Source organism: Natrix helvetica (assembly GCF_964273705.1).
Source record: "Natrix helvetica genome assembly, chromosome: 3".
Lineage (NCBI taxonomy): Eukaryota > Metazoa > Chordata > Lepidosauria > Squamata > Natricidae > Natrix > Natrix helvetica.
In genome coordinates, this window is record NC_138549.1 from 87,054,325 (window position 1) to 87,198,503 (window position 144,179).

At 40.1% G+C, this 144,179-nt stretch overlaps 1 protein-coding gene across 2 annotated transcripts; it reads left to right on the plus strand.

Annotated features, from left to right (window-relative positions):
- The first annotated feature begins 32,874 nt into the window (after positions 1–32,874).
- SNX7 (sorting nexin 7) lies at positions 32,875–88,976 on the plus strand. 2 transcript variants are annotated; one of them, XM_081946561.1, is made up of 9 exons: positions 32,881–33,179; positions 52,401–52,583; positions 60,442–60,552; positions 60,975–61,139; positions 62,482–62,686; positions 67,364–67,563; positions 69,797–69,883; positions 76,106–76,258; positions 88,174–88,976. In XM_081946561.1, exons 1-9 carry the CDS (start codon positions 32,991–32,993, stop codon positions 88,255–88,257), a joined length of 1,377 nt encoding a protein of 458 aa, XP_081802687.1. In that variant the 5' UTR covers positions 32,881–32,990; the 3' UTR covers positions 88,258–88,976. The 2 variants fall into 2 exon arrangements, with proteins under 2 accessions (XP_081802688.1, XP_081802687.1); XM_081946562.1 differs by lacking the exon at positions 52,401–52,583 and having other exon boundaries at positions 32,875–33,179.
- The last annotated feature ends 55,203 nt before the right edge of the window (positions 88,977–144,179 follow it).

The window sequence follows — 144,179 nt, forward strand, 5'->3', positions numbered from 1 at the left end:
AGGAGACAATTAGTTCACTTAATTGGTTCGTGACTCTTTGAGACTCCTTGCCAAGTTTTGCAGATATTAGCCTGGCAGCTCTCCAAGCCAGATAAGGTCTATGACTGTAAATCCTCCCTTGAAAGACTTTGTTGGATTTGAATGAGAAGAATTCACAGTAAATTAATAAAAAGGTTTTTTGTCGCGACAAGGAATTTGCTTCATGGCTCTTGGGAAACCTAGGTCAGAACAGGCAGTAATGAGGAAAAAGATGAATATTTTGTTCTGGAAAGTAGTCTCCTCCTTGAATTTTAAGGAATAACAAAGTCAGTACAGGTTATCCTGTAAATTCACAAAATAAGACAAACCTTATTTAGTGATTGCTGGCAGGATGATGAAAAAGTAATTTTACAACCAATGTTCACATTCATGACCTTTACAGGTCTGTAAAGCCAAGGAAACCTAAAGTAGGTCATTTTACTTGGCATTGGTTTCACTTAATGACCAATTTACCAATTGTGGTCAATAAAGGAGGACTACTTGTAAAGGCTCAATCAATTCTCAACATCTACCGACTAAAAAATAGTTTACTCAACTGCAAATTATCACAAATTCTAATAGACAGTAAAAATGTGCTCTTACTATAAAAGATAACACATAAATGTCATTTAGTCCATGAATTCTGATTTAAAGAGGTCATAATTTGAATTCATGCAGCGAAAGAATCCATCCATTTAAATCAGACGCTCCAAAAGAAGTGGTCTGCATGGTAGACCACACAACCATCTCATTCTGCTTTTTCAATGTTGAAGAACTACTCCTAAATGTCTTCATAGAAGACCTCAAATGCGGCCTGTTTTATTCAGTTCCATTGAATAAAATTCTGGACATCTTTTACAGTAGAACAGCCAGCAGCTTTCTGAAAGGGGGGGGCACTTTTAACACTGGATATTCAATGACTTGTTTGGGATATAGCTGCTAGTTTCCCAAAATTGCTTTAATACTGTCCTGCTCAAAAGCAACTCCTTATTCACCAGGAATTCTGCTTTTCCTTCAGTGTCTCTTGATTGGATTTGTTGATTGGATTTATTCCTTATGCTCCCTACTGCTAAGCCATGGCTCAGCTAGCACCTTAGTGCAAAGGAGAATCTTTTGAAGGAACACATCCCAAAAAAGTGTCCCACACTAAAGTAGGAACTCCTGTTTTATTATCAGTGTTTCCAGGAGGAATGGTGTTATTGATACTCTTTCAACACAAGGAACTTAGGCTCTTTCCTTTTGGAGGAGATTTCCAGGAGGACACAAGACGTCTCAACACAAGACCCTGCTATTGGGTAGTTATTTCTGACCTGCAGCAAATTATCTACTGTTTCCTACTCTTTCATATTTCCTTTAATGTTTCAAGCATATAATACTAGCTTCTCCACTGTGTGCTGAAAACAAATAGAAATCTGAGGACTCCGAGGAATTTCCTCGTTCAAATCTCCCTTCGGTCATAAATTAAGCACCTCACAAGTACAGTGTCCCTTTAATGTTTGCTGATGGGGACACTATTAGTGTAACGTTTTGCCCAGAGAGCTTTGGGCAATAAATCATCATTACCATGTCAGGATTTTCTCCTCACTTCATCTTTCCCTCTGGACTTGGTCTACCTAGGAAGAAGGGTGTCACTAGTTATTTTCATCACTTCTCATTTATTAGGACAGATTACATGCACTAGCTTGAAGAGCAAGAGACATTCATTTAGAATATGAGTCTTACCGGATTCAAGGGCAGTTGTGAGATTGTAAAAATAATCCTTGTGTATTGAATATTTGAAATGTGAGATTATATTATCATGATTAAATTCCTTTCACATCTTTTAAATGATGAAATACGATACCTACCTAGCATCTAACCCAACCTGATTCTCTGAAGACTGAAACATTTGTTTATTTCTCTTCTTTAAAATGAGAGACTAAATGCATCATAAATGAGCGTAGCACTTCAATCCCAGAAGTGGGAAGAATTCAAAAATTCACAGTCGCTCAATTCCAACTTCCACCAAGGAAAAAGAAAAGTATACACCTCTAACATGAAATGAGTGTCTAAATGGCTACAGAAGACATTTCACTGTAGACTGGTGGGAAACATGCTATACCTGCATTGTCATTAGTAGAAAATCACGAACCCAACTTTTCACAACAGAGATTTGCACAAAACTGGCTAAATATCACAAGGGGCAGATTGTGGGGCTGCTGCAATGTTATCACTCCTTACTATTTATAATGCAGCAACAACAAAACTAAGAGCCGGATTAAATATGATGGAATTAATTCAATTCATAAATGTATAGCTATCATACAAACGAAAATAGTAGGCATAAGAACACTCATCTTGGCTTAGGAACTGGTGGAGAAACTGCTCTACATTGAGGTTTGTACACTAGTTGTTTGCAAAGAAAGAAAACTTGCATTCACATTAAAAGTTCTGTTCTTTCAGTACAAATAGCAGGTGCAAAATCACTGTTCCAGAGAATGAAACCAGGACTGGAGCCATCTTCCTCATCCAGGTTCCTCATCCAGATTGTCCTCCATCCCAATATCTATTTTTTTTTTAATTCAAGCAGTTGTTTTTTTTACTGGCTGAATAGCATTCTGGCTCGTCCCTGAGGAAGAAAAGGCTTTTCAACAGCATACAAAAACAGATATACTTCAGTTGCAAAATGAGGTGCTATTATATCTCCCATCTTTGTTGTTATTTTTTTCCAATTAACCAGAAACAAAAGCCAATCTTTAAACTTCCATTATAAGGAGAACTTCCAATTCCACCATAATTTTAGACCCTTTCCCCCCTGTATTCTTTCCAACTCCATATTCTTCTCTGAGTGGGAAGGAAGAGGGAGTAACTGGAACTGTAACCACAATGAAAATATAATTGCACTACATCTGAACAAAGAAAAACAAATTTCCGACATCTTTTTAAGAAGTTCTTTGTTTGGCAGAGCTTTTCATCATATGCTGCAGACGTTCTCGAAACACTTGAAAATTGTATCAGCATTCTTTATTTCTGCTAACCAATTTGGAAAACCCTTTGGCAATTAAAAATAAACAAGAGGGAACAAGTCAGATGCAGGGAAAGAAACCCAAGGGTGTTCATAGCTGTGCCGAAATGCTTGCAAAACCTTTTTTTTCTCCCCCACCCTTTAAAGATTTTTCTCCACAATTTTTCAAGATGCTGATTCCCTTAGCTTTCCCACTGTGGCGGCCCAAGGCTTTTTGTCATGCTGCAGCTGTGATCTGATAAAATAAATGACACTTGGAGGGGCTCATGTCCTTAGTAACAGTTATAATAGAGTTTCTAATGTGCAATAATATTCAAATGAATATTAAAACATCACAAAGCAATAATAAAACCGCAGCTGTGCCACTATAGAAAACCACGGATTCTAAAGGAATAGGAGGCAGTTCAGCACCGAGTTATGCATTGATACCTGCGGGGCAGCCAAGGTTATCTCTCAAGCTGATGGAAAATAAGGCATATGGAATTCTGCTCACAAGGAGCCAAAGGATGATTCCCAGAGGAACCAAGGGGAGGCTCAACAAAAGAATATTCTCCAGCCTCTTGTTGACTTCCCTGTTCCATCTTTCCATCTCATTCTAAAGCTAGAGCTTTACGAATTCATATTTAGGATTAAATGAGCCATTACCCGAAACAAATGTGCAGTTGCTCCCCACAGCAACCACTGTGCTTAAGCTCTCCAACTGCTTTGGGGGTGGCGGGAGAGATGATGGATTTTGGAAGCGAGCATGCTAGTAAATGGCTAGGAACATTTAGCAGCATCTGGCCAGTGATGGCTACTATTGGAAGGCAAGCTGGGTTGACTCCAGTTAGACTTTTCGGGAACCCCATTTAGCTTTTGGCTTGCTTGGGAAGTTGAAAAGCATTCGGGAAGATACAAAGGGAAATCACCTTATAATTTTGCTTTGTTTGTGTCCAGAGCTTGATTTATTGGGATTTATTTTAGCCAGTAGCATAAAATAAGGCATGCCTTCCCCTTTAAGATACTAGCATCTTCAAATCTTTTCCTACCAGTTCTATTATGAGAGCACGCTTTGTGTGTGCAGCACTCAAAACTGCCCTCGGTGTCAGTGCTGATGAGTTGAGCTGTTTTTGAGCACAGCAATCTGCTCTGCCACGTGAATCAGCTGAGTAAAAAAAACAAGGGAATATAGGACAGGGAACGTGGGGGGGGGGGTAGGGGGGCGGGGCCAGCCAGAGGTGGTATATGCCGGTTCTCTGAACTACTCAAAATTTCCGCTACCAATATGCCAGAACTGGTCTAAACTGGCTGAATACCACCTCTGAATATCTTCCTCATGCCATCAGTCACTCAAAGTTTGAGGTGATACAACCCAAGGAAAAAACCACATGTCCTCCTTCTGCTGGTTGCATAAACTAGTTGTTGCATTCGAGTAAAGGTAAAGCCAGGTCAAATTAAGATGGTAGCTAAGAACTTAATTAGCAGGTGCATTGAGAGGATGAAATGAAGAATATACTATCAAGTCTGTACCTCAAGTTCAGAATTCAGAGAACCTTCTGTTTCCCAACCACATAAGCTTTTAATACCTTGCTTCATAGATGAAGAGACTAGTGATTAATAAATGATTACTCTTACTTACTATAATAGAAGAAAAGCGCTGAATGCATTTCTTCTATGTAATAAACTCACTCATCATTAAAAAAAATCAATGAGAAGCTATTAGCTCCATCATTTATTTCTGTTCCCCTTTAATGTTGTGAATAGTCAAGGGACATATTCACACAAGGGACTATACCACACTGAGATTAGCTCAAGCAAGTTACTCTGGACTGATCACTTTCACATTTTTTCTCGTTTTTGTTCACTGTGGGACACAGACCTAGCCCACATCTTTCACCTTCACTTATCACTTGGAGAGGGCGAGTCACCCCCAAAATTTTATTTGATTAGCATTCTTATATTACCAGCTGGAGCAAGATCCAGCACTGCAACCTTTTCTGTTGTTCTCTCAGGCCAGCAACTTAAATGAAGATATCAGGATACAAACTAGTGTGGATGTGGGATGGGTACTTTCACTGTATTTACAGCCTATCTTCCAAACTAGGGACTGTAGAGGAAACTCCAACCAAATTACTTACAGTCACCGATGCCAGCAAATCTGTGTTTTTAAGGCAAATGTCCAGGGCGTTCAGTAGAATAAGTAGCAGAGCTGGCTTTCTGTTTTCAAATTAACTAATTAGTAGATATTAATCTCTAAACCAAGCACCTTTCTTCAGCAGTTAAACCAAGAATCTAAACTTACCTAATTGAATTGCCATTTGCAATCTTGAACCTCACATACCAGAAACACAGTCATAAAAACAGGCCCATTGCTATGCTGGTTATTTAATAGATTAACAGAGTTGGAAGGGGTCTTGGGGGGTCCCTATACCATTCTGGATAAGTGGCTGCCCAATCTCTTCTTTAAAGTGCTCCATTCTTTAAAAACAGCTTACCTCCAAAGCACTCATAACTTTGGAGGTAAGCTGTTTTACTAATTAATTCTCACTGAACAGGAAATTTCTCCTTTGTTGGATCTTTCTTTGATAAGTTTCCATCTGTTACTTCTTGTCCTTCCGCCGGGAGCTTTGGAGAAAAGACCTGACCCACTCTTCTCTGTGACACATGGGGATGAATTCATTTTGCCTTTTTAATACGTCATTTTGAGAGCTTGCTGTGATGAACAGTAATGCCCTTATTTATAAATCCTCTTGGCCAACAGAATTTACATTACAGTAGAATGCATCCTAACACATTCTATCGTTTATTTCTACCCATAGCAATATTTTCTTCCGCAATCAATGAGACTAAAACTATACAAGTGCTATCCGCAGGATGAGGTGATGGTAAGAGACAATTTTCAAAGATTTTTCATGAGAAAATTCAACCATTGCTCTCTCCCCATCCCCACACTCATAAATCTGGATTAAGGATAAAAATCTAGTAACATGACTATACATCAGAGAAAAAAGACTGTCAAATATTTTATGAGTGTATCCTATTCTTCCCGTTTTCGGGCACCAAGCATTTGCCAGAAAAGAAGCCAGCTTAAAGAGAAAATACAATACAATAGCAGAGTTGGAAGGGACCTTGGAGGTCTTCTAGTCCAACCCCCTGCCTAGGCAGGAAACCCTATACCGTTCCAGACAAATGGCTATCCAACATCTTCTTAAAGACTTCCAGTGTTGGGGCATTCACAACTTCTGGAGGCAAGCTGTTCCACTGATGAATTGTTCTAACTGTCAGGAAATTTCTCCTCAGTTCTAAGTTGCTTCTCTCCTTGATTAGTTTCCATATTATTTTTCTGGGGTTATTGAAAGCTATGTTATTTTGCTATGCTATGAAAGCTATGTTATAAAATCTTTCAATTAGAGTGAAGTAGAAGTCAAAAAAGAACTACAAAGAGGGAGGTTCCTCACTTGCTATCTTTTCTCCTTATGCCTTATAAAAAGTGGAATTGATTTGTCTAAATTTAACTTTTCCAGCAGTCAGGCAGAAGATGGCAGAAGAAGTGATTCTGAGGAATAAGACAATAGCGCTATGAATACTATGTGTGTCCTGATCTGAACCTCTAAGCTAAACATTGGTACCAGAGAGAAAGTTTTCCCATTCGGCGTCATTGAAAGTTTCAACTGCCAATCTGATTAAGTTCATCATAAGGAGGTACATCTGGTCTTTTACTTTAAATATCTCATTCTGGGTTCTGACTCCATATATTTACTCCTTTGTCTCAGAATGCACAGAGTCCCAGTTTGTTCTGTCTCTTGCTAGCCTTGCAATTGATGTCCTTAGAGTGAGAGTAACACATAGAAATCCTTGCACGTTAATGTTGTCAAGAGATCTAATGCAATCTTTTAATTCAGTCAACTTGGGTTCCATTTCCCCATTCTGCCACAAAACCTATAGCAGCTTATTCACTGTGCTTCAGCTTCTGTGTTTCAGTGTATCAAAATTAGCAGAATGTGGTGTATGTTCCAGCAATAGCAAGGCAAAATGATAAATTGCTCTCACTTGCTTCTTTCTCCTGCGCTTTGGTGGGATGGAAGACGGTGGAATAATGTTGCATACATTTGGCCTAGACAAGAGACAATGGAGCAGCATGGAGGTTGCCAGGCCATTATGGAGATAGTGTAAATAACTAATGAAGATGGGCTCAGTCTAATCTACCCACAGGATTGTTACTGGATAAAATAAGATAACACATACACTTTGGTCTTGGATTCTGGAAGAAAACAGGATGCGTAGATAAAAAAATAAATAGAAAAGGAGGGAAATGTGGCATCTCTGTAGGCTCTATACAAGTATTTTTCATGAATGTTCTTAAAGTGTATTTTCAGAACTAGACAATCTCTTATAAATATCACCTCTTAGAAAAAAGAGGTCTTTTCAGTAGCAACCCAACACCCGTTAACCCCAAGATGTTTGCCTTGTCTTCTCCTTATTAAACTCATGATTTCAAAATATTTTCCATTTTAATTTTGTACGATGCAAAAGCAATAATTCTACCTTAATATGCTCTCCATTCAAACATTCAGGCATTTTGGTGTTTCTGAATTCAAATCAAAATACTTTGCGGTCTCTACCTGGCTTGACTGTACACATTCTTTATCATTCATTAAAATAACAGCTTATTGATAGTTTTTAAGTAATTGCGCTATGATCGGACATATAACAAAGATCAATATTACACTCTTGAATTTGGTAATATAAAATCAATATTTTTTTTAAGCTCCATTTTTTTTTTTTGATATATCTGTTAGATTGGGTAATGGAAAGGCACACTCAGGCTAAAGGCAGCAACATCTCTTTATTGTAACAGAACAAGTAAGAATAATCCAGCGAAGGTTGAGTCTAACAGCAGCCCTTTTATAGGGAGCTGTCAGACCCTTCGACCAATGAGATTAAACTTCTGTTCCCACTGGAACAGAGGACCTTGGTGGAAACCATTATAACTGCAGCTAGTATCTAACAACATCCCAATATTATTGAAATTGCATTGTGAGGGTTTAAAAGATAAACTTGTTTGTATACTAAGGGCTTTCCAATGCTTCACTTGTATATCGCCTCTAGCACTCATTGAGCAAAGAAGGAATCAAAAATTAAAATAAATAAACCCACAAAACCTCACAGTCTGTAATGTCATTACAATTTCATCCATTACTTTGATAAAAGTATACCTAATATCTCCATCTAATAAAGCAACAGAAATGGGGATGAAATTCAGTCAGTTATGTCATTCTCCATTTCCACTTCATATTATATTTCAGTTTATAGTTTTATTGTCAGCAAAAGATTGCTTAGCTACTTAATTAAACTACTTTAATTAATTAACTAATTGCTTAGAGAGGCTGATCAAGTCAGGGGAGGAGTCAAGCAAGAAATCAGTCATTATGTAGGCATAAGATAGCAAGGTCTATTCCTCATAAATGCCATTGTATGCCATTATCTAGTCTGGCACAGGTGGAGACTGGGAAGATTCCTATGAAAGTAGGCATGACTAATAAAGTGGCTAATTCTTCCTATCTCCAACCAGTTGTTCATTTCTGACAAAGTCAAATTCAGATTGCAGAGGGATAGCTTGATAAAATGGTTGCATTGATCATAACTGGAATCCTTTGCATATTTACTTGAGAATAAAATCTTCAGTGAACACAAGGCCCCTTGTTACTGAATAAGCATGTATCGAATAAGAAAGCTGTATTTTTACATTGCTTTTGAGGCCATCTTAGTCTGCTTATATAGATCTCCAATATAACATTTTTTTTCAGTCTTATCTGTACCATGTTTTCTCAGAAATAAATTCCACCAAAGTAATGAGACTTAATATAAAGTAAAGGCATATATGATTTTAGATTGGATATAGCACATGATCATCTTTTTGAACTTTTGAGTCTTCTATTAATTCTTGACAGCAGAAGTACTGGAACCGGTCTGGGAAGTAGATGCCATTTCCAAAATTAATTATACAACCCATATAGAATACAGCCACTTTTGTTCTAAACCTTGTAATCAAAGGCAGCCAGCTACTGGCAAGCCCCAATGTCCATCATTAACTGCATCTCAATACACAAAGCCTACTAGAAATACATTAGGGAAGTTTGCCAAGTTAAAGTTTTGCTGATGCTTGTCCTTGATTTTTTTTAAAAAAGGCTCTTAGCTTTACAGCTTCAAAGAGTAAAGTTAAGAGAGAGAGAGAGAGAGAGAGAGTGTAAAAAAAGTTAAAGGAGAAAAAGACCTGAAAGCAAGTTCCAGAATGAACATTGCAATCAGTCAAGATTGCAAGACCTTGTGAAACAACCTTTCAGAAGTTTATCAATGGTCATCTTCTTAACCACTAAGAAATAAATGAAAGGGCCATTTATTGTGTAGAACATCAGGCAGGAGGGCCAGATCAAGTTAGTTTTCAGGATTAACTTTTGAAGTATTGATGGATATAACTTGATTATTGCCTTGTAATTTCTTTTTAAAGGATATGGTTTTTGCAATATTTCTATAATATTCTTTTTTAAAAAACTAGAACTCCCTAGTTGTCTTAATTTAATTACTGGAATGATTTCAGGCACATATTGATAAACAATATGTGAATCATGAAATAATCATAAAAATAAATCAATAGATTATTGGTGGATCCCCGTACTTCCAAGGATCCAGAAAAAAATGCAGAGATGTTTGCAACAGCTTTTCCATTTGTTTTGATTTTAAATATCTCAAACGATGGCTGTTTTTTTTACTACAGCAATGCTCCAGGCAGATAAAGCATTCATCATTGCTTCTCACAATCCTGAATATCTATGAAAATTAGGAAGATATGAAAATTTGGAAGGGCAGAAGAAAGGATAACTTGGAATGAGACTAAATTGGGAGAGAGAAGGGAGAAGAGGTCTTAGAAGGAACCAGGAAGAATCTGCAGACCTGCAAATTAAACGAACTGAAATATAGCAGTGGTGTTAGGTAAAGGTTCCCCTTGAATATATGTGCTAGTCGTTCCAGACTCTAGGGGGCAGTGCTCATCTCTGTTTCAAAGCCAAAGAGCCACTGCTGACCGAAGACGTTTCCATGGTCATGTGGTGACTAAATGCCAAAGGCGCATGGAACGCTGTTACCTTCCCATCAAAGGTGGTTCCTATTTTTCTGCTTGCATTTTTATATGCTTTCAAACTGCTAGGTTGGCAGAAGCTGGGACAAGTAATGGGAGCTCACTCTGTTACACGGCACTAGGGATTCAAATTGCCAAACTATCAACCTTTCAATCGACAAGCTCAGCATCATGGCCACTGAGTCACCATGTGTACTGTGTTAACCCAAAACTCTCACAAGTCTTGCTGGGAGGAAGAAAGAAGAAAATAATATTGGCTTCACAGTCTTGAAAATGTAGTGTCTTATGACAAAATAAAGAGGTAAAAGGGATGAGCGTCAAGAAAGAAAATATAAATTACAAGCATTCGCAGATGATTTGGTGTTTATTATGGAAAATAAAATAGAAACAGGGCCAAAACAAGTTGAAATAATAGAAGAATATGGAGAAGTAGCAGGCTTGAAGATTAATAAAGATAAAACAAAAATTCTGGTGAAAAATATGACATAAAAACAGAAAAGAGAGTTAATGGGGAAACTGGACATACAGGTGGTGAAAAAATAAAATATTTGGGTATTCAATTGACATCAAGGTGTGTAACACTAAAGGAGGAAAACTATTGTAAGGTGAGAAAACAAATAGAAATAGATCTGGAAAGATGGAAAAACCTACAATTATCACTGATGGGGAAAATAGCAGTAGTAAAGATGAATATACTACCAAGATTGCTATACTTATTCCAAACAATACCGATAAAATAAGAGAAAAAATACTTTGAAAGTATGAATAAAATAGTGGGAAAATATATATGGCAGGGGGAAAAAGCAAGAACTAATATAAAAATGTTGCAAGATGCAAGAGTTTGAGGTGGATGTGGATTACCAAACTGGGAATTGTATTATCAAGCAGCAGGATTAGCTTGGATGAAAAAATGGATCTTACTGAGTAATACAAGATTATTGACATTGGAAGGTCATGCTTTGCAACTTGGTTGGCATGCTTTTTTGTGGTATGGTAAAAGTAAGGCCCATGGCTATTTTCAAAGACATTATGTAAAGAATGGATTGTTAACAAAATGGAAAAGAGTCAAAGGGAAACACTATTTAGAAATACCAATGTGGCTTTCAACAATGGGAGCATTGACACATCCAAATATTAGTAATATGAAAAATATCATTAGATGCAAAGATATCTTAACAGAAAGGGGTGAACTAAAACAAAAACAAGAATTAGAAAAACAAGGGATTGATATAGGATGGTTTTCACAATTGCAAATACAATCAAGCTATGAAAAAGATAAAAGGGAATACAGTTTTAGGAAGTTCGGAGTTGGATAAGATACTTATGGGAATGGAAGAAAGAATAATTAAGAAACTATATAGCTACCTATTAAGAACTAGGTTAGAAGAAGAAGTGCTTAAAGATACAATGGTAACTTGGGCAAGGAATTTTGGCCACACGATTGAGTTAGAAAAGTGGCAACAACTATGGGAAAGGAACTATAAATTAACCATGTCAACAGCTTACAAAGAAAACTTATACAAAATGTTTCATAGATGGCACATGTAACCAGAAAAATTAGCAAAGATGTTTAAAGACAAATCAGTGAAATGTTGGAAGTGTAAACAAGCAATAGGTTCCTATTATCATATGTGGTGGACATATGCAGAAGCAAGGTAATATTGGACTAAGATAAAAGTATGGTTAAAGAAAATGTTACAACAAGAAATAGAATTTAGACCAGAGATATGTTTACTAGGTATTGTCCCAGAGAAATTCAAGAAAGAGGATACTTATTTGATTATACATGTAACTACAGCAGCAAGAATTGTATTTGCCCAAAATTGGAAATTAAATAAGCTACCAACAGATGAAGAGATAATAAAAAAGATATTAGATTGTGCAGAGATGAATAGGTTGACAATGAAAATAAAGGATCAAGAGGAATCGGAGTACTTCAAGACATTGGGAAGATTTTATGATTGGCTAGAGAAAGGAAACTAGAAAAAAAAGTAGGGAGAAGATATAGAACCCAGACGATGCACTGTTAAATGGAAAGGAGGGTGTAAGAAGGGAAAAACAGAAAAGAAAATATTAAATATATAAGTATATATCCAAGAGCAAGACATAAAGGAGGGGATATAGTTAGGATAGATTAGTGAAGGTAAGGGAATAAGAAATGATTATAATTATATTTGGGTTTGCGGAAATACCATCCCAAGGAAACACCTACAATAATAGAAAAGAAAGAGAAAGAGGAGGAGAGAATGAAAGGAAGATGGGGGAAAGAAGAAAAAGGTAAGGAGAGGAGGACGAAGGTGAGAGGAAGAGAAGGAGAGAGGGTAGGAAGGGGAAGAGGAAGACTAGGAGTAGGAGAAAGGTAAGGGAAGAAGGAAGGGAAAGGAGAGGAGGAAGGAAGAAAGGAGAGAAGGGAGGGAGGAAGAAAAGAAAGGGAAAATAAGGTGGTGTTACAACAGGAGGAAGGGATAGTAAACAAAGCAACCCAAACTGTATATTATAGCCTATTAAATGAAATAATAAATGTATAAGAATGATAAATGTAAAGAAGAATAACAATTATGTGAATGTATACTTAAAATGGTATGTAAGAGAATATATTCTTGGCTGCATTCTGATTGGGTGGAGGTGTATTCTGATTGGTAGGGGGCTTGGCTGTGCTCTGATTGGATGGGAGTTTGGCTGTGCTCTGATTGGATCAGAATCAATCAGAATGCAGCCAAGCTCCCACCCAATCAGCTCAAACCCCCACTGGCAGTTAAAAAGAGGAACCGGCTGAGATCTCACATTGCTCCTGGAAGCACCAAGCCGGAAGCACCAGCCTGAAGATGATGAATGAGACTTCATCGAAACGTCGTGAAGATACTTCCAATTCTATGCGGGAGAAAACCCGAACAACCAAAGACGTACATACATACACCCGCGAAAACCTCAGAAAACAAATATCGTACCTCTACGGGGAGGAAATCCACCATCTGACCAGGACCTACGAAAAACTCGAAGTCCAAAGAGCTTCCATTTTATATGACCTCACATTCCTACGCAACTGCCGAGATCAAAATTTAACCCCCACATGCTTCCAATTAAAATTCCACTCCAACTCTGCAGCCACCAAACGCATCCTGAAAAGAACAGAAATGGCCCTAATCAGAAATGAACTTCACACAAAAAGATTCCACCTAGACCGAATCAACAAAAATCTCCTTACACTTCACCTCAAACTCAGCAACAAGATCCACCCCACACTTTGGGACAAATCCAAACAACTCGCCACCTGGAGAGCCGAAACACAGACCACCCTCAAGACAGACACACATACCAATAAACTCCGAAGACTAAAAGAACGCCAGAAACAAACCCCTCCCCCCTCACAGTCACACATGAAACAAACAGTGCATAACATCTCAGATAAGATCCTCACCAAAGCTGAAACCAATGTCCTTGCCAGAGGATTCAACTTTGCAGTCGCTCCCAAACACATCCCCACTGAAACCATTATATGCGGAGTTGAAACCAGCCTGACCAAAATCAACCCCGATGACGCTAACAGAATCAGACTCGAAATCACCAACATCCTCTGCACCAGCAAGCCCCCCAAAAGCAACTTACCCAAAGAGGAACAGACAGCACTACTTAACCTAAAAGAAGACACTAGCATAATAATCCTTCCAGCAGACAAGGGGAACGCCATGGTGGTCATGAACACATCTGACTACCAAACCAAATTAACCAACCTACTCCAAGACTCCACTTACAAACCCCTAAGCACGGATCCCACCACCTACTTGGAAAAAACCACCAGATCCAAAATAAAAGCCTCCCCCATCAGCGAAGAGATCCAGCAAAGAATCATTCCCAGAGAAAAATCATCCAGATGCCCTAAGCTCTATGGTCTCCCCAAGATACACAAAGAAGGAACCCCACTCTGACCCATAGTCAGCTCCATAGGCTCACCTCTACAAAACCTAGCCAAATTTCTCGCCAAACAACTACAGCCCTATGCAGAATCCATCACCTCACACGTAAAAAACTCATTCCAGTTCATAGAGATCATAAAGAAACAAAACTTACAGCCCAGCGACCTACTCATGAGCTTCGATGTCATATCCCTCTTCACCCAAGTACCAATCAAAGAAGCCTTGACAGCTATCCAAAACAAATACAACCCCCCCAAACATATCCTAGATCTGACCAACCACTGCCTATCCAACACATACTTCATCTATAACGGACAAAAATACAAACAAATAGAAGGAGCACCCATGGGATCACCCCTCTCACCTGTCATTGCTAACCTCTTCATGGAACACTTTGAAACCCAAGCTCTAGAAAAATCCGATCACAAACCCAAACTCTGGCTCAGATATGTAGACGACACCTTCATAATCTGGCCACACGGGAAAGATAAACTGGACAACTTCCTCACACACCTCAACAGCCTACACCCCAAAATACAGTTCTTGAAACAGAAGCCAATAACCAACTCCCCTTCCTGGATGTCTTAGTCTATAAGAAATCCAATGGATCCCTAGGACACACCATCTACCAGAAGAAAACACACACAAACCGCTATTTGCACGCACTCCCACACCACCACCCAGCACAGATCAACTCTGTAGCCAAGACACTCATCTCCAGAACAAAACGCTTAGCTGACGAACAACACCACAAAACCAAACTACACACTCTCACCAACGTACTAACATCCAACGGATTCCAAAGAAACAATATCATTAACCTAATCCAAAAAGAAAACCCCACTAAAATCCAAGACACTGAACAAGAAAATGGCAAAGCCCTCCTCCCATACATAAAAGGCACCACAGACAGAATCAGCAAGATCCTCCACAAACACAACATCAAGACAGCATTCTACACAAACCGAAAAATATCCACCATCCTAAGAAACCCCAAAGACAAAATAGAGTTAGAAAATCAAGGAGTATATGAAATCGCATGCACCACCTGCCCCACCACATACATCGGACAAACCAACAGAAGAATAAAGGCACGCATTGAAGAACACAAAAACTCAGTCAGAAAGGAGGAACCAACTTCTTCCCTGGTCCAACACCTCAAAGCCACAGGACATGATATAGACTTTAAAAAGACCAGAACTATTGCCAAAATTGAACACTTAAACAACAGAATAATCAGAGAAGCTATTGAGATAGAAAAACGACCACACAGCATGAATAAACGAGATGATACCTCCCGCCTACCAGCCATTTGGAAACCCGCCCTCACTGACAAACGAGTCCCTAACACAAAGAATGATACCAGACCCACACTCACGAAAACCACACAGGATGTCACTAGCACACATCCACGCAAAAAGCAAGCCCAAACCCACACCGACGATGACCACAAACCAGAAGCCCGACCACAAACCAGAAGCCAGACCACAGCTGCATTATTAGCCACTTTAAACCCCTCCAATCCATACATGAAGCAAACTGATGCCCACCACGGAGATGTGGCACGACCACAAACGCGAAGCCAAACAACAGTAACGCAGCTCACCAGCTCAAATCCCTCTGCAACTCAGACTAACACAAGCACAACCAGGCCCCCACCCAAACAGAACACGCCCCCATCCAATCAGAGCACAGCCAAACTCCCATCCAATCAGAGCACAGCCAAGCCCCCTACCAATCAGAATACACTTCCACCCAATCAGAATGCAGCCAAGCTCCCACCCAATCAGCTCAAACCCCCACTGGCAGTTAAAAAGAGGAACCGGCTCAGATCTCACATTGCTCCTGGAAGCACCAAGCCGGAAGCACCAGCCTGAAGATGATGAATGAGACTTCATCGAAACGTTGTGAAGATACTTCCAATTCTACGCGGGAGAAAACCCAAACAACCAGAGACGTACATATATATATATAACTTTGAAGCACTTTTAAGACAATCAGCACAAAAGAAAACAATGAAACTAGAATATGCTTCTTACAAAGAAAAGTTCAATACTAACAAATTACGGTGGGAAAATCCTCAACTTTTTATAAACTCTGTTTAGAAAGAATTTACAAATTGTAAGCATCAACTTTTACTAGAGAGATATAAATATTTTTTAAAAATATATGGTTTTCATATGGTTTACACAAAGTATTCACAATAATTGTTATTTAAATAATCTAGTTGTTTTTATTTCACCTATCCACCATTCAATACTTCTTCCCCTTTATTAAAAAAAAAGTTGAAAACTCTTCACCATTGTCTATTTGAAAAAAATGCAACACCTGCAGAAAAATTAGATGAAATTTTCCTATTATTCTGTATCGTGATAACTCCACTCAATTTCTCTCCCACTTCCCTCCCACTGGCAGGATTCTCTAGAAATGGGTTTGCAAGATCAAGGCTGTTTTAAAAAAAAAAGCTGTGCTGAGCAGTTCTGTTTTCTTCTCAGGCAGGGAACAAAGAAAAGATTCATTGTCCCTCCCTTTTCTTTACTGCTGCCACTGAGTTTAAGATAAATGAGTGGGAAATGAATGGAATTTGGAACACCATGAGCTTCACTATAAATGAATAGTCAGAATAAGTTTGGGAAATACTGTAATTCTCAGGTTTCAGACTTCTCTAAGTGTTGTGGGATTCATAGGACTCTTAAAAAAGCATGCCCATTCTCTCATTTCTTTCTTTGGAAGTAGATGGGAAATAGTCTCTCTCTCTCTCTCCCTCCCTCCCTTTCTCTGGGTGTTTGTGTACTGAAGTAAACAAGAGATTTTATAAGTGGATTTAAAGATCTCTGTTTTTTTTAAATAAAAAAATCCACAGAGATCTTCCATTGAAGATGGAAGTTTTAGATTGATATACCCATTGCTTATTCTAATAGTTAACACTATACAGGCCAGGGACGTGCGATCAGGGGAGGCAGGGGAGGCAGAGCCTCACCACTCTCATCATGAAAAGAAAAAAAAAAGGGGAAAGGGAAAAGGCACACGTGGTCCCATTCCCCGCCTTCCTGAGTCAACATGAAGGGGACCGCGGCTCGCACTCCCCGATCCCGCGGCTTGCGCTCCGCAGTCCCCTTCATGTTGACTCAGGAAGGTGGGGAATGGGACCACGTGTGCAGGAGGCTGAGGTTGCCTCAGCCTCCTGCACACGTCCCATTCCCCGCCTTCCTGATGACATCACTAGCCTCACCAGCCATAAACCTCACAGCACGTCACTGATACAGACAGTCCTTGAATTAGGACCACAGCTGAGATCAAAATTTCTATTGCTAAGTAAGGCAGCTGTTCCGTAAGTTGCATTGATTTTACAAGCTTTTGGTTGAGAAATGGCTACACTCAAACCAGTGGTGGGTTTCAAAATTTTTTGGAACCTACTCTGTGGGTGTGGCCTCCTTTGTGGGAGTGGCTTGCCAGCCATGTGACCTGGTGGGAGTGGCTTGCCGGCCATGTGACCGGGTGGGAGTGGCTTGCCGGCCATGTGACCGGGTGGGAGTGGCTTGGCAGTCATGTGAGAATTTTTTGCCCCAATGAATGATCTACAAAAAGAAAATATAAAAAAGGAAATTTATTATTTTGTGCACTTACTACTTAAATAAGATTAAAATAAGTACACAAAACAATAAAAGAGCTACTTACAGAAGGGAATAAATACATATTTAATTTTACACATGTTAACAGCTGTTGGAATTGTGTTTGCACAACAGTGGAAAAAACAAAGATATGAAAATGAATAAATATTAGAATGTGCAAGAATGAATAAATTGACAATTAAAACCAAGAAGGCTTTGAATACTTTTTCACGTGGAATTTGTTTTATCAATTGCTAACTAACAGAAACAGCAATTAGAAATCTAAAAGTATGAAAGAAAACACCAATTATGAAAGGAAAGGTCATTAAAATGTATAAGGAAATATTATTAGTACTTGATCATTATTAATGTGTAGATAACTGCAGGACATTACATACCCACAAACACAAACTATGACAGTGCCAGGAAAACACAAACACACACACACACAAAAAAACAATTCCCCCCCAAAAGACTGCAGATGAAACCAGTTTTTTTCCCTAACCCTAAGAACAGGAAAGACAAAGCCACAGGAATAAAAACCATCAAGGCATTGTGGGAAATTATAAAGGACAGTGCCAGGAAGCTCACAGAACCAGCAACCACCTCACAATTACCTAAACAACCAGGTATCACACAGAAACACACAAAATCTGGCAAAGCTGCCTTGCACCAACCTGGCCTGCCCATAGAAAAGAAGCCACCTTGAGACACATACCATACACCAACCTGTACACTTAAAAGCAACATATTGCATCACAAATAAAACATTTGCAAAAAGGAATAACATTTCTTGTAATAAACATTCTATAAACAATAAATAAATAAAAATTCCCTAAAAATAATTAAAAACCACCAGGTTCAGAGAACACCAAAGGACCCCACAGTCCTCTCCCTCCTTATCTTTTTCCTTTTTGTCCTTCGACTTCTCCTCCTCCTCCTTTCCCCACAACCCCATCTAGCACTGATGATGTTACCTAGTTTGGTAGTGAAATGTCTGTAAAAAAAACCACCAAGCTCAGAAAGCAGCAAGGATCCCACTTTCCCCCACCTCCTCCCTCTTTCTCCTTTTTGTCCCGTCCCCCCCCAAAGACTGCAAATGAAACCAGTGTTTTTTTCCCCCCTAACCCTAAGGACAGGAAAGACAAAGCCACTGGAATAAAAACCATCAAGGCATTGTGGGAAATTATAAAGGACAGTGCCAGGAAGCTCACAGAACCAGCAACCACCTCACAATTACCTAAACAACCAGGTATCACATAGAAACACACAAAATCTGGCAAAGCTGCCTTGCACCAACCTGGCCTGCCCATAGAAAAGCACCCACTTTGAGATATATAAACCTGGTCTGAACACTTTTAAGCAACATATTGCACCACAAAGAAAACATTTGCAAAAAGGAATAATATTTCTTGTAGTAAATATATTTTATAAACAATTAAAACATAAAAATTCCCAAACAATAATTTAAAAAAGATATTCTATAAATAAAAAAAATCCTTAAAAACCATTGTTAAGTATTCCACCAGCAATAATTTATACTATAACTATTTTAAGGTATTGTACCAACTGTAACCATTATTCCACCAGCAATAATTTATACTGTACCATTTCAAACTACTCCACACACAATAATTTAAAATGAAACCATTAAAAACATTCAATACACAATAAATTACAATAAAACAATTTAAAACAATTCTATACACAATACATTTTAAAGTATTGAGTATAGAATATTTTAAAATGGTTTATTTTAATTTATTTTGGATAGAATCTTTTTTAAAATAGTCTGAGACAATTTTAAAAAAGAATCCATACACAATAAATTGAAGTAAACCATTTTAAAATATTCTACACTCAATACTTTTAAGTAAAAATATTTTAAAAAATTCTATGCACAATAAATAAAATATTATTTTAAAATACATTAAAAAAATAAAAGAAAAAAAACCAGGTTACTTACCAGCAGGCAGAATCAGCAGCTCTCCGATGCAACAGGCAGCAGACAGGCAGAGAGGCAGGAGGACAGGTAAGACTGTTTAAGACTCTTAGGGCTTAGCCAGCCAGGCAAGGCTGGAGAGGGGAGGGTGGGGGGCTTTTGGCCTAGCCTCGCGGAGGCTTGCCGCCCACGCCAGCCTGGCGCTTCGTCCCGGAAAGGCCCAGCGGCCTCTCCCGGGCGGAGCTAGCTTCCCGGCGGCCGCGCGTCCCACGCGACGCCGGCGCTTCGTCCCGGAAAGCCCCAGCGGCCTTTCCCGGGCGAAGCTAGCTTCCCGGCGGCCGCGCGTCCCACGCGACGCCGGCGCTTCGTCCCGGAAAGGCCCAGCGGCCTTTCCCGGGCGAAGCTAGCTTCCCGGCGGCCGCGCGTTCCACGCGACCCCGGCGCTTCGTCCCGGAAAGGCCCAACGGCCTTTCCCGGGCGAAGCTAGCTTCCCGGCGGCTGCGCGTTCCACGCGACCCCGGCGCTTCGTCCCGGAAAGGCCCAGCGGCCTTTCCCGGGCGAAGCTAGCTTCCCGGCGGCCGCGCGTTCCACGCGACCCCAGCGCTTCGTCCCGGAAAGGCCCAGAGGCCTTTCCTGGGCGAAGCTAGCTGCCCACCGCTCGCACGGCCCACGCCAGCCCGCCGCTTCAGCGAGGGAAGGCCTAGAGGCCTTTCCTCGCCGAAGCTAGCCTCCCGCCCCCCCTCGCGCTTAGTTGCTTACCTGAAGGAAGCAGCAAGCTCCCAGCGAAGAGAAGGGAGTTTTGAAATGGAGGACAACCCGCTTTTAAACGGGTCGCCTCCAGCCCGCTCACTGATTGGCTGAACTCCAGCCAATCAATGAGCGGCTAGCTGGGCTAGCTAGCTTAGTGCGGACGGGCGGGGGAGCGAGCGAGCTCCGTTGGGATGGCAAGGGGGATAAAGTGACAGGACCGGTGCCGGTTCCCGGTTACTTCCGGGTCCGGTTACTTCCGGGTTCGATCTTCAACCGGTTCGCGCGATCCGGTGCGAACCGGTAGGAACCCACCACTGACTCAAACCAATCACTCAAGTTGTTAATGTGAACCACGGTTGTTAAGCAAATCCAGCTTCCCCCATTGATTTTGTTTGTCAAAACCTGGCTGGGAAGGTTGGAAATGGCATTGTAACTATTCTAATGCCTGTCGGTTGCCAAGAGCCTGAATTTTATCATATGACTATGTGGATGTTACAATGGTCACAAAAGTGAGGATCAATGATAAGTCACTTTTTTCAAGCTGTTATCATTTTGAATGTTTGCTAAACCAATAATTGTAATTCAACACTTATACAGCCACTTAAGGAAGCATCCTTTCTTCTGGTGCTGTTCATCACTCTTTGCTTTTGAAATAGGAATATTTCCCCGTAAATTCCACATTCTACACAGGTTGACTAAGGCGAATTGATGAACAAATAGGTTGCATTTCTGTGGGAAACATGAAATAAAGTTAATGGTGTGTATATCATTTGAAAGATCCATTCGAACAAGAATTGGCTATCAGTAATTTATATATATATTGGCTATCAGTAATTTACACACACACACACACACACACACATATATGCGCTGTTGGGAAACATGCCAAAATCATACCAAAAATGTTCATGCATAAGTTATTTCATGTCCAAAGTTTGCAAACTACAAAATAGAAAGAGTAGGGATGGCCTAAAAATGGGTTTGCATGAGTCACCCACAATATTTTACTTCAACAATGAGAAAAAAAAATGTGCTTTCTGGAATGGTTTTGCTTTGCTGGGAGTGGGACCGTGCAGTTAGAAAACAGTTGATCCCTGGGTTACTGAGTTAAAAGTGATTGAAATAAGAATTGACAGGTTAAATGTCCACATATATTTTCTAGTTAATATAAATTGCCAGAAACAAGTGAATGTGAAATTGTTGGGGAAAGTGTTTTGTCTTTTCCTCAGTAAGAAATACAGAGTTTATCCTAAATCTCTTGGGTTATAAATACCTGTTATTGTTTTTCCCCCCCTTTTCAATTCTTTTTCTGAAATAATTTGTACAGGAATAGCAGAAGCATGACAATAATAAACATACAAATTGGTTGTTTTTAAAACACTACAATTCACCCAATAGTTCCAGATGTTAAATAACATATCTCATGATTCTGTGAGATTCCATTGGTGTGGCCAATGGGTAGCTAAGGAAACAATATCGCGGACCATAGTTTTTGTTAAAATAAGAGCTTGGTGGTTTTTGTAAAGCGTTTTATTTAAATACTGTAGATAGCATTTTCAAGCTAGATATAAATAGATAGATGATAGATAGATAGATAGATAGATAGATAGATAGATAGATAGATAGATAGGTAGGTAGGTAGATAGATGATAGATAGATAGATAGATAGATAGATAGATAGATAGATAGATAGATAGATAGATAGATAGATAGATAGATAGATAGATTGATTCTACTCCTGGTGACAAAATGAGGTGCCTTTTAGCTGCCAAAAAAGCTAACACAGTTCTAGGCTGCATCAACAGAGGGATAGAATCAATATCATGTGAAGTGTTAATACCACTTTATAATGCCTTGATAAGGCCACACTTGGAATACTGCATTCAGTTTTGGTTGCCACGATGTAAAAAAGATGTGGAGACTCTAGAAAGAGTGCAGAGAAGAGCAACAAAGATGATTAGGGGACTGGAGACTAAAACATATGAAGAACGGTTGCAGGAACTGGGTATGTTTAGCTTAAGAGAAAGAAGGACTAGGGGAGACATGATAGCAGTGTTCCAATATCTCAGGGGTTGCTACAAAGAAGAGGGAGTCAAACTATTCTCCAAGGCACCTGAGGGTAGAACAAGAAACAATGGGTGGAAACTAATCAAGGAGAGAAGCAACTTGGAACTGAGGAGACATTTCCTGACAGTTAGAACAATTAATCAGTGGAACAGCTTGCTCCCAGAAGTTGTGAATGCCCCAACACTGGAAGTCTTTAAGAAGATGTTGGATAGCCATCTGTCTGAAACGGTATAGGGTTTTCTGCCTAGGCAGGGGGTTGGACTAGAAGACCTCCAAGGTCCCTTCCAACTCTGCTATTGTATTGTATTGTACTGTATTAGCTCAAAGTCTGTAAAATGGGATTGAGAAACATATTCAGCAAGACATAGGAAGAAGCAGGATACTCTGCATCCCTGGCTTTGTTCTATGGCATTTCCAGTGTGAATTGACAGGAGAAACTACAATTTTAAGTGCAAATATGAAGGTAGCTGCAGTTGAGGGTATACGGGTGATTTGTTGTTGTTGGGGTTTTTTTTTTGGGGGGGGGGTCTTTATATGTAGCCTTGTATTTCTCCTCTAGTTCCCCAGAGAGGCTTCTGCTTTTCTATTTTACTCCCAGGATGCTTGAAAATTTCTCTCAAATTTAATCTGATGGCATTTGAGGCTGACTTTATTGTAAGAGATGGGCAACGCAATATTACTATCTGAAAAAAAGGGCCAGGCTTGAAGTTCCCTCATTATTTGTAGCCCAGATCAGAGAATGCTGAAATAGATGGGCCCACTTTATCTGATACAGATAGTCCTTATGCCTGCCCATCATGGTTGTAAAATGGACCAATCCTGTGATTTTATGACCTTTTCTGGAGCGGTCATTAGGCAAACCAATGGACGGTGAAGTACATAGTCACATGACCATGAGACGACACAAATGGCAATAAACATGTTCATGTTGCCGAGCATCCAAAGGTGGATTAGGTGACCACTGGCGGGGGGGGGAGCGGGGAGTGGTGCAGCTGTCGGAAGTTGGAATCCAGGTTGTAAGTAGCTTTATTGTAACTTCAAATGGTTGCTAAGCAACAAGTCACAAGTCGAGGACTAACTGTACTGTATAAGGCAGCAACTGTTTATGTTCTTAACAGCTTCTATGTGTGTTCATTGGAGCAGAGTGTGCTATTAGTTAAAACTCAGCAGACCAACCTGAAGCCTAAGAGCTGCTTGTCAGAGCCCCCTTTCAAAAGTATTCCCCGACTGTCTCTTATTAAATTTGGGCCTTGTGCATGTGAAATTTGTGCATTTGTGACATATCTTTTCCCCTGCCAATTCTAACTTGGGCTCGCAATCATAATTTTCCCCATAAACCCTCTGGTTGCAGGTGAATCTTTACATACCCCAATAAACTTACTTCCAGGTCAATTCGGTAGCATTCAAAAGATTCTTGTTAGCCGGTAGAGTCCTTTAAACCATCTGCTTATTACTTGAAAGGGAAACCATCAGAAAACGCCTATGCGGAAGCCAGCAGTGGTAAATTGCTGTCCTGTACGGTTGCCAATGCGGATGAACCCACATGATCAAAGAACTGAGCGTAACTTGACGAAATCTTCAATTAAAATGTGATGGAATGTTGAAGATTCTTGCCCAATCCGTGAACGGAAAAGGGTCACACGGAAGGGGTCTGACTTAACAACCTAAAAGAACATTTGCACTGCTTTTATTGTCATTTGTGTTTGGAGTAAAATGGGTGCTGGATTTGGTTCAAGTGTTTCCCTTCTCCCTGATCTTTCCAGAGTGGTATTATGGATCATATTTGGCAGGGCACTCAAAGTATGAGGCCAGTTACATCAAAAACAACAATCCTGCCAGAAACACAAAGAAATAAATAACCCTACTCAGCACTAGCAGTTACATAAGTGCCATTGCTTTTAAAATAAATGTGCAATATTTGTGGGGAAATGGATAGCCTGGGCTGGCTATTATGCTGCTACTATTATAGATTTAAACCTGATAGGACAGATGTTCATTTTGTTGGAAGAAATGTCCTTCTGGGTTCAGTTCCAAGTGGGGAAAAAGACACTGGAAACATGGAGGCTGCTTGGAAATATGGTTTAATGATGAACAGGATCACATGGCTTGAGCTCCTGAACAGAAAAGGGGGATCACATGCTTCAAGTTGTTGGGTGAAGAAGAAAAAGGGCTGAGGTGCTGAATGTCCCTGGTTTTATGCCCTCTGGCTTTTGATCTTGATCTGTTTTTGTCTCTGGCCAGTGGACGAGTGATCTGGGAATAGGGGATCTAGACACTATTCCCCTGTCATGGTCGGATCACTCACTTCTCCGGCTGGACTTCCCTGGTGCCACCCCCCGCCGCGAGGAGGCGGAACTGGAAGGTATTAGATGGTTCCGCCCCAAGCGCCTGATGGAACCGGATAGGTTCCAGACGGAACTTGGGCCACCTACTGTGGACCTGACCCGCCCCCGAGTGGAGGACCTGGTAGACGCATGGAATAGTGCGACTACCGGGGCCCTAGACCGGGTGGCGCCTTTGCGGCCTCTCTTGCGGCGACGAACCACCCTGGCACCTTGGTTTACCGAGGAGCTAAGGGTGATGAAACGCCACAAGAGACGCCTAGAGAGTCGTTGGAGATCCTCCCGTTCCGAATTTGACCGAGCACAGGCACGAGCATATTTGAAGACGTACCTTGTGGCATTAAGAGCGGCCAAACGTCAACATTGTGCCGCTCTTATTGCGTCTGCAGATAACCGCCCTGCTGCCCTGTTTCGGGTAACCCGTTCCCTCTTGTTTGAGAGACCACGGGAAGCCCCATTACAGGGCAGAGCAGAGGAGTTTGGGAATTATCTACAGGATAAAGTCGCTCAAATCCGGATGGGATGGACCCCTTTCAGTGATTCAGTAGAGACGCCCGTTGCGAGTCTTGAGGGACCGCTTTGGGAGGAGTTCGACTCGGTTGCCATCGAGGATTTGGACAGGTTGCGTGGACGTCTGCGACCTACCACATGTTTATTGGACCCGTGTCCCTCCTGGCTTGTACTGGCATCCTGGGAGGTTACGCGCGACTGGCTCCTGGGCCTGGTGAACGCCTCGCTGGGTGAGGGTTCTCTACCGGCCGCCTTGAAAGAGGCGGTGGTGAGGCCCCTGCTCAAGAAGCCTTCCCTGGACCCAACGGACCTAGTCAATTATCGTCCAGTCTCCAACCTTCCTTTTTTAGCGAAGGTTGTAGAGAGTGTGGTAGCACAGCAGTTCCCACGTCACCTGGAGGAAAATGATTATCTAGACCCGCGCCAGTCCGGCTTCCGACCCGGGCACAGCACAGAGACGGCCTTGGTCGCATTGGTTGATGATCTCTGGAGGGCCAGAGATAGGGGTTGTTCCTCTATCCTGGTCCTATTAGATCTCTCGGCGGCGTTCGATACCATCGACCATGGTATCCTGTTGCACCGGCTAGAGGGGCTGGGAGTCAGGGGCACCGTCTTACGGTGGTTTGGCTCCTACCTCTCTGATCGGACGCAACGTGTGTTGACAGGGGAGCAGAGTTCGACCCGGAGGCCACTCACATGTGGAGTGCCACAGGGATCGGTACTCTCGCCTCTCCTGTTCAACACATATATGAAACCGCTGGGCGAGATCATCCGTGGTTTTGGGGTGGGATATCATCTGTATGCTGATGATACTCAGCTATACATTTCCACCCCGAACCACCCCAATGAGGCCGTCGAAATGATGTCCCGGTGTCTGGAGGCCGTACGGGTCTGGATGGATGGCAACCGACTAAAACTCAACCCTTCCAAGACGGAGTGGCTGTGGCTTCCGGCCTCCCGGTTCAACCAGGTGTTTCCATCTCTGGCCATCGGGGGCGTCCAACTAGCCCCCATGGAACAGGTGCGCAATTTGGGCGTCCTCCTGGATGCCCGGCTGTCCATGGATAACCATGTAACAGCCGTGGCAAGGGGGGCGTTCCATCAGGTCCGCCTGATGCGCCAATTGCGCCCCTTATTGGACCGGGATGCCCTACGCACAGTCACCCATGCGCTAGTGACGTCTCGCCTGGATTACTGCAATGCTCTCTACATGGGGCTTCCCTTGAGATGCACTCGGAGACTACAGTTGGTCCAGAACGCGGCCGCGCGGGTGATTATGGGGAGGACTAGGTACTCCCCTGTAACACCTCTCCTGCGCGAGCTGCACTGGCTTCCTGTGGTCTACCGAGTGCGTTTCAAGGTTTTGATTATGATCTTTAAAGCGCTTCATGGCACAGGGCCTAGTTATATGCAGGATCGCATCCTGCCCCACACATCCCTACGACCAATTCGCTCACACAGAGAGGGACTTCTCCGGGTGCCGTCCGCCAAACAGTGCCGGGGGGCGACACCCAGGAGCAGAGCCTTCTCTGTGGTGGGCCCAGCCCTGTGGAATGACCTCCCCCGTGACATCAGGATTACTTCCGATCTCCGCTCCTTCCGTGTTCAGCTGAAGACCCACCTCTTTCAATTATCTGGCCTGGCTCAATCGTAATTATTCTTATTCCTCCTAACTGTTTTTAAATTGGTATTTTAAACGTTAAATCTTAATTTTTATATTGGGTTTTTACAATTGGGGTATTTTAATGCGGGTTTTTTAACTGTCTATATGATGTAAATTGTTTACCTCCTCCGAGTCCGTGTTTGTGTATCTGTATGTATGTTCTGTATGTACGCCTATGTGTTTTATATATTTTCTATGTTTTATATGCCCCATTGTACGCCGCCCCGAGTCCTACTTGGAAAGGGAGCGGCTAATAAATTCAAACTTATTATTATTATTATTATTATCTTGTATTATGATTGGTTGTCAGACTCCCATGGGGCCATGCAAGGGCAACTATGTAGGCTTTGCTTTGAGTCCATGTTTGGTTGCCTTGCTGGCTGATGTAATTTTCCCAGGTGCCTTCTGGTGAATTTCTGTAAGTTAATCCTACCTTTGTTATGTAGAGTAGACTAGATCAGGTTTTAATGGCTCATTGACAAAGGAAGCTGCAGGATGCTACTATGTCTTTAAAAAACATGTTTCTCCCTTTTCACATCCAGAGAAATATAATATTCGGCCTTTTTAATATTTACTAGGATATTTCATTTTCTACAAGAGAGTTGGGTGCTAACTTCCTGGAGTTTATTCAAAGATGCCACAAGATGCCAAAGCATGAGCTCTCCAGTGCTGGTTTTAAAATGTCAGGCACTACCACAAAGCAAAGATCAGTGGGTTTTGTTTTGGTATTTTTAATTTTTAGCCCATCATATAGAAACGGGGAAAGCAAGCCTTTAAGGTGATAGTCAGACATGCTTGCCAAAAGCAGGCAGTGGCCAGAAAAATAATCTCCCTATCTGATACCCTGAATGAACTACATGAAAAGCTGACACAGAAATTAACATCAATCCACGACTTAATTTTATATATTCATTTGTTGTGATTTTGTTGCATTTATACACCCCAAATTCAATAAAAAAGGCTCCTTGCAGTTTACATCCTAAAAATAAATTCTCAGAAATTTCAGAACAAATCGAGACATAAACAATGATGGTATATATTTTGCTTTTCCTCCAAAAGCTGAAGACAGTAGCCATAGCATTTTCTCCTCATAGAAAATGCCATGGCTACTTTGTGAAGTAGATTGGAACTTGTTTAAAGTCACTTGGTTCACTTCAGTGACCAAGAGTGGATTTTAGGCTAGATCTTCTGAACTTTAGTTCAGTCTTCTAACCATTGTATCGTGGGAATAAATATCCACCTGGTTCAGTTCCAAGCTTGGAGAAAGACACTGGAAACATGGAGGCTGCTTGGAAAGATGGTTTAATGATGAAGCGGAACCACATGGGTGTTTCTGGGCAGCTGGCCACATGGAGTTGAGAGTGAGGTGTTTTTATACCTTCTCTTGGGCTTTGCACTTGAGCTTCCTGTTCATGTGCAAGAACATGTATTCTAATGGCTGTTGCCAGACTCCCACGGGGGCCGGTAGGGGTTATGTAGGGGTCATAGCTGGCTGTATAGGTACAGTACAAATCCTAGGTGTTTGTCTGAGCAAAATTTGGTTGAAGTTTCTGAGAGTGATGCAATGAGGGGGCTTGTTGGGAAATTCCTATTGTGGCTTAATGGCTTTGTCCTGAAGGATAAGCCCATCATCCTGGAGCTGAAGGTCTTTTGTAGACAGGCTGGCCCAGTCTTTCTTAATGGGCACAAAATATCTGCTGGGGCTGAGTCTGCTTCCTGCCTCTTAAAAAAGAAGCATGTTTCTCCATTTCTCATTTAGGTAAATATAATATTCTGCCTTTTTAAATATTCTTCAAAATTTTTCATTCTTCTAGGAGGTTGGCTGCTGACTTTCTATAGTATCATACAATGTCACAGACTTCTCAAGAGATTCGCATTTCACCAGATCTGTTACTGTATAGCAGAACAGATTGATCCGTACTCACGAAACTGATCCCACTTAATGGCATTTAACAGCAGTATCACTGATATGTATACTGTTCCAGATATATTTTTTTCTACAGTACAAGTAATTATTGTTTCACAAGGACAAATTAAACTGACTGATTTGTCTACAATAGGAATGCAAATGAAGATTGTGTTTCAACCCGACACCGATTATATAGAATGATGAAATAGTGGATAGATTGTAAGAGATGGGAGGGGAGAAGTGTTGTGATTTTCAGATGTTCTAACAGCCTGCTAATACTTGGAGATCACCTACTCTGATAAGAAGATTCTCTGTATGTCTGATCTAATCGCTCTAGTTCAAATCACACCCTGACCTAGCTAGGTATCTGAGATTTTACCATTGAAATGGTTGTGAAGGAAATGGTTGCAGCCATTAATATCAATGCGAGGCATATTAAAAGAGCTGGAGTGGCATAATGAGTTCGCTACTTAAAGTAGAACCACTATTAAATAATATTTAAGCCTTTACTTGACTTGATTAGAAATTTTGCTGAAAACCATAAAGATAAAAGTAAAGGTTCCCTTGCACATATGGGCTAGTCGTTCCCGAATCTAGGGAGCGGTGCTCATCCCTGTTTCAAAACCGAAGAGCCAGCCCTGTCCAAAGACTTCTCCGTGGTCATGTGGCCGGCATGACTAAACGTGGAAGGTGCACAGAACACTCTTACCTTCCCACCAAAGGTAAGAGGTGGTTCCTATTTTTCTACTTGCATTTTTATGTGCTTTCGAACTGCTAGGTTGGCAGAAGTTGGGATTAGTAATGGGAGCTCACTCCCTTACATGGTAGTAGGGATTCAAACCGCCGAACTGCAGACCTCTCTGATCGATAAGCTTAGTGTTGTAGCCACCGCGTCCCATATGAAAACTATAGGGACTCGCAATAGCCAAAGGTGTGCCTCATCCTTTCTTTTATTTAGTTTATTTTTCTTCATTACATTTCTACACTGCCCATCTCACCAAAGTGACTTTGTTTCTCTCTGTACCCCAAAAATAGTCAGTGGAGGACCTGCTTGTGTTGCCCATTATTCTAAAGTGAGGGACTAGATAGCCTTTTTCCTGTAACAGCTCCAAGCCCTTACTAATGAGAAATGCTTAGAATAGTTCTACTTTCTTCTTTGACGTCTGTTTCCATAAGATATCATTATCTTATCACGTTAGACATATATGCCGCTGAGAAACAGCTGAACTATTCTGGCTGTTGCTTTCATTCTTCTGCCATTTAAGTGTCATGGGTTTTAACATTTGTAAGAGTTTAATATTGGGATTTAAATGCATTGCAAACAGCCCTGGGAGAACTTGATTTGAACAGCACCCTGCAAAGATTTTTAAAAAATGTTATTGTGGAAAACTGATGCAAAATGCCAATATGTAAGGAAGAGATTGGTAGGGAAATCAACAAGAGTCTCTTTAGTCAAAACCTATCTTAAACACCAGGTGGAACTACAACCTGAAGCTACATAAACCGGTAGTCCTCATCTTACAGCACCGTCGGCCTCACAGGGAAGTCGCTGCCGCCTCCCGGAAGTCAGGAAACTCCCGTGGCGCCTGGAGGATGTTCAGGAGCGGCTGCCCTGAGGGCCCGAGGGGTTGAACGGTCCTCAGCAAAATATTGCCTCAGCCTGTCTCTCCTGGCTGGCTCGCCATCTGATGTAGGAAGAGGGAAGGACACAGGCCAAGCGCTCCAATGTAGGAAACAGTTGACTGGGAGAGGTGGTAGAGGATTTAATAGACTGGACAGCCTACATCATTATGATTACAATTGAGCTCAATATTTCGGTTGCTAGGGGAAATATTTGTAGAGTGAATTTTGCCCCCTTTTACGACCTTTCTTGCCACAGTTAAGTTGTTCAATTGGTAACACTGTTGTTATGTGAATCTGGCTTCCCCACTGGCTTTGCTTGTCAGATGGTTGAAAAAGCTGATCACATGACCCCAGGACACTGCAGCCATCAAAAGCATGAGTCAGTTGCCAAGTATTTGAATTTTGATCATGTGACCATGGGGATGCAGCAATGATTCTAAGTGTTCAAACTGGTCACAAGTCACTTTTTTCAGTGCCGTATCTTTGAACGGTCACTAAAAGAATTGTGGTTAAGTCTGTCAGGGGAAGATTTCACCCTGAACTAATGAAGCTTAGACCGGCGGCTTTTCCAAACAGGCATATTCTTCAAGAAGCGAAAAAATAAATAAAACTCGAAAACGTGTTCTAATGAAAAAAAAACTTTAATACAAAAATAACAAAATAGAAATAAAACAAATCTATCTAATTGTTACATTTTGACAAGAACAAATGTTGTCCGCCTTCTTGAAGACGAACAAAGATCAAAAGGGAAGAAGTCTCTGGAATGTGTGATGTATTAGAAAGCATGCGCAGTAAATCATTGTCAGATAAGAAAAGCTTCTCTACAGTATAACTTACAATAGAAGCTCAAGTAGACAAACAAAATAACGTAGTGACACCTCTTCTTTTGTCACTTGGGCTGATGTCATCAAATCATTAATTAAAGCACATCTTCTTTCGCAGAAATCATTGTCAGATAAAAACTTATGACCTGCGCTGTAATTTATTCTCAGCTCGGCTAGCAAACAATTAACGCAGTGACAAAGTCAATGCCACCCTATACCACAATACTCTCGCGCTACACCTACGCTCCTGAAATCCCCCGTGTTAGCTTATCTTGGTATGGCGAGCAAAATTGCACCTGTTCAAATGACCTCAGCCTACCCACATTTTCAATGGATTACTCTGAATTGCTCTCCAAAGCCACAGAACGAGTACAAGTAGTCCTCGACTTATGGCCACAATGGAACCCGACATTTCCATTGTTAAGCAAAGCCTTTGTTAAGTGAGTTTGCTTCACTTTATGACTTTTCTTGCCAAAGTTCTTCAGTGAATTGCTATAGTTGTTAGTCAAACTGTGGTTAAGTGAACCTGACTTCCCCATTGACTTTGCTTGTCAGGACGTCGTAAAAGGGGATCACATGACCCTGGGATACTATCATAAATGTGTGTCAACTGCCAAGCGTCTGAATTTTGATCGCATGACCATGAGAATACCAGTAGGGTCATAAATGTGAAAACTGGTCACCAGTCTCTTTTTCAGTGCGTTTCTAACTTTGGTCACTAAATGAACTCTTGTAAGGCCCTATACCAAAATATTCTCGCTCTATACCTACTGTAAGTATGGAAACCTTCAAAATCCCCCGTTAGCTTTTTTTGGTATGGTGAGCAAAGTTTCACCTGTTCAAACATCCTCAGTCTACAAGCATCATTTCCATGGGATTATGCTGAATTGCTCTTCAGGGCAGAGGGAGTACAGGTAGTCCTCGACTTACAACAGTTAGCGACCATTCAAAAATACAACGGCACTGAAAAAAGCGACCTATGACCATTTTCCACACATATGACGACCGTTGCAGCATCCTGTGATTTACACTGGGATGCTTGACAACTGACTCACATTTATGACGGTGGCAGTGTCCCTGGGTCATCTGATGCCCTTTTGCGACCTTCTGAGAAGCAACGGGGAAACCAGATTCACTTAACCACCATGTTACTAATTTCAGAGCAGCAGTGATTCAGTTAAGAAGTGTGGCAAGAAGTCGTAAAACGGGGCAAAGCTCACTAAGTGATACATTTCTCACTTAGCAAGATAAAGTTGGGGCTTAATTGTGATCGCAAGTTGAGGACTACCTGTATCTCCAAATGCCTCCCCATCCCACCCCCGCACCCGCACCTGTTAAAAGGCTTGCCCGAGGGAGCAACTGAGGCAGCCTCAGTAGTAGAGGGGTTTTTAGGGGGGGGCGTCCGCTCCCCACCCGTCTTCTGCCTTTCCCGGCATTCCCAGGATGGAGACGGAGAGGGGACCAACAGCGATATTAAAACTAGGCGCCAAAACGAAGGCCGGCCCCGGTCGGGACTTCGAGGGGATACCCCGCTCGCCGCCTTTCCTCCGTCTCTCTCCGCCCCTGCGCAGTGCGAGCAAGGGGGCGGCCGAGAGCTCCGCCGGCCAATTACCGAGCCGAGAGGAGGAGCGCAAACCCGGGATCGTCCGCCTCCCGAGCACGGCGCCCCGCAGATACATACACACACAAGCCAGGAAGGATGGAGGGCGAGCGGGGCGAATCGCAGTCCCCGCGGCCGTTCTCCTCCCTTCCTCCTGGTGGCGAGGCCAGGGCAGCCCGCGCCGAGCCGCCAGCGCCCCTCGCGGACTCAGCGCGGCCGCTGCTGCCTCCCTCCTCCCCGGAGCTGCTGGAGTTCGACGACGACGAGGACCTGGAAGTGTTCAGCAAGGTACAGGCGCACGGGGGAGCCGCTGCCGGCTGCTCCCGGAGAGCCCGGCGGCCCTCCGCTTTCCCCGTGGGGCGCTGGGGGTATTAGGGCAGATTCCCTTCGCCGCCTTCCCTGCATTCACACGAACCCCGGGACACTCGGGAGCGTCCTGCGGCTTGTGGAAAGTCCCCCCCCCCCACGCCCCGCCCTTTACTCTGGAGCCGAGCTAAGCTCGCTTGTCCCTGTTGCGCTTGTGGCGGCCACATCCAAGGCTACAAAAGAGAAGGAACTTAGCGGGAGAAGTTCTTCCCGGACCAGAAGTTTGCAAAACACGGCCTGCCCTAACAAGCCCTCGGAGGAAACCACCTTCGATTTAGGTAGCGAGCAGGAGGATGGGATAGAGCGAGTGGACAGCCGAAGCCCCCTGGCGTTGGGTTTGTGGTTCCATGAAGGGCTTCCAAGTTGCCCAGAAGAAGCAGGACAAGTTGGAAAGGATTTGGGATAAGGGAGTGTCCTTTTTAAGAATGCCCTCCCCCTTTCAGGATAGCGATAGCGCTTAGATTTATGCCAAAGGTGCTTTATCAGGAGGCCAATGGACTTTCTTGGGTGTTTTTTTTCTTTGAAGATGTTTCACTTCTCATCCAAGAAGCTTCTTCAGCTCTGACAGGATAGTGAGGAATGGAAGGATTTATATTCCTTGCTGGTCATTTGCATCCTTTTAGAGGGTCCTTGAAGCACTTGGATGTTTATCTGTGTCCTCAGGGTCATCTAAATGGCGCTCCTGGTTCTTGTAGGCTGCAGTTTTTTTCTCTGGAAATCTATAGAAAGGGTATTCATCCCAAGTCCAGTTGCCTCCTGGTAAAGCACCTTTGGGACAACCATGACCTGAATGACTAAGAATCTCTACAGGCACTTAGACTTATATACCGTTTCACAGTGCTTTACCGCCTTCTCTAAGTGGTTTACAGAGTCTGCATATTACCCCCAACTACCGGGATCCTCGTTTTACCGACCTCAGAAGGATGGAAGGCCTGAGTCAACCTTGAGCTGCTCAGAATCGAACTCCTGGAGTGAGCACTGAGTTAGCCTGCAGTACTACATTCTAATATTATATTCTAACCACTGCCATCAAGGCTCTTATACTGTTTCTGACGGATATTGTTTCTGCAGCTCACAAAAAATTAAGATCCCAAACAGTTTTCCATAAGGTAAAGCATTCTGTCAGACTACACTTCCCATTGTTCCCAACAAGCACCACCGTTTTGGCAGGGGATAATGGAGATTGGAATCCGCCACATGTAAAAGGCAGCAAGCTGCATTTCAGGGATCCAAGCTAAAGGATGATTTCTGCCAAAGGCCTGCTGTGGGTCTTGGCCTCGTTTCATGTATTTGCAGGCTGCAGTGGAATAAAATATTTGGGCCACACTCTGCATAGGCACTGTGGTATCTTGATGCTGTGTTTCCATGCTTGGCAGATGAGAGAGAGGGCCTGGGGATGAAGTAGGCTGGGTTCATGGGTTGAGCTAAGCATTTCGAGACTGTTACTGGAGGTAGCTAATGTCCCTTTCTTTGAGAACAAGATTACCTTTGTAATGAGGCACAGTATAATAGGAGAGAGAGAGATTTGAGTCTTGCCTTTGGCTCTATAGTTCTGGCACTGTTCAGGAATTTGATCTGGATTTGTCCTTCACTGTCGCTACTATGCCAGAAAAGACAGGCTCCACAAATTACTATTTGTCGCACTAGCAAGACATAATTTGTGGTCACCACTGGCCCTTCTTCCACACACAGAGAATACAGCACAGAAAAAATATCTGACATTGCAAGAATCTTTGTTGTAGAACAACAAAAGGAGAGTATGCTTTGTTTTGAAATGAAAGTTGACATAACAAAAATTTGCCTTCTCTGCTTCCCTCGTGTTGTGCTGAGCTTTAGGAGAAATGGAAGTATTCTCTGGCCGATTTCGCCTGTTCTGAAGCCCAGGACAATGACATCAAGTTTGCTTTTCCTCCTGCTAACAGAACATTTGCAAGATATGCTGACTATGAACCATTGCCAGGACTGGCAAGTGGCATTGAGGAGAATTAAGGGAGGTTTGCCTTTGCCAAGATTGTTGGAGCTTTTGCCTCCATCTTACTTTTTATAGGGGATATCTCAAAAACTTTGAAGCCACTCATCCAAATGGACCTAGTGATTCTCAAAAAAGTTCTACCTTGAGTGCTTCAGAATTTCTTTCAGATTTCTCCTTATTGGTGGTTTTATACTTGGAGTAGGGAATGGGGTTGCTATATCATTATTTTGCCATATATCCCACACAGAAGGCTTTCTGATTGGCTTTCATTTCCAACCTGAGAGAGGAGAAGGGGGTTCACAGAAAGAGTTGTTTTATAATGCTTTCCCTGGGGATTTAATGAAAGGTTTGGAAACAAGGAAGGGTGCAGACATCTGAAGAGATAATTGTATCATGAAAACCAGGAGTTTCACAAACACTCCTTGGCTATCTAGGCATGAAATTAGTGCAAGTGCATGTATCTTTGAATTTTCTTCTCTTCTGAAATAATTTCAAAAGCAAATTCTCTTTCATCAGATTGACTGAGAATTAGTTGGGGAAAATCAGGACTTGGGGATTTGTTTATTCATTCATTTTTGTGTATTGCACTAGTTACATTACTTGGAAGGAGAAGGGATGTGGGGCAAATTTAGTTTCTTTCTTTCTCTCAAGGTAGTTAGCATGCTGCAACTGATCATTAGGAAAACAAAGTCCTCAGTGAAAGATCATAATTGGAACTGAAAGTTGCAGGCAACTTAAATAACTCTCTGGTTCTGCTACTAAATGTTCTCTCTGCTACCAAAAAGAATTAGCTGCCAATTCACAGAAATCTTCTCTGCTGTTTTCTCATAAACCTACTCCTTATCCTTTGAAAAATCAGGCAAGTTGATACAGGTGCTTTCTGTATGGCTGATGCGTTGCATTAGCTGAAGTGTGAAAAACTAGTCAAACAGGTGAAACAAACTGTGTTGTCTGTATCTGGGGTTGAATTCTGTGAGTTGTGTCATCTGTCCATAGGTCTTCAAAATTTTTGTCATGATATGTTGTGGACTTTATACCCATGCAACCTCTCTCGGTTTTGTGCAAAGCAGATACACTCAGTATGGCTGTCGATCCTGCCCCTCTTGAGAATGTCAAGGATGAGCAGATCAGATGTTACAAACCTTCAGAAGATCCATTGTCTCCGTGAATAACCTTTTGCCCACTTGCCGGGAGACAAACAGCTGTGATAATAATCTGTGTTCTTAATTCTGCTATGGTTGATTATGTACAGGTGCCATTCAATTGGTGTCAGCTCTTCATGACCAAATACATATGGTAGATTTTCTCCATGACAATGTGCCTTTAACCTGGTCTTTCAGGTCTTCCAATGTTGCATCTATTAATCTCTGCAATTGAGTGTATCCACCTTGCTGCTGTCATTATCTTTTTTTCTCTTTCTTTCAACTTTCCCTGAATTAAAGCCTTCTCTGGAGAAGTCACTTCTCATTTATAGACTAACTGAACTCATGTATGTTTTAGGGTAGTAATAAAAAGGCCACATCACAAATACAAGGAATCAGCTCAAAAGTAGTACTCTGAGTGGTTTATACATTCAATCCTAGAAATAATCTACTCAAAATAAGCTCCACCATGGTAAATTTGAGCATTGTTGTTCTATATCCTGTGCTTTAGCTCAAGGTTTGATCTGCAGGGCAAATAGGAATTTTTGGAAAAAGAAATGAGTGTCTGCCATAGTTTGTGCATTTGAACCTTTGATCAAAATACCTGAAACCTTGATGCTAGGCAGGTCCAAGACATGGTTTAACTTCAGTTTATTTAGTATTTATAGTTTTAGTTTATTATTTCGTCTTTTGCTAGCAAATAAGATACAGGGTGGGAAACCTGAGGAAATGGAGATCAAATGCCTGAAGAAAATATTTTATATATTTACCAAAAGACCATCAGAGATGCATTGAATTGACTTCTCTCAAGTATATTTGCAATAGAGAGAAAGCCTTTGCCTCTGTCCCAGAGACTTGCAATTACAGATGTTAGATTACAGATTCAAAACAATCTTCAAAACATCTACTTGCAACAGGTAGATTATTGCTTAGTTCAAAGAAGCCAAGAAGATGTTAAGTCTTGGGCTAAGATCTTGTTTCTTTAAGCATGTTTTCTAATAAATGTAATCCAAAAATATTGCTTTTTCTTCTTGATTTAGCACATTGCTATTAAACAACACATTTATTTATTTATTTATTTATTTATTTATTTATTATTCATGCTTCTAGACCGCCCCCTCTCCCAAAAAGGGACTCGGGGCGGTGTACAGTCCATGCAAAATATATCAAAATACAATAAAAATTGAATATGTACAGTTGGAATGGAGGAGGTTAAAAATGGAATTAAAAGAACTGTACAAAGCAATATATATAAATATAGGATTTTGAACCCCTAAAACACACACAATAGGTTAAAAACAATACCCCTAAAATAACCAGTTAATACATTTGCCAGGAGGGACAGTTGTAATTATGCCAGGCCTGCTAATCGGAACAGGTGAGTCTTCAATTTTTGCCGGAAGGAGCGGAGGTCAGTAGTGGTTCTAATGTCGGGGGGGAGGTCATTCCAGAGGGTTGGGCCCATCACAGAGAAGGCCCTACTCCTTGGTGTCGCCCGTTGGCATTGCCTAGTGGACGGCACCAGGAGAAGTCCCTCTCTGTGTGAGCGAATTGGCCGCAGGGATGTATGTGGGAGGATGCGATCCCGCAAGTAACTAGGTCCCGTGCCATGGAGCGCTTTAAAGGTGGTAATCAGCACCTTGAAACGCACCCGAAAAACCACAGGTAGCCAGTGCAGCTCGCGCAGGAGAGGTGTTACGTGGGAGTACCTCGTACTCCCCATCACAGCCCGCGCGGCTGCGTTCTGAACTAACTGCAGTCTCCGGGCGCGTCCCAAGGGCAGCCCCATGTAGAGAGCGTTGCAGTAATCCAGGCAGGACGTCACCAACGCATGAGTGACCGTGCGTAGGGCATCCCGGTCCAGTAGGGGGCGCAATTGGCGCACCAGGCAAACCTGGTGGAACGCCCCCCTTGCCACGGCTGCCACATGGTCATCCATTGACAGCCGGGCATCAAGGAGGACGCCCAAATTGCGCGCCCGTTCCACAGGGGGCAATTGTTCGCCCCCTATGGCCAGCGATGGAATCAGCTGGCTGAACCGAGGTGCCGGTAGCCACAGCCACTCAGTCTTGGAGGGGTTGAGTTTAAGTCTGTTGTCCCCCATCCAGACCCCGACGGCTTCCAAACACCGGGACATCACTTCGACAGCCTCGTTGGGGTGGTTTGGGGTTGAAATATACAGCTGGGTATCATCAGCGTAGAAGTGACACTCAACCCCAAAACCACGGATGATCTCACCCAGCGGCTTCACATATGTGTTGAACAGGAGAGGCGAGAGGACCGACCCCTGTGGCACTCCACAAGTGAGTGGCCTCGGGGTCGACCTCTGTCCCCCTGTCAACACACATTGCTTCCGGTCGGAGAGGTAGGAGCCGAACCACCGCAGAACGGTACCTCCGACTCCTATCCCCTCCAACCGGCGCAATAGGATACCATGGTCGATGGTATCAAAAGCCGCCGAGAGGTCTAATAGGACCAGGATAAAGGAACAACCTCTATCTCTGGCCCTCCAGAGATCATCGACCAACGCGACCAAGGCTGTCTCCGTGCTGTGCCCGGGTCGGAAGCCGGACTGGCGTGAGTCTAGATAATCGGATTCGTCAAGGTGTCGTGGAAACTGCTGCGCCACCACATTCTCAACAACCTTCGCTAAAAAGGGAAGGTTGGAGACTGGACGGTAATTAGCTAGCTCCGTTGGGTCAAGCGAAGGCCCCTTAAGTAAGGGCCTCACCACCACCTCCTTCAAGGTGGTTGGCAAGGATCCCTCACCCAATGAGGCATTCACCAGGCCCAGAAGCCAGCCTCGGGTCCCCTCCCAAGATGCCAGTACCAACCAGGAGGGACACGGGTCCATTAAACATGTGGTGGGTCGCAGCCGTCCACGCAACCTATCCAAATCCTTGGGGGCAACAGAATCAAACTCCTCCCAGGATGGTCTCACAAGACTCGCTGTTGGCGGCCCGTCTGGTCCACTGAGGGGGGCCCATCCACTCCGGATCTGAGCGACTTTGTCCTGCAGATATTCCCCAAACTCCTCTGCTCTGCCCTGCAAGGGTGCCCCCCGCGTCCTCTGTGACAAGAGGGAGCGGGTCACCCTAAACAGGGCGGCAGGGCGGTTGGGCGGTTATCCGCGGACGCAATAAGAGCGGCGCAATATCTACGTTTGGCCGCCCTTAATGCCACAAGGTAGGTCCGTAAATAGGCTCTTACCTGTGTTCGATCAGATTCGGAGCGTGAGGACCTCCACCTGCTCTCTAGACGTCTCCTATGGCGCTTCATCACCCTCAGCTCCTCGGTATACCAAGGAGCCCGGGTGGGTCGCTGTCGCAGGAGAGGTCGCAAAGGCGCAACCTGGTCCAAGGCCCCAGCCGCCGCCCTATTCCAGGCGGCCGCTAGGTCCTCCGACCGAGCGCGGGTCAGGGCTACAGGTAATGGCCCAAGCTCCGTCTGGAACCTATCCGGTTCCATCAGGTGCTTGGGGCGGTACCAGCTTGGACCGTCTGGTCCCGCCTCCTCGCGGTGGGTGTAGCGCCAGGGAAGTCCAGCCGGAGACATGAGTGATCTGACCATGACAGGGGTGTGACAACCAAGTCCCCTATACCCAGATCACTCGTCCACTGCTCAGATACAAAAACAAGGTCCAGTGTGTGGCCACCATCATGTGTGGGGCCCTGAATTAATTGGGTCAGGCCCATGGCTGTCATGGAAGCCATGAACTCCCGAGCCACCTCAGATGCTGCTCCCGTCGACGGCAGGTTGAAATCCCCCATAACCACAAGCTTGGGGATCTCAACCGCCGTCTCCGAGATCAGCTCGAGGAGCTCGGGCAGGGCCGCTGATGTATAGCGAGGAGCCAAGTATACAATCAGCAAACCCACCTGCCTCCCTGGGCCCCATTTCACACCAAGGGACTCACACCCGGATATCTGAGGAACAGTGAACTCCCTCGGCTCTAGACCTTCCCGTATAACTACCGCCACCCCACCACCCTTACCCAGGGCCCGAGGCTGATGGAATGCACGGAAACCTGGTGGGCACATTTCCACGAGGGGTAAACCACCCTCGTGGCCCAACCAGGTCTCCGTTATCCCTGCAAGGTCCAGCTCCCCCTCAGAGATCAACTCATTAATGATTTGTTCAATCCATTAAGCCAAAACCTATGATGTAGCATGATGTATGAACTTAGTCAATGTCGAAGAAGTAATCTGTGGTTCGACAGAAAAATAGGAAATAGTGAAGGCCTTGAGAGAAGAGTCTAATAATTATAACCAAAGCCAGAGTTATGTGGTACAACCAACTTGAACAAAGGCAAATACTAAAAATAAGGGCTATTTCTGATGCAAGAAGGTCTATATATAACTGGGATAATTAACCCATAATTCTCCAGTTTTATCTAAATTGCAACTCAAGGAGCCAGCAGGACAATTGCAAATAATGGTGGGAGCTGTAGGTCAGCAATATCTAGAAAACAACAAGTCACTGATACAGAGCTTGTAATCTATCAGAAACACTGATTGGGTTTGTGAGGATTTAGTGATCAGATGGTGATAATCTTTAAATGCATCAAAGATGAATTATTTCCATGGTAGATCTATAATGTAAAAAAATTGCTATTCTATAACATTGTTCCAGTGACTGGTTTGAAGTCTAATGTTCATCAGGACAAATCTTAAATCCTAATGTGTTTTCTTAAAAATTAAGGGAAATAACATTTCTAGAGTAGCTGTACAAGACAACAGACATTTTTCATTCTTGAAACACTGTGCTCAGTTATGTGTATGACAGAAATTTATGGAATGAAAAATCTAAACGTCAGCATCTTACAGATAAAGTACTAGATTTGCTATTGAATATGAGCCTAAAAGACATTAATGAATCATTTATGACTTGTACATTTCCTAATGTTTAAAAATAAACCCAGTTAATCAGGAAATATTTCCATTCTGTGTACAGGATCATCTTAATTTTTTCCTCTAGTAAACACTAAAAATGAATATTTTTATACATTTCCTAATGTTTAAAAATAAACCCAGTTCAGGAAATATTTCCATTCTTTGTACAGGATCATCTTCATTTTTTCCTCTAGTAAACACTAAAAGTGAATATTTTTATACTTGGATGTAGTATATGTAAGGTTGTTTAACCTTAGATATTTATCAAATGTTTCTTGATTGGACTTTGGCAAGACAAGTGGGATAACGTTTATTCATATCTGAAAAAGATGGGTTGGTGCGAAGGGGTAACCCAACCTATTCTCCCTTTCCTATTCTCTTTTCCATTGCCAACTTCTCATCACCTTACCCAAATTTATTACGATTTCCAACCCAATGGAAATTTATTACGATTCCCAGTGCATAAATGTTGATGGTGTCAACACCCAGGTATCTATTAAGCTATGGGAAAATGGAGAAAGAAGTGTTCGGTTGAAACTGCAGTGGATTTAAGAGGGGACTATATTATCATGTTGATACAGGCGATCAATTGCTTCAAATGACCTTTTTCTAAAATGTAGTAAAGATCTTTATCTAGTCGGACTTCTGCCAAGTTTGAATTGAGGACAGTCACACAACATGTTGAAGTACAAATTACCCAATCTCACTTTCATTTAAGCCTATTATAGTGTATTGTACAAACGAATCCTGGTGACTTGGAGGGGATCACTATATCTCAAATATATTTATATGGCTTGGAAAGATAGATAACATAGTTCCATTAAATTTTTTTGGGCAATATTGGCCTAAAGGGCACTGAAATCCAAAATAATTGGGGGTAAACATATTACATCTGCTGGAAAATTACCTATATTTGTAATGTGCATAAGAAACTTATTAATATACGGTATGTTTGTTAAATTTAAACAGTGCCCACCTTACCGATAAAGTGACTGTGTTGTTGCTTAATGTTGCTTAAGATGAGTGGCTATATAAATCTTTATCATAAATCAGGTTTTCTATTTATGAGTCACACTATGTGAACCAGTAAAATGTGAATCCAGTAATATCTCAATAGAGCTCAAAAATTAATATTTAGCAAGAGGTGGAATCTGCCCAAACAGCCACGAAAGCCAGAGATCCCTTCCTAATACCCCATTTTGGATTGGTGCTTTTTGGAATCTGTCGTCCTTGTTTGGAAACAGATTGATCTAGAAATACTGTAGATATTAAGCAAATTAAATATTTCATTTAAATATTGCAGGATGTAATGCTAAATCGCAGATAGCTGTGGCAAATCTTTTTGTTTTGTTCGTTCTCTTTTCATAAAGTTTATTTAGAAAAAAGTGCAAACACCTTCTAAGAACTGTCTAGGAGGAGGTTATTGAATGCAGGGAAGTGAGTGAAAATGAGGGTGCTGAATTCATTTTTGTTAATGTTTTACTGCAGAAGGTTCTGTTATTGATTATTTGGGATTATTGTTTCATAATGTCAGGCTCCTTCAGGAAAGAAAAAAATGTGAAAGTCAGGTGTGATTTCTGACAACTATAGAAACACATCACACAATGTTTTCTTGGCAACAATATGGAGATGATTTGCAATTCCCTTCTTTGAGGGTATTGTGTTTTTTTTTTTAAAAAAAAGGTTCCCCCTGCACACTTGCTAGTTGTTCCCAACTCATTTTCATTTCAAAGCCAAAGAGCCAGAGTTGTCTGAAGACGTCTCTGTTGTCATGTGGCCAGCATGACTAAACACCAAAGGTGCACGGAATGCTGTTACCTTCCCACCAAAGGTGGTCCCTATTTTTCTACTTGCATTATTATATGCTTTCAAAGTGCTAGGTTGGCAGAAGCTGGGCAAGTAACATGAGCTCACTCCATTACACAGCGCTAGGGATTCAAACCACCAACCTTTCTTTTTTTATATATATATCCAAAGAATTTTATTGGTTTTTTTAAACATTTATAGGGAAAAGGGTAGGTGGAATGGTGTACAAATTTTGGCAGTTGCAAGTGTGGCAGACACCCCCTCCCTCCAAACTCATTAAGTACATCTAAGTATAAAACATTAATACATGATCATATAAAATCAGCATATTCTAGAAAAATTTTCAATCAATTTATATATTATAATATAAAGTCTACATATAATTTCATTATTACTTTCGGTCTGTTTATAACAACGTGTTTTTCTTATTCATTTTTGTGATCTGAGCTTTCTTGGTATTGCCCCTTCTCCCCCCGCTGGCAGAGCTCCGGCCCCTCCCGTGTCCTGTATAACCGTTGTAGAGTCTTCTGTTTTTTCTAGGTTCGCTTTGTTTTTTTCCATAAAGGCCTGTGCCTCTATGGGTGTATTGATTCTAATTCTTGTCTCCTCCCAGAATATCAGCATACCTTCAGGCATCAACCATCTAAACCACACCCCCTTCTGGTATAATTTATTCACCAATTGCGAATAGTTTTTCCTTTTCTCCCTAATTTTTTTGGGGATCTGCTTCAAGATGGTTATCTCCCTGTCGTGATATGTCAATGCTTGCCCCCTTTGTACACCCAGAATTTCGTCTCTTGTGCTTTTCCTAAGGAATTTAATATGGACCTCCCTGGGTACATTGTGTGTTCTGGCATATGCTGAATTCACTCTATAGACCAGATCTATCTCCCATTCCATCTGTTGTTTATCTTTATGTATGTATTCAGCTAAAATATTAGTCATAATGTCCCTTATATTTTCCCCATCCGCTTCTATAACATTTTGAAATCTAAGATAAAAGGACATTCTCTCAAACTCTGTTTTCATTTGTTGGATATCAAGTTCTTTGTTTCCCTTCTGCAATGCTTCTACCCCCCCCCTCGCCTCCGCCACCCCACCCTCCACAAGGTCCAGTCTCTGTGAATTCTTATAAATTTGGACTTGATTCTCTTTAATTTCTTCTTTCATTTCCTTTAATTGTTTCTTAATTTCAGCTTTGGGCTCAGAGGCATAGTAAAGTTTTAAAAAGTTCACAAAGTTCTCAGGTCATCAATAAGTCCTGGGGCTAAATCCAGTGAAAATCACTTTTACAGGGGTGAGGCATCATTGGTTGGCTCTCCCCCCTCCTCCTTCCCCTGGGGGCGAAAGCAAAATTTTCTCAAGCCGCTTGTCCAAGGGGGGGGGGAAATCCCCCTCCCTCCAGCCGCACCTCCAAGAAAATCCGAGAGTTTAAAATTGCTGAAAAGTCCATCAAATCAGAAGAAAGGGAATGAGGAGAGGAAGCATCTCACCACACCGCCGCTGCTTCGTTCAATTTTGCATCGTCCGATCAGCCTGGAGCGAGACGCATGCGCGCCCTCCGAGACTGCTCCTCAATGCCTGGAGCAAAGCGGAGAAGCCCCCACCAGCCGCTGCCGATGCCAGGGTCCTCCGCGAGCCGCTCCTTCGGCAGGACGCCTCTCCGGGGCGTCCTGTGCCCCCCCAGAGACGGGGAAGCCCACCGGGGAGCGGGAGCGGGCAAGGAACTTGCCCGTCGCCGTAGCCGCCAGAACCGGAAGTCGAACCACCAACCTTTCTGATCAACAAGCTCAGCGTCTTAGCCACTGAGCCACTGCGTCTCTGTTTTTAAAAGTTTTTAAAAAATACTTCTCAATCTTACTTACAGTCCAGGGTTTTTCCTAACTGCTCACTAACCAGATCCCATCTTGCATATTTTTCTGAGATCAATCATGGCCCAGCCACCTTCTATGACTGATTCAGAAAAGCAAAATACTAATAATAATAGCAGTAATAATCTGAACAACAATTTTTATCCACTATTTGCCCCCTAAAATTTCTTTTTTGGTTAGGGATATAGAAACAAAGCACGATCTAGGGTTTTGCAAAATGGAACGTGGTATTTCAGACCTCTGAGGATTTGGCAGAAAAGGGAAGTTAAGAGCAAGGGAAAGAGTAATCATAAATATTCTGCTCTCCATTTTCTGATATTCTGGTTTAGTTTCAGGAATGATTTTATTTTATAGGTAGTGAATGGCGAGTCCTGGAATGAGGCATTTCATTTTTTTTCTCATAGAGACAATAGGGTGGGGAAAGTAAATGCTTCAGCTTATAATGATTTATGGAATTCACATATTAAATCACTGCAGTCTAAGATTCGCCTTCTTTTAGAGCTTTTCAGCTTATTTTACAGTTAAGTACCTACACTTTCTCAGATCAGTTTGCCAGCTCTCCAATCAACTGAGCGTTTAGTTCCAAACCTTCGTGAACACAGCTTGCTAACTAACTCCAAAAATTTTAGACAACAAAGCCTTGAAATACCGCGTCAGGTGCTTGTATCGCTTATTTTAAAGACAGCTTATAGTTGTCTCCGGATTTTGCAAACATTAATAGAAGTGTTCCTGGAAAATCAATATTAATAGGAAGGAAATTCCCTTGTTGTCATACTGCTCCATGTATTCATCTGCAAAGTTTGCTGCCTAACCAAAACATTATTTTCTTAGCACACAAATACTTGGAAACAAATTGACTTCATATATCATTCCTTGCTGCTTGCTCAGTGGAAATAAAATAGGTCTCTAAGTAGTGAAAAATGAGAATCTTAAAACTGTCAAGTTTAATAATCCAGATTATTACTCAAAATATAAACTCGAAGTACATACATTTTAGAAAACGCTTGGCTGTGTGGCATAAAGATGCCCCTGGAGCACAAAAACTTTGAATGGAGTCTTAGAAGATGATAACGTGGATCATATCATGTTCCTGTTGTGCACGAAAGTTGGGATTCATATTCTTAGATCCTTTCTTTGCTGTATCTAAGGAAAAAATATGTTTCTAGTTGCATCAGATTACCTTCAGTTCAAGGTAATTAGCACAATGACTTCCTGAGAACTAGTGTCATGTAGTGTAGTATAGTCAAGGGATGTGAATTATGAGAAGATGAGGTCCCAGTTGATGCCTCTTAGACAATCCACATTCTTTCAGTCTTAATCACTCATCCGCAGGATATGAAAATACAACAACATGCTAAGAATAGCAATAGCACTTAGACTTATATATCACTTTACAGTGCTTTATAGCCCTCTCTAAGCGGTTTAGAGAGTTGGAATATTGTCCCCAACAATCTGGGTCCTCATTTTACCAACCTGGGAAGGATGAAAGGCTGAGTTAAACTTGAGCCAGTGAGAATTGAACTGCTGGCAGTGTGGTAGAATTTGCCTGCAATACTGCATTTTAACCACTGTGCCGCTATGGCTTATCACTCACGGCTCTGTGAGTGTGGCTTGAAATAAAGTTGTGTAAGTATTAATGATGAAGTGTAAGTAAACAATAGTCAAGTGTGATCTAGACAGATTCAGTGCTATTGGTGTTAAGAAAAGAATTACATAAGTCTACTATGGATTCTGAATTAATTTAAGGAATGTCCTGGAAACAATGCTTCTCTAGAAAGTTATAAGGTCCTGCCAGACAGTTCAGGATGCTGCTTTCAAGGCTTTCAGAGCTGCTAAAGAACTTACTCCAATTGTGATTTTAGAATAACAAAGACCATGATTCCTCATTTATCCCTCCAGCATTTCCCTCCTCGTGTTTGCCCCACATAGAGCCTTTTATATATTATCCTCAGATGGTGCTGAATACTGAATTTGTAAGCCAAGAGGTCAAAGGCACTGACTGCAAAATAACCATTCTGTTCTGCAGCACACCAGAATCAGACAGGGATATCCAGTTAGGAAAAGGGCCCCGGAAATATTAGCAACAGGGAATAAAATTTATATTAAAAACTTCGCAAGGATGACCTTTCCACTCAGTTCGTTCTGTTTGCCTCACTGATTGCTGGGTTTTAGTGGAATAGTGATACATGTTGTAAAATGTTATCTGTATAAGGTAATGTCAGAGCCCTGAGTCATTTCTTCTATTAATCAAACCAGCAAGCAACTTCTTTTCAATTACTTTTCCTTGAAGCTTGTTTTAATAATTATAAAGAGTTTGGAAAGCTTTCTGGAATTTCTTTTGTTTGGCCACAAAGGGAGGGGGGGGGTATTAACCCAATCCAATCATTGGCCCAACCCTCACTCCAACTCTTTTATTTTGCTGTGTCTCCTTTTCCTTAACATTCGCCATGTCTTTGGTTGCCAATTTTTTTCAGGTATGACCATCTGACCTAGCAATACTTTTGACCCTTTTGCTCCCCCCCTCTTTTTATCTCCATGGGTAACAAGTCACTCAGAAGAATGCAGAAGAGACAGCCAGCTCTGACATTTCCTTTCTTTTGCCAGCTTTCGGTTGATCTCAGAGAGAAACATCTTTGTGTCATCTGAATCCCACCCCACGAAGAGGACTTGAACCAGCCAGGATCCTCCTCAAACAAGGATGATCCAATGAGTTGGATTTGCAGTGCTGCTCTCAGAAGATTGCTAGATTTTACAGGAATTTTTCTTTCCTAGACATTGGAAACCTGGTTTTCCTGGATGCTTGGTGGAAATCTACTGACCTGGATTTTCCAAGTCAGACAGCTTCAGCCAGAATCCAGACTCAGAGGATTGGTTTATTACTTTGCAGTCTTTAAACTAGTCTTGATCCCCAACCAGAGGTTGTATTCTGCCAGTTCAGACCGGTTCGCCGAACTTATAGTCGAAATTGCGGGTGGCCCACCCACTCGCCCCGGGCCTATGGCATCCCATTTAGGCCCTTTTTTAGCCAAAAGCACATGCACCGAAGAGTGAGCGCATGTGCGGAGGTGGCACATGTGCTCACATTTGCAAACTGGTAGGGAAGGTAAGTGAATACCACCCCTGTCTGCAACTCTTAAAAGATCTGGTAGTTCAGGAGCCAAGGAGCACCCTGCCTAAACCCAATTAAATAGCATTGACAAAACAGTTATTAATAAGGAATGCCTACTTTTCTTTCCATACCAACTATTTGATGATCCATATAACCCTGATCTGCATGAACTATTTGCACAAGTTGCAAATAAATTCTTTTCTCACGGCATTCTCTTTTCAATGCAAAGATGTGCTATTTTTAGTCCCAAGTGAATTGATATCTGTGCAAAAGGTAACCTTGGACTGCCATTTAATGTGTTATATGTGTAATATGGCATACTGTATAACACATTTCCTGCCCTCTTTCCAGTGGCAAACAGCCTCCAAAATGGTGGCTTTCTTTGTGGTGAAAAGAGTCTCTCTGATTCTCTTTGTGTATCTCCTACAGCTAAGCACTGTGTAGAACAATTTACTTCAGGTAAACGTGTCCTATAACCCCTGCTGGTCTTTGGGCTCCTTGCGTTTCTCTCAATGAATTGCATAACATGCTAAATATACTGCACCACTACTTATTTGAGTGCTTTGAATGTTAGCTTTAAATACCCTTTGTACTACCTTTCCCATAAATTTTCAACTGCTCATTATCTGTTGCCTTTAAAGCAAAGTCTCAAAAAATAGTTAATACGTTTTATTGATTAGTTATTCATTACAGTTTTGTTTTTGGTTCTGGAAAACATAAACCTGTAATATAAAGGTTGTGACGGAATTGGCACTGAAGAGACAGAGCTAATTTTTGTACTAGCTGACCGAAGTGAGAAGAGATGGGTTACTTAGCTACAAAAAAAAAAATTCCTTGAGGTAACCAGTCCGTGGCTTTGTTTTCCCACGTTATGCAGTAGATTCTTTGATAGAGATGTGTGAGTTTAACTGTGACGAATGACTAATGAGAGAAATGTTTTAAATTACTATTGAAATCACTCTGTCAGGCATGAACAACCAGGATCACACGTGAAGAGTCCAAATAGCTGGTTTATTGCTCAAGCCTAAACACAGGAATATTCTGACAGTTTGTACCTGGCTAAGATTAGTTAAGATTCAACAGCAGTAAAGGGGAAATTGGAGTTTGCCCTCTTATGCCGTTGTAGGGATTCCATACTAATTCCTTGCTTGACTCCACCCCTTGGCTCTGCCAATCTCTCTCCAACATATCCACAGCTTCAAAAAATGAAAATTAAACTAAGTTTGTCTGCAGGATTACAAAAAGCAGTGAAAGACACATTGTGGAAGACGGGGGGCGGGGGGGGGGGAGGAAAAGTAGAAACGAAAGCCTATCTATAGGGAGAGAGAGAGAGAGAAAGCAAAAGTGAATAGATGTGAAATAAGAAGGTGCTCAACTATAATAATAGATAAAGGATTTCAGAAGGAAGGGCATTCATCAGGAACAAGCTGTAAGAGAAAGGGTCAAAAAACTTAACATAAGGTCAGAAAAATGGAGAAAGAAGAAAATTGAACTTGACAGATCTGCACAGATTTTGTACTGTTACCTTTATTTATTTTTTCTCCTTCAACTTCACTTCAGGTTTCTTAGGCCTTTCCTTAAAAGTCTCTGTGGTTTTAGTAGACTGGATCTATCTTTTTTTTTTTTTTTGTCTTTTCCTTCAGTTTTTGTAGAGGAAAATTTCCAGTCTTCATAATAAAAAGTTTGTCTCCAATCTTCATAATCAGGAAAACAATATACAGAAACAATTATTTTGATCATGGAGAGGAAAACAAAAACACTACACCAAAGGATATAATTATGTCCAAATGGATATACTGTCTTGGAAGTGTTCCTTGGCAGAACAGTTGTGCCACATCAAGGAAGTTCCTTGTGACCAGCTACATCTTATCCTTGACTTACGACCATAATAAAGATCAAAATTTGCTAAGCAAGGTGGTGGTTAAGAGGCTTTTTTGTCACAGTTCTTAAGCCAGGGGTGTCCAAACTTGGGAACTTTAAGACTTGTGGACTTCAACTCAACTTCAATCCCCAGCATGGCTGGCTGGGGAATTCTGGGAGTTGAAGTCCACAAGTCTTAAAAGTTCCCAAGTTTGGACACCCCTGGCTTAAGCTAATCACTGTTAAATAAATCATGCGGTCATTAACTAAATCCAGCTTCCCCCTTTAATTTTGCTTGTCTGAAACTGACTAGGAAAGGTTGCAACTAGTAATCACATGACCCCCAGGATGCTCTAATCATCATAAATATGAACCAATTGCCAAGTGCTCAAATTTTGATTGTTGTAATCATGGGAACTAATCATAAGTCACTTTTTTCAATGCCATTGTAACTTTGAATGGTTGCTAAATGAATAGTTGTAAGTCAAGGAATAGCCTGTAATGGTTGAACTAGTATCTTTTAGTAGAGCTATCTGCTGCTGAAATATGAATTACAGTAGTATCTGTTGTTGGGTTGTTTTTAAAGAAATGCATATTTTAAATAATGTTTTCACCAGTATTAAGCTACCAAAATATAAGGTTCCATAGACAGATGCTGATAATCATTGGACCCCATTCAGTTACACTTTGCATCAAATATTCTTTGAAAGTCAATTCCCTCTGGAATGAGGAAAGTTAATCTATAATATTGTACATATTTTAGAATGGGATATTGAGGTAGAACAAGCAGCATTTTAATGAGAAAATGGTGCAAGAGGAATGAGCTGAATCATCACACTTCAAGATCAAAAAGCCTGCAGCTATGATTTTTGAAAATTGGGTAGGATAATACCAAGTATTTCTTTAAATATCACATGCTTAAAGTCACCTCTGGGTTAAGCCTTATTATTATTATAGTGCAAGGCTCATGAACAATGGTGGCTTGGTTAAAATTAGTTAAGTTGATTGACTACGTTCATAATAAAACTGAGGAAAAATTATTTATGACTACGTTCATAATAAAACTGAGGAAAAATATTCATGCTTGTTATTATAGTGTGGTTAAAGAACTGATCTAGGAACCAAGAGGCTATAAGTTCTAGTCCTATCGTAGTGATCCTGACGGGCCAGTCATTCTTTCTCAGCCCAACCCTCACAGGGTTGTTGTGGGGAAAACAGGAAGAAGAAAGAGTATTGAATACGTTTGCTGTCTTAAGTTGCTTATAAACAATAATAAAGGCAGGACAAAAATCAAATAAATAAATGTGTCTTTGATAGCACCAAATTGGAAAGAGTGTTAATGTGTTATATACTTATGTTCTGCAAGACTGAGTATATATGAGGTTTTCTGTAGCAATTTGGTGATTTCCAGAAGCACCATTATTGTTTTTTGAGTTGTTTAACAATTTGTAGAGCCAAGGTGGCGCAGTGGTTAGAGTGCAGTACTGCAGGCTACTTCAGCTGACTGTTAGCTGCAATTTGGCAGTTCAAATCTCAACAGGCTCAAGTTTGACTCGACCTTCCATCCTTCTGAGGTGGGTAAAATGAGGACCCAGATTGTTGGGGGCAAAATGCTGACTCTGTAAACCGCTTAGAGAGGGCTGTAAAAGCACTATGAAGCAGTATATAAGTCTAAGTGCTATTGCTATTGCATTATAATCTCCAAGGAAAAGATACATGCAACATTACCATTGTATAATAAAAATGTGATCTGCAGGGCTAAATTCAGTGTCATACTACAAGGGAACTCTTTCTGCAAAGAAGAAGAAAACGAGTGAACTTTGGAGGTCAAGGAAAGTTTTAGACCCCAATTCCAAGTGTATTTTCAAGACAGAAAGGCTATTGTAGTTGATTGATAGATAGATTGATTGCTATGTCTTCCCACCTCTCTTTGGCTGATTTTTGCAAAGCGAGCAGCCTGTTTTCTAGGCCAGAAAAGAAAAGAACAGCTGGCTGTGATCTTTTTGCCAACAAAGTGAAATGTTACAGAACCGCCTTTAAAAACTCTGGAAGAATTGTTACAGAGAGAAGTGGTAAAAAAAAAAAGACTGGTCAATTCTAGAGCAGTAATGCTGAATATAATTACTTCTCTAAGAGACATAATTGTCAGTATGCACACATAGCACTATTGATACTGTTCTTTTTCACCGAATAAGGAGCTATATAAAGTAAATACTTTTTAAGCTGAAATTTCACAACTGTCTCAATATATATCATTTTTCCTTCAAACTCCTGGACAAAGCAGCATGGCATTCATTAATGGCAACTAGTCTTCTGTGACTCATTTTTTTAAAAAAACAGGCTGAGCATGAAATACAAGTCTTGTGTATTTTGCCTTACAAACTGTGATTCATCAATTGTATATAATAGCAGCCATCCCACATTGCTTTTATGGCATTATCCTTTGGTAGCCCTGATGACTTCTTTCCGATGGCCTTGTTTATTTTCACAGGATGCGTCACTCATGGAGGCAAACTCGTTCAGTCCTTTAATGCCAACATCTCCATCTTCGATGACAAACCAGTACAAATTTGAGGATGAACCGGAAGGAAAGGATCTTTTCATAACTGTCGATGATCCAGAAAGCTATATTACTGCCATTGAGACTTTCATCACTTACAGAATTGTCACCAAGGTTTGTTTCCTCTTATAGCAAAGTACCACTTTTAAAAAAATATTAGGCCTTATAGATCTTGTCAGAGCAAACCATAATTTAATTATTAATTGACCAATCAGTAAATGCATAAGGTGCCCCAATTGCCATGGAAACATTGGGCAACTGATAATGTATGTTAAATGCAGTTTTAGACCAAAAAATGAAGAAAAATCAGCCATAACAATATCAACTTTTTTCTTCTTCTTTTTTTTCATAAGTTTTTTTTTTATTATTTTTCCCCTTCTACAACATATTACAATCATTATATCAACATTGTTAACATTGTTATATCATCATAGCTGTACATGTATCTAACATTTCGCTTCTATATTTACACTTATACACAGTTCTATAAATATTATATATATATTGTTTTTCGGCTTAATTAATTTTCTTGTTTTGCAGCCATTTGTACCACTTGTTCCAAATTTCATAGTATTCCGATTCTTCTTTATCTTTTAATTTCAGTGTTAATTTATCCATCTCTGCGCAGTCCAAAGTTTTTTTTTATCAATTTTTAACTGCTTGCTTTGGAGAACCCACAAATATAAAATAGTAATGAACTAAAAAAAAAAAAAACCTGGGTGACATATCATCCTGTTCCATGGCCTGGTAGAAGAGCGTGGATTTCATTTACATAATGCTCATAGCAAATTGTCAGGGTAAAGTGTTCAAAAGAAGACAGTAAGTTTTAAAAAGTAAATAAGAGCAGTTGTGACATTTGCATTAGTTCCAGAAAGTGATACAGTGCAAGCTTTTCAAACCAGGTGTTTTCCAGATTGCAGCTGTCCAAATTATAATTGCAACAGATTTCCAAAGAGATTCTGTTTGGACTTCCCTGACAGTAGTAGCAAACTGTTTTTGAAACTGCATGAAATTTCAAATGGGACTATATATTTACTTATTTATTTAAGCTATGTCTAACCTGCCTTCATTAAACTTATTCCTGATTGCAGATGGGACAGCAAATGTAATGCTTTTCAAGAAAAAAAAATGATGCAGCAAGCAGGTGCTCTAATTAGTTCTCAAGAAAATATAATGACTCTGTTTATAATTATACAGAGGAAGTTCCTTTATTTGTTTTTCAAGTTTCCAGGTCAGTCAGTTACAACTCCTCTGGGTAGCTTAGCAGCCAATTCTGTCTTCTCCCCATGTTGATAGAAACAAATGATTGACTTCCCCAAACATCCTACCTAAAGGTTGCATAAGAGCCATATTTTAATGCTATTCTAAAGGCAGTAATGGGAACGGGAGGGGGGTGGCTGCAGATGCCTAGAAGGATGGTGTTTTAAAGAGTAGGTGCTATGGCAGAGAAAGCCCATTTCCTGGGATTTGCTAGATGATATGACAAGGGAGGATTGTATATGTACATCCAAACTCCTATTTTGGTACTTGAAAATTGGATCTTCAAACATACAGGATGACAGTATTCAGAGGTAAATCTCTTCGCTTTTCATGGATTTTTTTTTATCACAAATGTAAGAAAAATGCTTTGGTGGGACATTAATTTTTCAGAAGCTGGGATGTGGCTACTTAAGCCATGTTCCTGTGCAACGCTAAGTTTAAATGTCCATCTTTTTAGCTATGCCTGCTGGCCCGTATTTTACTCTCCTGTGCAAGATGTCAGCCATGACCAGTGACATCATTGTTCAAGACAATTGATGAGACTCTTGGGGATAAACCATGTGTTATGACCGAACTGAGTGCCCTGGCAAGGAAAATGTGACAAGCACAAGCAGTCCAAAGAAAACATCCCAGACATTATGTAATCACAATTTGTGAACAAGTATAGAGTTGGAATGCAAAGAGATACAGCCATAGGAATAATTTCTAAACCCTAGGACTGAAGAAAAACTGAATTATTCAGTTAAAAAAAAATAACCCTGGTTTATATTGGTGATAAAGTAACTTGATGAGTCTTGGCTTTGTAACAGTTGTAAAAAGTTCAGAGGAAAACAAGCAACTGAATAGCAGGTACAACTCATTTGCTTTGCATTGAATATATTTATCATTTTCCCCAACTGTGTTTGTTTATCTGCAGCCTTTATGAATTACTTATGTTACTTACAGGATTTGGAAGATCTGTCAGGGAATACAAGCCCAAAACAGAATCTCTTGGGAGGTACATTGGAATTACAGTCCTAAGATCCTCTCTGTTGAAGAATTGAAACCATATTAGAAGACATGGATCTCACTGAGGAGAATTCTACATATTCTGTTACTAATATCAGCCAACACTTCTGATTATCATGTTCATTAAATTATTTGGATTCCTCTGTGCATGTTTGGCGCAAGATTGAAATGTGTTTACTGAGGAGAATCCTGTGCATTATCAACGTGACACAAAACTCTTTTTTAATTGAAAGAAAAGTTTCCTCATGTGTTAACTTTCTATCAAAATTCACCTGAACCAGATTTTCATCTTAAAGGATTATCTTAACTAGGATTTTAGGCCAAAATTCCTCATTCAAGCTGCTACAGAGGAACTCCCTAATAGTATCCAAAGGAGAGCATTTGGAATAGAGAGAGAGGGATTCACAGTATAATTATAATAAATGTTGACTGAAAAGGTTCAAAGTGCTATATAGATCAGAGTACAAAACAACAACAAAACCTCAGTATTTTTGCATTGTATAGATTGATTGCAACAAGAATCTAAATATTTGCATTGTAGCTAGGAAATATAATAATGCATGTAATATGGCTTCACACATTTGCTACATTCAGGAAATACTCGAAAAGTGTATATAAATGTGAAAGTATTTATGAAAAAATAGCTGAAAGAGTATCTAAATGTGAAGGTAATTTATGGACATACTTGAACATCTTTATCTGCTCAATTTGAAAAACATTCATTTCCTATTTATAATATTTAAGAATTTTCTTAGAGAAAAGAAGCGCCCTCATTTTGAAGCAGTTAAGTCCCAATTCTTTGTTCTTGGATTAAGATCAAGTCTGTGTGGCATATTGGCAAAAATGTGCCCAAACTAACAAGTATTACTCTTAATATTTAACAAGATATGCTAAGTATGCGATGGGCATGATTACGGCTAGCAACATAGCCTACACTTTATCTTATTAAAAATGTGTTACATAAAAATGTGATGATTCTACCTACAACTACAACATCCTTATGGAAGACAGTGACTTGGAATGCAAAAAGAGTTAATGATAAACAGCATGAATTAATAAGTGAAAGTAAAGAAAGAAAGTGTGTGTCTCTGAATTTCAGGGAAAGGAAAAGGAGTTAATACATCTGAATGAAGATGATTGCATCTCGTAGAGTGGAGTTAATGAGTATGTGCATAGTGTCTTTGGAATCCAAAGATATAGGTTTAATTTAATAGGTTTAATTGAGTGAATGGTTAATTGAATGAATGGCCTTAAATTGTATGTCAAAAAGTAGGAAGTTGTGCCATCTAGGTTATTAAGTGTATGAATGAAAGCAAGAATCCATACATTGGCAATGCTGCCTATTGTGCTACAGTGAATGCTGATAATTGAAGAATTAAAAATATCATTTGGGAAAGGTTATGCAACATTCAGAATTAATGGCAGTCTAATATGCTGTTAACTGATGTGAATGGATGAATAGCAACATGCTGAGAAAATGCAGGAAAAAAGTGATTAGGCCATTGAGAAACCTTGCTTAGAAAAAGATCTTCTGTTAATTTCAAATACCTATTTTAATCATAAGCACATCCGTTTATACACCTGAAAAGGCATGGAAGAAAAAAAAAGTGACTGATTTTATTGTTTGTGATGAAAATCTATGAGCATTAGTGAAGGAATCAAGAGTAATGAGAGATTTTGAATATGGAGCAAATCACTACTTGGCACTACCAAGAGATAATCTTGGGAAATAGGGAAAGAAAATATAGACATTTGAGAATATGAAAATAGAATGACTGCAGGGAGTCCTACATGAAAAAGCATTAGGAAATAGCTTAATTTTGCCTCACGAAGAATAAACATAAAGAGGACATGGAAGGTGTTTGGTACTAATTAAAAAGATTTATATTAGAAAGTTCCATGGACATATGTGAAGTTACGTGAATAGGAAATGCGTTGTAGGATGATTGTTGAAATGATAGCGAAAGTGGTGAAGAAAAATAATAATACATATAAAGAGAATGAATGCTATAAAAACCGAGGATGAGATAAATAGATTGTGTAATGTGTATAGAAGAAAAAAAAAGATGTGAAGAAAATAGTCAAAGAGTGCAAACAGCTCTTAGAATTAAAAGAGATGGGGAGAATGTAAAACAATTATGATGGAAACAAAATTGGCTTTGGAAGTGGGTGAAGAAAGGTAAACCAGGAATTGTGTCTGGAATGAACCTGAACTGAAGGAATCTTGGAAGGGGTATCTTAGATATTTAAATGGGTATGTTAGCTAAAAAAATGAAATTGAAACAAATCATATAAAGAGTACAGTGTGAAGGAAAAAAATGATGAAAAGGAAGTCACAAGTACTGTGAGAATGTTGAAAAATGATTACCATATTTTTTGGAATATAGGATGCACCTTTCCCCCCCCCCCCCAAAAGAGGGTGAAAATCTGGGAATACAGCATTTTTGACCTACCGAAACCCTGCCCCCTTTGCAAAAAACGAGGCATGCAGAGGGTTTGGGAGGCCCGCAGAGTAAAAAAAAACTTTTTTTTTTAATTTTCCCCTTCAAAATCGTGGTGCGTCTTATACTCCGGTGCATCTCATAGTCGGAAAAATACGGTAGGCCAAATGATGTAATTGGAGAAATACTGAAATATGTTTGGTTAAGGAGTGTCTGTATGACTTGGTTAAAATGTGTTTGAAGACTCTATGCACACCTGACATTTGGAATATATCCCTCTTGTATAAAAGGAAAGTAGCGAGAGTGAATCCCAAAATCATAGCAATGTTGATGCGTTAACATTAAGCTTGGAATATGTTTGACATGTTTGATTAAAAGGGTACAAGAGATGACAATGAGCAAAACTAAAGAAGTGCAATGTGGCTTTATGCCAAGTAAGGAATTTAGAGGGCATAGTTTTGTTAATCAGCAGATCACTGAGAAATATTTGAATGTGAGAAAGCAGGTTTATTGCACATGTGTTGATTTACAGACTTGAATTACAGTAGGTTTTGTGTCATCTGGAGTTAATAGTTCTTTCTAATTACAGGAATAGTATATCACTGTCATCTTATAAGACTCAGTAGATATCTGATGGGACTCTGTTTCGGTACCTGCCCTCTGAAACAGCACCCTTTCAGAAACTCGGCCCCCACACTAGTCTCTCTCATGCTGGCTTTAAAAACTTGATTCTTTTCTCAGATGTTGGGTCCATGATAAGATGGCTTTGCTATTATCTGTCTGTTATTTTCCCTCTTTGACCATCTTTTGCTTTTTATGGTTTTGATTAATTTACTGATCTGTTATGTTTTTAGTTCGTACGCTACCGTGAGATGTGTTGAGTGGGTGAGCTCCAAATTAGATAGATAGATAGATAGATAGATAGATAGATAGATAGATAGATAGATAGATGATAGATAGATAGATAGATGATAGATAGATAGATAGATGATAGATAGATAGATAGATAGATAGATAGATAGATAGATAGATAGATAGATGATAGATAGATAGATAGATAGATGATAGATGATGATAGATAGATGATAGATAGATAGATAGATAGATAGATAGATAGATAGATAGATAGATGATAGATAGATAGATAGATAGATAGATAGATAGATAGATGATAGATAGATAGATAGATAGATAGATAGATAGATAGATTGATCGATCTTTGGTGGTGCAGTGGTTAAAATGCGGTATTGCAGGCTAACTCTGCTCACACTGCCAAGAGTTCGATTCCTTCTTTCCTGATTGGCTCAAGGTTGACTCAGCCTTCCATCCTTCCGAGGTAAATAAAATGAGGACCCAGATTATTGGGGTGCAATAAGCTGACACTGCAAGCACTGTGAGCCGGTATATAAATCTTAAGTGCTATTGCTATAAAAACATAAACGGAACTTTATTAAATGACAGAACATTGAGCAGGGAGAAAGGTACTGTGGGATTTCTCCTTAATTATTTAATGTATTTATGGTTAAATACATAAGGAATTGTAGAAGTCAGATCTTAAGGATATATTACTTGGGGATGGGAATATGCCTGTCCTTTTGTGTACAACAGATATCATGTTGCCGATTGAGATAAATTATACGATGCCATGCAAAATATGGTTCTGAAAATTAATGCATCAAAGTCCAAAGTAGTTGTGTTTGATGGGGAACATTGAGAGAATGATGTCGTTATGCATATGTTTAAAAAAAACCAAAGCAACTAGATGGATTTGTGTATTTTGGTCAACTATTTACAAAAATGGGGAATTGGTTTTGAAATATGTACAATAAATGATGATAGAAAAGTAGTGAGTGGTATGTAGCCTGCTCTAGGGTAGGAGGATTTGTAGAACAAGATGGCTGTAAATCTGTGTCTGTAGAATTTGTTACAGGAAGTAAGCATTTGGTATATTAGGAAAAACAGTAAAGTAAGCGGAATGTAGTAGGAACATTGTACCCAATAAGTGTTCGTGGTCAAACAAGAAAGAAAAGTCCAAGACTCTATGCTCAGTTGATGAATGTGGATTTGATACAAAAATAAATGACCCATACCACAGAATATGCTTTAATCATATAGAGAAAATGAAAGAGGATTGAATTGCAGAACAAGTATATAACAGGAGAGCGAGTGGAGTAAAAAGAAAGAAGACCTGGAAAGTTTTATGGTTCAGTGGATTTGATATGGTATTGGAAAAGGGAGTGGTGAGAACAAAAGTCAGTGGCTGAAAGATTCAGTATATAAACGTAATGATTATAATAGCATTTTGCAGGGATAGAAAGATATGGAGATGTATTGTGAATGATATTAATATAAACTAGATTTAACTTTTTCTTTTTTTTCTTCATGCCTACATTTCTTTGACTTTCTGTTTCTTCTTGTTTTATTCCTTCTTTGCACTTTGCATGTGATTGCTTATCCCAGAAGGGAATAGTGCAATTGGAGTTCAGGTAGGCATTTATGAATCAATTTAAATCAAAGTTAACATATACTGCTACAGGAAATCTTGGTTTATACTGGACTGAAGAGAAGCGTCAATATGTTTCCACATTGTATACATATTCTAGATTATTCCTTTACATGCAGTCTTTTCATTTCAACCCTATATTTATCCACAACTTGTGCTTAAGTATTTTGGAGCTACATGTTGGCAACCATATTTTCTTTCCCATGTTCCTGCTCTAGGACAGCCAATTCATGCATGATTTCTCTTTGGAAGTGAGCCTTTCTATATCTTCTAGGGCTCAAGTTTTGTACCATTTCAAGATCTCTGGCATTTCTTCTAAAGTTGTTGGAAAGCTTAGTTTGGAACAGCCTTCTTCAAGTGGTGCCCTCCAGATGTAGAGTGCAAAGATTTTTATGCTAGAATATTATGTAAAATTTTAGAACATGCATGGTTAAAGGGCCTGCTTGATGCCCAGAGTTGTATAGTACCCGAGTTATTGCTTGGAAGAATCAGCTTAAAGTAGTGAGAAAGTTATATGGGCAGGTTTTAGATCACAAATATTCAGTGAAAGGAATGAAAAAAAGCATCTGGTCTTAGGGAGTTTGACCTGGACTACAAACAAAACCTGAATGATGAATCCTATCCATTGTGAATTCTCAGTATTATATATGATTTCATTTGGTTCCTTCCCTAGTCATATATTATTATTGCGACCATATATGTAACACAAGTTTCTCATTCTCATTTTGTTTTGTTTTCTACTTTATGGTTTTCTTTTCAGACAACTCGTGGTGAATTTGACTCCAGTGAGTATGACGTTAGAAGACGCTATCAGGACTTTCTTTGGTTGAAAGGAAGACTTGAAGAAGCGCATCCAACACTTATTATTCCTGTAAGACTTTTTATTGACTTCCATAGAAAACTGGGTTCCAGAGATAGAGCAGGAAAATTGGCAACGGTCAATTTTACCAGAGAACAGAGTTTTGGGACTGTTTCCCTATCGGGTTCGTTATAATGAGACAACCGACTTTTTGTAAAGTGAATGATGGAATCATGCCATTTTATTTCAATCATGTTTTGTGAATCTTGCCCCCAAGTCAGACAAAGTTGCTAAAGTGAAAATGTGGATATGTTAGCAAAGATTTCTCCCTACCCACCTTCTGTGTTACTTTTGTGCCGATACAGAAAGAGCCATGAGTCATTCCATTTTAAGGCATAGTATGCATAGAAATTGTATTTTTAGAGTTGCGGTTTAGGTATCTATGCATGAATGCACCTTAATTAGTTTCATTCTTCACTTCTTTCTTTCTTTAGCCATTGCCTGAAAAATTCATAATGAAAGGAGTTGTGGAACGATTTAATGACGAATTCATTGAAACAAGAAGGAAAGCTTTGCATAAGTTTTTAAACCGGATTGCTGATCATCCTACTTTAACTTTTAATGAGGACTTCAAAATTTTTCTTACTGCACAAACAGAGGTAATGAAACCTTCAGATATTCAACTAATAGTTAATGGGGAAGCCAGATTCATTTAACAACCAGGTTTGCTAACTTAACAACTGCAAAGATTCACTTAACAACTGTAGCATGAAAGGTCATAAAATGGGGGAAACCTCTCAATTAGCAACATAAATTTTGGGCTCAGTTGTGATTGTAGGTCAAGGGCCTCCAGGGGGTGAACCTACCAATATTGCTTCCTTCTCCTATTTTCCCCACAACAACAATTCTGGGATATTAGTCGGGTTGACTGACCCAAAGTCACCCAACTGGCCTTCATGGCTGAAGGGAAACTGGAACTCACCATTTTCTGGCTTCTATGCCAGCACATTCACCACTACACCAAATTTTCCTCCCTTATTGCTACTTTCCCCTCCTGGCCTTACAGAGAGATTCTCACAGGAGACTGGCCAGAAGCTTAATACAGTCAAAATGGAAAACACTGGTTGTGGTTGCATGTAACACAAAGACAGATTATGGCGTTATAATCATGAGCTGCATTTATGCATTCGCCTTTCAGTGTAGTTTCAAGTTTTGCTATAGATAGATGTTTAGATGTTTGGGGACAAAACGGATTGCATGAATATTGTGATGTAATTGTGATTTTATGCTTTTAATTGCTGTTCACTTAATCTAAAATAAAACCATAATGTTACTTTTGTTGATTTATTGATCATTGATTAAATGGTGACATTCAAAGAAATCTTCAGAGGAAGTCAGGTGACAGCTGTTCTTAGTGACTCTGTGTGATTCGTTTTTCTTGCCATGTATATTTATACATCCAAACTAGACTATGTTGTTTCTGTGTGTCATATATGTGGATATATGCATGTTTTTTGTTTGTTTATATTTTTGTCATGTTTACGAAGTGTAAATTGGAGGTGGAGACGCTTTGAGAGCTCTATGGAACAAAATTTCATTTTAACATATGCCGATTAGTGTACATTTAAAGCAGGGGTGAAATGCTACCAGTTCAGGCTGTTTCGCCCGAACCGGTAGCAAAGATGTCAGCTGTTCTGCCAAACCGGTAGTAAAAAAAATGCCCGATGCCATTTTGATGCTCTGCACATGCTCACATTGCTACCGAACCAGTAGCAAAGGTAAGTGGCTTTCACCTCTGATTTAAAGTAACAATAAAGTTATTTAAAGTTATTTTAAGTCTAAGTTTGTGAAGCACATAATCCTGTTATGTATGACCTCAATATTGTTTTGACATTGTGCTCGGGATTCTGCTGTGGATGTGGGCTTTCGTTACATTAAATTGATTCTACAATAAGAGCCATTTATCCATCCTGAAATTTGATTTCCTCCTTTAATTTTTAGGAACTTTCATCTCACCGGAAGCAGGGCCCTGGCTTACTTAGCAGAATGGGACAAACAGTCAAGGCAGTGGCTTCATCAATACGAGGGAGTGCTGTGAAAAACCGCCCGGAAATATTTACAGAAATGAGTGACTATGTGGATGTGTTTAACCAGAAAATCAATCTATTGAACAAAATCTCCCACCGAGTTTACAAAGAAAAAAAAGGTTGGTGGACAAGGGGGGGGGGAGAAACTAATCCTGGGGTATATAGATTGACCATGTTTCCCCCTGCCAAATATTAAAGCTTCATAGCAAGACAAGTTGTAGACCTATAGCTTTTTTTCCCCCTGTTCTGTGCACCTGACAAATGGAAAATCGCAGGGAATACTTTTTTCTCTGAAATAATTCCAGCAGAACTATTGGTTTTTACAGCTTTGACACTGACATGGAGTAAAAATGGAAGAAGTTAACAGCTGCTCCTGTAAGTCCTGACTTCAGTGTAAGAATGGGAGTTAGTCCACATTTTTAATTGAATTATAAAGTACTGTGTTTCCCTGAAAATAAGACAGGGTCTTAGTTTCTTTTGATGCCCGAAATAAGTGCTTGGCCTTATTTTCAGGGAGGTTTTATTATTTTTGAGGTGCAGGAGGCTCCTTAACCTTGGCCCGCAGCCTGTGGATCAGCTGGTCCAGAAAGGGCCGGACGTTCTGTCTCTATTTCTGGCACACTCTTGCCAGCCCTAGTGTCGCTGATCCTGCCACTCTTTTTGTGGCCACCAATAGGAGAAGGAGCGCAGTAGCTAGGGTTTGCAGTAGCAGCCTCTGCGAGGCTGTTCCGCGTGGATGGCAGATTCATGTGGGGCACGTGGGGCATGTTCCCCCCTTCCCTCCCAGGAAATGGGGACTGGCTGCGCATGCATTTAAATATTTTAGGGGAAGGCGTATTTTAGCGCATGCGCTCAAAAGCCTGATTGGGCTTATTATCCGGGGAGGTCTTATTTTTGGGGAAACAGAATATTATAAAATACAAAATACAAAGTAAATAGGAAAGGAGTAGGTGGGGTAGGAAAGGAAAAGTGAGGAAAGATAAGAAAAAGAAAGAAAAAGAACCATTGACTTCTGACTCTCTCTGTTACAGTAAAATAAGGCATTAACATCAAATCACAACTTTTTAATTTTTCATAATATTACAAACAGGCAATTTCTATAAAGATCTATCAGTCTAATCGGTAAAACCCAAAGTCAGAATTTCATTCTTTTCCACATCGAGCATGAATTGATGTGGGAAGGAGGGTATAAGGATAGAAGTTAGGATCACCCTTTTCCTTCTTCCTTTGAAAGGAACTGTCTGAGAAAATGCTGTATGGAGATGGGCAGAAACTGGTTGGTGTCCTTTTCAGATAATTTGCACCCTGCCACCAAAAGTGCCACTTAACCGTCATAGGAGCTATTTGCTGTCCGTGGCAGATCTCTCACACCAATTCATCTAATGCCTGGTTACTTGGCCAATCACTCAGAGCTTTAAAAAGAAAGGAAGGAAAGAAGGAAGGAGAGAGAGAAAAGAAAGAAAGAAGAAAGAAAGAAAGAAAGAAAGAAAGAAAGAAAGAAAGAAAGAAAGAAAGAAAGAAAGAAAGAGAAAGGGATTGCCATCTCCTGTGGAGAGAACAATTAAGAATGTGGGTGATGTTTTCAGAAAGACACATGGCCAACCGTATGGATCAACTTCGCCTTGGTTTCCAATCTGTTTCCCACGTCGCTGAATTTTGTTAAAAATCCATCAATATAATTTTTTCTCCCATTTAAGAAGATTGCAGCTTGGGAAAGAAGAATTGGCTTTTCTTTCCTTATGTGCTGTAGCTCCCAGAAAAATCCACCCACCTACCCCATTGCTTTTTAGATTACAGGTTTCAGATTTAAAATTTTAGGCTGGTACCAGTAAAAGGAAGTTTCCTAAAGAAAATGCTGTATGTATGCGAGTGAACAAGGGAGCAGGTGAATTTTCAGGCACAGAAAGAAGCGGAAGATGCTTAATTTTCTATCCCCTTAACACTGAGCTCCCCTAAACATAAGCCCAATTCCTTACATGATAATTAAGCTTGGGGGGGGGGGGGGGACACCAGTTCATAATGGTGCCAAATGGATAGTATTTTCAATTCTTAATTGCCAGGAAGAGGAGTATTGCCTTGTAGTTATATTCACATGCACGTAGTAATTATATACATTGCCTTCAGCTTGTAAATAAAAGCCTATATATATACTACTACTACTAAAGAATAAGTAAAGTAAACTTTAAGAAGGAAAACATTGGCAGCAATGTATAAGAAGTTTTGCCGGAGGTGGTCTTGCATTTTGTCCATGGTCTGTGTTCTTTTTCAAAAAAAGCTTTTTGTTGTTGTTGTTAAAAAAATTAACAGATGGTTCAGGACTACTGTATCATTAAAACAATCCCTTCCTTCCCCCACCCCCTCGGGAAAAAGCATTTTACCAGGTTCAGAGCAATAATCGTGCCAACGGTTTTACAAGAAAAAGATTGTTTTCTGAATTCCGAGCTATGGAGAAATCTGTTGCACAGAGGCACACCCACAGTGTAGGATTTTGGCAATCAGCCTTGTCAATCCTGGAAAGGGGGAGGGAAAATAATGCCAGGAGGTTGCTATGGAAGCCAATATGAAATACGAAAAGCCAATCCAGGAATTCTTCAGGATTTTAAGGACAAATTAACAGATTTATCAGTGCATATGCTTTTTGTGAGCAAGCTTTTATTCTGGGTACATAAATGATGTTAAATGTTCTGTGTGCATACCCTTAATATAGCTCCTTTTTTAAAAAATTATCATTTATATATTGTTTTTCAGATTTTTTAAAAAGTGCTTCAGGCCCAATATTTTAATAATTCTTACATGGATTTTATGTAGCAATTCACATACTAAGCTACTACCATTTCCATAGTTCATAATATATTTTGAATGCAAAAGCAAAAGTTTTTTTTTTTAATTTAAAGCTGGCTTAAACTTGCATCCATATGTTTGAATATCCTTAAGTGGAAATCTTTTGCAAATTGATGTGTGGTAAGATGGTCCCAAATTTCTTAATTAATTAATTCAACTTACACTGCCTGGTAGCAATTCTAGACAACTTAGAATCATTAAAATCCAATAAAAACATTAAAACAATAATTGATAACATTAATTACATCCCTGCGACCAATTCGCTCGCACAGAGAGGGACTCCTCCAGGTGCCGTCCACCAGACAATGTCGGGGGGCGGCGTCTAGGAGCAGAGCCTTCTCTGTAGCGGGCCCAGCCCTATGGAATGACCTTCCCCCGGATATTAGGACCACCTCTGACCTCCGCGCCTTCCGGATAAAGCTCAAGACCCACCTATTCCAAGTAGCTGGCCTGGCTCAACCATAGTTCGTTCACTCTGCTCCTGACGGGTTTTTAATTTTAATCTTGTGGTTTTTGGAATTTATTAGGGGATTTTAAATTGTGTTTTTAATTGTCTTCATTCATCTGCCTACCTCCTCCATGTACACGTATTTGTTTATTTTGTGTGTGTATTGTCCATATTGTATTTTATGTGTTTTTTACTGTACGCCGCCCCGAGTCCTTCGGGAGAGGGTGCGGCTAAGAAATAAATTTTATTTATTTATTTAATTTAGTTAAAGTAGACAAAGATGAGAAGGAAGGGGAAAAGATGCAGGTAAACTTCATTTAATGACCAAAATTAGGACTGGAACTCTGCTGCTAAGCAGTGCAGTAGTTAAGTGAAACATCCTGTGACTGTACCACAACTGTTCAGCTGCAGTCATTAAGCAAATCATTCAGGTCATTAAGTGAGACATTGCGTGATCATAATTTGGGATTTTACTACCAACTTCTCTATTAACTTTGCTTGTTGGAAGCTGGCTGTGAAGCCCACAAATTGTGATCATGTGACTGCAGGCTGCTATGACATTAATAAACACATACCAATTGTGAAGTGTCTGAATCACAGTCTCCTGACCCTGGGTCACTTTGATAGTTGTAAGTTTGAGGACCTGTCAAAAAGTTACTTTGTTACCACCAATGTAACTTCAAACATTTGCTAAACAGGTCAGTTGTTAACTAGGGATGACCTGTCTCTACTATTGAACTTTTTGATTCTATATGAAAAGCTGTGGTGGCGAAATGGTTAGAATGCAGTACTGCAGGTTACTTCTGCTGACTGCCGGCTGCCAGCCGTCGACAGTTCGATTCTCGCCGGCTCAAGGTTGATTCACCCTTCCATCCTTCCAGGCTCAGTAAAATGAGATTGTTGAGGGCAATATGCTGTAAACTGCTTAGAGAGGGCTTTAAAGCACTGTGAAGTGGTATATAAGTGCTATTGCTTCTGCTATATGCCAGCATTTCAGATTGTAGTACAGGCAGTCCTCGATGTATGACCATAATGGAGCCCAAAATTTATATTGTTAAGTAAGACACTTGTTAAGTGAGTTTTGCTCCATTTAACAACCTTTCTTTCCATAGTTGCTAAGCGAATTAATTCAGTTGATAAGTTAGTAACCCGGTTGTTAAGTGAAACTGGCTTCCCTATTAACTTTGCTTGTCAAAAGGTTGTAAAAGTTGCTCCCATGACCTTGGGACAATGGTCCCAGCAATGGTCCTAAGTATGAACCAGTGGCCAAGCAACTGAATTTTGATCACATGAGGCATGGGGATGGTACAAAGGTGGTAACTGTGAAAAATGGTCATAAGGGACTTTTTTCAGTGCTGTTATAACTTTGATTGAAATAACTGTTGTAAGTGTGGGACTATCTGTATTCTTCAGAAAGAGTTTCTGTTTCTTTATGATAATTGCTTGGGAGATTATGAAGTCCTGAGTGTCTTTTCTCTCCCTCCCTCCCCCCCTCTTTTTCCCCAAGACTATTTTTATGAAATGAAAGAATTTGGTCCAATTCACACACTCTGGTCTGCTTCGGAAGAAGATCTGGAAGATACATTAAAAGGAATGGCTACAGGCATTGACCAGTGTTGCAAAGCTGCAGACAAATGGATGGCCGCTCTGTCCGAAAGTTTCTTCCCTGTCATACATGAATATTTGCTTTATAATGAAATATTGATGGTAAGATGGGTTGGGAGCTGTTAAACAGCTGAATTTCCTCTGATGTCATTGCTGCAATGGATGCTCTCATGAGTTGCCGGTGTGTCTTTCTTAGTCAGTGCTAGTAGTGTAGCCCTGCAGGAAAGGATTATATTGTATTTTCTTTTCCTGCATGATGCCTATGTGCTTTCCTACAAAATATACCTCTTTCTTCTCTTAACTATACATGATCTACAGGTCCCTAGGAAGAAAATTGCAAGAAGGCGACAGAGAGCCATGATTATAAAGCTAGTTAGTTTGGGGGAGGTTGTTTTGTGAGTATCAATGATTGTTTTAACAATAGAATATTGTAGGTTTCCAGAGTATATAAGTCTTCACATTTGAACTTCCTTCTGCATGAGATGGCTGGGTAACTGTTTGGAAAGGAGGGATTCCATTTGAATTGAGGTACTTTTTAAGTCACAGAAAGAATATCTATAGACATTTGTACATTATAAACAGTAGTGGGACTCAAATAATTTAACAACCGGTTCTCCCAGGGTCAGGTTGGCTGTTGTGGGAGGCGTGGCCCATCCCCATCCTCCAGCTCCGCTGCCCATGCAAGACAATCTTCCCGCGATGGCCAACCTGACCCTGGGTGACCCGGTTGTTAAATTACCCTCCCCCCGCCCCCCAATATCAAAGTGGATCTTCTGCGCTGCAGTGGAGAAATGGGAAACCGAGTGGCCAGCATGAGGGAAGGAGGAAGAGCAGGGAGAAAAAAGTGCCAGCTGCTCCATTGCCCATTTTTCCATTGCAGCACAGCATCCAGGATCCACTTTGATAGCAGGAGGGAGGCGGTGTAATTTAACAATCGGTTCGCCTGAACTGGTGCGAACCAGCTGAATCCCACCACTGGTTATAAACCTACTTTTGTATGGGTCTCTACAAGGAATGCAGTTTTTCATAGCTCCTCAGTTCCATGAGAAATAAGTCAAAAGAATTCCAGATGAAAATAATCCATAACAGATCTTTTTTTAAAAGTCTACAATGGCTCAGTATCCTTCCTACTCCTGGGCATGGGAAAATAGGCAGGGTTTCAGCAACTTTCTGAGTATCATGGGGAAACAGCAATATGGATCACTGCTGGGATGCTTTTCCATAGGGGAGGCAACATGACAGAAAGTAAAGGACACTGTTCAATTGAAGAATCTGGAGTATATCTACGCTGCCTGATCATACAGGATAGGCAGCAACTATTGGAGATACAGTGGTCCTTCAAATACTCAGGCCCTGAGTGATGCACTTGAAAAAATTGTTTAATATATATTGACAGTATTACTATTGCCCGGGTTCATTTGTCATGTGCATGGTGACTTAGTTCAGCAAATAGGAGACATTTTCAGTTGACATTTAGATAACACAATAAAATTCCTTCTTCCAAATAGTTCTCCTAATGAAGACTGCAGAAGCCTACTGAGATAAGGAGAGTCAGACAGGAAGAGCCATGCAAATTACAGGGGTTGAATTAGGATCACATTCTGTATGGCTTCTACTACAGGATGGAGGACAGGTGGGCAAACCACGGGGAACAGCAGAATGTCAGTACTTTCAAAAGGACTTTACAAAAAGAGCCACCTTATGGAGGAGACTCCGTGAAAACCATCTCAGGATGAGTTGAACAAGGTCCAAAGAAACATCTGTGTGGCCCATTAGAATTCAATTTGATGGGACCCCTATCTTGTGCTAGGTTGTCTGATTAATTGCAGGGAAGGTGAGATGAGAAATTAAAGGATGTTATTGCATTTGTTAGACCCTTAAACTCCTCCTCAGCCACACAATTAGGCTGCATTTGGTGCAGGCAGGGGGTGGCTCATCCTTCCATTAACACAGCTTCTCGGTTTCATTTCTTTTCCATTCTATTCTGTTGACAGCTGCAAGACTTGCATTCAGCTGTAGATTCTCATAGTGGGGAGCAGGCAATAGCACTCATTTAATAAATGTCATTTTTCCTTGAGGAGCAAAAAAAAAAAAAAGCCCAGCTCTTTATGGAGACCCACTTGTACCAATGCAACAATAAAGCTTTTAGCCTCTCCTGTCAAGCAGACAGAAAAATGACAGCCAGGAAAACCCAGAAACTTAGTGTTACATATAAGAGAGTTGTGGATCAAAAATCTCTTTCTCCCCAATTTTGACTCTGAACACAAGCCAAGAATTCCCAGGATTACCCGTGCAAAATTTCTAATGCATTTATTTTTGTTATTTCATATTTCAGGGTGTTCTGAAAAGGAGGGACCAGATCCAAGCAGAACTGGATTCCAAAACCGATGCTATGTATAATAAAAAGGCTGAAAATGGCCTGGTAAGCAATTGAAAATAAAATGACAAAATTTTCTTGCTATAATTCAAGTCTAGATTATACCACAGGTTATTATCGCTTCCCCCTATGCACTTGTATTCCCATTGTGTTCTTTATGAGCCACTCAAGCTGCTATCCTTTTGGCAGATTTGTAGGTACATGAAGAAAGTCAACCTTGAATGTTGCCCTACAACGACAAAAAGCTGTACAGAGACAGAATGTGGAGTTGAGTAATGTACGTGTTCTGAAAAAGCAGTTGGCAGAGTCCTCAGCCCACATTCTGGATTGCTTTGGAGGAAAGATTGAAGACCATCTGTTAAATATTCCTCTGCCCACAACATTCTCTGTACTGATAAAATGTGCAGTTATAGGATAGGGTTGGCTTAGTCCCTGTCACAAGGCACCCACAGAAAGGGCTGCTGCTGTCAAAATGACAAAAACAGCATCGTGTTTCAAGCTTTTGCAACGATTTGGTGCATCATCCAACATTGCAGTGTCTATTAACAAAAGAGTTGGGGACATCATAATATTGCCTAAATCAGTTTAACCCCTTACAAGCCTCCACTCTGGTTTGTAAGTATGAGAATTTATTGTGACCTGCTATATGATTCTATATTTCTCAAAGATAATACCTGGCAGTCCTTGACTTTCGGTCTTTTAAGAATCGTTTGAAGTTATACCAGCTCAGAAATGGTGCTTTACAGTAAAGCATTTCCAATGTTGTAACATGGCATGCCAATCACCACCCCTGCAGTCATGTGATCGTGATCTGTGTGCTTGATCACCTATTCTCATTTATGATTGGTTGCCAAGTGCCCTGAGATCATCATTGGCAATCTTCTCTGCTGGCTTCCCCAGAAAATAAGTGGGGAAGCTGGCAGGAAAGTTGCAAGCTGCTGCCACCTGCTGAAGGATTTTCCCTCTTCTCCATACACCAGAGTGTGTGGGAAAATCAAGCTGAAAAAACAAAGCTCAGATCTTCAGGATCCATTTTGTTTCTCCAGCCCAGCATGGGAGTTCCCTTCTCCCCAGTTGTCAGAACAGACAAGAGGAAGCAAGGTTTCACGTAGCAAATTAATGTATATATTTTTTTTACCCTAAGGTATAATGATAGCTACTACTTTGATTGAAAAGATTTGAAAAGGAGATTGAATAAATTCTTAACTGACAGGTCTAGGAAGGGCTGTTAGGCTTAAAGTCTCAATTGAATTTCTAGATTCTGGACGGAGCATATATCTGACATGGCAAAAATAACTTGCCAACAACTGTAAAGGATCCAAATGATAGTTTGATTAATCCAAAGTTTGCAGGCTATATTAAATCTTTGCATATAGAAGTGCCAAGAGCAACAGACATAAGGTCACATAGATCTTATTGAGGAAGTTGATAAAAGACAGTTCAAGCATGCCCACATACATTCATTTAATTGTTTAATTCTGCCCAACTCCATAACATCCTAATCATCATACAATATTAACAGTACTAAAAGCAAGAAAAACACAGGTTCCAAAAAAGAAAGTAATTAGTTCACAGGAAATTATTTTTCTGTATATGCTTCCCCCCCCCCCCCCCCCCCGTTTTTACCAGATATAGAGAGAATTGCTTTACAACTTATAGGAAAGCCAAGGAAGATACAGGTATCTCTCATGGTATGAAAACATTAGAAAAATATTTCTGGAAAGGGAAAATCGCAATTTATGATAACCAAGTTGAGCTAGGCCCTTCAATTTTATTCTAAAAAGTGGACCTAGCCAAAAGAAACAAGGAAGTATAGCAGCAAATGTCTTTGAACTTTGTCCCATCTCAAGACATGGACTTTGTATTTATTAGCCACTAACAGCTCTGATTGCCATAACAAAAAAAAACAAATCCATGCTGAAGGATCTTAGGGGAAAGGCACAGAGGAAGACATCTATGAATTTAACAGAAAAATGAAGCAATATATTACTATAGTTACGAATATGGTGGTTTTGAAACAAATACTAATGCCCCAAAATTGATAAGCTCAATTTGGACAATTCATGTAGAACAGATATAAAAAAAGAAACTCATTTTTGATCATGTTATTTCAGGATCAGTTGTCAGCTAAGCTTTTTGCTCAATCTGATAATTAGAGATATAAGGACAGTTAAGTATAATTTGCATTCCTAACTGGCAAACTATAACCAAGACCTAAGTTATGTAATGGATTAGGGTGCTTCCTGCAGTAGGACGCTGAGTCAAAAGACCAATGAGAGATCAAAACTTCAGCAGTTCGAAACCCCGAGAGCAAGATGCATGATGGAATGAGCTCCCATCAATTTACTCTAACAGTTTGAAAGCATGTAAAGGCAAGTAGATAAATAAGTACCACTTTGGAGGGAAAATAACGGAGGCACGATAGGGGTCCTCTCAGGTGTCCCCTGGGCACCGGTGATGTCACCAGCTAATCCTTTCAACCTGGAAGCACCTTGGTATGTGCTTCCGACACAAATGTTTTAAGTAGTAGTAATAGTAGTGATATAAGTGCATTTTAATTTCAATATTTCTTCCAAAACTTCAGCATAAATAGTTATCTCATTTTATCCTTGCATTGTAATAAAAATGAGGAGTAGTTTAGGCTGAGAGAACAATACTGACACAAAATTATTCAATGATTAGGGCCAAATGCTACCTTCGCTTAATCTTAATTGGCTAAATAAATGGCACAGTTGGGTTTCATAAATTGTACTGAGCCATAAATTAGAGATCTACAACATCCATAGGCATTATATTTCCCACAAACCTCATAGACAGCATGAAAGGCACCCAAATTAAATGTACTTCGTTAAAAGGTCCTTTAAAAATTAGCAGAGTTTTGGGTGACGCTTGTTAAGTGGATCACTGCAGGTGTTAAGTTAGTAACACCCTTGTTAAGTGAATCTAGCTTCCCCATTGACTTTGTTCATCAGAAGGTCACGCAAGATGATCCCATGACCCTGGGAGACTGCAGCCGTCATAAATATGAACCAGTTGTCAAGCATTGTCAAGGCTGTTGCAATGGTCATAAGTGTGAAGAATGGGTCATAAGTCACTTTTTTCAGGGCTGTTTTGGAAGGGTCAATGAATGAACTGCTGCAAGTCGAGGGCTACCTGTAAATGCAAGCCAGTTGTCAAGTGCTCAAATTGCAATCACTTGATCGGGTGTGTGTGGTGCAACAATCATAACTTCGAGGATGGGTCATAAATCCCTTTTTCTGAAGCCATCATAACTTCGAGATATTGTTAAATAAACAGTCTTAAGTCATTGTAAGTCAGCATAACTTTAATTCCATCCTTGTGTGGTTTGAAGAGGAATCAGAGGTTGCAATAGTATGTGGGAAGTTGGAGCAAACAGCTGTTGCCTAGGGAACAATAAGATAATAGACAGTATAGCCCAAAGCAGCATAGCGGTTAGAGCAAGAGAGTCAAAAGAAACCCTCCTAAGTTTTCAGGCTGTAAAGGTGATAGTGGGAGAATTTTACTTTCAGACTTGCAACATTCTATTAAAGTAGTGTTATAATAAAATAGAATTCGTTTATCTGGTCACATTTCCTGTCTGGTCTATCTGACAGGCTAATAGATGCAGTTTATAGACGTCAAGGAGAGTCATGTAAGGCTGGTGAAAACTACTGGTAGAAAGTATCATCCTAATTCATTTAAAAATAAAGAAGTTGGAAAACACCAGGTGTTACTGATTAGTCTGAAATCTCTCCTATCCCAAATTGAGGTTCCATTTGGACTTCCATTCCTGTCCTGACTATATATGATAACTATTTATTCCCTGGCGCAATAGGGATCACTTCATCACTTCTTTTTTCTTATGGCAAACCAAAACAAAACAAAAACTACAATTTCATTTGCTCACATCTGAGTGGATATGGGTAGAATTGGAGTTCGTGCAAGCATTATGGGCAACATCCAATATAGTCATAGTTCCCATGTTTACATGTAGTGAATTATTTCACCTTTTATATGTTTTGATATAGGCACTTCATTTTTAAACAACTGTGACAAGAAAGGTTGTAAAATGGGGCAAAACTCATTTAACAAATATCTCACTTAAGAATGTAAATTTTGGCCTCAATTACGGTTGTATGTTGAGGACTACCCGTGGAAGATGATACTGCTCTCCATATTGCATATGGGAAGTCTACAGCCCCTTACAAGATAACAAATGTGGAGATGGGAATATACTGTTTTTGATCCCTCCATTCCCCCTTTCCCTTACTTGGAGTCCTCTTTGGTTGGTTTTTATGAATTTTACACATCTGTCCAGTTTACTTCACCTCTGAAAACTGAGACTTAGAAATTATGCTGACAGTGAATGACACGGCCCCAAATTTTGTTTGAAGGGCATTTGTGCAAAATGGACAGAATTGCAAAGATGAAAATGCAATGCAGTGCATTGTCTTTGAATTGGACATAAAATTAACCTTATGGAGAGTACAACTGTGATTTCTAACGAAACAGTTCTGATTAGAATTGTCATGGAAGAAATATAATAGCTCTATTCTTGAAATCCATAATATGCGTTTGTTTGCAGGCACACCTTTTAGGATTTTTTGTCTGCTATCAACTTTCTTTCTTTATACCTGTAAACCGTTAACATTGATGAATTTGGATCAAAGATACCATAGTTCAGAATCCTAGTTCAGACATGAAAGTTTGGAAGTAATCTCAGGTTAATACAGGAACCTGGCTCAAACTTTCAGTATCGCTCATAATTTCTGGAATGAATTAGTGGCATGATTTCAGAAGGCCAGGATTGCGAACAAATCCCATCTCTGATAAATTCCTTAACAGATGGGGGCCACAGCAAGTCTCTTCTGCTGAAGGGAGTCCCATTGGAGCAAGATGGCACCACAGATAACCTGGGCCATGCCATAAAGGGCTTTAAAGATAATGACCATTACCTTGAATTGGACAGAGAAGCAAACTTGTAACCAGTACAGGTCACACAATAGCAGTGTTATATGCATCTTCCTACGGTCCACAATAGTCCATGCCATTGCATTCTATATTAGCTGTAGCTTCCAAATTCTTTTCTAGAGTAGCCCCATGTGAAGCACATTGCAGTAATTCAACCAAGAGATGACCAGAGTATGAGTGTCCTTCCTGCAAGGACCATGTAATCTGAAATTCCACGAAAAGATATATCACAAGCAGTGGTGGGTTGCAGGCGGTACGCCCCGGTACAGGCGTACCGGAGCCTCCCCAGAGCACCAGGTTCCATTCCGGTATGGTGCTCCAGAGGGCCCACCCACCCCGCCCTCACTCCTTACCTGTGTTTAAAGTCTTCGGCGATTCCGCGCACAGCACGGCACATATAGCACCTGTGCGACGCTCCACTGAGCAGCTGGAGCGTCGCGGAGGCTCGCAGAGGCATTGCTGGACAGTAAGACATATGTGCATGATGTACGTGTCCATATGGACGACGCCGGGCCCATTCTAACTTTACCATTTGGTACAGGATCTGGAACCCACCACTGATCATAAGGGAGAGACAGATCTAAGCAGGCTAAACAGAAAAGGCTTCATTTATTTCATTCTGGAGCTATTCCTCCAAGCCAGTGAGGAAACTAGAGGTTCTCAAAGGACTTGGTTGTGCAGCTCTTTCAAGCTCCCTCTAACCATGATCATGCCCAGAAAATTTCAGACCTTGAAGACCTCATCCAGGCCAAAGATGCTTTGAGGAGTAGATCCAAAGGAGATTAAGAACAATAAATTGCATTGTACAAGTCCAGGTAGAGTAGACAGCTGGGAAGTATGAGATTCTAAAGGAGATTTCTACCTTCTTACTGGGAAAAAGCTAACCTGCTCGATTTTTGACAGTCCTGTTGTTCTTAAAAGCCAGGAGCCCTGCCAGGAAACAAACAAACAAACAAACTCTATAGGGACTCACTGTTGCCCTTCATGAACTAAGAGTGCCTCTACAAGAGAAGTAACACTCCACTGCAGCTGCAAACAATAGGAGGTAGTCAATAGCAATAGGTAAGCAGTAAAGGAAATCTCGTCAAGCATTACTTATCTGCTTAGTGACAGATCATTGATAAACTTCTAAGGAACCCCATAGTTTCCTAGAGGAAAACAGGTTGGGGAAAAGGTGATCTGACTTCATTCTTGGAACAGAGCAAGATCCTTGTTATGATGCTATTAATGTTCCATTCCTGATACTGATATTTTTGCCAAACTTCTTAACTTTCGTCTAATGTGTTTTGTATTTAGTTGCCTGAAGAGATTGGAAAACTTGAAGATAAATTAGAATGCGCCAATAATGCTCTGCAAGCGGATTGGGATAGATGGAAGCACAGCCTGCGTCTTGATATGAAATCAGCATTTGGCAACATGGCAGAAAATAATCTCCGCTATTATGAAGAGGTAAAACAGCTTTTTAAAAACAGCACCCAATTGTGTGATGTCTCTACATAGTTTGCTTCTAAAAAGAAGTTTGTTTTCTTAGATGCACTTCATAGTCAGTTGTATATACACATGCAAACACACACACACATATTGCTTTTAAGTTCTCTATCAACAGAGGGCAGTCTTGATTTAAAAAGCACAAAGCATCTCTATTTATATATTTAATTCTTTGCTTAGTTCAAGGAAGCTTCGAGGTAGGAGAATTTTGCAGCCAGATCTGATCAGCAGATTAATCCCCCGTGCTTTAGATGATGAGTCAGAGGGGCAATTTTGAATCAATAGAGACAAATTTTAATCAGCATTAAAATTAGCAAGTAGCCTGCAGATTCAAGGTAGAGTTGCCATCTGCCTTGCCTTCATATTATCAAGTTAATCAAGTCTTCTTGGTCCTTAATCTACTCACAAAGTAACATTTCCAAAATACTGGAGGATAAGCAGTTTTCAAGTCAGCAAGGGTATATAAATGAGAGATCCGCTACTTTTGATTTCCTTCAAAGCAATGTTTGCACATACCTTGTATATAAACCAGCAATCTGGGTTATTGGGAACAAGCTATGTGTCAGTGGGACAAACAGTTGCTTTGTTTACACTTTCCTGCAAAACCAACCCTTAAACCAGCCAGAAATCAAAAGCGGCTTATTATTCTGTACTTGTATAGCCAATATAATGAACAAAGTAGAAAGGGATTATAGATCAGTTTCTAACAGTAACTATCTTAAATGGTCGACTGTAATTTTCACTAAAATTTCATTATATTCCTAATTATGGATCCAATCGACTAAACTACAATTTGCCTCTTTGAGTATTTATTAATCCAGTGTGAAATTCTAAAAGTAAAGGGGAGCTACTCATTTTACAAATGAAACTAAACAAATGACAACCTCTAGCAATATTTATTGACACCCAGCTAGGTTCAGGCATGTTCTTATTATGCTGCAGGTTTCCTGCCTTACACTATTTATGCTCAGCATGGTCGCTGAGAGGCATTTGGCACTCCTTCCCCTAAAATATGGTTGCAACTGGATTTTTTGAACAAATGAACCCTCCGTACAATGCCTGAACGACCTTTCCTAGTGCAAAGACACCTAATTTCATATTATAACACACATCCTATGGATTTGTTTCTCGTTAAAGAATATTGTTCTTTTAACAATACTGTAGCATTTCGTGTTACTATCTGACACATGCTGAAAGTACGCCTCTTTTCACAAGAATGCCAGTTGAAAGACAGAGATCTGGATAATCAAGAGTGTTTAATTATATTGAGAAATGCAAAGGACTGAAAATCTGGTCTTCCAGATCAAAATCAAAGCATTACTCACATCAGATGGTTTGCTGATCCTTCTTATTTCCTCAGTCTCTCCCTATATTTGTGTGTCTTCTTAACTGTATATTAGAGAAATGCCCAGGGGTGAAATTCAGCAAGTTCTGAAAGGTTCTGGAGAACCGGTAATGGAAATTTTGAGTATTTGGAGAACCGGGAAAAACCACCTCTGTTTGGCCCCAGAGTGGAGAGGGAATGGAGATTTTGCCGTATCCTTCCCCTGGAGTGGGGAGGGAATGGAGATTTTACAGTATCCTTCCCTTGCCACACCCACCAAGCCATGCCCACAGAACCGATAGTAAAAAAAAGCAAAAAAAAAAAAAGAATTTCACCACTGGAAATGCCCCAAAGGTAACGATGCAAGTGTTGTGTGCTAAAACTGTTCACAGATAGATTTTTTTTCCTTTGCAAGAGAAAAGATTTGCAAAACTAAGCACAGCCATTTAAGTATCTCCCTGTACTGTTGTAACTTTCCTAAAATGCTCAGCCGTTCTCCTGTTTTATAATGCTGCAATAATGTCGTAAATGGCCCTTGCCTACCTCTAACATGAATTACAATAATGTAACTTGCCCAAGAAAAGCAATCAGTTTTGAGCATTGCAACCACTCGGCCTCCATTCAATTCACAAACCTAATAAATTCATGGCAACCATACATCTGATCACTGCACTGGAAGCACTGCACTGTTTCTTATTCTTCTGATGTTATAATGAACTCCAAGGTATCTGAAAAATACTGCAAGCTCCCTATATAGCAGTATGAGTATTTTTTTTTTAGTAAATTTTTATTTCACTCAGAAAATTAAAGTAAAACACAAACAGAGAAAGAGAAAAAAGAGAAAGAAATTTTACTAAAACAAAACAAAGATAGACAAAACAATAAGAGAAAGAATGTGCATTAATAAAGAGAAAAACACACATATATATTGCCCCCCCCCATTGAATACTGATAAATATTTTGGAACAATATTAATTTTTCCCCTTTCAAAGCAGGCCTAGAATTTATAAACTTCTACCTCTAAAGGTAGTTCTTACTTACGACCACAATTGAGCCTAGAATTTATGTTGCTAAGTAGTTTTGATCCATTTTATGTAATTCACTTTTTTCAGTGTTCTTGTGACTTTAAACGGTAACTAAATGAACGGTATAAGTTGAGGATTGCCTAATCTTGTGACCAATTTGACCTGTTATCTATTTACTGTATATAAAGGCAAAGTAGTTAACAAGTGAACCAAGAAAAAGGGAAACTTCAAAGCTTTCTATTAACCCTGTTATTGTATTTAACTCATAGAAAATCTCCAAAGGCTTCGTATCTACCATAAATCACCATAATCATTGTCTCTCATCCATCCAGGATCAAATATCTTTGTTTGATTCTTAATAGTAACATTTCCTTAAGATTTTGGTTAGGAACTTTCCTAAACAATTGTGTCTTATTCCCTAAAATCATAAACCTCAGTTGTCAATCTATTTTCTCCAATGTGTCCTGCCCAAATTGTTTTCCAGGTAAGATACACCTAGTAAGCTTATTCCCAAAACAAAAAAAAATGTTAAAAAGTTATGGCATTTAGTAGTTACTTACCAAGCACATCTAAAACATATTAACGTAACCAAAATATCTTTACAATCCCCAAGGCACGTCACAACTTTTAAGCATCCCTAATGTTTGGAAATCGAAAATTGAAAAATTTAACACGCCCTATAAACCCCAATCACCATCAGTCTGTTCAAAAAAGTCCAGTTCATCACTCATCAATTCTGTGAAATCCAAAACTGTAGGACCCATATCCCTTTCAGCCTTCTCCAACAAATCTGCAGTTTCCAAACCAAGTTCTTTTCTCTTTTAACTCTGCCAACAGCAATTTAGATTCCAATCCATCCAGCTGTGAGTTTTGTCTGGTCACAGTTGCTTGTGTCTAGATATCCTTTTTAGGTTGCTCTAAAACACGGCTGTCAAACTTATGGTGTCACATTGTCATTGACATATCACAACATTTCTTTCCCCTTCACGGAGCTGGGGTGGGCGTGGCCTGCATGTGATGCATCTGGTCACCAGTTTGACACCCCTGATTGTACCTGTAACTTTAACAATCTTATCAAACTTTTCGCCAAATGGGGAAGCGGGGGGTACATTGAGATATTTGAGGTGACATCTGGAGTTAGTTAAAATAGGACTATGCAATCAGTGAGAAATCTAGATGTGTCTTGTGTAAATATTGTTAAATCGTGATTTCAGCCGGAATAGGTTTCCTATTTGTTTCATTCCATTGTTTAAGCCGATAACTAGTCTGAGAAACATCAAATGATAGCAATGCTTTGTTTAGAGCTTAATTAGAAATTCAGCCTGAAAACACTTTGCAAGAAGAGGCTTGCAAATAAGTTTATAAACATTACTAGCACACATAAAATGAAATTGTACCTGTGACTAAGAGCATCATAATCAAATGCATCAGCAGTTACCACACGGCCCTGGGAAAACGTGCAGCTGTTTTATCTTTTGCAAACAGATGCTGTGTTTGCAGTCCCATATTCTCCAAAGCATTTGGACTTGAATCTGAATGTTGTACAGCCCTAATGATCCTTGAAGTTATATTTGCAACCTGTCAACTTGCTCCATGAACTTAAATGACTGATATATAATAGGGCCGGGATGGCGAACCTATGGCACGTACTGGAGCCATTTGTCAGGGCATGCAAGGCGTTGCCCTGTCAGCTTGAGTTCAGCCTTTTTAAAAGCCATTTTTTGCCCTCCCCAGGCTCCAGAGGCTTTATAGGAGCCTGAGGAGGGTGAAAAGAGCCTTCCCCCGCCTCCCCGGAGGCCCTCCAGAGGCTTCAGGAGCTTCCCTGAAGCCTCTGGAGTGCAAAAAACCAGTCCTATGGGCAAACCGGAAGTTCAGGAACGGACTTCTGGTTTGCTCGTAGGGTCGGTTTAAGCCCTCCGGAGGCTTCAGGGACCTTCAGGAGGCTCTCTCCCTGAAGCCTGTGAAGGACTAAAAATGACCCTGCGAGCAAACCGGGGCGGGGGAGGCTATTTTCGCCCTCCCCAGGCTCCTATAAAGCCTCTAGAGCCTGGGACGGCAAAAAAAGCATGCAAAACACGGGGAAAGCTCCTCTCATGCGCGCATGTGCACTGGGTGGGTTGCGTGTTGCATTATGGGTGCAGCACGCCCGCACACACACACACACCTGCGCTTCCCCCCCTTATGGCACGCGAGCCAAAAATGGTTCGCCATTGCTGTAATAGGGTAACTTGCATAGTAAGCTATGTTTGGTTATGGTTATCCCAACAGGCAGCAACTAGCAAATTTAGGACAAGGAATAAAAATTCTATTACGAATAAAACAGTGAGCATGTTTTTAGTCTTTGCTTATTTATTGTATTGTGCGTTTATGCACATAGACCTAATTTCAGAGCCATTTAATCTGACAGGAACTAGCACTACAACTATCAGAAAAGGCATAATTCAATTTGGGTGTAGGTTTATACCTGCAAAGTGTTTTTATCTCCAGTCCAGGGGCTTCAGATAGCAACTGCAGGGGAATTTTTTTTCTGAAATTTCCAACCCTGCACAGGATTTTCAATGGAGAAATGGCAGACAGACATGTAACTAGTGAGTAGACGAAGTCTTTATAATATCTCTCTGGACAAAAAGAGGAATTGAGATTGCCCATAAGTGCTCCATACAATTGCTCTTCTTGAAGAGACTGCAAGATAGCAGTCCAGAGTAGGTTGATAGCTCTGGGAGATGCGGGAATAGACATCTTTGCTCAAACTTTAGGGCAGTTTCAAAAGGACACTTGGTTTGCATAGTTTTTCTAATCACTTTCAGACTGCTTTTCAGGTGAACCTTTGGCTCAGCAGGTTGTGCAGCACCTGGTCAGTTTCTTTCAACTCTTAGCGAAATACCTGTATTTGTCTTTAATACTTAGCAAAAAAAAAAGTAAAGTTATAAGACTTAAATTCATTTTCTTTTGAAATAAATTAATGAAAAGAAAAAATAGGTATGTTGCTATCTCTGATAACTCTCAATACACCTCTGTAAATTAGGACTAAATGACAAAGATATGGAAAGAAGAGATAATTGGTTGTATTTTAAGAGAAAGGGATGAATTACTAAAATTGTTTTTCTATATCTATCTATCTATCTATCTATCTATCTATCTATCTATCTATCTATCTATCTATCTATCTATCTAGGGCTGTGTGGGTGTTTATGTTCCAGCATAACTCTGGAACTCTTCGAGCAGTTTCAGCTAAACTTGGTACACATATTATTTACACTCTGGAAACAAATACTGTGGGGGTAAGACACCACTAACACCCCCCAGAGTGTGTGTTCTGTTAAGATACAGCTTATTGTGTCTTAAAATGGCTTCTACTGTACAGCGTAGTGGAGTTGCTATGGTAACGGCTTCACAGTACTCCACAAGGGAGCTCCCTCTGGTAAGGGGGAAAATCCAACATTAGAAATTATGTTTGGTTCGGACATTTTCCCCTATAAATAAATACCCAGGCAACGCCAGGTTATCAGCTAGTATGTGATGAAAGTGGAAGTCAGTCCTTTATATATGTCTTTAGTATATTTCTTTTCTACTTTTTGTACTTTTTTTCTCTCCTGAACTTTTTTCTTTTTATTGTTTTAGTTTATATTAGTTTTTATCATTTTGATTGTAATTTTTAATAAAATTACTATTAAAAAATGAACTCTCAACCCCTATGGATTACATTGAGATAGATGGCTTGAGACGAGATAGAATGTTACTTCCCGCACTATGAGTTAGCAGGGAAAAGTGCTTTCCAAGTCTTTTACATTCTCTGTGGAACACTGATTTTTAATTAAATGATATACAGAAGATTCTATTATCATAAGAATATAGGAAGAGCTACGCTGCATTTGTTCAAAGGACTATCCAGTTCAACAGAGCATTTAGTCAGTTAGCTGTCTGAGTAATAATCCCTTCTTACTGATATAATCTAGTGACTGGGCTTCAGCCCAGTGCTTTGTGTGGAAAAAATAGGCTTTGTTACCCTGGAAAAAGGCTGAGATAAATAGTAGGGATCGCTGTATATAAAAGGATATATGCTTTCTGAACAGATTGATGTTTTGTAATCACATCAGTGTTGCTGCGGCAAACCCTCATAAATCTACAGCTATTTTATTTTATTATTTATATGCCACCCATCTCTTCTAGGATTCTAGGCGACTTACGGATAGTAAAAAGATCAGTAGAAAAGCAGCTAGAAATTTAAAACTATGTAAAAAGTCAGGAACCAAAAGACAGATGATACAGATATGAGGTCTTCTTACCCCATCAATCACATCCAGTGGTGAGCATCCATCTCAGGTCCCTAAGCCAGTTGACAAAACCAAAAGTGAATACTCTGCCAAAAGGATGGGACCAGTTTTCAACTCTGGCTAAGACACTGAGCTTGTCAATCAGAAAGGCTAGCGGTTCAAATCCCTAGCGCCACATAACAGAGTGAGCTCCGGTTACTTGTCTCAGCTTCTGCCAACCTAGCAGTTCGAAAGCACATAAAAATGCAAGTATAAAAATAGGGACCACCTTTGGTGGGAAGGTAACAGTGTTCTGCGCACCTTCAGCATTTAGTCATGCCGGCCACATGACCACCGAGACATCTTTGGACAGCCTAAATTTTATGCTATAGTCTTGGGCTTAAGAAAAACCAGTTTTCTAACAAAGCCCATTCAATTGCTTGTAAATTCTAGTTCTGTTTATAAAGATGTTATATGTTAATTTACTATTATTGTTAGAATAGTTGCCTGATTGCATACACCCTGACCTTTTAGTGCAGTGTTTCTCAACCTTGGCAAGTTTAAGCTATGTGGACCATCTCCCAGTCAGCTAGCTAGCTGAGGAATTCTGGGAGTTGAAGTCCACACAGATTAAACTTGCCAAGGTGGAACACCGCTTTAATGAATTAGCTATGCCTATTGGATCTTGGTCAAGCAGATGATTAATTCCACAAGTTATACTCAGATGTCTGAGAATTAAGCTAGTTGGAGCAGTATACCCGAGAGAAAGAGGTACTTTACCAGTAGCCTTATATTCACTTTGGCAAGAAATAAAATTACTTCAATTTCTGCTTTATATAGGCAATGAAGCCCTTAAAAGATGAAGAAACTCTTGGTTTTTTTTAATTAAGATAAGAAAGTAATGTTGCCGCTCTTCTAGTTTTTAAGTTGCATGTCAGCATTTTCAAAATTTATGACGGGATCTCTGGCCAGGAATCTCTCATAAACTGCCTTTTCTGCTTTATGAGTTTAAATATTTATGTTGAAGTGTTATTATATTTATAGCAGAACCTTGACATCCTTTTCTCTTTTAAAAATCATCTTAGAAATCTCTTAACATTTTATGGCTTAAATAAAATTAATAAGGCCACCAGTTTTTCTGGTAAATGTGTTTGTAATCTGCTATTCAGCTAGATGAGGCATGCCCATCACTTCCTTAAAAATCTTTCTGGCTGGCAAGAGTTTTGTACTCAACTTCCTAATTACAACAACTGTTCAGGTTAATAGGCTGAAATAACATGACATCATAGGAGATTTCCTTTAGCAGAGTGGTCTTTGTGGCATCTCATTTCATTCAGAAATCCCAATAGCGGTGGGCATCCATTGTGAGAGAAAAAAATCTTAAGACTTCCAAATACAAAATTATTGTTGTTTTTTGTTCATAGAAAAGTGTGACACACATAGTTTAAGCGTATCAAATTAATAAATGAATGAGTAAGAATAATAGTATTTTTGCACAACAACAAAAACTAAACCATGGATAAGCTGAAACATCCATTAGTTTTGGTATGGCTAAAGTGGTCCTTGGTTAACAACAGTCATAGGGACTGGGAACTCCGTCACTAAGCAATGAAATCATGAAGTGCAACGCCATGTGATCATACCAGCTTACAATGGTAATTAGAGGCTTGGGACAGAACAGGAGAAGAATATCTTTTGTTGTATTTTAAGAGGTGATAAACATTACTAAAATAATTTATATGTGTGATGATGGGGAAAGTCGTTTCTTTATATATTTTTCTTTTTCTTTATTATATTCTTATTTTTTCCCTTTTCTTTTCTGCACTTTCTATTTTTTAATTTGTAGTAATTACCATTGTAAGGTGGTATGATTACATGATGAAAATAATCCTGCTTTATATTTCTTCCTTTTATTTTTAACAATCTTGATCTTTAGTCTTTTAAATAAAAGAACGTGATTTCTTTTCACTTTTTCTTTGTCTTTTGTCACAAAATTCTCCAAAGCTTTAACAAGCCTCTATTGTAAATACAATATAGAAAAATTATGCAGGTTTGTTATTTGATTTGTTATTTGTATACCCCTTTTAAAGAGATCAACCACTTTATTTTGTATATCTACTGTAGCCTCTTTCCATATCACTTTTGTAACCTGTCATTTTAAAATTTACTTTCAGAGCAGTTTCAATCTTCTCTGGTAAAAAGTGTTCGTCTTCCACAACTTCTTTTAAACACTATCTATCTATAGTGACAGACACTTTTAAAATTAATGTCTGGGTCCATTGTTCAAAAATAACTTTCAATAAAATGTTTTGCTCAGTTCTATATTAGAAGGTCAAATTTAAGTGTTCTCCTTTAATTGTAATATTTAGTTCCTTCTGGTTCCCTCTGGTGTTCAGCCTTCAAGGTCGCATCCTATCAGATTTTTTTTATTAAACTAATTTTAAAAAAGCATTTTCCCATGAGAAGTGTTTTTATAATTAATTCCAAATTCTTATTTCAAACCCGTCTCGATCCTTAGTCCATTTGTAACTTTCCAATATCAAAATTCTAATCACCCTTTTTGCTGTTTGTTCCAAAAGAAAAAGCATTTAAGTCCTGAAACTTGTATTTAACATTTTGTTTGCTAAGGATTAAAGGCAAAACACCAGGTGCTATAAAACCTGTTGAGCCAAATATTCCTGTTAGCCGAAAAGCAGTTAACAAACAATTTATGAAAGTGTTTACAAAAAAGTATGTTAAATGTCCTTAAAGGCACCAAACATGGTTTGAGCGAGAGGACTATTCCCTCATCCCCCAGTTATCTAAACCCATCAGAAACCACAGTCTTGTGGTCTCCTTGCAAGAAGCAACTGTATGGAGCATTTGTGATTTCAAGTCATCTTCTTGTCCAGAGTGTAATTATGAAGAGCCAATTTACTCACAGGCTTACTGTGGTTGTCCGCTCCATTTTTAGTGGAGCCATCTTCTCAATTTTTTAAACTTATATTCATTTATGTAACCAAACATGTGTTTGGGAATTCAGATTCTTCTGTAACATATTTTGTTATTTAAGCTAAGTGCTCTGCTCCAATTGACAAGATACATAATTAGCCACGTGAACATAAAAGTAGGTCTCTGCGCCTTGGGCTCCAGGCTTTGCTTCTAGAGAGAACATCAGCTATGAAATTGCAATTCCTTCCGAGACTAGCAGCTCTGAAATTCATTCTTTTCCCGTTACTTAGCATGAAAAATGAGTTGATGGCAATAGCACTAAGAGTTATATACTGCTCCACAATGCTTTATAGCACTCTCTGAGCAGTTTACAACATTAGCATATTGTCTCTAACAATCTGGGTACCTATTTTACCGACCTCAGAAGGATGGAAGGCTAGGTCAACCTTCAGCTAGTCCAGATCGAACTCCTGACAGTGGGCAGAGTTAGCCTGCAACACTGCATTCTAACCACTCTGCCACCATGGCTCTTGATCCTAAGAAAGAGCCATTTGTGCAAACTAACTGGAAAGAAGAACATGATACAGGAATTCCTAATTTATGCATATAGTAATAGCACTTCGACTTACGCTTCATAATTCTATGCAGCCCTCTCTAAGCAGTTTACAGAATCAGCATATTGCCTTCAACAATCTGGGTCCTCATTTTAAGGACTTCAGAAGGATGGAAAGCTGAGTCAACCGTGAGCCGGTCAGCAGAATTAGTCTGCAATACTGCATTCTACCACCATTCTACCACCATTCTACCATTCTATACCACCATGACTCTTATATGATGGGATATGTAATTTGCCATCAATTACTCATGAATTTTTTATGGGCTATCAGCAGACGATAACTACCCAAAAATATAAAGGCAGAAGCTTGCCTGAAACTACGCATTGCATTGAAATATTATCTCAACTTATAGGAATGATGGCATCGATTTCAGGTTAAGCCTGCAAAACATTTTGGTATTGCAGTCAGCTGTGTGTACAATACATTGGCAACTATGATAATTATGCCTTAATCCTATCTGGAGCATTAGTGGGGATCATGAAGTATTTAAGAATGTGAAGTAATTTCTTTGCCAGCATAGTAAATATTAGATCTCTGAGCTGAGAGCAATCAAACATTCCCTTGGCTCACAGTAGTTGTGCTGAGAGCAATAATATGTTCTCTTGACTTGCTCTATATGAGACTATCACAGCCTTCAGCAGAATTATGGCTGTCTTAGAATTTCCCAATTCAGTGGTCTTATTTTTTTTACAAGTAGATACCAAATTAAAGCAATAATCATGTACACTTACAAAAACTTGTTAGTTAATCTGAATAGTTTACTACCTTATTTGTGCAGGTTAATTACTTCTTAAAACAGTGCTTCCCAAAGTTTTTCCTTCATTATCCAAAATTGATTATCAAAAAGTCCTGTTTATCGCTTATCAGAAAATTCTTCTTTAAATATCCCTCTTGTGATTGGATAATGAGTTTGGGTGTCACTACCCAAAGAAAAATCTCTTTTATCCAATTCTGGATAATTTCCTCAAGTTTGAGAAGCACTGCCTTTAAAAGCATAACTTCAGTACTTAATATCATACTCAGCAGGAGGGTTCGAGATCATTCTGTTCTTGTGGGAATGATGTTTGGAGTTAGAGAAATGAGTTAGCCATTCTGTGTTACTCAAAAGTATTCCTATGCACCTCAGATTATCCAAGATCCCATGCCCTCTATCATCCGACATGGGAAATTGTAAATGTGCTTTTTGGTTTTCATCCAAAAAGAAGAGGGAATTGGCAAAAATATTAGGACACTGGGAGTAGTGGTGGGCTGCTGCCAGTTTGGTCAAACCGGTAGTTCCGTTCAGCGGCTGGGCTCACCCACCCATCCTAGCATTATTACATCCTATATAATTGCTGTTTTTTTGATGCCGCATGCTCACATTTTCGGTTCTGGGAGAACCGGTTGTTACAGTATTTCATCCTCCCACCTCTGGCTGGGAGGATGAAATGAGCCAAAGTTCAGAGAAATCAGAAATCAGAATACTCCCATTTTGCTTTACACAAGACTGGAATAAAACTTATAGGAAGGTAAGGTGTTAACAAGGACGTGAAGCCTCTCAAATTGTGCAGAAGACAGTTCTGAGGTTTTTCCATACAAAATGTTTGCTGTCGTTTGAGAAATGTATCCATCATAAAATTTTGCTTCATTGTCCAATCGATGAGGAGAAGCAGCTTGAGGAAGGTTTATAGAATTCTTCAAAGTTCAAAGCTTCAAAATTATTTTTTTGTTTCTTTTTCTTTTACAGTGCCTTGCCACTTGGGAGTCCTTCGTGACCTCTCAAACTGCAGCAGACATTACCTTGGAAGAAGAATCTGAAGATCAGTCTTGATTGAGGCATCCTCCTCTGAATTGTTCTTCACCAAAGAATTACTTTATATTTGAGATGAAATTCATTTATTGTGTAGAGATATTAAGATTCGAGAGTGGGAAGAGTAAGCTTACTGAGATGTCAGGTATTCTATTCTGAGTTTATTTGAATCATGGTTTGTGTATGTGTTTTTTAGTAGGCGGGGAAGAGGGGAGAAAGAGAGAGGCCCAGTTCAGATGTAACAATAACCTCATTTAATACTGTGGGGACAAGTTTAGAACTTCAATTCATGCCCTACCTCCTCTCCTTTTGACGGAAATACAATTAAATTAGAAATTTTCCCTTCAGTTCTACAATGATTATAGCTTAATACTAAATCCAAACCAACAACGTGAGAAATGAGTCCGTTTCTGAGACAGTGAGTTTCAATGAATTTAGTTTTACTTAGGTCTACTCAAAATAAACTCAGATAAAGCAATGAGATTAAATTCTCATTATATTCTTTCTTGTAACATTAAACTGTGATAGTAACACCTTACGACTATGATTTAGCACTAAACTATGGGTTGTTACACTTTCTTATAACGCTTAATAATGGTTACATACAAACTGGGCCACTGAGGTGTGAATATATGAGTGCCAGAATTTTTCTGGAGATTTTTTTGTTTTTTTTAATACTGTGCAATTTGAATATAAAATATTTTAAATATGCATTTTAATAATAAAAAGTTGAATAGGAATGTCTTCATTTTCTCTTTATGGTTATAGCTAAGCTCTAACCTGGCCGTTATTCTAAAGTTTCATAATAATGTTCAAATGAACATTACATTTAATGCATTATAGTGACATTGAAATATTCACCGCTGGAAAGAATATGGAAGCTGTGAAATGCAGTTTCTACCCCAATTAGTCTTGACACCAGAAAATGCATTTCTTAAAGTAGTTTTTATTTTTTAAATGGCTTCCTGAGAGATGTTTATTTAAAGAGCCATTTTTTATTTTGTTACGGATACAGAGTTGTTCTTTTCAAAGGAATACCTTGTTCTCCTTTTAAAAGATATTAGCTTATATATTTTTAACAGTTTTTTTTAACAATAAGTGGTAGTTTTCATTGATTCAGTAGCAACTTATTGGGTTGAAAATATATACACGGATAATTTAGCAGTATAAATACTTGCTTATGTTTAGTAAATTACCGATCTATCACTGCACTAATAGAGAAGGACAATCAGTAGTGGAAGATCTGTCAGATGCAAAATGAATGAAAAAGGAACCATTTTCATTTTCCCTGCCCCCTCTATAATTTCCCATACTTCCATGTTTTATTCAAGTAATTCCATTCACTCTAATGGAAGAAAAATAATCTTTACTTCCTCCAAGGTTGTTATAGGTTTGCCACCTGCTATGGCATACTGGGAGAATGGGAATATTTTGACAGATCCAAAGCCTTTTTAAATTTATTTTATTTATTTATTCAATTTGTATGGCACCCACCTCATCTAGAGGTGACTACTCCTGATTCTATTTCAACTTGCACAAAAAAAAAAAAAACCCATCCACCCTGCCCCCCATTTTGTTTTTACAGTATTGTTGGGTTGTTGACATTTCTATAGTAGCCAAAAAATCAGTTATTTTTCAAATCAGGGGACTTCCTTGAGGGTAGATCTCTCTCATCCTGTGGGTCCTGGAAGTCCTCCAAAGGAACATAAGATATTCATTCATTCCGAAAGTTGTTTAATCTTTTGACAACCGTATGAAGAACCTCAACTTTTCAATGGATATTTGATAACCTTATAAAGTCTCCTACACTTAAAACTCCTTGAAGCCAATTGCTGAAGCAAGATTGGAGAACTTGCTGTCCTCTTAACAATGGTTAAATTATATTTTACATGAGTATCAACTAGAGGAGCTAAGGCAGTGATGGCGAACCTTTTTGTAAAGGCATGCCAAAATTGTGCAATAGCGCGCGTGCATGTCCCACACCCACAGTGCAATGCGCCCTGCCCAGCTGTGCATGCATGTGCGACAGACAGACAGACACACACACACACACCGTGCATGCACTTCCAAACTTCCGGTTGGCCTGTTGATCCGGTTTTTCGCCCTCCCCAGACTCCGGAGGCTTTTCTGAAGCCTGGGAAGGGCGAAAATGGCCTCCCCCAGCCCTGATAATAGGCTGATAATGAGCTGGGCAGCACGTGCATGCGCACCAGATCTGACACCTTGTGTGCCGGCAAATTGGCTTTGCGTACCACCTGTGGCACACGTGCCATAGATTTGCTATCATGGAGCTAAGGGATGCTGTTGTAATTCAGCAACAGCTAAAGGGCCACATATTTCCAAAGACTTGCGAAAGCCAGACCAATATATTTCTTCGACCTTTTTTCTGCATTTTTCTAATTCACAGTTTTTCTTCCGTTATTCAATCAAGCCATTAATTTTAAAAAAAAAAATTTAAATGTCATTTGTCACCCATAAAAATAAACCACTGTCCGTTCTTTAACCTCCTTTGTCCTAATATTTCTGAATAACTACCCATAATAGTCATAAACTTGAAGATAAACCGTGGGAAAGAGGAAACAAGGCTGCACACATTACTGTCTTTCTTACGTCAACCTGCGTGTGGTTCATTAACCATGTTGGAGATTTGACTGTTACGTAAGGCTTGGCCCTTCCTTGCAACTAGTCACCATTTAGGGTTAGTAGAAGTCAGCAGTCCTTGGTTGTAAATTCTGGTTCCTGCATATGCAGAATAACAGCTACTCCAAGCTTAAACAAAACACTGAATTTCAAATAAGACTCCTATGTTGTTTTAATGAGCAATGTGTAAAGGAAATAACATGGCAAAGTGCATGTACTACTATTCTGGCTTACCATGTAGTTATGGGCTTTTCTTCATTGGAAGGCTTGCCAAAGAAGCTATATAAGCCACGATTCTGGAGTTCATTCAAAGCAGAGAATTGACCTAAATGGTCTATCAGAGTCACTCCAGCTGTATGATTTTATCTAAAACTGCATTGTAGCAAAGGGAATAGTAGTAATCATTTCTCAACATGTAGAAAGTTGGAATATGGTAACACATATTTCAACCCAGCTTGCCGCTAGAGAAGTTGGAAAGCAGGACACTTTTATCTCCCTCCCTGGGAACCAAAGTACGAATTCTGCTTCATAATAGAAGTTAAGAGCTCCAGTAGAGAAGCAGCCATGGCACAGTTGGTGATGTTTGGCTGCAAGAATACCACCCACACCCACATTTGTTTTAAAATTATATTTTGAATTATGAATGACCAAAAAAAAAAAAAAAAAAGCAACTAATGGAATTTCTCTATGGGGTACAATTTACAGCAAAATGCAGTACAAAAGCAATGTTTAAATAAACACCTGTAGGATGGATCAATGCACTTCAATAAGCCGTTATTTGCTTAATTGTTCAATGAATAAACCACAATTAATCGCAACCACAGCAATCATTAAAACATGAGCCATTGTTTACAAAACACATTGGCTGAGTTACCAGCTACAATCAAAGTAGTCACATTATGGCTTAGGCCTCTTCATAAGATACGCTTGATTGAGTCATGAGGAAGGCTAGCAAGTCACAGGGCTAACTCCAGCCAATTAGGAGTATTAGATTTAGTGCTAAAACCAGACCCGCCATTTGTCTGGCAACAGTATAGAAAAAAAGCTATGTAAGAGATTAAGTAATCCATTTTCTAAGACTGAAGCAATATTTATTTATTTAGTAAACAAATTTACTTGGCTGGTTATCTTAACCAGCATTGTAGGTAATGATAAGGGGTTTACTTAATCTGGCCCCATTTAATATAGGGTGCTTTAAATGTGACACCCACACTTTGAATCACACCCAAAGCCTACTACTGGTAGCCAGCATAGATTGTATAACGGTGATGTTATATGGGTGTACTGTGCATTCTGGACCAGTTGAAACTTCCAAATGCTTTTCAGGAGCAGCCCCATTAACAGTGCATTGCAATAATCCAACTGATAAGCTTCAGACATGAGCGGACTTAAGCAAGTCTTCCTGATCTAGGAAAGGACATTACAAAGGCACAAAGTTACCCCCAGCCGCAGGTTGCCACTACCAGTTCACCCGAACCGCTCCGAACCAGCTGAATACCAGGGAGGGTCAAGAATGCAGTACCTGCAGAGCAGAGGCTGGAGGCTAGACTGCTTTTCTATCAACACCAATTCAACGGGTTGCCTATGACCACTTTTTTCCCATACTGGTTTCCCCTCTCCTGTGCTCCCAAAACCCCAGTTGTGCCACCAATTACCTTTTGTTGCTAATCCAAAACAGAATGTAGGACAGGCAGGGTCTGAGAACTCTAAAAACCCATCCATTCCATGTCATACTCTGCTAATACAAAAAAAAAGGGGAGACATCTGGAAGAGGAAAAGGATGGATTCTTTGTGACACGAGAAGAGAACCAGTCATAAGTCTAGGTTGGTTGCACACATCAGTAGAACAGAAAGGAACAAAACAAAACAAAACCTGAAGGAAAGCAAACGTGGGAAATTAAAAATGCAACCATGCCATTAAAGGGATTTGTATTTCCAAAACACTTTTAGTAGAACAAGTAATGCATTGAAGCTCATCAAACAGAGATCCAACCTGGAACTAAGGAGAAATTTCCTGACACAACAATTAATCAATGAAACAATTTGCCTCAAGGAGTTGTGGGTGTTCCGTCACTGGTGGTTTTCAAGAAAAGACTTGGATAACCATGTGTCCCATGATGGTATCTAATCTCTTGCCTTGGGCAGGGAGTTGGACTAGATGATTTCTAAGGTCCTCTTTAGCTCTATGGTTCTATGTCTATACAATCTATATCTATGTGTCTGTATCTATGTTTCTTACACTTCATTCAATTATGGATCAACATGTAATTTTTGCACCACTGCAGATGTTGGCATACTGTGTTTGTTTTTATAGGTATCATCAATGGGAGAAAGTTCAGTTTCATTTGTGTACATTTCAAGCAGCAGACCAGCAAGCAACATTTTAAAACATTTAAAAGGAAGAAGAGAGTTCCAGCCATAAGCTTCTTACCATGTGTTTTGGGCAATCACTCCATGGAAACCTAAAGGGCAAAACGATGCTTTTGCTTTGCTGGTTCCAACACCTACACCGTAGTGTTACACAATTTCATTTCCTTTTTCCTTGATTCATCTCTTACTGGGCCTAGAACCAGAATTAGTTCCAGTAGCTAAACCATCTGCTTGTAATCATTAATTCAGAAATGATGAAAGATTGGAGGGGGAAGAGGAAGAGAGAGGTGAAGGGTGGAAGATTATAGCCACGAATCACAGCACTGCATGCTTGAAATTCAATTACATTTGCTATCTCAGAAGAAATAAATACAACAGGATAGCTAGCTAGATGGATGGTTGGTTGCTTGATTGATGGGCAAATAGACCGACAGCTAGCTAGATGGGAGGGAGGAATGAGAGGATGAACATAAAGACAGATATGTAGCAATATTGTGTAGCCACTCTTCCCGTTATAACTAGTACAAGATTCCAAGTACCTTACATTACCCAGATGGTGTCCTTCAGATATCACAAGATCACAATTCCTGACATACAAGTCATTGACTACAGTAGTTGAAAATAATGGAAATTGTGCCTGATCTAGCAGATATAAGCAAATCTAGCAGATGGAGGAGGTGCTGATTTTGTCTGCAGTTCCTGTTTTTTTTTTAAAAAAATATTTAGGGTGGATGTTGTAATGAATAATATCATGGATGAATATTTTAAAATATTTCATATTTACCAGAAGAAACATCCATCGTCTTATAATTCAAGATTTTAAAATGAAATTGATTCACTATTAATGTCACATTTAGCAGGAGTATAAAAGTGTGTGGGTTTATGTGCGTTCATTCATTTTCAGAGATATGCTGGTACAACTTGGCTTGAGTTACAAGCATCATTAGTTTGTATTTGCAGGCTCATGGTGAGTGGAAAATGTGACTAGAAGCTCTGAATTATAGGCATAGAAAAAAACCAATGCCGAGTGAAATTGCAAGCCTTACAGTAGTTCTGACTAAACTGTGATGCTGAAAGCCAATTCCAAGGATTTGCGAGAAGAAAATCACTAATTCATTAGACAAAATGGAAAACGAACAAGAGCATTGGCTAAAAAATAGCCAAATCAGAACTCCTACATTTCAGTTTGCAACCCATTTAAGTAAAGCTATGAATTAGTTCAGAGCGAACTGCAAACTCCTGACATGACAAGCATAGGAAGTCTGGGTGGAAATCTGAAGTCACTCCCATGTATTCTTAATGAAGGCAGTGTAAGAACTCCAGCCCCCATTAATAAAAACAATACATTTGTCTCCTTTTGCAAAAATTACATCAAAAATAAAACTACAGAAAAGGCAAAAGCAATTTATTTCTGATCAAATTGAATTGAATTCTTTTTTAAAAAATGCATATTATTTTAGTACACCAAGGCAGTGTCCAAACTCATTTTGGTTCAGCTGTTAACCTCTGCAAACTGTCTGTTCTCTGTTTCTTCCTGAATAGTTAGAAGTCACTCTTACATAAGGAAATCACCTCTGTGTATCATTATAGGGAGAGCATGAGCATCTGATGCCCTATTCATCTCAAAGGGCAGCAATGCTGCTAGGACAGGCCTCTCAGATCAGAAAGGAGATGGCTTTAACGGAATACGTCAGGTAGCTGGTTTAAATTATGTATCTAAACAATCTTTTAAAAAAAACTGGCAAAAATAGAAAGTAGATGTGATGCCTTGAAGGGGCTCCTTGATCAAAGCCGCAATCGACGTGCCCTCTGAGGCTTCTCTGTGAAAGCTAATCATTACTTTGTTGACCTTCATTGGTCTACATGCACAGAAGATTCTTCAGCCACCATTTTGGCTGAAGCAATTGGCAGAAGCACAGCCTCCCATCTTGATAATTCAGTTGGAGGTATAAAAGTACCTGGTTCGTCCAAGTCAACTTGTCGCCTCAATATAAATAATTCAAGTGTTGAGGTGACTCCACAAAGCAGCTTGATCACTTGTGGTGACAAGATCCAGTAATGTCCCATTTTCTGCCTTACTGAGACCTTTTCAAAGGGTAAAGCTTAAAAACGTCCATCACAACTGTTTCAATTGTCATTCTCATTCAAGGTGGCAATATCTGAATATAGAGCAGCTACAAGTAAAAGCTTTTTCCTGACCTATCCTGAGAAGGAAATAATAGTAAACTCACACTGTTTGTTTGGGATGGGGATAGGGACCTTGTAAGAAGAATTTCCACTCCATAAAGAAAGACGATTTCCTACTGTCTCACTCTACTTTCCTCAATCAATCCAAGACACAAAAGGGACTTTGAATCCAACCTCCAATTGGAAGGAGAGAATATGACATTTTTTCGTTCTGTTGGGAAAGAGTGCAATGATGAAACTGGTAGCAAGAAATGGAATGAAAACTATGTTTCTCACTTTATATCAACTTTGATTTTAGAATAGAATAACAGAGTTGGAAGCGACTTTGGAGGTCTTCTAGTCCAACCCCCTGCCTAGGCAGGAAACCCTATACCGTTTGAGACAAATGGCTATCCAACATCTTCTTAAAAACTTCCATTGTTGGGGCATTCACAACTTCTGGAGGCAAGCTGTTCCATTGATTAATTGTTCTAACTCTCAGGAAATTTTTCCTCAGTTCTAAGTTGCTTCTCTCCTTGATTAGTTTCCACCCATTGCTTCTTGTTCTGTCCTCAGGTCCCTTGGAGAATAGCTTGACTCCCTCTTCTTTGTGGCAACCCCTGAGATATTGGAACACTGCTATCATGTCTCCCCTAGTCCTTCTTTTCATTAAAGTAGACATACCCAGTTCCAGCAATTGTTCTTCATATGTTTTAGCCTCCAGTCCCCAAACCATCTTTGTTGCTCTTCTCTGCACTCTTTCTAGAGTGTCCAGATTGCTTCTCAACCTGATCTCTATTGGTATGACTAGTATCTCTTGAAGTAGGTTGGCTATGTTTTCCACTTGCTAATTTTTTTTCTTTTTCTGTCCCAGTAGCTTGCAATGGTAGCTCTGGAATCTACAACTGCCCTCTGGTTCACTTGACTTGTTTTGTGGCTATTAGTTTGATGAAGCACACTGAGAACGCAGCAACAAAATGACTTGGGTTTTTTTTCCCCTTCAAACTGAGGGTCTCTATCATTGTACCTTAATTATTTTATGGATTGTAGAATCACTGCCTCACGGCAATAGCAAAGATGCAGTTTATTTATTGTTTTTAATCCTGAGTTTGATTGGTAATATGCAGGCAGGTTTAGCCACACAGAAAACATTGATTCTCCAATCAGATGAAAAGGTTGCAAATATCCTGTTCCCATTACAATGCTTTCCTAGCTGAGTCTCCTCTTTATAAAACAAACATTGGCAAACAGAAAATCAACTCATCAGCAAGAAGGCCAGGCTAGGAGTATTTCCCCTGGGAAACATTAAGTGTATGGATCTCTGTCTTTTTAATAGTTACACTGAAGCATGTATAACTGACTGTCTAGTAAAATGTGATCCCAATCAGAAAAAAGGGAGAAGGAGACCCAATATTAGAGCTTATTCATTTGGGCTGCAAACAACTTGAAATAGAAAGCTCTGTTGCTGCCATCTCGGGGTCATGGGGAATTTTGCAGTCCATATCTACTAATTGTAATCAATCCTTTCTATTGCAAAAAACAAAAACAAAAAAAAGCAGGAATTAAGAATGGTCTTTTTTTTTTAAGTGGGAAAAGCAGATTGCTTGCTGTTTATGTAACACAGTATGGTCATCATAAATAAACAAGGCTACTCTTATTTAACTGTAAATCTTTGATCATTTCACAAAGAACAAACACGGTGCCAGAGAGCTTTAGAAGAAACCTGAAAGTTTTCACAATGAGCAAAGCAATCTTTTCCCACTGTTGACTAAAAACAGGATTTCCCATTATAGAACTGCTCCCAAATTGACTGCAGAAAGGGGAAAAAATCCACGTTTCTGTCTTCACTGAGACTACAATACCATAGAGTACTTTTTAAAAACCTTTTATCTTCCCTACTATTACTGGAGGTAAGAATGACTATTTCCTTGTCTCCAGAAAGTTTGGCGTATATTTTGTGTCCAAAAAAAAAAAGATCTGCAAGAGTCTTCCTTCAACTAAGGGGACTGAAGCCTGAAGAGTCTGTTGGAGCCTGAATAAGTGCCAGGTTAGGAAAGCAGATGACAAGCCAATTTCAGAAGGTCACAGCATATGAAAATAAAAGAATAAAGAGAGGGGGCTAAACAGAGTAACAGGCAAAAGCAAAGGGGTACAAAAAGGAAGAAGACTGAGGGAACCTTCCTATTTGCCCCTGAGAGAACATCTTGTGGTTGCAGAAGGAATATTGATGAACAAATGAAATGTTTATTGTTGGTATTTCCCCACCAGAAATATAAAATATTTGGGGCAATGATGTTTGAGGGAGAGTGGTGCAGTGGCCTAGAGGTGGAGCTCTAGCCTCACAATCAGGAAGCTGTGAGTTCGATCCTAGGTAGAGGCAGATATTTCTCTCTCTGGGCACAATGAGAGCATATCTGCTGAATATAACCCTGTATTGGCAACAGGAAGGGCATCTGGCCAGTAAACACTCAGCTCCATTCAGTTGCCCGGAGAGAGACACAAGAGAGTATGGGGTCATTAAAAGAAGATGATGTTTGAGGGAGGTTAGGTCCATCCATAGGCCAGCATAACTCCATGTTAACTGATGAGAAGAGCCAGCAGTCTACACATTGGTTAATGAACGCAGCTCTAAGCTGTCCAAGAAGCAGATTAGACTCATAGGCCAGCACAGCTCTAATTTAGCCGATGAAGTGGCCATTACCCTAAGGAGGCTTTTGGTCCATTGGTGAGAGGTGCTGCTCAGATCATGCTGTCTGTCCTAAGGGCTATTTCCCCCTTAAAGTCTCTTTTCTTCCTCCTCTTATTTCATAATGTTTTATATTTTGCTTCTTTTCTCAAACTATTCTGAAAAATTTCTAAAGCAAAGGAGCAGCTTCTTTGACAGGTTAACTTCTGGGCTTTGCTGAATAGCTTCTAAAGTGCATACTGTTCTTATGTTCCTTCAAATCTCTTGCCCTACTTCCTTCTGTGTAATGGAGGGTCACTGATTCATTCCCACACAGAGGTTTAAAAAGAGTTCAAGAAATCATGCTTTGTGCTCTCCCTGTCACTTGTCACATTTACTCTTGCAGAATAGGGAGTTGCGAACCAAGTGCAATGTAAATTGTACATTCTAAAAAAGATATTAGTTTTTACTATGTTTATTCTGCGTGATGCAGAGAGATCATTTCTCCATTTTCATCCATCTGCTTCATCTTGTATAATTATGAAATATTTGGGACCCACCCAAAAACAAAAATAAAAGACAAATTGATGAAGTCTTCCATTTTGCACAGATTACAATACAGTATGTTACCTCTTTAAAAATTTCTTCTCTATTTCTCTTTCTAGAGATGCGATGATATCCCCCTGCTCTTTCTCTGTTTCTCTTCTCCAGTTTTATAATATTTTGTTTATAAAGTTCTGTTTATATTCACAAGGTCTGTTCAATCAGTACAATATGCTCCCCCTTCTAAACCATTAACCACCTATGCAAAAATGGGAACTCTTCATTAGCAGAATATTTGAGATTTACACACAATGTTTATGTAAATATAATTATGCAAATTCTTGCAAATGAGAGATTATTCAAATGAGTGATTCAGTTGGGTTCAGAAGCTATAAAATGAATGAAGCAGGTGAATGAAAGAACAGGAAACTGTCTCAGAGACTGGAAACAAAAGGCAGAAATAAATAGAGACTAAAATATCACTTCTAGAACTTTCATGGTGATGGATATTGTTTTCTGTGTATAACCGAAATGGAGGCAATTGCTAGAGCAGTTTTGCAGCAGTCTGTTGGTGTTGAATGTATTTTGAAGAAAAAGCTTCAAAATGTAACCACCACACTCAGAATTGTCTTCTCTGTGTGCCCATTTCAGCAGAGTTTTTCAAAACTGAAACTAATAAACAGCTATTTGAGTTTGACAACAAGTCAGAAAGAATTTAATGGTCTGACCAGAACTGCAATTGAAAGGGATGTTTTTCACTCTTTGAACACTGATAAACTGATAGCAGTATTTGAGGGACAGAAAGTAAAGAAAATAGCTTTCAGATATAAAAACAGTTTCTCTATGTTCCAGAAAGCGTATCTCTCTCTAAAGAAGAATTGGATTAAAAATATATATATGAGTAGCTAAATATTTATTTATTTCTTCTAGAAATATCTAATTTTAGATATTTCATACATTTGTTTGAACATTTTATTCTGCAGTTTCAACCGCAATGTAAATTCAGGGCTAGTAGTGAAGAGCCCCCAAGATGCCAGGTGTTGCATTAAGCCCCCAAATTTCTTAAACAAGCTCTGGCAGATGACTGGAGAGAGAGAAAAAAGAAACTTTTAGTATGCTGGCTCTTGACCAAATCAATAGTATTGATTGTTTGAAACTATTAGGCTGGTGGTATTGTTGGCCCAACCCAAAGCTCGGTGGTTTGTTTCATCTGATGTGAGTAAGCCAATAATCACACAAACGTGGGTGGGAAGAAGTATGTTTACATGACATCTGCCATTCTGAGAGGTTGAATACCTTTACCTCATCATATGCCTTAACTTTTAACAAGTTTTCTCTGTCTCAGGGCAGATTTTCCTAGGTTCCTCATGGGGGTGCTGTAGTGACTACCCTGTTTTCCCGAAAATAAGACCTCCCTGGATAATAAGCCCAATCGGGCTTTTGAGCGCATGCGCTAAAATAAGCCTTCCCCCCAAAATAAGTCCTTCCCGAAAATATTGCAACACAGCAGAAACCATGAGGTGACCACGCTTGCCTCCTCTTGCACCTCAAAAATAATAAGACCTCCCCAAAAATAAGACCAAGCACTTATTTTGGGGGGGTCAAAAGAAAATAAGACCCTGCCTTATTTTCAGGGAAACACGGTATGTAATTACTTCTTTTTCCAAGAACTTCCAGCAGAAGTTCTTGTGGTGCCATTGGTATTTGGGATAAAGGGTTATTCCAGAAATTTCAGATATAAATTGTTTCAACATGGAAAGAGGTTGTGCAGGATAATAGGAAACTTAAGAACTGATGAGGGTCAGGCTGAAGATCAAGGAATGTCAACATGGCTGCAAACAGTTGCTAAGGGCATGCTGGCTGGGGAATTCTGGGAGTTGAAGTTCGTAACTCTTAAAGTTGCTGAGGTTGACAAACACTATTTAGAGGGAAAACAGGCAGAAACCTGTTCACTCCACTCTCAAACTAGTCCAATCCACTAGGAAACAAGGGGTTCTAGAGGTACTTGATGACATGCATAAAGAACAAAATATCTTGCTAAGACAGTTAAGAGAACATGGATCCCTCTGCAATTGTTTGATTTCCCTGCAATTTGAAAAATGTGGAGTTTGCAACAGACACTTCTTTCCCAATCTCCTGATGATTCTGACAAGTCATGGAAATGTCTTTGCCACTTCATGGCTGTGCAGCGACTTTAAAAGTGACACAAGGCCAGATGTAGCTGGAATTTCAGATACTGTCTATGGAGCTTTACAGAGCCAATCTCATCTCAAACAACTACTGCAGGTCATGGCAGCAAAAGTTTAATTCCCAGGGAGAGTTTGTAGGCCACCCCCAGTACAGAGTCAGAGAGAAGGGGAGTTTGAACTATGTGAAAAAGATGGCTTCATAGTCAAATAAACGGTGTTGTGGGCTAAGAAGTAACTATTGTATGTAATGGGGACAAAAAATGGAAATTATAATTCACAGAACCTCACAAGGAAATAAGGTCCTTCCAGAAAGATCTTAGCAATACAATAATTGTCAATAACTCTCCATTTTTCATAACTTTACTCCAAGGAATCATTTAACCAAAGAATTGGCCCCCATAGTAGAAGCAAAACATCATCCCCCCTCCCCAAGAAGGACATTTATATTTACAGACACACTATTATTATATTCCTGATTAGCAGTATGTTTTTAAAACTTAATTAAAAGTTTAGTGTCTTCTACCTAAATTATTTTCAAATCCTTCTTGTGACACATATGCATTGAGTCCTACTGGCTTCTGATATTATTCCTAGACCTAAAGCAACTGAACAAACTTTAGAAAAGTATATGTTTTCTAACATAGCATAGATTCTTTGGCCTCTTGAAGTTACTTGAGAATTTTCACTTTTTAATGCGGCCTGTGGATTTTGGCAGCTCTAATTAGACCCAGATTGTGCCAAATTAAAAACATTCATTACATCATCTTGTAGTTTTTCTTTGAAAGACTACTTTGGGAATTATTAGCATTCCAATTAGCACATTTCTTATTGCAGTAGAATTAGATACACAACATTCATGCAAGCTCTAATCCTACATTTATATATGTGGGAATAAGCTTTACTGCATTCTGCTAGAATAGGGGTGCAAAAATTGGGATGTCAATTAAATAACAGAGATATAGAACAAGCAATCCTCAATTTACAACCATTCATTTAGTGACTATTCAAAGTTACCATGGTAGCACTTCCATAGTCATGTGATCAAAATCCGGGCACATGGCAACAAGCATGTATTTTCAATGTTTGCAGCACCATGGAATCATAGGATTGCAATTTGCAACTTTCAGGGGGCTGGATTTGCTTAACAACCCTGTGATTCACTGAACAACAGCAATGATTCAACTTATGGCAAAAAAAGTTGTAAAATCAGGCACCTCACTTAACAACTGCATTGCTTAGCAACAGAAATTCTTGTCCCAAATGTGATTATAAGTCGAGGACTATCTATAATATTCTTTACCAATGGTGGTCAAAATTTTGCAACACAGTTCTGACTATGCCAGCGCAATGAAGAGGTCCTACTTCAAAACGGGAAAGTTTGCAAACGCACAATTGACTCACTTCGATTACTTTTTATACCTTAAATCGCTGTTAGTCACAAAACCACAACCCATCATTTTATAAGAAGGAACAAATGACTATTAATATTTGAAAATTGTCATTTTTTCCTATCTTACTAATCCACATTCAAACAAGAAGCTTCAAATTCACATCAGAAATGCAAATATTTCGGCAGGTGGGCATCTGCTGTTCATTTCAATTTGTAGGCTTGAGATGATCTCAACCTGTCAGATACCAAATGCAATTACATATTATTTTAAAAGTCTTGTCAAAAATTTCCAAGTTGGAATCATCAAATGCTGTCATTAAATATTGAGTGTTACTCATCAAACATTATCAACTAAGAAACGGCAGTCAAATTAAATATCCACCCCTTCTGTAAGTGTATCGACATTGCCTGCATATACACAGGAGCATGGCTTCCATCCAACCCCTTTGACCGCTATATGTGTGTGTGTGTGTGTGTGTGTATGTGTTATTTGTGCTGATAAATAAATAAAGGGAGACTAGTATAGATCCATTTCAAGCTATTTAGCTCTCATCAGCTAGCCATACCCTTACTGGGATTCGAACCTCGGCTGTATTACATATTAGGCAGGAGTCTTAGCCACTAAGCCTAAGCACTTAGCATATTTGGGCATACCAGGGGTTGTAACACAAATACATACATACACACACACACACACACACACACACACACACACACACACACACACACACACACACACACACACACACACACACACACACACACACACACACACACACACACATATATATATATATATATATATATATATATATATATATATATATATATATATAAATAAACAAAAGGCCTGATTTTGTACAAGTACTCAGTAGCAGGATAGATATTACAAATACTGATTAGTTTTAAACTGGTTTATTAGCATGCACCTATTAATAGTAGAGTTTCTCCTTGAGGGAGATGGCGGACTTCAAACATGAAATATAATGAGGGGAGGGGGTTCCTGCATCCAGGTCTGGGATGTAAACTTTGCATGACCACTATGTGGTAACAAAGAGTGATAATTTTCTGCCCTTCTTAGCCCTTCTTAGCAGTTCCTTAGCAGTGTTAAGTAACCTATGCTTAAGCCAGGGGTGTCCAAACTTGAGAACTTTAAGACTTGTGGACTTCAACTCCCAGAATTCCCCAGCTGGCTGGCTGGGGAATTCTGGGAGTTGAAGTCCACAAGTCTTAAAGTTCCCAAGTTTGGACACCCTGGCTTAAGCACTGATACAAAGCACTGATGATGTTAACTAGTTGGATAATAAAACATTTACAAGTGAACAACCAAGCTCAGAGACCACCAAAGACTCCACAGCTCAATTCTGACCAATAGATGTTCTTTTCTATTGGTGCTAAGTAACTCACACTAATTATGTTATCTAATTAGATAATAAAATGTCTGCATGCAAACAATCAAGCTCAGAGATCACCAAGAATCCCATTGAGTAAAATAATATCTGAAGATCCTTAAATCTGACTTCACATGTTCTTCCTTTCTCAAACAACAGCAATGCTCTACTAATACCTTATTTTCATGCAGTATTTTTCCTATTAGGCAGGCTGATTTCAGTGTAGTGTTTTAGTAAAAAAAAATTGTTATATTATATTATATTATAAAGCTAGGTGGGGCAGTGGTTAGAAGGCAATTTTGCAGGCTAATTTTGCTGACTTCTGGCTGCCAGCAGTTCTGCAGTTCGATTCTCACTGGCTCAAGGTTGATTCAGCCTTCCATCCTTCCAAGGTCAGTAAAATTGACAGGGCTCTAAAAGCATTGTTAAGCGGTATATAAGCCTAAGTGCTATTGCTATTGCTACTTCTAAATTTCTGGCATGGCTCATAAATGACAGCTAAGGCAACCATGAATTATCTGAAAAAAGGGAGAATTATCAGGGCTTCCAGGTCTTCCAGTTGTCAATGCCAAATGTGTTAAATGGCCCCAAAGAGTTAGGAGTTTTCTGCAATTTTTTTTACTCTTGTCTATTGGTTATCTGGATTTTGCACCCTAGGCTTGAGAAAAACAATTAGTCAACAGTTAATTTTAAACCGAAAGCCCAACAAGAGTTTGATAATACTTTCATGAAGAGTTCATCTTCTGGTTTTGGCTGAAAATGTGATTCCAGTTGTAATGTCAGCCTTTGTCTCTCCTTAAAAATTACTGGGTTTTTTTTAACCACTTTGAGAATTTTTTTTTTAACTAGAGGAAGCAGGGACTTAACTGTCTGCATAAGGAGCACAGCAGACACCACCATAGGAGGTAGCACAGGAAGGATGATCAGACTTGCATAGAAATAGGACACAGAAATGCTGACAGTCTCAACTTGTCACTCTGTTCAAGGTTCACTAGGCACAGTGTATGGCTGTGAGCTGAAGGAGTCATTCTCCATAAAAGAAAGGAGCTTCCTGGGGTTCCCTAAGCAGGAAAGTTACGACTATGTGTATGTAGGCAAAGACAGAGTAAACAAGTGCAACCCAAACAAAATGCAGTTAAATTCATTGTGAGAAATAAAACAGATAAGCAAGAATATTTATTCTTACCTCATCGTTCAAGTTGAGGTCTCAGGAGCCACAGAATGACTGGCACCCGAAAGGAAACAAACAAGGCAGAGCAGGGATATGTTTAGTTCAACTCCCTTCAGTTCTGCCCAGCATACTAAGGAATTGTGGGCGCCATTGTCAAAAGTATTTGGAAGATGTCTTTGAGTAGCATATTAAGAGGGAGGCTTGTCTAACTCCAGTATTCTCCAATGTGGTGCTTTCCAGATGCCTTTGGATCGCAACATCCAGAATATAACCCAGTGTTTAGCGAGTATCAGGTACAGGAAGGATGTTCTAGGAAGTTCTAAAACAGGAGTGTCAAACTCGTGGCGTCACGCTTTTGTCACATGACGCATTGTGACTTTTCCCCCTTCGTTAATTGGGTGGGCATGGGCCAGAGCATGACCCATCCGGCCCACAGACGGCGAGTTTGACACTCTTGTTCTAAAACAATATTTGGTCAAATGCAGGACTTGTAGATGTCATAACAAGAGGATCACAACAGAATGATATCCTGACATTCAGAAAAAAAGTGGTTAAAATCAGTCTTGCAATGGATGCGTGTGCAAGGTTTTAAGCCAATTTGGATCCACTACCTTGTATACTACACTTAGTGTCATCTTTTCAGGCTAGATGTTAGCATCAATATGAGCCAGGACATAAACAAAAATTATTAATTTTTTTAAACAAAATTAGATTGGATTTAGGTTCAGTTTAGCAAGAACGAGTCATTGCATTTTTTTTTTTTTTAGATTTTTCACAATTGTGTTTTTCTGACATTTTGTCTGTCTTCATCCTTAGAACCTTAGGAACCATGACTGTACTTTTGTATTTACCTGTCTTCTGTTCCCAATTTTGCTCCATGAAAAATCACATTGGCTTGATATTAACTGTACCTATCCAAATTAGTGTTTCACAGCACTGATGGGGAAAAAAAATGCACCATAAGAATTGACTTAACAAACACAGATAATAAAATGAAATGTCACATTTTATTAGACACTTCTATCCCATCTGTCTAAATGATTTTAAATGCCAGAACATTTTAAAAGACCGAGTGAGTGAAAGAGATAAAGAAAGTACCAGCAGCCCACATCCCATGGAGGTGCTTGTTTACTGTTATGGTGTCTTTTAACATTTACTTTTTACTAACAGGGTAATTAACACTATAAACTATTAGAAAGGGGAGCTGGGGGAACGGCAATAGGGCAGAGAGCCATATTCTCTTTTGATTTCTTTCCTTCTGAAGAGAGATCCGTTCCATGTTTTCCATCTTTCAACTGGATTGCCCAGAGGTTGTATATATAATTGGGAAGGGCATTAGTAGGGCACTCTTAACAGTTTCCAAAGCAAGTCACTGATCAGTGATCAGATCTCTCCAGAGCCAGACTAAGATGACTGACAGCAAGAATTCCTCTGCCAGGCCCAGCCGAGCTTGGTATTTCAAAAGAAAAAAAGGAAAGCATATGTTTAGTTGAACAATAATAAATATGGAGGTGATTATCCAAATTTGCATCAATTAATTCCCCAGCAAAACAGCATGGATATTGCTTGACTGGTATTATTGGAATGTATAGTTGTTGCAGGATCGATACTTTTAATTTGATCGCAAATGGGGGGAAAGAGAGTTAGTGACCTGGAAAGATTTGGGCTACAATTCCCTTATTTTTCAGCTAATAGGGCTGGTGATTCTGGGATTTGTAATCAAAGTCAACTAGATGGCATCCACCCTAATTCTCCATGTATGTTTTGATTTGAAATGTGCCATGCTCAGCAAAACTATATTGTGGGAAATTGGAAAAAAAATAGGCGGGGAAGAAACAAAATAGATGCACAGCAGGGATAGCAAGTTTACCCCTTTCTGTGCATGTATGAAAAAGATTGATCTAGTTTATTAAATAACTAAATGAATCTTATTTTTTAAAAGTTATTTGACTAAACTCATTCCATTTCTTTATTCCTTGGTGCAGGTCACCCTTATAGAAAAACCTCATGATTATTTTTACTTTGCTGCTGGTTACTGCCAAATGTTTTCTAAAACGTGTATGTTTTATATACATTTATGTTTCTGTGTGTATAAGTGTATTAGCAGTCCAAATAATCATTGCACGCAAATCATAATTAGATATCTTGAATGTGTTCGCACTGAGCTGATTGTTCCATTAATCTTTCAACCCTTCCAAAGATTTAATGAATGTCCTTCTGCTTGCAGTCTTAATATAGAATTAGAGGTTCTCCTATCAATAATTCCACCTAATATCTCTTTTGTACAAGCGGTTCCTTATCAAGAATCATGCATTTCTTATACAAACTCAAGATGCTGTTTAGCAAACAGCACACAGTAGATAAACAGTGCATTCCTCCTACTCAGCTTCTAGGAAATGATGCTAGTGAAGGTTTTCAGCTTCATTTCATTACTGGCACTCTTCCCTCGGGTTTTATTTGATTCACAGGCAGCTCATCTCTCTCCTAGTCACACTTCCAACCCTGTGTAGTGCCACCTGATCAGCTCAGGCTCATGGAGGATGCCTCTTAGCACAATGCATCAGAGGCTACTGTCACTTTCTCTGACTTACAGACTTGGAAAGAAAGAGGGTGATAGCACAGGTGATTTGGAGAAAGGGGCTGGAGCAGGAACCCATGCGATCTCTGCACAAGGACTCAGCAGGACTGCTACTTTTTAAAAAAACTATTAAACTTCTGTTTTCCAGGTTCCAATTCTCTGTCAAAAAGAAAGCATTGACTTCAAAATAGATTCCTTAGGAAGGAACACAAAGAAGCATATCAGAACTTTTTATAAATTATCTTCATTTAGCAACCCTATAATCCCTTGCGGGGTGGTCTGGGCAACTGAATGGAGCTAGTAGAGTGTTTTAATGGCTGGATGCCCTTCCTGTCGCCAATGCAGTGTTTTGTTCAGCAGATATATTCTCAGTGTGCCCAGAGAGAGAAATATCTGCCTCTACCTAGGATCAAACTCACAGCCTCCTGATTCTGAGGCAAGAGCTCCACCTCTAGGCTACTGCACCACTCTGGAACTTTTTATAAATGTTCATGTTAAATAGAGGGGTTTCACTTCTTCAAGCAAGTCTTAAAGAGCTACTTCTCTTTCTTAAAGCAGCTATTTATCAACATAATACTCTTCAGATGATGCTCCCCAGCCAAAGTGGACTATGCTGGTTGGAAATAGTGGGAGATGAGGTCTGATTTATTTGGAAACCACCAAGTCAGGGAAGGTTGCGCTAAAAGTCTATTTATTCTTAATCAGCTGAAAGGGTGTGTGCATTTCCTTTTGAACACCTCATTCTTTCAAACTTCCTTCAACCCTTTCTTCTTTTTCTCATCAGTTGCATGTGCTTTTTCGATTCAGCTGTACAAAAGCCTAGTGAAAATTACAATTTCACCCTGTTGTTTAATGAAAGTGCTGGACTAAAACACAGTGAAGTTGAAGGAGTGACAACCTTCAGATGAATGCCCTGGCCAAACAAAGGTTTCTTTCAAGCTTTAGATTGGAGGTGGAAAGAAATTTAGCAGCAAATAACTGAACCAGTTCCATATACATCTCAATCAGTGATGTGCGGTGAGGTTTATGACTGGTGAGGCTGGTGACGTCATCAAACCGTGTGGTTGCTCCGATCGCACGGGCGCAGCCCAAACGGAGAAGTTTCTCTTCTCAGAAATGTCAGAAAGGGGCAGGCAGGCTGCAGCAGTGAGAAGTCCACTGAGAAGACATTTCTGAGAAGAGAAACCTCCTTTCTCCTCCTTTCCCCGCCCCCCCTTCTAGCACTGATGATGTTACCTAGGCATTTTTTGCATCGGGGGAGCCCGGGATCTTTGCAAGAGGAATGGGACCACATGTGCAGGTGGTTCCTCAGCGCACAGCCTCAGATTAGCACAGATTAGCACAGATTAGATCCCCTTCCCCTGCACACATGGTCCCATTCCCCTCCTTGCTGAGTCAACATGAAGGGGACCGCGGCTGCACTGATTGAGGCTGGCATTGAGGAGCTGCCTGCACACGTGGTCCCATTCCCCTTGCAAGGATCCCGGGCTTGCCCGATGCAAAAAATGCCTAGGTAACATCATCAGTGCTAGAAGGGAATGGGCAGGGAGAAGGAGGAGAAAGGAGAAGTTTCTCTTCTCAGAAATGTCAGAAAGGGGCAGGCAGGCTGCAGCAGCTCCACTGAGAAGACATTTCTGAGAAGAGAAACTTCTCCTTTCTCCTCCTCCCCCCCCCCCTTGTAGCACTGATGATGTTACCTAGGCATTTTTTGCATCGGGCGAGCCCGGGATCCTTGCAAGGTGAATGGGACCACGTGTGCAGGCGGCTCCTCAGCGCAAAGCCTCAGATTAGCACAGCCGCGATCCCCTTCCCCTGCACACGTGATCCCATTCCTCTCCTTCCTGAGCCAACATGAAGGGGACCGCAGCTGGGCTGATTGAGGCTGGAGCTGAGGAGCCTCCTGCACACGTGGTCCCATTCCCCTTGCAAGGATCCCAGGCTCGCCCAATGCAAAAAATGGTGAGATCGGCACACTTGGGGCTGCTGCTGAGATATCCAGGGAGGCTAAACCAAGCCGCGCGCCTCTCCCAGCCACTTTCGCGGCTTCCCGGAGTATTTTTTTTAATATTTTCATGATGAGAGCGATGAGGCTCCGCCTCCCCTGCCTCCCCTGATTGCACGTCACTGATCTCAATCATGGGTGAAATGTTACTGGTTCGGACCAGTTTGCCTGAACAGGTAGTAAAAAATGCTACCGGTTCAGGTGAACCGGTATTTCTGACAATCAGCTGTGATGCACGATTTATATTAGCTAGAATCGTCAGATTTCCTGCTTTCTAGCTCATCTAAATTGCATGGCACAGCTGAATCCCCCCCCCAAAAAAATTGCTGTTCTACTTACCTTTGCAGACTCGGAAGGCTTCAAAATGTTCCTTTTTTAGCGCTGTGTAGGTGCACCTCAGGCGCGCAGAGCACATACTCAGTAGCAGACTCACCAAATCAGTAGCAGACTTCAGAGGATTACACTGCTGATTCTCAATGGCTCTGCTTCCTAAATTTTTTGCTTGCTAAGTCTTGTTTCTCAAACTTTGGAGCGTTGAGATGTATGGGCTTCAACTCCCAGAATTCTCTTGGGCGAAGAATTCTTTTCACACTTGTTTTCTCTTTAATAAAGTCTAACTTGCCTAAAACATTTTGCTGATAGTCATTCAATAAATTACACACTTTGATGCATATTATTTTGTGTCATTGTTCTGAACAGTGGATGAGAATTGGAAGGCTTGGCACCATTTTCAAATGATATCCTGACAACCGATAGTATCAATTCCAACCTATATTCACCAGATTTTTTTTACTCAGACATTAAATTCCCCTTGCAGTCAAAATTGCCATTCTCCACTTGTTATTGTTGCTTGTTAGAGGAAGCAAACCCAATGCTTTATTTATTTGTTTATTTATCACATTTCTATAACCACCCATCTCACATATGTATCTAATAAAACAATAGAAATACATTAAAAACAACCAATTTAAGTTAAAACAATAACAAGATTAAAAAATCAAATGTTGGAAAAGCATACGTAAGAATCCATTCAATTAATTATCATATAGCCATATAGCAGGATTCACCCTAAGATGGGATCCTCAATTTTGTTGACAAAACAATGTTTTAATTGAGTTCCAGAAGGCCAACAGGAATGGGGCCAGCTCACCCCAGGATGAATGATGTTTCACAGAGCAGGGCGATGGCAGAAAAGGCTTTCCTCATTGGTCTTAGCCAACAAAATTTGCTGACCAATTAGGACCTACAACACACCTTTCCTGCCAGGCCTGAGATGTAACATTGATGTAACTGAGGAGTGGCAATTCCTCAAATAACCTTCGTTATAGGATTATGCAAATCTATCAAAATCCAGATCTGTCCCTCCATGGTAATTTTCTACATATCATTCTGTTTTCTCAAAGTTTGCATGAATTAAGACCAAACCCTGAAAATCCATGTCCATTATGTTTTACAATGTTTCCACATATTTCTTGGACCCTATATAAGATATGGATTTTGTAAACAACTGTCCCTAAAGTATACATTTTTAATACAAGCATCCCTAAGTGAACTAAGATAAGAGAGTGAGTGGCTTATGCTTATATGCTTCTCTAGTCCAACAAGACTCCGAGAAGCTTCCATTCCATTCTTGTAGTTGAAGGGTTAAAATACCAAAATAAAAAACAAGCCACTGTACTACATTGCAAAATAATAAGAACAAAAGTTGCCCAAGAAATTGCTAAGGCTGCTTAGAACAAAAACATCCAAGGATAATCCAGAATGGAGTTCCCATTTATATGTGATTCCCTCCCAAGGCTCTCTATAAAAGCCAGGTTTTAATTGTTCTTTTAAAATGTGACAGGGCGAGGCTACAACGGAGAAGTTTCAACTTCCTGGACCTCATAGATGACAGTCCCGAAGAGATGAGGTTGAGGTCCTACTTTGGCCAATCTTACTGGACAGTGAGAACTGTTCCAGATACCCTGAGCCACTGATACTAAGACAGTGATGGCAAACCCTTTTCTTATGGCGTGCCACAATTGTGTGCATGCCCACACCAATTCAATCCTGTTTGCATGCACGTCCGACACACACACCACTCCCGTACATATGTGCACGACCCCTCCCTAGGCTCTGGAGGCTTTTCTGAAGCTTGGGGAGGGCAAAATCGGCCTCCCCGGAGGCCCTCCAGAAGCTGGAAATTGATCATTTCTGAACTTCAGGTAGGACCGTTGGGGCCGTTTTCGCTCTTCCCAGGTTTCAGGAAACCCTCTGGAGGCTGGGGAGGGCAAAATATGGCCCCAACAAGCCAGCAGGAAGTTTGAGAATGAATTTCCAGTTGGCCCGTTGGGCCTGTTTTTCGCCCTCCCCACCTCTGGTGGCTTTCCTGAAGCCTGGGGAGGGTGAAAAACAGGCCCAACGGGCCAATCGGAAGTTTGTTCCCGAACTTCTGGTTGGCCCATTGGATCTGTTTTTCTCGAACTTCTGGTTGGCTGGTTGGGGTTGTTTTTCTCTCTCCCCAGCCTCTGGAGGCTTTCCTGAAAAAAGTGACTTATGACCGTTTTTCACACCTATGACCACTGAAGGTTCCCCGTGGTCACATGATCAAAATTCAGATGCTTGGCAGCTGATTCATATTTATGATGGTCACAATGTCTCAGGATCAGTTCCCTTTTGCGAACTTCTGACATGAAAAGTCAATGAGGAAGCCAGATTCACTTAACTGTGTTACTAACTTAGCCCTTGCAATGATTCGCTTAACAACAGTAGCAAGAAAAGTGGTAAAATGGGGCAAACTTAACAAATGTCTTACTTAGCAACATAAATGTTGGGCTCAGTTGTGATTGTAAGTCAAGGACTACCTGTAGAACATTAATTTCAATTGATTAATGTTCTTAATAAATTATATGAACCTTTCAGGATATTTATGTAATACTCAGAGAACGATTAAGGTGGTTTAAAGTGAAATGTTACATTTGTTCTGAAGCAGTTGGCTTTTTCATTGCCTTTTGCAAGAAATAGAAGGAGTTTCAATCATGTCTCCTATTGTGTAAGCAAAAGTCTTCCCATACAGGGGAACTATCCTTCTTATTCCTGTGCTACATATACAGTATATTCCTTGAAAAGTTTTTCTTTAGAATGGGAGAGTTAAGATGTAATGGGAAAATCAAAAGGTAGAGAGATCAACCTCTAGAAATATGGGAAATTCCCTCATGCTCTTCACACTTCTGATTAATACCACTGGACACAGCCTAATAATCTTAATTATTTTATAAGGTTGATTAAGCTTCAAGCTTTGAAGTATATTTGCTGTTGCTGTTAGTTTGCAATCATATTCTGTATTGATGAAAACCAAGGGCATAATTTATTCCTTTGTGCAGCTGATTGACAGTTCCTATAAAATTCAATAAAGCTCTTTAAATTCTCCTCCTGCTATTGTGGCCTTTGGCTGCGTATAAGTAGGAAGAAGCATATTTTATTGCGCCTTGAAAACAGCCATTTTGTTCTGTGCATACAAGCTACTCGAATTGCTTGCTCTAATTTTCAATAAGTCTTAAGGAATAGTAACCTGTAGATTGTACTGGTAAAGGACACGTTTATAATTTATGGATGGTTGAATGTTTTTTTAGGGTTTTCCCATAAGCTTCATATTCCAGAATGAGTTTGAAGGATTTGTTACACTATGGATTGCAGTGCTATGTTCAGAAGCTCTCCTTCTAAATTTATGGTAAAATTAATGTTCTAATGCTAATACCATAAAGGGTTCATTTTACCCTTCTGGAATAAGTAAGAAAATTGAAAAAAAAAATATACGCACATAAAGTCCTGAGAGCCATATTTATCCCATAGAATACACATTTAGGTTTTTAGTTGCTTGTAGTGATTTATAGACATTTAGACCAGAATCTATTCTTAACATCAATTAGAAAAGAACAAAACAGGTGAATATAATTATTCTTACGTGTATCTTAATTAACAAATTATCATGTTCCTTTAATATCACTGCTGTCCCTAATAACAATTGCCACATTGAGGCATTATCTAAAACAGAGCACTAAAGACATGATTTATCTGGTTAAGCCCCACCCCTTGCATCACTCACTGTCCAGGCAGAGTCTGTCAATGTCACTGTGTGGTTGAAGGGCATAGTTCATTATTTTTCTGGTCTTCCTGTCCAAGGCTTTTAGTTCTGCTTAAGTCCCGTCCAGGTTCCAGCAGTGGGTCGAATGACTGGAATTGTCCAAATGTTAGTTGACTTGATGGGATTTCCTCCACCGAGTTTGGACTTAGGATCTTTGTCATTCTCATAGACTTCTTTATTATTTTTTCTGAATCTGAACTCATATTCTGGCTAATTCATGTGCTGTAGTGTACAGGTAGTCCTCGACTTGCAACAGTTCATTTGGTGACTGTTCAAAGTTGCAGCATCACTGAAAAAAGTGACTTATGACTGTTTTACGACGGTTGTAGCATCCCCAAGGTCACCAGAGGCTGGGCAAGGTGAAGCACCCCTCGACATGAGTGGCGTCAAGTTGGCCATGCCACCCAGTCACATGACCACCCAGCCATGCCTACCCAGCTGGTCATTAGGGCAGAGAACCAGTTGTTAAATTATTTGAATCCCACCACTGCTTACAACTGTTGTAGCATCATGTGATTTACATTCGGCTGCTAGACAACTGACTCACATTTATGACAGTTGCAGTGTCCAGGAGTCATATAATTACCTTTTCTGACCTTTTGACAAGCAAAGTCAATGGGGAAACCAGATTCACTTAATTTAATAACTGCACTGATTCACTTAAGAAATGTGGCAAGAAAAGTCGTAAAATGGGGTAAAACTCACTTAACAAATTGCTCACTTAACAACATCAATTTTGGGCTCAATTGCGATCATAAGTTGAGGACTACCTGTATAAGAAGTTTCTTCTAACCATATATCGCTGACATGTGAGCACTATGAATAACAGAATAACGGAGTTGGCAATGGCCTTGGAGATCTTGTAGTCTGACCCCCTGCTCAAGCAGGAAACCCTATAACATTTCAGACAAATGGTTGTCCAATCTCTTCTAAAAAACCTGCGGTGTAGGAGCACCCACACATTCTGGAAGCAAGTCGTTCCACTGTTTAATTGTTGTGTCAGGATATTTCTCCTTAGTTCCAGGTTGGTTCTTGCCTTGATTATTTTTCATCCATTGCTTCTTGTCCTGCCTTCAGGTGCTTCGGACTCCCCTTTCTTTATGCAGTCCCTTAGCTATTGGAACCCTACTATCATATTTGTTAAGTAATCAAGCTCCCCGTTGGGAGAGCGAGTATGCAGAGAAGCGTAATGAGAGTGATATGGAATAACATGCACAAACCAGCATACAGAGACACTGAATAGTATAAAAATATAGTAGTTTACTATGTAGAAATATAGAGGTATTCAGAGTCCAGTTAACAGTCCAAGTCATACACGGTTCAGTAATTCAGTTATCAAAATAGTCAGTCTAACACACAAAATATAGCTAAACAATAGCAAACCATAATACCTCAAAAATATACCGACCAGCGTCTAACAAAACAGAGAGAGAACTAAGATTCTGGCTCCCTTTTATGGCTGCTTGAGGTAATAAACCAATTACATCTCTGAATCATTTATTATTTATATTTTATTATTTTTTTATTTATTAGACTTGTTAGCCGCTCCCTCTCCACAAAGGGACTCGGGGCGGCGTACAATAAATAAATCACATGTTACACGATAAGACATTACATTACACGGAGGAGGTATACAGTCACAACAATTGTTACAATACAAAAACAACAATAATAATAAGGTTAAAAATTAAAATACACCAAGTTATAATTTTTAAAGTGTAGAAAGTTTAAAATTGCCAGGAGGATTGGAGATAAAACTATAGTTGAGCCAGGCCAGCTAGTTGGAAAAGGTGGGTCTTGAGTTTTGTACGGAAGGAGCGGAGGTCGGTAGTAATCCTAATGTCGGGGGGGAGGTCATTCCAGAGGGCTGGGCCCATCACAGAGAAGGCCCTGCTCCTGGGCGCCGCCCTCTGGCACTGCTTAGTGGACGGCACCCGGAGGAGTCCCTCTCTGTGAGAGCGGATTGGTCGTAGGGATGTATGGGGCAGGATGCGATCCCGCAAGTAACTAGGATTAAAGTTAAAGTAACAGTAAAGTAATATAGCTTATATACATTGCCAAGCCAAGCCTAGGGTTACATCCCTAACAATATTACTCCTAGTCTTCTTTACATTAAACTAGACATACCCAATTCCTTCAAACATTCTTCATACAGTATGTTTTAGCCTCCAGTTCCCTGAAGCATTTGCTTAGTCACTGTGAATGTCTGAAGCAGAAAATGTTCTTACTTTATCTGCATTATCCGAATCCTGTATCAGAGGCATCAAAATGGAAGATATGGCAGATGATGATGTTCCACCCTTTTAATGTGTGTCCCTGCATCACATGCATATTTTTTTTAAAAAGTGGAACTTTGACTGTAGCTGTCATAATGTTTGCCATGTAGATCCAAGGAGATCTGTATATGTGAATTTTGGATCACGTGATACTTTTGCTCCAAAGTTTGACTTGATAAAAAAATATAAGACTTCAGAACTGGAAAAGCAAGAGTGGTTGATATCAAGAAATAATTTTGAACCATCCATAAATTAACAGTTATAAATTAAGGGCTACCTGTATTTGATTGATTGTCCTTTCCATCAATTGGAAGATAAGCAAAATATGATAATCATATTAACTTTTCTTGGAATTAAGTCAAATTCTCATGTATTGATATAGAAAAGAACACCTGACGACTGAAAAGGAGCTGGGTTCTACTACAATGATTATGACCACTTGCAAATGTTTTTAGTATGGCGTGTTGCTGCAAAATAATTTTTAAAAATCATTCAAGCCTCAGTATTTACTTCTATGTTAGCAATATATTTAACCTTTATTTTCAAGAAAATATTATCAACTAAGCAATCCTGAGACTTTGTGGCATTTGAAATGAGGAGTAAAACCTACAGAAGGTATAGAGAAAAACAATATAAATCACTGCAACCAATTTCCCTAACATCAGTGAGAAAGTGCCTATTAGAGACCATGTAGTTAAGACAGCTGGAATAGAAGTCAGGCATAAGAGTTAGTGTTGAGAAGCATGATATAATTAGGAAAATTGGTTGCATAGCAATCAAATATGCTTCTAACCATTTGGGGCAGGAAGAGAGCATGCGACCAAAATTCATTTTCAGCACTAATCATAGCCTAAGCTGTAATTAACTTAATAAAAAACTAGCTGCTGAGATCTGTCAGTTTGACCATAATGTGCTGCCTGATGTGCAATATGATAATATTTTCTGTAATATTTCTGTAATGTAACGGTAAGAATTGTAAGTTGAATCTATCCTTTTCCAGGGTGTACAAGCATTGTTCCTCAAGAAGCACGTGCCTAATAACCAAAAGATATTCTCAGGAAGGGACGTGGTGGCTCAGTGGCTAAGACACTGAGCTTGTCAATCAGAAAGGTCGGCAGAATCCCTAGTGCTGCATAACGGAGTGAGCTCCCATTACTTGTCCCAGCTTCTGCCAACCTAGCAATTTGAAAGCACGTAAAAAATGTAAGTAGAAAAATAGGGACCTCTTTGGTGGAAAGATAACAGCGTTCTGTGCACCTTCGGTGTTTAGTCATGCCAGCCACATGACCACAGAGACGTTTTCGGATAGCGCTGGCTCTTCGGCTTTGAAACGGAGATGAGCACTGCGCCCTAGAGTCGGGAATGACTAACATATATGTGCGAGAGGAACCTTTACCTTTAGTCTCAGGAAATCATATGTAGTGTGATTCAGCTGCACATCTTTAGAACATATGTAATATTTGGTGAGAATCATATGTTTAAATGTGCACATTTCTGTAGTTGGAACAAGATTACATGGCTGCATTGGGTCAACCGCAGCAAATCCATAAAGAAAATTGTTTTCCTTGTGGATGCCCTTATTACGCTCCAAAGTTCGTTATTTGCCAGATGAGCTGTCTACTTTTACTTGCATCTTTCTATAAAATGCTCACAGCAGTGCAGCTTTCTCTCCATCTGGACATTTTATTTAGACAACTCTATGCCCATATAGAGATATGCTTTGAAAATGTGAATTTACAATTTAAATCTACATGTTCTTCCTCTGAGTGGGAGAGAAGACCATTTCTTGCTTTTTCAGTAAAGGCACAAATCCAGCGAGATTCACACTTTCAATGGATCTTCCTTTCTCTGCATGGATGGGGAGAAGGGCGCATGAAAATCTGCAATGAGTAAGTATGTTGTCTAACTAGTTTACCTAAGCTTTTATTCAATTAAAATATTGAAGTCATAGAGATGCAAGACCAGATTCCATGCTGCCTGCTAAATAATGTCTGATACATGCTACACAAGAGAACAAAATGACCATCCATTAAAAAATCTTGTTTCAGGCTATCTTGGATTGACAGAGTTTCTCTCTTTCTCCTCTCTCTCTCTCTCTCTCTCTCTCTCTCTCTCTCTCTCTCTCTCTCTCTCTCTCTCTCTCTCTCTCTCTCTCTCTCACACACACACACACACACATTAAGAAATCAGCTACCAGCACAAGATGCAAAACAAATGATTTATGGGAATAAACATAAATGTTTTTAAAATTAGATTGTGAAGGAAAGAGGGGGAAATAGAGATATTTGTGCCATATGCTTGAGTTCGTTCCATCCCTGTTGGGGCAGATTGAAAGAGGAGAAGGAGTCACCAAACAGGAATGTGCATCATGTACTGTATATGTAAATGATCACAAATTTAATTCCTGACATCCTAGTTAGAAGGATCACGAAGCAGGTATTTTCATTGGCCCAAGACTCTGAAGTCACCACCTCACAGCAGGAGTGAAATCGACTTACCTTCGCTACTGGTTCACAAATGTGATGACGTCCGGGAAGGTGGGCGGAGCCTCCCGCCATCTCCGCTATCGGTTCACTCAAATCAGATAGAACCGGTTGAATTGCACCACCGCCTGACAGAGTAGAGAAGCCCGACTCAATTTTATTATCTCCAAATGTGTTGGAGAATCAGGATTCATCACTGACTGAAAATTTGGGGAACTGAAATTCCAGCACATTTAGGGAAGACTCTAGTTGGGGTATGGCACTACAGATGAAGCTGCACTCAAATCTGATATGGAATAAAGCAATTATCTCTGCCCTTTGCTAAGTAATCACGCAGTGATATTCTTTGCTGCAAGGAGAAGTTAGTAAAATAATGCAATCTAGTTATCGTTTCTCTCATTCCTGTGGTACTGATTAAACTCAGTTGAAAAAGTGAAATGATTTCAAAACATTTATTGGTTTACAAAAGCATTGCACATTCATTGCATATTAATCAAGATAAATCTTGCTTCGCTGACATCTACTTTTCTATGAGAAAGAAATGGGTGAATTCAGGCACATGATTTCCCAGCAGATTCTAAAATGGAATTCTGAAATAGGTCAACATTGCTATTTGTGTGAAATAGGTCTCTGTGTTGACTGTAAGTGGGTTATTTTATGGGTTTTGTTGTCTGGGGAAATATGGAGTAATTATGAAACTAAAGAAAGCAAACTATAATTATTGAAAATTCCCTCTTCTATAAAACTCAATTGATCAAGCCTGTTACAACACTAAAGTATGCAGATTTATGATTGATTACAACATGACTGTTTCTAAAAAGATGAATGTTTAAAATTAAACCGAAGCTTGGTCTATTCACAGGCACATAAGCAAAATTAGAGTTTGAAATTCTCCACTGACCCTAAAATGACCCTGAACAATCAATAAATAAAGCTGAATACTTGAATAAAATTAGGAAATGATACGGAAGTAGATTCATTTGCCTTATCTCCAACAAACTAAGTAGGTAATTGTAATATCTTTTAGGATTTTAATATTTGCTGGCACAAATACCCCAAATATTAAAGATTAAGTTCCTATCAGAATAAGCCATTGGAAAAAAGGATTAGAGCTAAAGAAGGTAAACAACGCTCTGGGCCCCAATGCATGGCACTTCTACCAGCCTGGCATTGTCACTGCATCTTAGTGCAGCTCTATACAGTACAATTAGAGGTACACTTGCCTTGATTTTCCTGCACAGATAATCTGAGTGAATCCAAGTCTTGCAGGGTCTTCCCTCCTAGTGTCTGGGCTCCAGGAAGCCATTTCTTCCCTCACACATACAGAAATAGATAGAAATTCTACACTGTGGCCTCTAACCAAGAATCAGCTTTGTCTAGAAGTTAAGGCAACAATCAAGAAACCAGGAGAATATGTATTCCAGTCTCATCTTAGGCATGAACCCAGATGGATAACCTTGGGCCAGCCCCTCTGACTCAGAACTGAGAACCAAGCAATGGCAAGCCACTTCTGAAATTTTGGCAAGAAAACTTCCTTATATGCAAAAGTAATGACGACTTGATGAGCACTCACCTTTTCACTGATCAGGAGCTTCTGTAACTCAGAGGGCAGGAGAGACCAAATTTTAATGTTTGCTCACTCCAAATGATCTACTGATTTTTCCCAACTGTTCTTAGAGGTCTAAATTCCACGACAGTGAAGATAATAATTCAGCCAGTTTCAAAAATTGGTGAATTGCCAAAAATCTAAACTCATCATTCCAAAAATCTGATAGAGAAGGCCATACATGCAGAGGTGGTATTCAGCATGTTCTGACCGGTTCTGGAGAATCAGTAGCAGAAATTTTGAGTAGTTTGGAGAACCGGTAAATACCACCTCTGACTGGCCCCACCCTCATCTATTACCTGCCTCCTGAGTCCCAGCTGATCTGGAGGTTATGGGGATTTTGCAGTAACCATGCCACGCCCACCATGCCACACCCACAGTACCGGTAGTAACAAATTTTGAATCCCACCACTGCATACGTGGTTCTAAGATCAAGGGTGTCCATACTTAGTAGAAACTAAAATTTGTCTCATTCAAATTTCAAGCCAAACTACTGCAGACAACAAATAAAAATAGAGAAACAGCAAGGATACAAGTCTAATACCAAGATATTGTGAGAAATTATGCAGACAAATCTGTACTTGTGTATCCTCTGCTTCTTCTCAGACATTCTGATTTATTGTTTATGTGCTTAATTTAGGCACAACACATAGATCAGATTCCTATATTATCTCCTCTGCCCACGCTGTGGCCATGCCTGTGATCATGCCAACAGGAATCATAAAGTGCATTAAGCCAGGGTTTGATTGGGGGTGATGGTTGGTGCCTTTGAGTCAGTGTTGACTCCAACTGTCTGGACTAGTCCATGAAATTTTCTTGGAAAGGCTTTTTGGAAGTAGTTGGAAATTGGCCTCTTCTTATGCCTGAAAGGGAGTGACAGGCCCAAGGTGCTAGCTTTGTACCTAAGGAGGGACTAGTGAATTGAGGAGATGCTGTACAATAGGTACAGGATAGGCGCTTTGTTGTAGTGCCTTATTAATTGTGCATTTGTAATCTGCGCAGATGCGGACTGACCCATCAGGTTTGACAGGTGTCACTATAGGGGTCTCCCAGTGTGCATGATTGACCGGCTCTAGGATTCCCTGGTCTACTAGCTTGTCAATTTCCCTGTCAATTTTAGGGCGGAGAGCAAAAGGTACTCTCCTGGGTTTTAGCCTTATTGGGGCTATGTTGGGGTCCAAATTAAACGATATTGGGGTCCCCACATACTTACCCAGACCAGTGCCGAAAACATCCTCGAACTCCTTAAATATGGCCTCTGCGCCATTGTCCTTTGGAGTGTGCAGTGTGGGAGCGTTCATCACGGTGTTGATACCGGTTACCTCAAGGCCCAGGGCTTTGAACCAATCTTGCCCTAGGAGGCTTTGCAGGTTACCGCTGACCACGGTTACTGGGAGTTTTCCATTGAACTGCTTGAAGTTTATGCGGAACGAACCTTGGCTCACGATGGGGACTTGGTTCCCCTGGTAGTCTCTTAGACGGATGTCAGGGGTGTGAAGGTGTTGCTTCTTGAGGCTAGGGATAGCCTTCTTCAGGGTAGCCCAAGGGAGAATGGTTAGGGAAGACCCTGTGTCTATCTCCATTTCACATGGAGAGTCATCTATGAGGACGGTGAATCTCAGCTTTTTTGACCGCCTGGTGCAAACTTGTCCAATCAATGTGTGGTAGGTGACTCTGTTGTCCCCATTGGATCATCTTGGGGGCTTCTGCCAGGCCCCTTGGTTGGGCTTTGGCCAGCATTGTGGCACGTTCCTGGGCTGCCAGGCTGTCTCAGGGAATTCACTCTGGCACACTTTGGTGATGTGCCCCGTCCTTCCGCAGCGCTGGCAGGTTGCATCTCTGAAGCGGCAGCTCGATCTGGCATGATTTCCATCACAACTAGCATGGATTGGAAGATGTTGTTTGAATTTGCGTGCCGGCTGGGCGTGGCTACTGCGCATGCAGTAGCTGTCATCTTCTTCTCCCTCAGAACTCTTGTGCTCTGCGGCCTCGTGATGAACGTGTGTGTTTTTTCACGCTTCTGGAACAGCGTTCTGGCGCTGCAATACCTTGGTCGATTTGACGGCTGATTCTGACGCCCTGGCTTCCTCCAGGGAGATTTGCAGAGAGAGGTTTCAATGTGCCAGCAACTTCCTCTGTAAGCTGATGTCCCGTATATGCATATTATGCGGTCCAGAATCAGGTCATCCAGGTCTCTGAACTCACAGTATGCGGCAGCCTTACAGAGTGCTGCCACATAATCATTTATCGTTTCGCCCTCCTTCTGGTTCTGGGTATTGAACTCGTGCCGGCAAACGTATTTGGATGGCTTCAGTGCATAGTGAGTCTTTAAGGTTTGCTGGAGTATGGACCAGGCAACCAATTGCAGCGGTGTCAGCTCTGACAGGTTCTTTGCCATCTCGAACACTCCCGGCCACAGTACCCGAGGAACATGTTCTTTTTTCGGGCATCCTGTATGCCCTCAAGGTCGTTGGCCTCAAGGAAGCAGTCGAACCGGAGCATATATGACTTCCAGTGCTCAGTGACTGGGTCATATGGAATCAGTGGGGCGTGCATGGCCATTCTTCTGATAGAGGGTGATTTGAACTTGCCGCTCGAAAATGGCCACTTGACGCCGCGCTGAGCTCTGGGCTGGATGTACTTGCTGGATTTTCTGCACTCTTTTTGGTTCGCCTAGTTGCCTTCCAATCCCACCCTTGTTGCCAGTGTTAGATTGGGCAATGGATAGGCAGGCACAGACTAACAGTGCAACAGCTCTTTATTAACGATATCAACAAGTGTGAACAATCCACTGAAGTCGTTGTCTGACAGCAGCCCTTTTATAGGGAGCTGTCAGACTCTCAGCCAATAGGATTAAACGTCTGTTCCACCCAGAATAGAGGACCTTGGTGGAAACCATACTTACTGTTACAGATATCTAACACCATACTTTTCTGATTCACCCAGTTTACTGAATTCCAGGTGTTACAGATCTTTTCAAATGAGTGGAATCTCAAATTATTTACTGTTTCAGATACCAACAAACTCAAAGATTAGCTAAGGTTTAATTTTTCTTTTACAATGTGGTCAGAAGACACCACCTCAGCAGGGGTGGGTTCCTGCCAGTTCTAACCTCTTCTATAGATGAGGTTCCACAAATCTACAGTTCCGTTTAGAACCGGTTCCAGCTCCCTCCCCCCACCCATTCGCACATCATCAAGATGAAGAGCGAGAGGAGGAATTCTGGGAGTTGAAGTCCACAAGTCTTAAAGCTGTCAAGTTTGAACACCCCTGGGGTTTTTTTTCTAAAGGGTTAGGGGTGCTTTTTGACAGCTTTAAGACTTGCGTGCTTCAAATGCCAGAGTTTCTGAGCCAACATTTTGGTTGCTAAGCAAGAGCGTTGTTAAGTGAGTTTCATCACATTTTACAAGTTGGCCACTCCCATTCAGTCATATGGCTGGCAAGCTACTCCCACCTGGTCACATGGCTGGCAAGCCACTCCCACAAAGTAGGCCACACCTACAGAAGAGGTTCTAAAAAATTTGAAACCCACCACTGTATGTCAGGTAATTTCATATTTTTCTTCCTTGTGCTAATCCATAACTCATAGCTTGCAACAACTATGATTTAGTGTAATGCAAATCAAAACAGAGGAGAAACCCAAATAGAGGAAAGCACTGATCTACAGAACTACTGAGAATTGGACACAGCTGAACAGAGAGCATTAAACATAGCAATCCATGTGGCATCTTAATAGTTATTTATTTAATCAACGCATTGGCCACCTCAATTGCCAAGCCATGGCTAGCAAGCATATGAAAAAGTAAAGACTGAAAACAGAAATACAACATTACAAAGTAGAAACATGTCAGGACACTTCAGGGAGCCACAATGTTTAAAACAGCAACCAATAGATTACAACGGAATCATTCTGCTCCAGGAGTGTTGAAAAAGCTACCACCACCACAGTCAACAGAGTTGGGATTATACAAATTTTGGAGGAATGCTCTTCCATAGTGCAGGCATGGCCCCCAGCAGAGGCAGAGGATATAATATATGAATCTGATCTATGTGTTGTGCTTAAATTAAACACAGGGATAATAAATCAGAATGCGTGAGAAGAAGCAGAGGATACACAAGCACAGGTTTGTCTGCATAATTTCTCACAATAGCTTGGTACTAGATTTGTATTCTTGCTGTTTCTCTATTTTAATTTATTGTCTGCAGTATTTTTCCCAACATAATATAATTTCCTATTTTATCTGACTCTAATCATTTCCTTAGCATCTTGCCCAGCCTTAAACCAAATTATTTCTAGAACCTTTTGTATATATACATATCTCCCCAAATACCTAATTTACAAACTATTCCAAGAATCCAGGGTAAACACAAGAAAAATCTACAAATCAATAAAAATGGGGAAACTCACTAAATTATTCATTTCAAATTGGACATGCTCAGCTCCATTAAAACATTACTCAATTGGATTATTGCTGATACAGAATCCATTTCATTTCCTTAGTACAAAGAGTTTATTTGTACTATTAATAAAAAAAATTGCCACATGGATTTTTGCTGCAGTAATATATCTATATATTTTCTTTCCCAACTTATTCAGAAAAACCCACTTGGAGTGAACCATGCTTCCAAGGGGAAATATTTTACTTGGCTATAACCTGAAGTAATACAATACAATAGTAGAGTTGGAAGGGACCTTGGAGGCCTTCTAGTCCAACCCCCTGCCTAGGCAGGAAACCCTATACCGTTTCAGGCAAATGGCTATCCAACATCTTCTTAAAGACTTCCAGTGTTGGGGCATTCACAACTTCTGGAGGCAAGCTGTTCCACTGATTAATTGTTCTAACTGTCAGGAAATTTCTCCTCAGTTCTAAGTTGCTTCTTTCCTTGATTAGTTTCCACCCATTGCTTCTTGTTCTACCCTCAGGTGCCTTGGAAAATAGTTTGACTCCCTAAGTAGCATATAAGCTTCTTTTTTTTAAAAAAAAGCATTTGTTTAAAGATTGCAACATGTATTTGTCTGAAGTCAAGGTGATATTTGAAAACTATAAAGAAAGAAATGACAATATGTTAAATCCTTGATAAATGACTGGTCGCTTAACAACCATTTTAGGTTACAATGGTCCGCTCCCCCCCATCATGTAATTGTATTTCAGGTGTTTGGCAACTGGTTCACATTTACAACCAGTTGCAGACCCTGCAGTCACATGATCTCAATCAGTGAAGCTTTGTCCATTTGGGAGAGTGGATTCGGCTAACAACATGTGGTTCACTTAACAACCACGTGATTCACTTAACAACTTCAGTGACTCGCTTAACAACAGTTGTAAAACAATCATAATATCGAATCAGATTTTATGCTGACACTTACTGACTGCAATGACTTATGATGGAGATTCTGAGCTCAGCTGTGGTTCTTGAGGACTACCAATATTGTTTTATTTTTCTAATATAGGGAATGGTGGACATCAAGGCTGCCCACATAGTAAATCTTAAAATATGGAACTTCAATTAAAAAGTTGGCTATATGGAAGATGGCTATATAGAAGAAAACTATATGTAGGTAAAATTCCTAATTTCATCTAAAATCTCTTCGCTCTGTGTATATGTGCGAGTGTGTGCATGTGTGTCTATCCATGTACCTTATAAATGTGCAATTATTTTCTGAGTATGATTTACTGCGTGTCGTAGAAATGAAGAAAGAGCAAAGAGAATATGGATGATCATCTGCATCAGAAAGTCTTCTCCAGATACAATTTAGAATTCTAGAAAAATCAAATTTCCAAGACCCTCTTTACTTACCCAAAGCAATATATTTATACAATAAGTAAAAAATTACTTACCACTTCGTTGCTTACATTTGCAATAATGCAGAGAAAAAAGGAACATAAATCTCTCATGCAATAATCAATAGACATATCACATATGGTATAATCAGACATCAATACTTTTGCATTGGTTAAGAGTAAATTCATTTGAATCCTTTCCTGTTTGCACAAGGGGCACAAAAATTGAAACTTAAAGGATTCTAAAATATCAATGGTTAGATTTAAACCTATACAACAAGCCAGTATAAGTGAGCTACAATTAATTTAAACAATCATATTCTCAGTTTAGTGTGCATAGGATTATGGCCTTTATATTATACTCATTTAAGATTTAAATGAGTCTACTCTAATTCCAGATCTAATACAAACCTACTTAGAACACTGAGTTTATTGGTACAGATCCCTAAATAAAGCATTAAAAAATGGGTGTTTGAATCAAAGCAAATCAAAGTTGCTTTACTTTTTTGCCAAGGCAAGTTATTACACTTTTAACAGTATCTATAAATGGGCAAATTGTACTTCCACTTGTGCACCAAGATCAGAACTTAAAGCTGGAATGAAAGCAGGTGCTCCCATGGAGACAAATTGCTTCCTTTTAACAGTTAAAATGCACAATATATGTTTAACTGTTTGGGGAGGAGTGGTTAAAATTCTTCTAGGAATAGAAGAGGTTTCCTTCACAAAGGCAATTCTTTCCTTTCTAGTTTCAAAATCATTCTAAACGACTGAAAAATAGCTCCAACTCAACTGGATGTTTAAGGGGCTGACAACAAGGCCTTCAGCTCTTAAATATTGTTACCCCTGGAACAGACAGCAAAATGCCTTCGTGAAGAAACGTGTGTAGTCTAAAATAAACTCCAGTTAGGAATAACATTTAAAGAATTAGTGAGGAATATAGTTCAACAATAGTCTCTCTCCAATGGCTGATTGAAAAAATTATAAGGACTCCTATTTTCTCTCACTGTTACGTTTTGCAGTGTCTATATGACACGGGTAAAGTCTGAACAGATGTCTCCCAACACACTTAAGTTGGATTAGTTTTAAAATTGATACTTTTTTCCTAGTGTTGAAAGAAATGTCCTTTTGGGTTTGGCTCCAAGTGGGGAAAAAGACACTGGAGACATGGAGGCTGCTTGGAAAGATGGTTTAATGGTAGACAGGACCACATAGCTTGAGTCCTGAACAGAAAAGGTGATCACATCCTTCAATGGTGGAGAAGAAGAGAAGAAAGGGCTGAGATGCTGAGTCCCTGGTTTTATGCCCACTCTGGCCTTTGATCTTGATCGTATATTCTGATTGGTTGTCAGACTCCCATGGGGCAACTCTCTAGGCTGAGTTTTGAATCCAGGTTTGGTTGAATTTTCAGATGCCATGTGGTGAGTTGGGTAAAGGGACAATATTATCATGCCTTAATCTCATCCCCCTGGAGCTGAAGGGGAGAACTCTTTATTATGTAAAGGGACTGGCTTGGCCATCTTAATAGCCCATTGACAAAATGGGTGGGGGCAGGAAGCTGCAGGGAGCTATTCTCTCTTTAAAACATGTTTCTTCCTTTTCATATCCAGGGAAATGTAATATTCTGCCTTTTCAATCTTTCCTAGGATATTTCACTTTCTGGGAGAGGGCTGGGTGATAACTTCCTACAATCCCTGCCTTTTTTTTCAAAACGTGTGAGTGGAACACACATGTTTTTGACAAAATATTTTAAAAAAATTTCCTGATGGAAAGTAATTGAGAGAGACACCAGAAGGATCTCTTCAGTGGTTCCCAGAAAGCTTTCAACCATAAAGGTCTAGCAGCCAGGGCACAGTTTCTGGAAAGAAATTTACAGTATCCAATTTTCCATGCCAATTAGTATCAGATATTACTTTCTGTGAGCTTCCAGACAGGTTTTAAGCAAGCAGAAATCCAAAAATTCTTTGCAGCTTTTAAATACCTACAGGCTGCCCATTTCCAAATGATGGTTCTTCAACCTGCCCTAGCTCTTATTTTAGTGAGGCCAAATTGAGTTTAGCTAGTTGCAATCCAGGCTATTTAGTATTTTTAAAATTATACACAATGAGCCCAGGGACTCCTACTCATGAGACCACCAGTGCAACATATCCTGCTTTACTGGGCAATGGGACAGCATCATTTTTGAGTCAGTCAGGGCTTGGGTTTTGAAGATCCTTTCTGCTACTCTTCAAGTGGGGAAATTGACCCTCCCCCTGGGATTAACAGGGAGATATCACTGCTTAGGCTTTTTTGTGCCAGTGCAAAAATCAACCTAGGAGAAGCTTTGTGTGGAGGAGAGTCAATTAGATAGTTTCAATCTAATTCTGAATGCCCCCCCTCTCTGTGTAGCTGCTTCTAAAATACAGAAAATACAGTCATTTTGGACAAAATGTTCCCTCCCACTAGACAGAAATTGAAGGTGTTAAGAACTTGCTGTGCTAGCCATTCTCAAATACAATTCTTACATGAGTACATTAAACCAATTACAATATAAATGAGACAAGAAAGAAAATCTTACAATGAATGTATGTGAAGGAAGCAAAGAAAGAAAACCTTACAATCAATTTCCACTCTCCCCTGTAGTCTTTACAGCTTTCTTCTGGGGATTGAAAAGAGTCTTTTGGTCTTTACTTGTCCATCTCAAGGTCCTTTCTTTCATATCTGCTGGATGGCATTAGGCTTAGCTTGCTGGTAAGAGTGGTCAGTCCGGCTTGGTAGAATCTGCCCCAGGTGCAGCTAAGTGTTTTCCTCATGTAAGGTTTTATCAGGACGCAATTACCAGCAGCCAATTCGAGAGTTATGGTTTGAGCTAGCAGTCCTTTGTTTCTGGGGTAAAAAAGAGGAGAGGCCAAGTATACCGTTCTTTACAGACATATTTTTAGTCTCATGTTGTGGAATTTCCCACATTCTGTCCAAGTGTGGAAATCTAAACATTATTTCAGAAGGCAGACGATGTAAATTTCATGGAACATGACATTCCCACTGACTCTATGATTGAAACACTTTTGCAATAAGATGAGTAAATTTCCAAGAGAGAAAACAACTTGTGTTGCAAACAAACAAGCAAAATGTCATAGGGTAGAGCACCTTGACTCATAAGCATTTAAAAATGCACTCAGGTGTAAAAGGGGGAGGGAAGAAGAACAGCTTCAAAAAAATTGCAATAAAAAAGAGTTACTTTAAGTCACCACTCCAAAATATCAGATTCCATTCAGATGGAAGCAAATTCTCATTAAGTATGTTAAAACATTTACAAATGTAAGCAAAATATCTCAAAATCATTTCTTTTTATAGGTTTAATTAAGCATATTAAACCTCAAAAATTTCCAGAAGAAAAAATCAAAATTGTATTCAGAGCAGAAAAGGAAACGTAACTGCATAGCTTTTATATGCAGATGAAAAAGATCACAACAGTGAAAGGTAAAGGTGCAGGAGTAGGTCACCCATTTACTCCAAATTTCTCCGAAGAGAGAAAGAGAAAAAAGTGGTTAAAGTGAGCAGAAAAACCGCAGCCCCCTTTAATGACCCAGAAGGAAGGAGGGAAAGAAGGAGGGGGATACACACAAGGCAATCACAGGTTTCTAGATCCCTTCCACTTATCACTCCCTTGGGGCATGGGGACACACACTCACATTCATACTGCAATCAGACCTTCATGCTTGCTCATGCCAACCAATCATAGGTATTTCAGGAAGCCTTTTCACAAGACAATGAGCTCCATTTTGTACTATTATTAGAGGATCTCACACTCCCTTCAGGTTTGGAAATGATAACACACATACATACACACACATACCATTAAACAACCTTGCAAGTTACTGTTTCTTTATATGAAAGGGAATCAAACTACATTCACACCAACTTTTACCATCAACATACTCACATTTGCACTGCAATCAGACTGCTTGTGTAAATTAATTTCTCATACAAAAATCCCATTTCATTCTTTCTTCATGCAAAGCGATTGTTACAATTCTTTCAGGAAACTGTACATAAGCCAATGAGCTCCATTTTCTATTATTAAAAGATTTCCAGGTCTGGAAATGATTACACATACACATGTACATGCACAAATACCATGGAACAACACTTTCAGGCCTGGGGGAGGTTCTATCCCTTTAAATCTTCAATTTTCTTTCCTTGGGGAGCATATGGCTCATTCTCCAAGCAGTGGAAAAACTCAGAGAGCAGTTTAAATCCTAACTACTCTCCCGTTCCCCATAGCTTCAAGCCCAAGCTGAGAAGCTTACTTATTTTGCCAGCTGGTCAAACATACCATAATCAATTCAATACCATTCAATTCTACATGCTATTAGTATAGATACACACCTAAGAATTTCAACAGACATTACATGAAATTAATCAAGTCCAATTACCTAGGTCTTCCCATTCAGACAGGGTATACCTTTTTATTACCTGCTAAATTTTTTACTTTTGCTCAAAGTTATGCCCATTGTTCTATCTCCTTAAGCACTAGATTGTTAATACCTGTCTCTGCCCTGAGGTGTTCAGTGTATTTTTCTAGTTTGGATCTGCCAGCAGATGCCGGCTGATTTTGAAAGATTCAAACTCTTCTATATCTATCTTGATCTCCCAGCAAGAGCTGGCATATTTTTAAAGATCAAGATGTATAGAGACATTGTATAGAGATGTTTATTCACACATTGTTTGCATTCATCCAGGGTTCTAGGTTGGATCTCCCAGCAGGCACTGGCTGAATTTTTAAAGATCCAAACTCTTAGATCTCCCAGAAATTGCTGACATAATTTTAAAGACCAAGATGTATGGAGACTTTCATTAACATATCGTTTGCATCTGGGTGGGGCTATTGAGCTTTACTTTTCTTTTTAAAGACAACTATTACTGCTGCAACAGCTTTTTAACTTATCTCTGTGGACTCCTCAGTCACTTTGGGAAAGAAACTCTGGTAGAGTTCCTCTTCAGTTTGTCTGATGGTAGCCAGAAAATCAGCAATTTGTTGACAAAATCTAAATCAAAACTGCCTTCTGGAGGCCAGGTTTCTACCTTAGAACCAATAGAGTAGGTTGGCCAGATAGATGTGCAGAGGGTTTTTACTCAGGTCGAAGGCAAATCTCCAGTAGGAATTTCCTTCGTCTCATACATGCACTCACAAGGCAACACTCGCCTCCTCCCCCCAAAAGGAAAAAAAAATCTCTACTCACCTTGCAGAGTACAATCTTCCAGGGCTGAAAGACATGAGAACAAAGTCCCCTCCCCCCCAGGAAAGGCATTGTTGGAGGATTGGGGGGGGGGGTAGATAACTTGGAGGCAGAGTTTGAAAAAAAACCCACCAGTATTGCTGGTAACATTATTGGGATATCACAGATGAGAAATGGGGTCTTTCACATGCTTCAGGAAAGAAATGAACAGGTAAAATCATTTAAACACACAATAAATGCAAGGATGAAACTTTACTTGTAAATGAAGTTAAAACATTTCCTGGGTTGTTATTTTAAGGTACAGGGAAGGAAGGAAGGAAGGAAGGAAGGAAGGAAGGAAGGAAGGAAGGAAGGAAGGAAGGAAGGAAGGAAGGAAGGAAGGAAGAATATTTCTCTTTACTCTGTTTTTGTTGGCCAAACAAACACAAAGTAAAGACTCTCCTCCCCCTTCACTCAGTTTTCTGGTCTCGATAAACTGAGCAAAGGCAATTTCTGCCAGTTTACTCTTTTCTTTCATTGAACAGTTTAAAATTCTTGTCTTTTTGGATTGGAGACATTTTATAGTTACCGTTACCTCAAGGGTGCACAATGATTTAGACACACATATACACAAGAACAAGGAGAAAATAAGGGGGAAAAAAGAGAACTGTCAGGTTTACACACTCTATTCATTCCCAGCACAAATCTGTTAAATTAGGAAGGCACAAATCTTAACAAACAAACCACGTGGTTGCATAGAAGACAGAGAAAGAGACAGACAAGAGAAAAAAAGAAACCCCAACATTTTCCCTTTTCCTTTACGTACCTTTATGTAGCCAAATTAGTTTTCCTGTATCGAAGTTTTCCTGTATCTTTCAGCAAAGCCCATTTGCCACACAATTTTCTTGCTCTCTTTCTACTCGTGTCAGCCAAAATCTTGGCATCTAAGGAAATCTCCGAGGGCACTTCTGGCCACCCGTGAGCTAATGCTTCCCATGACCCTTTACATGCAGGGCTCACTTTGGCCTAGCCCGGTGACCACCCACTGTAAGTTTCAGGGGGAAAAAGATTCTGGGAAGGACTTCAATTCCCCCACAAAGTAATCCATGAGGACCTCTGCCCCTCTGCAGTTAGTTCCAGGCACCTCTACTCTTTTCCATACAACATGGGCCTTTGATTTTTTTGCTTTCACAGGACCAAAGCAAAAACAATAACAACAACAAATTTTTCATTCACTTTTCCATACACTCTCCTTTCCCTAACAGAAGGTCCTGTGCTCTGGCCTGACCCTAATACTTTCCAGGCTCTCTTGGTAAAACACACAAAGGAACAAAGATACAGCTGTGATCAGGAGAAGGATCCCGTCAGTCACACACCTGCAGGCATACACACATTTCCCACTCTTTGCCATGCTTTAAAATTAAATTTTAGAGAATTAAAATGTAGAGGTACTCACTTTCTTTCCAGGCAGCCTTTGAGCTCAAACTCAAAACCCCTTTAAAACCTACATCCAAATGGCTAAGGCCAAGATAAAGTCCACCCACAGATTCAATGGGGTCAGTGCCGGCATGGGAGGCTTACCTGGGACATATCCATTGGTTAGGCTAGCTTGGAGTCCCATCTCTGGGTTGCCAATTGTTGAAAGAAATGTCCTTCTGGGTTTGGCTCCAAGTGGAGGAAAAGACACTGGAGACATGGAGGCTGCTTGGAAAGATGATTTAATGGTGGACAGGACCACATGGCTTGAGGCCTGAACAGAAAAGGTGATCACATGCTTCAATGGTGGTGAAGAAGAAAAGGAAGGGCTGAGATGCTGAGTCCTTGGTTTTATGCCCACTCTGGCCTTTGATCTTGATCTTGTATTCTGATTGGTTGTCAGACTCCCATGGGGCTGTGCAGGGGCAACTCTCTAGTCTGTGTTTTGAATCCAGGTTTGGTTGAGTTCCCAGATGCCATGTGGTGAGTTGGGTAAAGGGCCAATATTATTATGCCTTAATCCCATCCCCCTGGAGCTGAAGGGGACAACTCTTTATTATGTAAAGGGACTGGCTTGGCCATCTTAATAGCCCAATGACAAAGTGGGTGGGGGCAGGAAGCTGCAGGGAGCTATTCTCTCTTTAAAACATGTTTCTTCCTTTTCACATCCAGGGAAATGTAATATTCTGCCTTTTCAATATTTCCTAGGACAGTGATGGCGAACCTATGGCACACGTGCCACAAGTGGCACGTGGAGCCATTTGTCAGGGCAGGCAAGGCGCTGCCCTGTCAGCTGGCCAGCGCGCATGTGCGTGCTGGCCAGCGAAGTTCACCCTTTTTTAAAGCCATTTTTTGCTCTCCCCAGGCTCCAGAGCCTTTATAGGAACCTGGGGAGGGTGAAAAGAGCCTCCCCCCCCCGGAGGCCCTCTGGAGGCTTCATGAGCTTCCCTGAAGCCTCCGGAGCACAAAAAAATGGCCCTATGGGCAAACCGGAAGTTCAGGAACGGATTTCCGGTTTGCTCGGAGGGTTGTTTTGACTGCTCCGGAGCCTTCAGGGAAGCGTCCCGAAGGTCCCTCAAGCTTCCGGAGGGCTTCCGGGGGTGAGGGTGGGGAAGGCTGTTTTCGCCCTCCCCAGGCTCCTATAAAGCCTCTAGAGCCTGGGGAGGGCAAAAAAAGCATGCAAAAATGGGGGGGTCACGCCTGTAGTGCATGCATACGCACTGGGGGGGGTCACACATTGCATTATGGGTGCAGCAATGCCCACACACTACCCCCCTGCACTCTCCCCACTTATGGCACGTGAGCCAAAAAAGATTTGCCATCGCTGTCCTAGGATATTTAATTTTTCTGGGAGAGGACTGGGTGATACTTTCCTACATTAGTAATAATTCTATGACTTATTTTTTTATTTCTATAGCTGGTCCTTGATTAATGACTGAAAAGGAGCCTGCCCATTATAGTCGTAAGCTGTGCTGGTCATAAAGCAGAGCACCATATAACTGGACTTGATTATTTTACAACCTTTTCTGTGGCAGCAATTAAGCAAACCCATTTTTTGCTATGGGGCATTTTTCCTGAAAACCAGAAGTAAAATGCTGGTTTTTTGCAAAAAAAAAAAAAAAGTCATATGGTAATTTGAACTAATGTGACTTCAGAATACTGCAAATAACTGTAAATGCGGGCTACTGCCGAGGGCTCAAAATGTGGTCACATGACTGGAGGCGGTCATCACAACTTTGAAATCAGGTTGTAAGTAGCTTTTGGGTAGTCTATCATAACTGAATGGTCTGTCTGTTCATACCATGAGAATTACCTGTATCTCAGTGGTGGGTTGCAGGCAGTATGCCCCGGTACGGGTGTACCGGAGCCTGCCCAGAGCACTGGGTACCGTTCCAGTACGGTGTTCCGGAAGGCCCACCTACCTGCTCGAGATCCTTACCGTGTTTTAAAGCTGTTGGCGCTTCTGCGCACACACATAGTGCATACAGCGCCTGTGCGACGCTTCGCTGAACAGCTGGAGCGTTGCGGAAGCTTGCGGAAGCATCATTTGAAGCTACAACACATGCGCGCACTGCGCATGTACATATGGGTGACGCCGGCGCCGTTCCAACCGTACCGGTTGGAACGGAATCCGAAACCCATCACTGACTGTATTATTTTTTAGGATACATGCAAATATATCTGATTTGGATTCAAGAAGCATGGTAATACAAAGGATACCCAGACTTTTAAAGATTAAACTTTGTAAAATGGGAAGTGAGAAGCAACTTTATGTGTAACTGTACATTATTCTATATACTGTAAATATCTATGTAGCTTACATAATATATTGCTTTGATGTAGTCCAATTTCTCCTTGTAATAAAGTTGTTTAGAAAAAGAATTATTTTTTCTCCTAAAGTCGGATTCAGCTCTCCTATTTAAAAAAAAATGAAATGGTGAAATAAGTCAGTTGAAGTAAATTGAAAGTAAATCTCTTGGGAACCCAGCTACAATAAAGTTACAAGTGTATTGCAATATATTACAATATATCAGGTAGCCTGCATCTGCATAAGTAAGCCATCTTCCCCTCCCTTGTCCCTTCCCCTTTCTTTCTGACAGGCCCAGGACCTCTGACTGAGTAAAACTCTTGATTGATTCTGTGGAGAATTCCTCTCAACCTTCCTCAAACAGGGCACGTATAGTGAATATTCAGAAACAGAAATACTCATATTTGGACATTACCAAGGTGAGGGAAAGTAGTTAAATTTATTTCCAACTGAATACAGTATCGTCTTCATTGCAAACCTTTCCCAGTAGCACCAGAATGGAAAATAGGATAGGAATGGAAAGGGTGAGCAGGGAGCACATATTCCCATTCGGTCACCCTGGTTCAAACAAAGCAGATGATACCCAGTTAAATAAGAATCTTCATTGCACACTAGTCTAAACCTATTCTAAGTAATTGACTGCTTTTGAGAGTGCTACTTCCTCTGATACACATTAAGCCATATTTCCTATGGCTTAGTGAACCCCTCAGCTGGCATTTCTCCCACTTGCTGCTATGTAGAAACCAATATGTTTGACCGAAGGGGAAACTCTGGCTTCATATGATCTCCCTCCCCTTTACTGAAGGGTTGGAGTAGGCCAAGAGTTGTTATGATAGGAAATGTGTTATTATTGAGGCAGCTCTGTCAAAAAAAATGGGGTCCTTATGATTCATCGCACATCGGCACTGAGGAAAAAAGCAGTCGCGGGAAAAGTAGCAACAGGCTATTTATTATCAATTTATTTTGACTCATCGTTCAGTGCAAATACCTTTTCAGTTTTGACGGTAATAGGCCTCTCTCCCCTTTTCCTTACTCAGCCTGATTCATTTGTTCTCTTTTTATGGAGCTATTTTGTCTCTTTCACTATTTTGCCAGATAATTCTGTATTTTTTTCTTATTCATTAAGTGTGTGTGTGTGTGTGTGTCTGTGTGTGTGTGTGTGTGTGTGTGTGTGTGTGTGTGTGAGAGAGAGAGAGAGAGAGAGAGATTGAATATGAAAATGCACACATGTGTATCAGCATACATTTCAGTCGTATGCATGTATCATGCTGAATTAATGATAGTGTTTGTAGCTGGAAGCTCTTTTATTGGGACATCTCTGTGGGGTGGGGGGCAGGAAAGGGACTTGACAAAGGCATGGAATAGCTGAAGATACTGCTTATATATTATTAATATAATATAAATATATATATATATATATATATATATATATATATATATATATATATATATATATATATATATATATATATATATATATATATATATATATATATATATATATATATATATATATATATATGCTGGTTTTGTTGTATTCGGGTCTATATATATATATATATATTTGTGTTACAACCCCTGGTATGCCTAAATATGGGAGGAAGGTCACTACTCCCTCTTTCTGTCCTTCGGCTTCATCACAGAAGACCATGCAGGCAGAAAACCATATTCTTATTTTTAATGTTGCCTTTTATATATATGTTGTATTTGTACTGATAAATAAATAAAGGGAGACTAGTATAGATCTATTTCGAGCTAATTAGCTCTCATCAGCTAGCCATACCCTTACTGGGATTTATATATATATTTGGCTGTTCTGCCCTCCCCCCACAGCTCTTGTTTTTCCCTCCTTTTTCCTCTCCCCCTCCTTTGTTTTTGGCTTTTTTTGTTTCTTTATTTAGCTTTTGCAATGCAACATTATAATTAAGTATGAACCAGACAGGCTAACCAATGAAACACAGTAGGGCTGATTTTAAATTAGCTCAGAACCATTGCACTGATGAATAACTTGCTGGTCTGTTGTTTTTGTCTTTAAATCTCAAGGAAGAACTGATGGTTTCTTCTATAACTTTATCCTCCCCGAAGCCCTATAAATAGATTAATGTAAGAAACAGATCTGGATGCAAGGCCCCTAGGAAAGTTTCCAATATAAGATAGTTTTATTCAAGAGGGGAAAGTTTTATTAATTTGTATCCTGCCTTTATTATTTTTACAAATAACTCAAGGTGGCGAACATATCCAACCCACCTTTCTCCTCCTATTTTCCCCAAAACCCTGTAAAGTGGGTTGGGCCGAGACTGACTAGCCCAAAGTCACCCAGCTTATTTTCATGGCTAAGGGGGAACTTGAACTCACAGTCTCCCATTTTCTAGCTTGTGCCATAACCCCTGTACCAAACTGACTGTGTTTGTTCCATGTGAATTAGCTTCACTCCTCTACCACATGCCACGCCTAATCATTTACATATTTGATTGACTTCACAGCCTCTCAATGGATTTGGTCCAATCAGGTTCCTGTCTTCCAGAGTGTAGTTGTATATATATAGAACCCTTGCATGTGCATACTGGATGCATATGTAGCAAGAGTGGTGACCTTCACGGGTGCCTGCAACAATGACAGAGCTAATCTATATCACCTTATTAGGCTTATATTTCACATTTTTTTCAGGGTTCTATCCAGTGGTGGGTTGTAGGCGGTACGCCCCGGTAGGGAGCACCGGATACCTTTCCGGTTCAGTGCTCCGGAGGGCCCAACTGCCCGCCCGAGCTCCTTACCTGTGCTTTAAGCTTCCACGCACGTGCATGGCTCGTATGGCGCCTGCGTGATGCTCCGCCGAACAGCTGGAGCATCGTAGAGGCTTGTGGAAGCATCACAGGCAAGTACGATGCATGCGCGCACTGCACGCGTCCACGTAGGTGATGCCGGGGCCGTTCCAACCATACCGGTTGGAAAGGAATCCGGGACCCACCACTGGTTCTATCATTATATTATACCGATATCAACCTAATGTTGGACTTCAACTCCCATAATTCCCAGGGACATCCAGAGGATACAGGGTTAGCAATGATTGCCCTATACCTCAACTTATCAAATGGTCTTCAAAATGATGTAGCTGTAGCCCCAGTCTATGGTTCCTAGAGCTCTATAAGAATACTATGCTGCAAAAATATAAGCAATAACATCTAGAAGAAAACTAATAAGCAGAAAATGAGTATCTTAAGCATCCAATAAACTGTTCATTTTTTTTGCTTAAAATGAAAAAAAAACTTCTCTCATTAAAAAAAAGAAAAGGATGAAAATGAGAGATCCTTGGTGGTCTCTGGTCTTGGTTGCTTTCTTGTAAAAGTTTTCACTACCCAACTAGGTAACATCTTCAGTGCTAGAAGGGACTGGGGTTTGCACTCTTATGTTCAATGGCTTGCCCTGGCAGGGCTGTTCTGAAATGAAAATTCCAGCCCATTTTTTATTTATTTACGTCACTGTACTGCCACCATATTTCCCACAAAATAAGGGCGCAAATGAGAGCAAGGCTTTCTAATGGTGGAGATAGGAACAATGTGCTCTTATTACAACTGTAAAAAAGCTGAGAGATATGGTAGTTAAGGGGTTGGAGTGGGGCTAGGATGATCCAGATCAGTCCTCAAATACAGAGGCTCATTGTGGGTCAATCACCCTCTCCAACCAACTTACCCCATAGCATAGAACTTTTGTTGTGGGTGGAAATAGGAAAAAGGAGGCTTATGCTCCTGGAGGGATATAAATCTAATCAGCCAACAAACATACTCCCCAAAATGGGTCTTAAATCAGTCCTGATTCTTCCACCAGCTTTCCAAATATATTATGCACAGGACTCTGCCCTTTTGTGCTTGTGTCCCAACATTAGAGGCATGCACCTATGGCATGAAATCACAATGCATATTTTGCAAGTTGCCTGCTTTTTGCTTCCCATGTCAACACAGTGGATGTCCCTGGATAGAGGTACTCTGGCAGCAATACTTCATGCTACATAACGGTGAAGGTACAGTTAAGGTTTTTCTATTTTCTATTGCAATTCTGTGCTGTTTTGCATTGTCAAGCAAATGCAATACACCCAGAAGTATTAGTTCTAACTTAGGGTTACATTAACAGAATCTTGCAAGTCTAAGAATACCTCTCTCCTCCCTTAATTTTACAATCCATACCTGAGATATTTGCCATAACCCCATTGCTACTGTGAGCTAAGTTACCGTTGTGTACGTCAATAGTTCTTTCTCCTATCTCCCAAGGCCATTCCCACACACCATTATATGTACATTTATCACTCAAAACTAAGTCCACAAGTGACCTTAAAAGAAATTAATAACATAATAAGGGCAAACAAAACTGTAAAGCTACAATTCTATACACCAGAGATGCACACCACTGGGTTATTTTTGTGAAGCACAGAGCCTAGAAAATTTGCTGAAGGAATTTTTAGTGTTACAATTTTTCTTGGTGAGGGGAGGTGAAAATAGGCTACAATTACTATATTAATTATTTATTCCACCATCTTTCATTTTAGAAAGAACTCAAGATAGTGAAGGTACTTAATACTCCTTCCTCTTCCTATTTCTCTTATAATAATAATAATAATAACCCTCTTATGAGATGAATTGGACCCAGTCACCCGGCTAGTTTTCATGCCAAAGACAGGACTAGAAACTCACAAAACTTTGGTTAAGGGTTTGATTCATCTTCATTCCTTCCCTTCAAATTGACCCAGAAAGCCAAGGAAAAAGAAAATAAATCCCAAATATTTGAGAACAAAAGCCTTTTCATCAATGGAGCTTAAAGGTAAAGGTTACCCTTGCACATATGTGCTAGTCGTTCCCGATTCTAGAGGGTGGTACTCATCTCCGTTTCAAAGCCGAAGAGCCAGTGCTGTTCGAAGAAGTCTCCGTGGTCATGTGGCCAGCATGACTAAACGCTGAAGGCACACGGAACACAGTTACCTTCCCATCAAAGGTGGTCCCTATTTTTCTACATGTATTTTTACATGCTTTCGAACTGCTAGGTTGGCAAAAGCTGGGATAAGTAATGGGAGCTCACTCCGTTACGTGGCGCTAGGGATTCAAATTGCTGAACTGTGTCTTAGCCTACTGAGCCACTGTGTCCCATCAATGGAGCTTACTCCTAGGCAAAAATACCTGGAATTCACGGTAATGGTCTAATCACTCTCCTGTAACATTACCACTAAATCAAACCTGCGTGGAAACATTTTTCCCCCTAATTATCCATTTTAGAAGAAATGCATAGTATAGTATGTTACTGGAATACTTAACTATGATAAACCAAAACATTGTCTAAAGATTTTCAATTGTGTTAGACTGGAAGATTAAATCTCATCTCAGAAGAATAGGCTGGCTAGAATTTTTTTTGCCAGCACAGCTAATCAAAATCCCAAGTTGCAATCAGTATTTATGGTACTCCATTTAATCACAAATTTGCTGGTCTAGTTATTTTTAGTCCAGAGGTGAAAGCTTTTTATATCTTGTCCATAACAAGAGGAGCCGAGGTATTAGGGTAAGGGTATTAGGGTAAGGGTGTCGAGAGGATAAGGGTATTTAGCAAATATTTCGAACATACACCAAGCGACTATGTGAATGTCGACATTCACCGGTGAATGTCGACATTCACCAGATTTCGGACTTTCACAGTAACATATACACACATATACATACACATACACACACATACAGACACACACTCTCTTGCTTTACATGAATACGTAGACATGTACATATAGACACTTAAACACAAATAAATAAAAATGAATTAAAGCATTGCAGTTGCTAAGATCAATAGTAGCTATTTAAAAGACCTGCAAACCTTGATTAGTCACCTCAATTCATTTTTGCTGAGGTTTTGCATTTTTACCTTATTTTATACTCTGCAATCTACACTCTCATAAAGGAGAAAAAACTGGGAACTTTCACAGAGCTTATTCGTGTCTACCATCCTTATAGATATAAAGCTGCATATGAGCAGTAATTGAATATTGAGCTTTATTTCCACTTATTCTAATAAAAAAACACATTATATATATTTTTTTAATTTCAATTTCCAGGAGGAAAGTAGCAAAAGACATTTCAGTTAAAGAGCAAAATTTACAGCAATGTGCAATGGCCAGGATTAAATTGTGATCAAGGAAAAAGGCTTTGCATAATTAAAACCGAGAGTATTTTTTTCCTGTTGCCTATCACTGAGTTCTCCTTGGGGGACATAAGCATGGAGAAGCAGGGTTTTTCATAAATACTATCAACTAAATGGGTTATCATATGCAACAATTAGTTCCCTGGGCATAATTTTCCAACCTTGGGGTTTTTTTTTGTGTGTGTTTTTTAAGTAGCCCATTTCAAAAAGTTCCACCCAATCAGCTATTCAGAAATGGAGCAATATAGAATAAGTATGTTGCAGAGTGGCGTTGTTTCAGTTTGCTTCCTTATTTAAAACATCTTAACATTACTGTACTTTTAAGTTATAGTTTATCACCGTAGCTCGCTCAAGCTTTTGATGGTCTTTTGTACAAAAAAGAATGTGAAGCAAATGGATGGTATCACTTCGGGTAATGGCAGCTCACATTTTTGCATGCTTTGTTATGTAAAAAAATAGCCTGCATGAGACAATTATATGAACAGGTTTGGGTTGGGCTGTAGTTTTTCACTCTGTTGGAGTAGTATTGTGGCTGTTGCCTGAAATTCTTTGATTTAGGGAAGTATTCGGGAGCTACTTGGTTCCTTTGGGAGTAAAGTGTCACAGTCTACACTTTTCTCCAGTATTTTAACATCTCACAACTTATGCTACTGTATAGAACCAATGAGTTCATATAGGAAATGGGAGGAGGGGATAACACTTTCATTTTGGTTTCTTTAAATGGCATCCTTATGACAATTTGTTTCCATCTGATGTCTTCCATGCTAGCTGGACATCCTAAGAGTCACATTTCCAACATATCTGAAGAGTGCAGGGTTCCAGATGTGTCAGGACTGAAACTCTTAGAACTCCAAATGTAACATTCCACATCCCTAAATCATAAAAGATCAGTTATTTTTAAAAGTCTAGAAAAATAAATGGTTGTTTTACAACCACCCAAGAATATAAAAGCAGCCTCCCCAAAACCACACTCCCTTCTAGCACCGATGATGTTATCGAGTCTAGTCACAAAACATTTGCAAGCAAACAACCAAACTGAGAGATCAACAAGGACCCCACAGTTTAACCCTCAGCTGCATATGTTCTCATTTTGCTTTGTCTGGTCTACTGTAAGGGAACGGCAAATTGTCAAGGATGGCTTTTAGAAGACTGGAAGCTGAGTTGCTAGGAAGAACAGGGAGGCAGGAGAAAACAGGGAGGCACTGCCACAGCACAGGTCTAACAGTTTGCCATGCTCAACTCATCATGGCCAACTTGCTATGGCCAACACGCCACAGCTAACTCACTGCAGGACAACTCACCGTGGCACAAGAGTTACACGAATGTTAAAGAAATAGTGGAATAGAATCATTAAAGAAAAAAAATGCCAGAGAAGGGACAAAATGAAATGTGAATGACAAAAATTGAAAGTTTTAAAATTATTTTTAGACATTAAATTAAATTGAATTGTTGAATTGCAGTGAGTTGTTCCATGGTACATTGGCTGCAGCAAGTTGTCCCATTCTGCACCACTGAGCATCGGCATCTTAAAAAGAGAGAGAGAGAGAACCTGAAAATAAATTAATACGATCTCCAAGAATCTGATGTCATAGAAACAGTGTCAGCATTCCAAGTAATGCACCCAAAGAAAGCAGAACTCCAAGGCAGGAAGATTCCTCAAGGAATGATTTATTGGATACTTCATCGTTGTGGCCCAGCAGGAGCCGTTGGAGCTGCCACCAGACTCTGACAGCGAGGGTCCCTATGAGTCGGCTCTGAAGGATGTGGAGGACCCTGGACAGGGTTCTGACTCCGAGCAGGGATCAGAGAGGCTGGTTGGCCATCAGGAGGCTCCTGAGGCATGGAGCAATGGTGAAATCCAAAGGGAGGGTGCTCCTGATGTCATGCCTTGGAGCAGTGGGGAGGAGACAAGGGACAGTGAGTCAGACATCAGCAGTGAGTTGTTAGATGCTCGTTACCGGCGCGCTAACAGGCATCAGGAGCAATAGCGCAGTTACAGGAGGTAATTGCTCTCAGCTGCTGATAATTAGACTCCTCTCCAGACTATAAAAGGACTGCTTGTGCACACGCCCTTTTGCAGAAGTCAACGCATGAACTAATGTGGGAGAACAGTCTTGTGAGCGTGGCAGGCTGGATTGCTGCCAGTGCTATCAGTGCCGAGTTATTATGAAGGCTTATTTGTGTTGGATTGCTGCCAAGGACCTGTCTGTCTGTAAATAAATCCAGTACCTTATCTGTGGCTCGGAGTGTGTGTGTGTGTGTTGGGGGGGGGGGGTCAGAACACTTCATATTGGCACAACTGATGAAAACTGACTCTGAAGGTTCCCATGGTTTTCACCTAATTAAAAAGTAAATGTTCCCCCTTCCCCCAAGTCATCAATCACATTGTCTAATCGAGGTGCTGGCAAGTTGCTTGGTTACTTCACTCTTCTCCCCAGCTACCTGTTGGAATGTCCTTGGTTCCCACAGGAAAACTTTTTGTTTTGACTACAAACCCCCTAGCTAGTCTCAAAGATGGCCTCAGCCAGATTCACTTCAGGGTTGACACACAGATACATAGGGCGTTCAAACTGGTATAAAATCTTCTGTGGAAATTGCCCCAGTATGTAATGACTATATGGTGTCTGTATATTCTGCAATTTCTCAATTACATATTGAATATCCTAAAGATATAATTTAGATGGTGAGCTTCCCATACTTGAAACTTCCACTGAAGCAGGATGAAAAACACAGAAGAAACTCCCCAGATCTCTGTAGGCAGCTTGGTGTCTTTTTTTACCCAAGTAGGAAATCGGAAATCCTGGAGTCATGTGAATTTCATTGCTATATGGATAAATTCAGATTCAAGTTTGATATTTAATGTAAAAATGTGCAAATTCGTGAAACAAGAGCAACAACATGGGCATAATGCATTTGGTACACATGGACAGTTTGAATACCTAATCTGGTCCTTAGGATAAAAACCTAAAACAGCTGCAAAAATGCCAGTTTAAATTCAATTAATATGAAATCTACTCTAGCTGGTGGTGGAAGATGGAAAAGAGAAAGCTTTGCATGTAGAAAGACACTGATTCAGAGCAAAACTGTACAATGTTTTAAATATATCCCCTGCAGCTGTGCGTCTGCTTTTTGTTTACAGGAGTGTGCACACAAGGGGGCCGGTTTCCGACTGAGACAATCATATATGAGTGGGAGGTCTTAAACTCCATTCCAACAGCTTGCTTTGAAAAACTCTTTCACTTCAGCACATTCTTATTTTAATCCAAAGTGCCAAAGGAGAGTTGTTGTTTTTGGAGAAAAGAATCACATGGGAGGGGATTGTTTAAAAAAAAAAGTTGGTAAGGAGTTTATCCATTGGCCTCAATCTGAATCGAATATCCCACTTATGCATGAACCACAGAAGAGCAATTGCATGCA

Coding starts and splice junctions, on each gene's coding strand:
- SNX7 (XM_081946561.1), top strand. CDS start 32,991: ATGGAGGGCGAGCGGGGCGAATCGCAGTCCCCGCGGCCGTTCTCCTCC. Junction 62,687..67,363: donor AGTTTACAAAGAAAAAAAAG/GTTGGTGGACAA, acceptor TTTTTCCCCAAG/ACTATTTTTATGAAATGAAA. Junction 67,564..69,796: donor TTTATAATGAAATATTGATG/GTAAGATGGGTT, acceptor TTCATATTTCAG/GGTGTTCTGAAAAGGAGGGA.